This window comes from Malaclemys terrapin, chromosome 9 (assembly GCF_027887155.1).
Source record: "Malaclemys terrapin pileata isolate rMalTer1 chromosome 9, rMalTer1.hap1, whole genome shotgun sequence".
Classification (NCBI taxonomy): Eukaryota; Metazoa; Chordata; order Testudines; family Emydidae; genus Malaclemys; species Malaclemys terrapin.
This window is the reverse complement of record NC_071513.1, coordinates 99,055,920-99,176,824: the sequence shown is the minus strand read 5'-3', so window position 1 is coordinate 99,176,824 and position 120,905 is coordinate 99,055,920. Positions and strand designations below refer to the sequence as shown.

At 45.3% G+C, this 120,905-nt stretch overlaps 2 protein-coding genes across 11 annotated transcripts; both read right to left on the bottom strand.

Annotated features, from left to right (window-relative positions):
• Positions 1 to 15,928: 15,928 nt before the first annotated feature.
• Positions 15,929 to 44,788, bottom strand: RNPEPL1 (arginyl aminopeptidase like 1). The gene is made up of 11 exons (XM_054039693.1): positions 43,868 to 44,788; positions 34,386 to 34,526; positions 33,620 to 33,771; positions 30,962 to 31,078; positions 27,887 to 28,122; positions 23,354 to 23,467; positions 22,179 to 22,291; positions 20,739 to 20,847; positions 19,556 to 19,783; positions 19,208 to 19,350; positions 15,929 to 18,417 (listed from the first exon to the last, which is right to left on the bottom strand). Exons 1-11 carry the CDS (start codon positions 44,642 to 44,644, stop codon positions 18,145 to 18,147), a joined length of 2,403 nt encoding a protein of 800 aa, XP_053895668.1. The 5' UTR covers positions 44,645 to 44,788; the 3' UTR covers positions 15,929 to 18,144.
• A 4,683-nt stretch (positions 44,789 to 49,471) lies between these two features.
• Positions 49,472 to 118,964, bottom strand: ABCC5 (ATP binding cassette subfamily C member 5). Of its 10 annotated transcripts, none has more exons than XM_054039484.1 (30): positions 117,693 to 118,964; positions 111,411 to 111,581; positions 89,276 to 89,436; positions 88,866 to 89,021; positions 87,921 to 88,068; positions 83,118 to 83,351; positions 82,846 to 83,019; positions 81,049 to 81,196; positions 80,362 to 80,510; positions 79,494 to 79,601; positions 75,494 to 75,844; positions 73,449 to 73,520; positions 72,764 to 72,888; positions 71,895 to 71,967; positions 71,194 to 71,397; positions 70,192 to 70,335; positions 67,488 to 67,590; positions 66,265 to 66,449; positions 64,295 to 64,441; positions 63,749 to 63,878; positions 62,740 to 62,893; positions 62,476 to 62,604; positions 61,622 to 61,808; positions 60,584 to 60,673; positions 57,397 to 57,586; positions 56,393 to 56,552; positions 55,460 to 55,538; positions 54,560 to 54,673; positions 52,665 to 52,829; positions 49,472 to 51,102 (listed from the first exon to the last, which is right to left on the bottom strand). In XM_054039484.1, the coding sequence occupies exons 2-30, from the start codon at positions 111,525 to 111,527 to the stop codon at positions 51,001 to 51,003; spliced, it is 4,299 nt and encodes a 1,432-aa protein (XP_053895459.1). In that variant the 5' UTR covers positions 111,528 to 111,581; positions 117,693 to 118,964; the 3' UTR covers positions 49,472 to 51,000. The 10 variants fall into 10 exon arrangements, with proteins under 10 accessions (XP_053895459.1, XP_053895460.1, XP_053895458.1 ...); XM_054039485.1 differs by lacking the exon at positions 117,693 to 118,964 and adding an exon at positions 116,410 to 116,514; XM_054039483.1 differs by lacking the exon at positions 117,693 to 118,964 and adding an exon at positions 113,868 to 113,948.
• Positions 118,965 to 120,905: the final 1,941 nt, after the last annotated feature.

The following is a 120,905-nucleotide window of genomic DNA, read 5'->3' as shown; positions in this document are numbered from 1 at the left end:
CTCTCTCTCTCTCTCTCTCCTCCCCCACCCCCTACGTGGGGTACAGGGAGTGCTGAGGTCCAGGCCCTCTGCAGTTGCCTCTTGTGCAATGTGGCCAGTTCCAGATGCAGGGAGCCCTTGTGCTGGGGGGGGGCGTGTCCTTCAGGCTGGGGGGAGTTTAGGGGAGTCACCTGCTGAACAGATTCCAAACTGGCCAAGAAATGCAGGCAGCCGACCCCTACACGCGGGAGCTGCACGAGGACCTGCTTTGTCAATGCAGTCTCCGTTGGTCGATGAGCATCAACGAACCGTACTTCAGAATCTAATTTTTCTGAGGTCATAATGTAATTATGTAGTTCATAACAATTGAATCATTATTAAACTAGTAAAGATACCAACGATAGACACACTCAATAACTAGAATATGAAAGAAGTGTATAAATATGCAGACAATAGCCACACCCCCCACACACACACACTTCTTCAAAGGGAAAAACAAAAATCAGTGCCTATGCATTAAGCATTCGAAAATCATGAGTTAGGCCCCAAAGTATCACAAGATTGGCTTTAAAAGCATGATATTTAAAAAAACATAATAAATGTTGGGTTCTTTTTCATGGCCTAGTTTCTGAGCCTTTTCATTATAGTTGGGGCATGTTTTCAAGACTCTTTCTCCAATAACAAGGTTAGAAACTACGTTTGTTTGTTTTTGGTTAATGAACAGTGGAGATTTTCAGAGATTACCATGACTCCAAGAGGTGGGGCTTTAACACAAAGCAGGTATTTTGTGAGACCCCTGGCACTTTGGAAAGTCAGTGCCTGTGCCCCCTCTTTGCTCAGAGGCGGGAATTACTCTTTCCTAGTCATGCTTTTCTATACTGCACTCCAATTCCCCCAAGAAGGCAAATACAACCTGTCCCAATGAGGAACCCTGTTTCCCAAATTCAAATTCATTTTCCAAGAAGTACCTGCCTTATCAACATCAATTCTGCATATGGAAGACATATGTGCTCACAGCAATATGCTAGTTAATGTCCACAGGCTGTCCCTCAAGGATTATCTCAAGCAGACCTCAGAATTTTCCTCTGTGCAATTGTCATCGCAGAAAAATTAGATTATGAAAGCTAAGCCTCATTCACCATCTCCATGCTCACACAGAGGTCATGCTAAAAATCCCACAACAGGGGGAGGGTCTCAGAGCCCGGCCTCCAGTCTAAGTGGAAACATCTGTACTGGTATTTTTAGTCTTGTAATATGAACCTGAGTCAACTGACCCAGGCTCTGAGACTGCTGCTGCCACCTTGGTTTTTGTTTTGTTGCAGTATAGACATATATTAAGTCGCTTTAGAAAATGGGACTTATGTGATTTTGAAAATTTTATCTCTAGCCCATAAATCCACATTAGGCACATAAATGAGACACCTGATTTTTGAAGCAACAGAGCACCAATAGCTTCAGTGACTTCATACTGGCACTCAACACCTTTGAAAAGCAGACCGTTTATGTAGGTGTCTAAATATTAGTTAGTTGCCTTGGTTCAAGAATCCAATCTTGAAAAATGGTGGGGATGTTTACCGGTGGCAGGAAATAACTACAATAAATGACAGAAATTATGTCAGCACCTATAGATAAAAGTGCATTGATAGTCATATAATATAACAATACAACCATAGGGAGAAGTGCATTGTGCACTAGACAGGTGTGTCCCAAGGCATTTCAACACCTCACAGTCACCGGTATCTCAGTGGCAAACAGCACAGTGAGCTCTGACTTGGGCCTCATCAAGGAGAGCAGCCAGACAGGGCTGAAGTGCTCACCAGCTGGTGTCTTGAGATTACCAAGTAATTGGGCACTGGCACCAGCCAACTCAGCCTATTTATGAAAGTCTTAAAGTGATTAATAAAATGAGATGGGGAGAGAATAATACAATCCATCTTCAGAGTATAAAACTGACAGCTCCCTAATCCCCCTTTGACAATGGTAAACACTAATCATTAAGAACATAAGAATAGCCACACTAAATCAGGCCAAAGGTCCATCTAGCCCAGTGTCCTGTCATCTGACAGTGACAAATACCAGGTGCTTCACAGAGAATGAACAGAACAGGGAATCATCAGGTGACCCATCCCCCATTGCCCATTCCCAGCTTCTGGCAAACAGAGGCTAGGGACACCATCCCTGCCCATCCTGGCTAATAGCCATTGATGAACTGTCCTCCATGAACTTATCTAGTTCTTTTTTTAACCCTGTTATAGTCTTGGCCTTCACAACATGCTCTGGCCAAGAGTTCCATGGGTTGACTGTGTGCTGTGTGAAGAAATACATTGCCTTTCCATCCCTTTTAATATTTTCCATGGAATCAGGCATGGCTGTTCGGTATTACACTTGTTGTGTGCTTTGGCTATAGAGTCCATAGTCTTGAAGATTAAACAACTTTCTTTGATCAGGGAGTGGAAGGGTGACATGGGAGCGGAGGCCACACCAGGCAATGTCCTCTGTGAGTTTGCTCTGGATACCGCACCTTGGTAATTTGCTGGAGCAGCGCAGGGCAGTGCCAAGGTACAGAGTGAACCATAGGGAAACATCTGACTGGTGTTTCTGCCTGACGCCACCCAGATTCTTTTACCCGTGTAACTTTAAGTGGCTCGTCAGCAGCACAATGATTTAGTGCATGCATTTCTGCCAGTTTGGACAGGCTATTTATGGTGACTTTCCCCAAAATAACGTCAGGGAAAATGTTGCAAGAGGGACTGTTTTTCAGTGACAATATTACATACTGCTCTCACCCCAACCCACTACTGGAACTACGAGTGCTGGGGGTGCAACAGCACTCCCTGGCTTCATGTAGTAATAAAAACCAAATACATGGTTCCGGCTTTCAGCACCCCCACTATAAAAGTTGTCCCAACACCCCTATATAGCCTCCTCTATGCCAGTCAGAAACCTCAAGTTTCAGAGTAACAGCCGTGTTAGTCTGTATCCGCAAAAAGAAGAACAGGAGTACTTGTGGCACCTTAGAGACTAACAAATTTATTAGAGCATAAGCTTTCGTGGACTACAGCCCACTTCTTCGGATGCATATAGAATGGAACATATAATGAGGAGATATATATACACACATACAGAGAGCATAAACAGGTGGGAGTTGTCTTACTAACTCTGAGAGGCCAATTAATTAAGAGAAAAAAAAAAAAAAAAACTTTTGAAGTGATAATCAAGCTAGCCGAGTACAGACAGTGTGATAAGAAGTGTGAGAGTACTTACAAGGGGAGATAGTCAACGTTTGTAATGGCTCAGCCATTCCCAGTCCTTATTCAAACCGGAGTTGATTGTGTCTAGTTTGCATATCAAGAGAATTGATATGCAAACTAGACACAATCAACTCCGGTTTGAATAAGGACTGGGAATGGCTGAGCCATTACAAACGTTGACTATCTCCCCTTGTAAGTACTCTCACACTTCTTATCACACTGTCTGTACTCGGCTAGCTTGATTATCACTTCAAAAGTTTTTTTTTTTTTTTTTTTTTTTTTTTTCTCTTAATTAATTGGCCTCTCAGAGTTAGTAAGACAACTCCCACCTGTTTATGCTCTCTGTATGTGTGTATATATATCTCCTCATTATATGTTCCATTCTATATGCATCCGAAGAAGTGGGCTGTAGTCCACGAAAGCTTATGCTCTAATAAATTTGTTAGTCTCTAAGGTGCCACAAGTACTCCTGTTCTTCTTTTTGCAGAAACCTCAAGGTCTCCTCCCGCCTTCTGTCCACTCAATGTCATCCTACCTGTTTTTCTAACTAGCTCCCTTATCTCCACCCACTCACTTTTCCTTAACTTCTCTTCCCTCTCTGGGCTCCTTTCCTGCCGCTTTCAAGCAGGATCTTGTTTCCCTTATCAAGAAGAAACCCAGTCTCAAAATCATTTGTCTTTCTAGTTACCAACCCTTCTCATTCCTTCCCTTCCAACCTGTCTATTCCAGCTGCCTCCACCTCCTTCCCTCAGTTCCCTCCAAAATCCTCCCATCCTCACCAACCAAAAATGCTCACACTGAAGTAATTAGCAACCTCTTCCTGGCCAAAGGGACTCTTCTCTATGCACTGTCTCTTCCATCTCTCCTCTTTATCACTGTCGACCTGCCCCTTCTCCCTCACACCTTTCCCCTCTCTGTGCTTCTGACACTATCTGGATCCCTTCCTTTCCCACCAACCACTCCTTCTGCGTCTCCCCTTTGGTGACTTCTCATCCTCCTCTCTCCTGGCATTCATCAGGATCCAGCCTCAGACCCTTCCTTTTTCCTCCCGCTAAACTAATTTCCCAAGCAATTTCATGATACATGAATGACTCTCAAATCGAACTCTACCCCAGGCCTGTCACCTCAGCTGTAACCTCCTCCTCTCTGGAGAACCACTATTGCCTCGTTCTGTGACCCATCTGTGCAGTTTGAGCGTTGGTCCCTCTGTGACACTTTGCACCCCATATTCACCATGGTGATCTAATTATATGTTTTGAAAAAACTATGCCTTGTGCGGTATCATTTTAAAAGTCTTAATCGGCTGACCATTAATATCCTGTGAAGTGGTATGTGCTATCACTGCATATGAAGTTTTGCTATGTTTGTGCCACTGAAACATGGTGTGAGGCTGGAAACACCCACAAGCAGCCTTTCAGGTACAACAATAAAAAGGCCAAACAACATTGATGGCTCACTGAGGCGAATACAAACACTGACAAGGGTTACCCCAGGAACTGTGTACAATGGAAACCTCTCAGAGATCGCGCATACCCAAGGGAGACTGTTTGACTCACGTCACAGCAAAAGACCTTTCCAGCAAGTTGGAAGAAGATATAAAAGGGGGAAGTGGCCTCATTCCCCCTACATCAGAGCACCTGGAAACACCTTAGGAACAAAGACTGACCTGGGAAGGGGGGCCCCAGGTGGGAAAGAAGGAAACCTGCCTGTGTATGGAAGCTGGGTGGACTGTTTGTACTATCTAACAGGGTGAGACACTGCTCGATTCAAATCCTATCCAGCTTAGAGAACATAGATTGCAATTTTGTTTTATTTCTTCGGTAATCTGCTTTGATCTGTACGCTGTTACTTATAATCCCCTAAAATCTCTCTTTCTGTGGTTAATAAATCTATTTTATATTTACCTAAAACCAGCCTGGTTTAAGTGAAGTGCTTGGGGGAAAATCTCAGCTCAGGCAAAGGCTTGTGCCTGTTCCGCTCCACATTGAGGGAGAGGCGGACTGGGTAATAAATTTATACTGGGCAGGCTTTTGACCAGGGCAAGAGGGTACAGCTCTGGGGTCCTAGGCTGTGGAGCTGGGGAGAAGCCTTCGTGTGTCCCTGCCTGCGTAAAGGTTTGTGCGCGTGCAGGACTGGGAGGGCTCTGCAGCTTGTCACAGCAGCACAGTGTGAGAGGGAGCCCAGGCTGGTGAGACAGAGGGCTCAGTGGTTCCCCAGTTCCAGGTTGCACTCTGGGGGGTCCTGTCACACCCTCCTCTTCACGTCAGTCGGGAAAGCTGGCAAACAATAAGAAAGCAGCATACTCGGATCCCTCAGCAGGAGCAATGCAACCCTCACTCTGCTTCTGGCCAGGCTAATCCCAGTTTCCCATGGAAGCAGGGAAATGGAGGCTGCTCCATCATCAGCTCCCGGTGTCCTTCCTGTAGCGCCCGATTGTGCCTGGTTAGCGAAATCTCTTTTCAAGCCAATGCCTTGCTGTAGGTCTAACTCAGCGGTGAGCAAACTTTTTGGCTCGAGGGCCACATCTGGGTGGGGAAATTGCTTGCAGGGCCATGAATGTAGGACTGGGGCAGGGGTGTGGGAGAGAGTGCAGAGTGTGGGAGGGGGTGCAGTGTGCAGGAAGGGCCTCAGGGCAAGGGACTGGGGCAGACAAGGGGTGCCAGAGGGCTCCGCTTGCTGCCCTTGCCTGTGGGTACCTCCCCCAAGCTCCCATTGGCTAGGAACAGGGAACCGTTCCCAGCCAATGGGAGCTGTGGGGGAGGTACCCATAGGCAAGGCTCCGTGCTCTGCCCCTCTTTCCCTCCCCCCCCCCGGGCCTCAGGGACGTGGTGCCAGCCGCTTCTGGAGCAGGACGGGGCCTGCAGCAGCACGGGGGTGGCAATCCCGCAGGCTGGATCAAAAGCCCTGAGGAGCCGGATCCAGCCCACAGGCTGTAGTTTGCCCACCCCTGATCTAGCCAAACATCCCAGACTTTCACTTGACTGAATGCATTCCAGTACCAATTGCTCCCTTTTTAACCTAGTAATATGTGCACTAGAAAAGACAAGGGCCCCCTCTTCTGGCCAGTACATGAACTACGGGGACTGGAAATGCAAGAATGCTCCATTGCAATATATTGACTGGCTCCAGCAGAGGAAGGACAGCACAGTGCCAGAGTGAATTTCTTTTCCGCTGCAGGAAGCAGGAGTCTGAGGGCCATCAAATAATCCTGAAAATGTCATCTTGAACGTCCTGTGTCCAGAGGGAACGTGCTTTCATGAGCAGGTTTGGGGTTGTTGGGTTTTTTTCATTTGAGGCAGATATGAAGTAAAGTGGTAATTGAGAAGAAGTAGGAAAGATTCTGAGCAGCAGCAGTTGCCTTGGAAAAGATACTTGAGTACAAGGAATAAATATTCGAGGTTAAGGACTGTGACAGAGTGTTAGGTAAGAACCCGACAGCTCCAATCAAACAATGCAGAATGGAGCTAGTTAAACAGAGCTTTGCTTAATTTGTGGATGGAGGGGAGCTGGAAGGCTAATTAAACTATTAGTCTAAGGCTAGAAATAGGCACAGGAAGGAAGTGTGTGTGTGTGGGGGGGGGGGGAACAGACAGAAGGGGAGGAGAGAGATTGCCCTTCCCTGCTTGTTGCAGGAGCTGCGGGCTCCCTCAGACTGTTGGAGCAGAGCTGTATATAGTGTGAAGGAGGTGGGCATCCACATTGCAAATAAATTACACAAGGTGTTTGACCAGCGCAAGACTCTCTGAGCAGTTTGTCAACCAGAGCACAGGGTGGGATGAGAGAAGCCCTCAAATCTGACCGCTGATTTGGCTAACTGCAACCAGTGAATTGCAGGTACCCTTTGGATTAATGAGCTTGTGTTGCTGGACATCTCTGTCCCAGTCTCACAAAGTCCTTCAAAGTCCCAGTAAAGACACTTAGCATACGCTAATAAATCTGGAAAACATTTATGACTCTTGAAAATGATTCAGTTCTAAAATCTGGCTCATCCACCAGTTGCAATGGGACTGTAAGGTTCTAGAGAGAGGATCACCCCCAGTTAGTATTTCAGGCTCAGCTTGGGAAGTTAGACGTGGACTCTCCAAATCAGTGAGGCAAAGCTAAAAGGTTCATGCTGGCCCCAGACTCCCCTGAAAAATACATCATCGAGAACACAAAGCTGAATGGTTCACACATCTGTAAAGACAGAACAACATACACTGATGTGTGTGCACTCTCCACACACAGGATTTATTTAATAAAGCGCTCAGTGTTCAAGCCTGCTGCCTTCAGACGCCCGTCTATTCGGAGGCTGTTGTAACTCAGTGCAGTGCAGCTGGCGAGCGCTTTCCCTCCAGCTGTGTCTACCGTAATCTTCCTCTGACGCTGTGCTACAATAACAGTCCCTCCTTGGGCTGTACAACCTTTACAGACTTCACCAACGCCGCAGGTGCCTCACAGTAAACGGAGGAAATGTTTGGGGTTTTTTTTTTTTAAATGATAATAAAGAATTCATTGCTAAACTAAACTAGTAACCTTGTGAAAAGGAAAATGGAAGAAAAATATTTCCCTTGGGGAAACAAACAGCAAAAAGCTGCAGCGAGAACAACTCAACTGGAGAGAATAGTTCAAGCTGTTACTGACCATTACTCCACAGCATCAACTAGAGGAGGTACAGGTCACTTGTGGGTGCTGTGGCTTAACAGCCCAGAATTTTAGATATGGAGCACTGCGAACACAGTAATGTGCTGGCAGCAGGAGCCCAAGAGTTGGTATCAGAGATCAAGAATAACAGGTAAGTAATAGATAGAAAGGTTTACTCTTGTTTTAGTCCCAAATGTAGGCCTGCACAGAACTAAGAGAAAATGGCATGGGTAATTGTATCTATGGAAAAGGGAATAAAGGCTTCTTTCTCCACAAACTTTCCATCTGCGTCCAGGAAACTGGGCTGAAGAAAGAAGGGTTCGGGTTCTCCCAGTGTTGCTGATCAACCATCACAGAATTCATATTCAAGATCACCACAGTACCTTAAAAAGCAGAAGAGAAGATCTATCTGAAATCAGCACTTAGTATAGAGTCAGAGCTCTCCCACTAAGGAAGAGCTAGGATGAAGAATTAACCCTTTTGTATGGTCAGTCTCTGAAATACTACGCTGTCCAGCAGGAATAGAATATGACATGAGAAATATCTGTTCTCAATCTTAGTATTGCTGCTGCAAGGTATCAGGCTTTTGACTGGGAATTCATATTTGAAGTCTGTATGGGTATATGGCAAGCCATACTGTAGTGTAGACCACATCTCAACAGAGTATCTCATGGACCACCTCTCCTCCCATTAGTAGTCACTTGACCACCCACAGTAACTAAAGTGGGTCCTTACATAGAAGTGGAATACTAGAAACAATGCAGATTAGCTATCTTCATACAGTTAGCGGCTGGAAACGAGGACAGCCAGCAATACACATTGAGCTGTCTCTCCACTGACCAGCAGCAGCTGCTCCACAGACCGGTGTCTGCAAACCTCTGAGCTAACAGGATAATTGAATTAGAAGCATCAGTCTCTGTAGCAGTAGAACTTTTCATAATGTGCATTAAAAGGCTCAAATTCCTGAAGGCCAAGTTAAAAACAATTTTTGGTGCCAAACACGGTTATGAGATTCAAACAGGTTTTGACAGGAAATTTTCTGAGGTTGAATATTTTTTAGAAGTGATATGAAAAGGTACTAAGGATCTGCAGAGAATCGTCTGTCTATCTGAACTGCTGTGGAGGCAGAAATAACGCAAGTGAGCTCTTCGTTGGGCAAAACCTACCTGGCACCAGCATCTCATGGGACTGACCTGCCTCCAGAATTCCAAGTTCAGACTGAAGAGCTTCATTCTTGGATCTATGAACCTGCCTGGGAATTTCATTATGTGAGTGGGAGGGAACATCACCAAATTTCAGATTTTTTCTAGCTGCTCTCACGCTGTCTTGAAATAAGAATGAAAGATTTTTAAAAAGCTAAACTCTACCCACTACTTACTTTAGGAATTAGGTAACCATGAAACTGGACATCCCCATGGACCCCGTTTGATGTGTGATGTTGGCAGGGAGAATTATAGTGTAAAACAACCCGGGAAATCCCATGCTAACTGCCACTTTTGCACTAACCTAACTGCCAAATGTTAAATGGCCCAGCCTTCAGCTCAGATGAGAAATACATTTTAAATTCAGTCTCTCAAGCAATTAATAATTGGCCCAGAGATGCATGTTTGTCCTACCTTGGTATTAGACAGATTACTTCTGGTTTATCTTTCCTGTTCTTCCTCCTTTTATGTAGCCAAAATTTCAGCACAAACAGCATTTCATGCATAGACGTCTACTGGCAAAAGATAACACACAGAGAATAACTGGGACATGCTCTTCCTCCTTCCAGAAAAATTCTACACTGAGATTGACAGCAACATTGGCCCTTCTTTCCCACCCTGCCTGGAGGTCCTTCATATTACTTGCCTTGCACTTCATGATGTTTCAGCAGAAAGAGCAGTGCCCAACGCAGAATGGTTTCAGGGCCAGCAAAAAAAAAAAACAAAACCCCAAAAAAACACACCATCTATGAAAACAAAAACCAGGTTCTCTTCAAAGAACGTGCTGTCAGCTCCATCCTGCATTGGTTGATAGAGAATATGCCAGCCACATGCATCTGTGCAAAAGGTTTGGAAAGATCAAAGCCATGGGCAATGGGGACTACTCTGTGGAAGCTACTAACTTCAATACACCAGAGCTTGGAACCTCCCACATCAAGAATCGCTGAGAGCTGCAAGTTACTAGGGAGAGCAGAAATGGTTAGAGAGCCCTCAGCCCTCTCCCTGCTCACCCATAAAAGTCCTACTAAACTACATGAAGGAAGAGGGGGTCAGACTTGCACCCAGAAGTCAACTAATGGCTTTCCTACAAATAATAAATAATTATAAAATACCACCACCACTCTTATATAGCACTTTTCATCAGTAGATCTAATGAAAGTGCTTTACAAAGGATGGTCAGTATCGTTAGCCTCATTTTACACATGGGGAAACTGAGGCACAGAAAGGGGACGTGTCTCCACTCCCCTTGAATCTCTAAATATTTCCTTTTTATTTATTTTTTTTAGTTCTCAATAAGATTTCCCAATCCAGATCAGGCTGTTAGTCCACCAAGCCCAGTATCCTGCCTCTGGCAGTTTCCAATAGCCGATGCTTCATAAAAGGGCAAAAAAATTCCCAATAGAGTTGGAAGAAGAGTATCTTTCAAGATGATCGGCTGACCCCATGGAGCGTGAAACCCAATGGTCACCATTTAACTGGCAAAATATTGGGCACAAATTATCCCTCTTAATTTTAAATCCTCCCACAGCACACTCAATCTTGTCCTTAATTTTCTCCCCAGAAAAGTTACAGGTGGCAGGTCCAGCACAGCCAGCCTTGTCAATGTCGTCAGCTGTTCCAGTCCTGGCAGTCTCTAGGGTGAAAGCTCTCCTATTTACCAGCGTGAGATGATCTATTTCATTCAGCAGTCCATGAAATCGAGCGGCCCCTCTAGGTCATCGCTCTCCAAGTGGCAGCTGATCTGTTCCCTCACAAACTGCTTGATCACCTCCCAGTTACAGGAAATCCTCTGATGTTGCCCTGGGCCGATTTCCATGAGGAATGGGAAGGCATTGTACAGCTTCAAAAAAATCCAGAGAAGTTTAAAAGCTCTTATTGGCAGAATTACAGCGGTATCTTATTGCAACAGGAACTGACACCAAGTAGGCAGCTGCAGAACAGATATTTATTGGGTAAACGCGTAACCTAACATTACCGACCCCCAAAAAGTTTATTTGGCATGACATTCCCTCACTACTCACACTAATTCCTGAATGGCAATTTGATACTCACAGACGTCTACCAGCTGGGCTATCTCCCATAGCACTCCAGTGCAGGGCTAGAATATTCCACACCACGGCCAGGCTGTGCACCACTTCGGAAGCTCTGCTTTCAGACAATTGCAAAGCTGATGCATAACCTGCCAGGGCCTGAATGCAAGATCGACTCAGTCACAAATGGTACCACGGCTAACCCCCAATACTTCAGAAAAGCGTCCTAGTGTCTCAGGATGGCAGTGCAGACCAACTGAATAGGAGTCTCACTATTTCTAGCAGTGACATAAGACAAAGCAAGAAGAGGCTGGTGCTCCGATGTGGAGTGCACCTAATACTGTCAAATGCACATTCACATGCGGTGGAAGGACAAAAGAATAACACTATGTACATCGTGTAGGATGCAGCTGTAATGGACTCTAAAACGAAGGGCAGTTCAGTCGTATTATTTGAAAGCACCAGGACCTCAACAAGGAAGCTGTTCTGCAAAGACAAAGGCTTGAATTAAAATGTAACAACTCTTTGGCAAACCTTGGGATTCTACCACACCAGCTGCTCTACACACCATGATGCAAAAACTAAAATCACCATTCATGAAAACGTTGTGTGACCAGGGGAATCAATTACCACAAACTGGAAAGAAATCTGGGTTGTTAAAGAAATTGTCTCGATATTTGAAACTGTAGAACAACGAGGGAGACTTTACCGTGGAGGAGAATAAACCCAATACAGAATCCTGTCGCATCTCCTGCCCACTAGTGTAGCTAGCGGGATGCAGGGGAAGCAGCCACTTCCCCTCAGCACATTTTCCAAAACCGGCGCCTGCTGGGCTGGCACTGGGGGCAGCACGGCCGGAGAAGCCATGGGGGGAGGGGGGAAGGGGGGGCGCAGCAGGAGGAGCGAGGGGGCCGGCTCCTCGGCCATCGCGCCCCACGCTCAGCGCGGCCCCAACATCGCTGCAGGCGCAGCCACCTCCTGCGGCGGCTCAGGGCTCGGCGGCCAAGCGCTCCCTGCCCCGAGCCAGAGCCGGAGCTGGGATCTGCCCGCGGGGCCGGGATCGGCCGGGGACAGGCGGCGGCGCAGGACAGAAGGTGAGCAGCGGGGGTCTGGTGCCTTGCACTGGGGGGTCCAGGCGAGGGGCTCCCCAGGGCTGGGCCCGCAGGGCAGGGGCGCAAGCCGCGCTGTCTGGACGGGGGGGCCCTGGCGCGGCGCAGGAGCCTGGAGCCCGGGGCGGGGGGGGGGCGGTGCAGCCCGGCAGGGGACACCTGCAGAGTGGGCTGGGCAGGAGAGACTCTCCTGGGACCGCGGGAGGACGGGGGTATCTGCACCCCCGGGAAGCCCACAGGAGTCCTAAGCCGGGCCCCAGGGTTAATCTGGGGGGGAAACCGGAGGAGCCAAGGGGGGCGTGGCCAGAGGAGGAGCCAAGGGGGGACGCCTTTTTTATGTTTGCTCCCCCTACACTTAGATCCTGGCTACGCCACTGCTCCTGCCTGTACCCAGAGCCTCCCATCCACATCTGTAGACTATTCCAGCAGGGCTAGAAATCACTGGTCAAAGCAATTTCCAAAGACAATGGCACAGATAACATCTGAGGTAGCTTTATTTATCATTAAATGGAGATGGACAAGCTGTGGTGACAAAAAAAAATAAAAAAGCATGGATCTCCTTATTTATAATGATCAATATATTTCCTTCCCCATCAACCTGTAAAGAATCACAAAAGCAGGAAATCCAGAAATAAAGGTGCCAACCCATCCATACCTCACCTTTATTAAACCATATAGAATATGAACCCCTGCAGAGTGACCCTTGCCGTGGGACAAGAGACAATAGTGCCAGGTACCTTCCCAGTGCTTGTAGATTACACACATACCCTTTAACCTTATTCTGATTCAGTGTTTAAAAAAAATGCCAAGGCAACATTATTGTGTCATCAGAAGTCAGTAACTTCAGAGCCAAGGTTTCACCAGGTGAGATGGCCCTTTAAGTGAATTCAATCTTGTCATAAACATACAGCTAAGGGTAGCATAAAATCCCTCCTTTACCTGTAAGGGGTTAATCAGTTCTATTAACCTAGTTGGCACCTGACCAGAAGGACCAATGGGAAAAGAAGATACTTTCAAATCTGGGGGGGGGGAGGGAGGGGAGGAGGTTTTGTTTGTGCTTCTTTTGTGTGTTCCCTCTTGAGATAGAGAGAGACACCAAGCAGGTAATCCAGCTCCTACTGAAATGGTACATTTAAAATTACAAAAATTGTAAGTAATTGCAAGGAAATGTGTTAGATTATCTTTTGTGTTAGCTTGTGAATTTTCCCTATGCTAAGAGGGATGTTTAGTCCTGTTTTGTAACTTTGAAATTGAGCCTAGAGGGGGATCCTCTGTGTTTTAAATCTTTTCATTACCCTATAAAATTACCTTCCATCCTGATTTTACAGAGGTGCTTCTTTTACTTTTTCTTCTTTATAATAAAGTTCTTCTTTAAAAACCTGATTGGTTTTTAGTGTCCTAAAAACCCAAGGGTCTGCTCACCTTGTTAACCTATTTGGTTGGTATATTATTCTCAAGCCTCCCCAGGAAAGGGGGTGAAGAGGTTTGGAGGATATTTTTGGGGAGGTAGGGCTCCAAGTGGCCCCTCCATGAATGTTTGTTTAAATCACTTGGTGATGGCAGCAATATCGTCCAAGGACAAAGAAAGGAATTAGTGCTTTGGGGAAGTTTTTAACCTAAGCTGGTGGAATATAAGCTTAGGGGGTCTTTCATGCAGGTCCCCACATCTGTACTCCAGAGTGGGGAGGGAACCCTGACAGATCTTAACTCTCACCTCTGACTAATTTGCTCCCTCCCACGTGATGGGTCTGTGGCCAAGGATAAAGTGATAGCCATCAGATCACCAGGCCCTCAGATCCAAGCCCAACAAGAAGCTTGGTTAGGGAGAGACACCCCTGCTGGAAGCAGGCAGTCTCCTGCAGGAGATTCTAGATTGGAAGAATGAAGCAGTAACTGCAGTCACCCTATCAGGTGTATCAGCCTTTACTCTAGCAAGTTGGAAAATATATTTAGGGGCCCAGTTACTGTTCTGACAACTCAAACAATAGGATGTATTTAATCTGAGTAACAATAATAAAACTAGCTTTTGGAGATGGTTCAGAATATACAATCAACCAGCACTCTTGAGACTGTTACTGGAATACTGCATCTAGTTCTGGTGCCCACACTTCTAAAAGGATGTTGAAAAACAGGGGAAGGGTCCACAAAAGAACTCCAAGAATGTTTTGCAATGCGGAAAACATGCCATACAGTGAGCAACTTAAGATGCTCAATCTATTTAGTTTATTCATGAGAAGGTTAAGAGGTGACTTGATCACAATCTACAAATACCTGCATGGGGAAGAGATTTCTGATGATAAATGGCTCTTTCATTTGGCAGAAAAAGGCACAGTGCGAATCCAGGGGCCGAAAGTTACAGGTAGACAAATTTAGTCTAGAAATCAGGCACAATTTCTTTTTTTAGCAATGAGGGTAATTAACAGTTGGAACAACTTATCTAGGAACATAATGAATTCTCCTGATTTAAAGACTTTAGAAAGACATACACTCCGCCATTTAAAAGATACACTATAGTTCAAACAGAAATTATGGGCGTAATGAACCTAACCCCGTGATTTCTTCTATGACCTGTGTTATGCAGGAGGTCAGACTAGATGATCATAATGGTTTATTCTGGCCTTAAAATACATGAACAGAGACATGTAAAACAAGTATCACTAGATTTATAAAGGATTTAAAATGTCAGAGCAGGAGGCGGCCTGAAGGATTTTCTTACTTTGTATGTTTACCTTCCACAAATGTGTTTCCATTTTTTTTTAATCCCTTTGCAATAAACAGAAATGCACCCCAGAAAAACACTTCTATGAATATTCAAGGCAGCCACCAGCCCCTATAATAGGGCTAACCATGGCCTAGACCATCAAGACCATAACCATTGGAATTATTTGGCATGCCAGAGATAGGATAGGACCCTCATAGACCACCACTAGTCTCCCTACTGCTAGGTCTACACAAGGATTGTGTGAGTATGCCTATGACATGACACTAGACATAAAATTAATATTGCATTACTATTACACTCTTGTTTGATTAGAACTTGTGTGTGTTTACTAACCTTGTTAATAAAACTATTGAAAGCTTAGAACATTTTTCTTAAGTGTGATTGTTGTAACCACGCATTTCGGATTTTCCAGTTTAATTGTAATTCTAATAACTCTGGCCCTGGCCTAGGAACTGAAACCTGTCAAACCTCAGAGTGTTAATTTGTCAATTGGGGATTATGAAATTATTAATACACAATAAATAGATCAGGCAACAATTTCAATATACTGTAATATAATAGATAACATTTACCTTAGACTGTGGACTTTTCCCTCTCTCCAAGGCTCATGCCATGTTTTTGCCAGACAGCTCTGATGTAGCTTCTAAAATTCAGGTGTGCGGTACATCTTTTCAGCAAATAACAAAACAAAGACAACACACCCTGCCTGCTCTTCCATCTGTTTATAATATGCCACCAATTTTCATTAAAAATTGCACAGCATTCGGATGGGCGCAAAGGACAAAAATAGTCACCCTACATTAAGGTTTGAAAAATTCTTGTTTAGTCTATTTCCCACAGGTTACGTCTGCACTTCCTACACAATTGTGTGCCTTTCTCTCACACACCCTACTCCCCACTCCTCTTTCCAACCATAATCCTTTGTCTTGTTTCTTCTCAAGTTAACAGTACAAAGCTCGTCGATATCTGGCAGGGACACAGTAAGGCAGAAAGGTTAGACACGTCACAAAGCTTAGTTTAATTTGATATTTAATCATAAGGCATCAATGTAAATTAAAAAATTTCCACCAGGGTCATATACATTCTCCCGCAAAATAAAATGCTGTAAAACCAAGGCCTGGTGCTGCAAGTGAGGCTAGTGGTCACTGGTTTTAGCCAGGCTGTCACTGCCGGCAGTGGTGTCCAGGATACTCAGTGCCAACAATGGCAATAAAGGAAGTGGAAAGGTCAATTTGCATAAATCAGCGTAACAAGGTAACAATGAACAAAAGGAAAGAGAATTGTACGGAAAACCCCACTGAACAAAAAAGGTTAATCCCGTTAAAAGAGCAAAGAGCACAGCTTGGAGATGTCAAGCTCCCAAATGCTGACAGTACATTTTGGAAACGACTGTAGTACTCTGCAGGCCTGAGTTCATTATTGCTTTATCCCAGTTTGGCCCAGGCTAAGGCGAATGTGAAATCCAACTTCATTTAAGGCCAGAAAAATAGATCAATAACAGCACCTAAATCCCCATCAGTACATGGGTGTAAACTGATTTCATTTGGTGTAATATCTCCAAGTTCCCTTCCTTGCCAATGCTATGTACATCTTCACAGCAACGCTAAAACGTCCGTCAGAACAAATGATGTTACATGGAAATCACTTTTTAAATGGGGAGGTCACTAGAGCAGGCATGTCTAACAGGCACTTAGTAACAGCCCCTCTCAGAAAACACAGACAGGCTTATTTTAAAAACACCCTTTCTTCCGAAAAAGGCCGCTTCCAGCTCAGTTCTCCTTTAGCTGAGACGACTCTGAAGCGTTCACCGTTTACTCAAGCTAGTGTACTTGCTACAATGCTACATCAGTTCCAAGAGAGCTGCAGGACGCCCACGGAGAGGCACTTAGAGACTGCTCACGCTTCAGTACAGAAAAGGTTCTTTAGAATCTGCACTGTATTGCCTGTGTTGTGTCATTTATTGGGGCTGCACTAGTGATTCACAAAGGATTCCCCATGTGTTTATTTCTGATGAGCAACCACAACAATGCTTTGCCCACGGGGAACGGACAGTGGAGATTCTCTCTCTAGTCAGGTGTGCCTGGCCAGCGATCCTGGGGAACCACTCTGGGTAGCTGCCTGGGCACTGCACTGCCTTTAGGAGTCACGGAGCAGACTTGAGTAAACTGGGGTTTAGGCTCCAGCGTTTTGCATCCAGAGAAAGGTTGCTTCCCTCATCCCTCTAACAGACTATTATTCAGACCAAGGGAGGGGACAAAAATAGAAAATAGAGTTTTAGCATGGTCACCATCTCCATGGTTGTCTTGCAGGTCCAGTGCACGCAGGTGGTTTTTTAAAATTAAATAAAGGTCCCATTTATTATTCCCAAAGGAAAGTAAGTAGGAAGAACACACAGGCCATTTGAAGGATGCAGATGCTCTACATGCCAGGAAACTAGTGAGGGATGAAGCTGAGCTTGTCAAAGGAGTTTAAGGGATTTAGGTTTCCAACTTCCATTGAAATTCAATGGCATCTGGGCACTGAACTCCATTAGGCCCCTTTGAAAATTGCAATCTGTTTGCTCGTCATTCCCAACCAGTGCAAAGGGAACATAGAGGGTAGGGTTGAGTTAATGGGGAAGATTTTAAATCCTCCATGAGGTTTCTATGCTCTCCATATTTATCCATCTGCTGTTTTAAACTAGATTCTCAATTATATAAGCATTAGTTCTCCACCTTCCAAATCCCACATTTCTGTCACAGAAAGGAGCACAAGCAGAAAACATGTTCGCCACCACTTCAAATTCTTAAAAGTCTATTCTTTACAGAGCTCTGGCCCAAATCCCCATTATCCTGCTTCTTGACCCTCCTGGCAACACACACACACAGAGCATGTACTGTGTGTCACCTCCGATTACTCAACACCAACAAACCCATCCATAAGAACCCCGAAGAAGAGAACTATCCACTTGCAGAGGGGAAACAACTCCATGAAGTCCCTGTCCATGACGCAATGAATCAAAATATCCATCCCACAGTAGTTCCTGCTCGCATCTGAAAAAGATCCCTGAAACCTGGCCATGTCACTGGGTTGGGCACTTGAAGGCACATTTGCTTTGTGTCCGGGGACTTTAAAAAAAAATCCAGTTACAAAAGACTGCAGCTGTAGGGCTGAGGAAAAAGAGGCATTGTATTTCTCCTCTGTTCCTGTCCCGCTCTTGAAGCGTCGTGCCTGGCATGAGATGGTGATCTAAGCAGACACGTTAACATCCCTGAGAGAAATGGCACTGTTAGCGGCTTCTGAGGGTTTGTCCTCAAGCACCATAGTTGGTGTGTCTGTGGCAACTGTTGTAGTGTCTGTGGTGGGAAGAGGATTCAAGCCCTGTGTCAAAATCTGCTGAATGGTTTTCCGCAAGTTGGGATGCAGCTGGTTCTGGGTCTGGTAGAAAACTTCTAAGGCAAAGGACTTCAGGGTGCCAGTACAGATGTCCTCATACAGTGGAATTGTGTACATTCGAGACATCTACAATAAAAATAAAACTGGATAACACATAATACCTATAAAGGTTAAGAGACTCAGCTATGCAACGAATACACCAGACAGTTCTCCATGACCTAAGATCATAGGCAGTTACTATATTTCTTCAAACTCTCTCTTTGGTTAGACTTTTATGAAATTACTTTAAATCGGGTGAACCTGAAGCCAGACCGGTATCAGTAAGACAACAGGCTTTTCTTTGAATGTCTAAGAATAGTTAATTCCACTACTCATGCACAACAAATAGCTCAACCAGCAGGCCAAGGGGAAAAGACACAGTGATGAAACGCAACAGCTTTTCACTTCTGCTCAATCAAGCAACTAATGAATGGCGTCTGATAGGCCTCAACCTAGTCCATGGATATTTATCCACTGGACAACAAAACTATCACACAGATATGGGTTGCAGTCTCTGCTCTACAGAGCCCAGACCTGGAAAAGCAGGACAAGACTGAGGTGGGCAGAGCTAGGTTGGGGGTGGGGAGCCAGACTAGAATAGTACAGACTATGCACAGGCAAGTCAAATTATGTCCTAGCCAATCCTTCATCACAGAAGGAAGGCACCAAACAGAAATATGGTCAGGACAACGTTGTGTTCTCTCACTTGCCGCCATCCCCACCCACTAGCAGGTGAACCAAGCTCAGCCCCTTCGCAACACACCTGATCTATACTTGGCCAGGAAGCAGAAGTTCCAAGGTTCTTTCACGTCGCATGTCTCATGCACATGTCTCATGCACTGAGAGGTGCAGTGCTGTTTAATCCAGCAGTTAGTACCTGGTATTCCAAGAAGTGTCGGACTTTGTAAAAATCTGGGTAATAGTCATTTCGGACTACGATCTGCAACCAGCGGATACGGATCTCTGCATTCATGGTGTCCAGCTGAGAGGAGTAACATTCTGAAAGCTTTTTTATCACCTCTGAAGAGAACACATACACAAAGAGAGAGAGAGTTTGTTACTAGGAAGTATTTTGGCAAGTTTAAAAGAAATTAGACAAAAATGGATGAAAAACGTTAACCTAGGGTGAGGGGCTGTGTGTTAAGAGAGCAAAGTTAGCAATAACATTATTTCCCTCACTGTTTGTACCAGGAACACTTGCCTACTGCTTTGCTCCAGTACTCACCAGGAGGCAACGGTGACCCATCCAGCAATCTGTCCAAAAAAAGCACAGTTTGGAACGGTCTCCATTTAGTGATGTCAACACTGCTAGCAGCAGCAACGGCATCAAGAGGCTCAGTGGTCCAGAGTTTGAAGAGTGTCTCCACTGGTCTGATCAGACTGGATCCCTGAGATAAGTCTGGCTCAGCTAATGGAGGTCCTGTAGCATTGAGCCAACGTTCAAACTCCAGTCCTGGAACGAGGAGCACCGAAAGGGTCAAGCAGGAGTCTCTGCAGCTGACTTGACTGTCTCAAGGCCCAGGACTGCTTCTAGCGTAGTTAAAAAAAGTTCTAACAAGAGCAATTGGATCAACTTCTAATGGTAGCAATACAGCAGGGAGCAAAATCCTAATAGTGACCCTACCATTCTTAGCTATTTTCTCTGCACTATATAGCATTTATCGGGTTAGGCTGTTGCTGCCTCCCTTCCAACCATAACACATCTCTGTCTAATACTAACCCTGATGCTATCTAGTGCTTAGTCACTGTGCTGATGGTGACTCAAAATACCCAAGATGATAATGTTGAGATAGACAGAAAGGAAGATGAGGCATCTTGGATCCAACTTTCTCTCAGACTCCCCTTCATGCACGTCAAATTCTCGGCAATTTTAAGACCTCAGTTCTGACAGAGACTCAAGTAGAGACTAAAACGCAGGTAGGAATTGGGAGAGAGCTCCAGCTCTGTAGAAAGGGGGACGGGTGACTGCCCCACTAGGGGGAATGTAAATGATTTCAGATTTATTCCCACTATCAAAAGAAAGACCAAAATAACCTCCTTTAATGCACAGAGCCCTGCAAACCCATTTGTAGAATCAATGGCAGGATACAGAAAAGCATTTATACATGAACTTCAGGGAAGTATACAGGCTGCAGCTACATAGTGAGAGAAATGTGTAACTAAATTCCACTATTTTAATTATAGAAAACGTTTCTTTTCTAGCCTCTTTCTCTAGCTTCGATGACTGACATTACAGGCAGAGTGATAACGGCATGAATCACGTTTATAACGGTTTGAATGCCAAAGATGAATCAGTAAGGAAGTTTCATTTTCTTCAGATCCAGCATTTCCCTATACACCCTCTAATCCCAGCCTAGGATGTTCCTTTCAAACTGTCTTTGCTTAAAGAAAGAAACTCTCTTTCCCACCTGCTTTGTTGTCAACACTTTGCTCTTTCAGTTCTGGAAAAAAATTCAGGAAGGAATCCAAAAGATCTTGGGCTACAACGCTGGTGAACTTGTATTTCTCAATGTATGCCTGAAACAGAGTGAAAGAGTGAAGTATGGTTAGGAAGACAGTGAGAGTTGGTGGGAGAATCATGGAGCCTGATGTGAAAATACAGAGATGGGAGAGTGAGAACAGCTATTGGAAAGGGGTTCTGGTATAAAAGGAAGGTGAAGAGGAGGGGAGATCTGTATAAGAAGCTAGGTAAGGGAAGCACCATTGTATGCAGAAAAATGGTGCAGTCACAGAAAGGTTCCCAGTTCAGTACAAACTGCCCTAAGCAAGAGCTCTGCCACACTGAAGTATCAATGGCAGGAGGGGAAGGTTTCAGCACATTCACACTTGTGAAAATTAGAACACAACTGACCACCAAGCTATTCACCAACCGGGTACGGATTACAGGAGACGTACAGACGTCTCTGTACATACTTGATGTATTAAGGAGAGAAAGAAGATGAGCCAGAAGATATTAAGACAAAGAGAGCATAGTGAGGTGACAGCAATGTGAAAGCCAAGGAGAGAAAAGTCAAGAGAAGAGCAAATGAGCTTGGTCGTCAGTTTTTAAACACAATTCAGCAGAGACCTCAATGTATACAGCATTTGCCATAGTGCCGCTGGATACCAAGGCTTCCCCACCTATAATAAAAAGTGCTCTATCCAGGGAGTCCTGATCGTTGAGTTTGCTAGTCACGCATGCAAAAGCCACAACAAACTAGGGACTCTCATTAGTAAACTGAAGGTCATCCCAGTGATAACTGAACTATTCTATGCAGTGTTTTCCACCGAAGCCCCAAATGAGTTACAAAGATACACTGATTGTCAGAGCACTATTAATTTAGTCATTGGCAATCTCATGACACCCTTTCAGCTTGCAGCTGGAGATGGACGGGAGCCTGTCCACGTTCAGTTAGGAGATAACCCAGGAGATACTTCTCTCTTGTGGTGTCTCTCAGAATTGGAGTGATGGCGGTATCATTCTTCTGCTGTCTCAGACCTAATTGCCTCCCAGTCTCTCCTCACTTAGGCCATGTCTACACTACCACTTATGTTGGCAAAACGTACGTCGCCCAGGGATATGAAAAAAACACGTCCCTGACATAAGCGTTGACACCATAAATGGTAGTGTGCACTGCACGTAAGTGGTAGTGAGAAGGTAGTTTTACTAGGTCGACAGAGCTCTCTCCCGTCAATGTAGAACGGCTACACGAGCGATTTTACAGCGGCGCGGCTGCATCGGTACAGCTCCGCCACTGTAAGTTCGCTAGTACAGACATGGCCTTAGCTGCAGTGACAAAACCGGACACAACCGCAGTTAGAGACACAGGTGGAAATGTGCACAGGACGAGGTATGTATTCACACTAACTCTGAGGAAGGAGTCGAAGTGTTTGGGGTCTCCGCAAAGCTGGGACAGGTAGTAAACAAAGCAGTAGCCTTTCTCGTAGGTGAACAGGTTCATCAGATTACTCGGATTCACCCCTGAAAGGAAAAGATAAACAACAGCATTGTAGGGCACTGTATAGCCTGGGATATTCTCTAAACTAAGCATAAAATCCCTATGATTTGAGCCATTTCAAATTCCAGACCAGTCTCTAAGGCCTCTCTTTGGAGAGGGATCTTTTTCTCAGTTCCATATTCTTCAATGCAAACCTTCGGAACCTCTCAGCATACACAAAGTCCTTGTCAGTGACTCTTGAGATGCCAACACTTGGCACCTTCAGTATTTTTCAACCTGTACTAAATTCTTATATGCATTTTATTTTGCTCTATGTGACACCTAGACTGTAAGACTACTTCGTGCTCTGTGTCCTTTTACACAGTCAAAAACATATATAAACCAAGTACAAAGACAGAAAACCAGCACCAGGAAAAAAACCCACATCCAGGAGTAGAAATAAATTTAGTTGAGGGAGTAACAACAGATCAGCCTCTAATACTGCAGAGCTGTATCAACAGGAAAGCAAACCATGCGTTTTAATGTGTGCATCTATCCCTGTGTGTGCACACGAGTATATACAAATATATAATTATGATATATGTGCACACCGGGGCATCTAATAGAGCAGACTTTCACCTAGGTTGCAAAACAAATTGTTTTCTTTATAACCACTCATTCTGACATGTTCAAATTTTCAAAAGTATTCAGCTTTCAGGGCAAAAATTTTCAGGGCAGAAAGATGTTTTGTCTTTGCCAAATGATGCTTATTTAAGAAACTGGGGGGGAGAGAGGAGAAATCCATTCAAACATCTGAGTTTAGCAAAGGTTAAAAAAAATAACCTTTTCCAAAAAATATATATATATTTTTTATTTATTTTTAAGACCGGGCTAGAATGAAAAATGCCAGGGGACCAGCTGCTCACCAAAGGCAAGTTCCTTCATTTATTTAAATTGATCTTCAAATTAAACTGACTGAAAATATAGGCCAAGATTTAAAAAAACTGGGTGTCTACACTTAGACTACTGAGTACATATTTAGGCATTTAAATATATGGGCTGTTTCTCGCAACAGCAACTCCCAGCAGTTCCAGGATCAGCCGTACCTGGCTCCAGCTTAACCTGAAGCTTGCTAACAGGGTTGTCCTCTCCAAGGAGCTTCATCTGTCTGTGGAGGGCATCAAGACGGAATGCAGTCTCCAGGCATGTGAAGGCAGCACCTGCCCCACGAGAGAGAGAGATTATACACACTATCCAGTTCCAGGCAGACAACTGCCTCACTGGCACGTGTAAAAGATACAGGTTACTGGAAAGTGAAAGACAAATGTCACAACAGGAGAAAATCAAATGAAAGTACTTTACAGAGAAACCAACCATAGAAATCCCTTGCAATTAGTGAAAAATATTTGCAATGAAAGTCTGAACTTGAAACATTGTATTTCCGAATTCTGGCTACATATCAGTCTGAAACAAAAAGGAACTCGTGGAATTAATCAACACAAAAACAACAATAGATTTCCCACTGCAGGCTCTTCTCTGATTAGATTTTACAAGCTAAGCAGAGTGGTACCTGGGCAATCTTTGAATGGGAAACTTCCAAGGAACACCCAGGTGATACAGGAAGCGATATTGGGAGTAGAGTAGTGGGCACTTTTCTTACCGTGCAGTATTTCATCAGTACCTCACAGCCTGTTTGGGACACTGCTGAAGGATATGCCATCTCACGGAGGAGATATAGAGACACGTTCTGACAAAGTGTGGCTATTAAAGGTTCTATAGCTCTTTTTGAAGCAGTAAGGGCTTTACCTGTAGCCAAATTCTGATTCAAGTTGTATCTCCTTCTCTCTCTCCTGTAGCTGAAATTAGGTAAAATTATTCTACATTTCCTGTCCCTAATTTCTGTGCAGAATTGCTCTGTGCTGTTAAGGCACTGCTGCTTTCACCCTACAGCTGGCTGCAATTTTTTGGTGACTGACGTGATCTCACCTACACCTTCACAGACATAGGGCGGTGTTGGAGAGAGGGCCTAACAGCTAACTTTTGAGTAAGAACATGACTTAAGTCCAGGCCCTCTACAGGATCTTTCTCTGAAAGGTTTCCAATTCCACTTGCAGGGTCAGCTACATCAGAGCCTTTCAGTGTCTGGAAAGGGCTATGTAAAGAAGGGAGGCAGGAATTAAATGTATCAGGTCCTAGGGAACTCTGGGGGGAAGGAAGAACCAATACTGGAAGGATGAGGGGGCTCCACATTAACCAAAGTGGAACCAACTGCTAGCACAGAAAATTTACAAGATTTGGGGCCATTTTTTCAACTAGGAGCAGGGAAAGACCCAATTGGTGCAGAGGAACACTCAGATTGGGCAAAGACCTAGGGATGTCAGTAATACAAAGGTATCAATCTAGTAAAAAGACAGTACATAAATTACTGCAACTGCTAGTTCTAAAGGCGAGAGGAATGAGACTGAACCCAGCAAGGATCTTCCTCTACCCCAGAGAGATAGAGATGGGAAGGGTAACATGTATTGGAAAGAATAATTTACACTGGAAGAGGGCTAAGATGAGAGGTACTGTCTGGAAAAGTAACAGGGTGTCAGACAAAGGAGTTTAATAAAGAGCTGTACAGCAATAAAATCAGATCTGTAAGAGTCTAGCAATGAGAGAAGCTAGAAGATCAAGTTAAGTGAACTAGAATGCCTGTGGTGGAAGAGATCTGGACAGGAGACCATGGTGAAATGACGAAGTCAGAGAATAAAGTAATACTGGACTATAAATCATACAGAGAGGATGAATAAGATATCAGAAGTCAGGTGACATTGTACTATACCTAAAAGATTCCACATAATCTAATGAGGTTCAGTTTTTGAGTGAAGAGGACCATACACTAGAACAGTGGTTTTCAAACTGTGGGTCACAACCCAGTACTCGCACTGGGTCACGGCAGCTCTGGTCGGCATGGCCGACCGGCCATTAAAAGTCCCGTCGGCAGTGCTGCCTGGCTAAGGCAGGCTAGTACCTACCTTTTCCGACACTGCACTGCGTCCCGGAAGCGGCCAGCAGCAGTTCCGGCTCCTGGGGGCCGGGGGGGGAGACCACAGGGCTCCGTGCGCTGCCCCCGTCCCTAGCACCGGCTCCACGCTCCCATTGGGAGCTGGGGGTGGGGTGTACCTGTGGGCGAGAGCCGCGCGGATCCACTTGTGCACCTCCACCTAGGAGCCAGACCTGCTACTGGCCACTTCTGGGGTGCAGCGCGGTCCGCGGTGCCAGGACAGGCAGGAAGCCTGCCTTAGCACCCTCGCTGCGCTGCTGACAAGGAGCTGCCGGAGGTAAGCCTGTGCCCCAAACCCACGTCCCAATCCCCTGCCCCAGCCCTGAGCCCCCTCCCACGCCCTGAGCCCCTCATTCCCAGCCCCACCTCACAGCCCTCTCCCCTGCACCCCAACCCTCTGCCCCAGCCCTGAGCCCCCCCTCAAACCCGGACCCCCCTCCTGCACTCCAAACTCCTCATCCCCAACCCCACCCCAGAGCCTGCACCCCCAGCCCAGAGCCCTGACCCCCTCCTGCACCCCAACCCCTTGCCCCAGCCCTGAGCCCCCTCCCACACCCTGAGCCCCCTCCCACGCCCTGAGCCCCTCATTCCCAGCCCCACCTCACAGCCCTCACTCCTGCACCCCAACCCTCTGCCCCAGCCCTGAGCGTCTCCCACACCCCAAACCCCTCAACCCCAGCTCCGTTGGGTCGTGGGCATCAACAGTTTTCTTCAACTGGGTTGCCAGAAAAAAAGTTTGAAAACCACTGCACTAGAATATGGATACAAATACTAAATCACAAGACTACCAATAGGTTTATACTCCTGGCCTCCTGGTCAGGAAAAGGATATTAGGTAAACAGTGAGGAGGGAGCTCAAAGAGGCAACTAAGTCTAATGAAACAGCATTAACAGGTGACTTTATATATGAATCACATATAAAATGATCAATTGTCACATCAAGACAACATATAGGGGAGCAGTTTTTCAACACCCTAAACAACTGCTTTTTGCAACAGCTAGTTCTAAAGGAAGGAGAGGAGAAGAGACTGAAACCAGCAAGGATCTTCCTCTACCCCACAGAGATAGAGATGGGAAGAATAACAGGTATTGGAAAAGAATAATTTGAACTAGTAATACATATGATCTTTCACCAATGGAACTGTGACCACTCAGGAAAGAGACCTGAGCATTACTGTGGGGTCTGTTCAATGCACAATGGCAGTCAAACAAGGGAACAAAAGGTTACAATGGAATCCAAAAGATACTGACAAATATTATAATGAATGCCTTTTTGTAAACTGATGGCATCCCTTCTCCTAGAGCTCTCTTCTGGTAGCCCTACCTCAAAAAATCAGGATACATAAATCCAGGAAGGGACAGCAAAAGTGATTAGGGGCATGGCAAGGCTGCTAGGAAAGACTGAATAGAAAGGGACTGTTTAGTTTAGAGAGGAAACATACGAGGGGACATGACACTGGTACACAGAATAATGAACGGAAGAGAGAAGGTAAATTGGGCACTCCTGCTTACCCTCTCTCCTAAAGGGTGGGCAAGGGAAAGCCAGTCAAATTAAAAATAGGGATGTAAATACCGTTTAAAAAGTGAACCGTTTAAACGATTAAAAATATTTTGTTTAAACGGTTAACCAATTAAGCAGCTGGGGCCGATCCTGCCGGCTGGTGCGGCTGCTGCCTGCAGGCCGGTCAGCGCAGGGCCACTGGGGCTGGTCGGCCCTGGGGGTTAACAGTTAAGGCGGATTAACCGGTAAGACTAATGCTTACCGGTTAACCAGTTAACATTTCACATCCCTAATTGAAAGATGACAAATTAAGAAATGATCAAATGAAACACTCTTTTTAAACCCACAACACATAATTGACCTGTGAAATTCACCGTCACAAGGTAGCACTGAGGCCAAGGGCTTAGCAGGATTAAAAATATACATCGATATATATGGACAGTGAGACCAACCTGAGTCAGATTTGATAGGGTAACTTACGGGATATAAACTCTTACATTTCAAGGCATTAGCCAGCCACTGACTGAGGACAATTAGGAAGAAACTTCACATGGGCAGGTTATCCCGTAAGTAACGACAAGTTTTCTCACACTTTTCTCTGAATCACCTGGCACTAGCCATAGTCAGGCACAGGTTACTGAACAGAGGGACCGCTGCCCTGATCCAATACAGCAATTCCTTCTACTGCATGTAAATCTCTTTGAGATCTTTGGCTGAAGCACAATGTAGGAACACCAGTCTTATGGTATCCAGTGTGACATCAGCCCAAAGCAAATCAATCCAAAGAGATTCAGTATTCACGGTGCTACGCTCATCAAATCCCCTGTGGGGTACGCTCACAAACAGTAAGAAAAAGAACCAGAAGCATTAATGGCAGGGTTCTAGTTGTTTTATGACACTATGGAGCTCCCAACACTAATATTTTATATTAGGACTTCGAAATCCCAACTCTCAGTGCCAAGTGGTTAAAAGTCAAATCTTTGCGTGCCTTCTTCCTCTTTAGCTCAAATATTCCTTAACCCTCTCCCCATGAGCTGGGAGAAGTACAGCGTCAGACACACATGTCAAACAAAAACAATCGCAACATCTATACCATAGGTCTCGGTGGTGATCCGGCGCTGCGCATATGTGGCCAGCCCCTCGCTCAGCCACATCTCCTCCCACGTGGCGTTGGTGACTGCATTGCCAAACCAGCTGTGGGCAATCTCATGAATGACGTCGATGATGAGGAAATCGTCACTCTCCAGAATGGAAGAGATTATGAAGGTCAGGCATGGGTTCTCCATAGCAACGATGGGGAAGGATGGAGGAAGAAAAACAATATCATACCTGGAACGGAAGGAGACAGAGAAAGAGAAGCCAGAGGAGCCAAATTACTCTAATTTATCCAAAATTACACAGAAGCTTTGTTGACGGAAAGCGTACTTGAGGGTTAATGTGTTTTTTCCGTTTCACCTCCTAACCCATTACTTGAGCCCTCTAGTCAATGCACTCCAGGTCAGACTGCAGCAACCCCCCGATCTCCCCCACCAGGTGATCAGCACTGGCCCATGATCAGAGAGCACTGCAATCAGCTTTGGTGGGTAGGAAAGCTTTCCTCCTGCTTATTATTAACAAAGAAATACAGAAGCCCTGTGTACATAGCTTACCCTAAGAACAAAAGCAATTCCCTCAAAAACTATCATCTGATAGTACCAAAGCTTCGAGTCAAAGTCAGACTGAACTCCAACAATCAGTTATAGGGGGTGTAGGACCCTGTAGTGAGGCGGTGTGGGTCCCCGCCACCCCAGAGAGAGACGAGCCCCTCTGGACACAGAGTGGGCGGAGCCAGGGAGCTCTGAGCTCACCCCCAAGAGGATCAGGCGTGGCACAGGAAGTATAAAGGCCCAACCCCAGAGCTCACTGGGAGGGCAGCCGCCGTGGAGACCAGATGCCTGTGGCCTACCTCCCGGTTGGGAAGCCCCAGCAACCTGCAGCAGACCCAAAGGGTGGCCGGGCCTGCCCCAGGCCAGCTACCCGGAGGACTTGCCGAGCCTGCCCGAGGCCAGCTATCCCAAGGAACCCAGGGTGTTGGACCCCCCTGAGGATACCATCCTGACCCAGGTACCTGAAGAGGGGGAGTCTGGAAGTAGCCTGGGGGCAGTTGACCCTCGGCTGGCTGCAGCACTGCCAGAGCCCACGTCAGTGTGTTGCGGCCAGGATCCCCACTGACACAGCAGCAGGTCTTCTGCTGCTGCTAGGGCCATGGGCTGGGACGCAGTGGAGTGGGAGGGCCTGCGTCCCCCCTGCCACCCAACTCATGGGTCGCTGTCTCCCCCTCTCTCAGGCCTTCGGACCCAGGGCCTGGGCTCACTGTTTATATACTGTAAAAAGCAACAGAGGGTCCTGTGGCACCTTTAAGACTAACAGAAGTATTGGGAGCATAAGCTTTCGTGGGTAAGAACCTCACTTCTTCAGATGCGGTTTATATACTGTTACTGCTCATCTCCTGCATAAGGGCCTGAGCACTTCACCAGTGCCCCGCCCTAACCCAGGACCTCGGCTCACTGTTTATATACTGTTACTGCTCATCCCCTGCCTGAGAGCCTGAGCACCTGATTCACCATTGCCCCACCCTGATGGGCTGATAACTAACTGTGTTGTTTCTGCCCTCACAAAGGCCGCGTAGGTAGACTCCTGAGGCCAGACTAATTCCCTGCTAGACCTCTTCCCAAACTTAGTGTGGCAGTGTGGGTCCCCGCTGCCCCAGAGAGAGACGAGCCCCGGCTAACCTCTCTACAGACCCACCCCTGCAAAGTGCTAAGCGCCATCAACTCCCACTTCAATAGGAGATGAGCGCATTTAGCATCTCACAGAAGGCTCTCCACACCTTGCAAGATTGGGCTCCAAGCGAAGTATTGACTCTTACACTTGGCTAGGTGAGGCTCAAGCCCACCTTGTCCCAAGGACGTAAAACAAAAGTAAAAGGAAAGGGCTGGAATGAAGGAAACGGGGAGAGAGTTTGGGCTTAATCCCTAGAGGAAGGAAGGCTGCATCAAAGTGCTATGGCACGTCTGAAGGACTTCACCACTCCACAAGATCCAGTGTCCAGAAAGCTCCAGTCCTCAACACTGCCCACCCCGATGATCACGGGTACAAATACCAAATGGTGAGAGACAAATGGATTCTCCAAAGCAAAAATAAGAGGGAGATTGCTGTTCTTGTTTTGAATCAATTAAGTTTGCTTTCCCTATATCCTTCCTTTTTGCGACATTCTGAACTTCAGAGATTGATGATCTAACCATAACATGAACCATTCCCCCTCCCAAGCGGAAAGCTGTGAAAGTTGAAGTAAAGACATTTTCCATTTTAACAAAAAAGAGTGTCGGCGAATCCAGAAGGAACTTTTATCATCTGCCTTCAAATTATTACACAAGCTACACAAATCCAGAGGAAGATAATGTAGCAAAATACACAAACGGTTTAAATACTGCAGGATGACACATGAAGTCAAGTGGGGCTTAGCAAACATTAAATTTCTCAACTCAGCTGAAAATTCCAAAGTCTTCTGGGGAATATGGTGTAAAGAATAATATTGATTGCTACTCACAAAAGGAGAAAAAAAAAAAAAAAAACACACTAAGAGGTCAGCATATGATCTAAAACTGGTTAAGGCTACACAGAGACTAGTTAGCCCAGATTGTCTGCAGCTTCCTGGAAGGCACTGAACTTTCCCCTTGTGCCACATCCTTTAAGCTTTTGCTGAAGGCCAATTCTAGCCCGCTGAGCTTCACTTATTTTAATGTTTTGTAGTATTTTATTGTGCAGAACTTATAGAGCACGTATTGAGCGGTATATAAGTCTGCTGACTAGATAACGTGTATTATTAAATACTTTATTTTATATGTATGCTGTGTTTATAGCATAGATTTTCTTGTAATTTTCTTTTGGAAAATTAAACTGAAAAACAAGCTTGTGTGTTTGATCCTCCGCATTGACTTCCGTCAAAAGCAGGTCCACTGCTGAACCGAGATTCTGCAGTCAGTTATTAACTCCACACTATACACTCCTGAGATGCTCATCAGGCCTGCCAGATACAGTGACCCTTATGATGGAGCTCTATGTCCATCTTCTATATTCCTTTATATATTCCTGTCATGAGTATCCAGAAGAATTCTACTGAACTCACCTTCCCCATATGTAAGGGCCATAGAGGCTCTCTGCAGCACTCAGCCAACGCTCCACCATGCCAGACAGCTTGCTGATGGCTGTTGGCAGCAGACAAGGTTCTGCCCACACCCTGCTCCTGTCACAAAGCAGAAAATTGGAGCCAATAATTCAAACAGAATTAATTCCCTCTCTGAAAGAATAAAACCTCATCTTTCCACCACACTTTTATTTCATATCTGTATTCCAGTAGTGAATTGAGAGGTCTCAGGTCAGGATCAGGGCCCTTCTGTGCCAAGCACTGTATGGACACACAGGGAAAGATGGTCGCTGCCCCAAAGATCTTACAATTTATTAAGACTCAAGTAGATGTGCCCATCGGAAGGAACACGGAAGCTTGGTTGAGGGCAAGTAATGAACATATAAATTAGGGCCGTCAAGCGATTAATTTTTTTAATCGTGATTAATCGCGCTGTTAAACAATAATAGAATACCATTTATTTAAATATTTTTGGATGTTTTCTACATTTTCAAATATATTGATTTCCATTATAACAGAATATGAAGTGTACAGTGCTCACTTTATATTTACTTTTGATTACAAATATTTGTACTGTAAAAACCAAAATAGTATTTTTCAATTCCCCCATTGCAAGTACTGTAGTGCAATCTCTTCATCGTGAAAGTTGAATTTACAAATGTAGAATTATGTTAAAAAAACCTGCATTCAAAAATAAAACAATGTAAAACTTTAGAGCCTACAAGTCCTCTCAGTCCTACTTCTTGTTCAACCAATCGCAAAGACAAACATTTGCAGGAGATAATGCCCGCTTCTTGTTTACAATGTCACCTGAAAGTGACAACAGGCGTTCACACGGCATGTCACAAGATATTTACATGCCAAATGCCCTAAAGATTCATATGTCCCTTTATGCATCAACCACCATTCCAGAGGACATTTGTTCACGCTGATGATGGGTTCTGCTCGATAACAATCCAAAGCATGTTCATTTTCATCATTTGAGTCAGATGCCACCAGCAGAAGATTGAGTTTCTTTTTTGATGGTTCAGAATCTGTAGTTTCCACATCAGAGTGTTGCTCTTTTAAGGCTTCTGAAAGCATGCTCCACACCTCATCCCTCTCAGATTTTGCAAGGCACTTCAGATTCTTAAACCGTGGGACGTGAGCTGTAGCTATCTTTAGAAATCTCACATTGGTACCTTCTTTGTGTTTTGCCAAATCTGCAGTGAAAGTGTTCTTAAAACAGACAACATGTGCTGGGTCATCATCCGAGATTGCTATAACATGAAATATATGCAGAATGCGGGTAAAACAGAGCAGGAGACATACAATTCTCCCCCAAGGAATTCAGTCATAAATTTAATTAACTTTTTTTTTTTACATTTGAGCGTCATCTGCACGGAAGCATGTTCTCTGGAATAGTAGCCAAAGCATGAAGGTGCATACAAATGTTTAGCATATCTGGCACGTCAATACCTTGCAATGCCAACTACAAAAGTTGACATGCGAATGTCTGTTCTCACTTTCAGGTGACATTATAAATAAGAAGCGGGTAGCGTTATGTCCCATAAATGTGAACAAACTTCTTTATCTTCAGGATTGGCTGAACAAGAAGTAGGACTGAGTGGACTTGTAGGCTCTAAAATGTTACATTGTTTTGTTTTTGAGTGCAGTTATGTAACAACAACAAAAATCTACATTTGTAACTTGCACTTTCACGATAAAGAGATTGCACTACAGTACTTGTAGGAGGTGAACTGAAAAATACTATTTCATTTATCATTTTTAGAGTGCAAATATTTGTAATAAAAAATAATATAAAGTGAGCACTGTACACTTTATATTCTGTGTTGTAACTGAAATCAATACATTTGAAAATGTAGAAAAACATCCAAAATATTTAATACATTTCAATTGGTATTCTACTGCTTAACAGTGCGATTAAAACTACAATTAATTTTTAATCAGGATTAATTTTTTTGAGTTAATCACGTGAGTTAACTGCGATTAATCGACAGCCCTAATTCAAATAAATAACAACAATATGTTAATATAAGATCACAGTGCTTGGACCGGGACCCCATTGTGTAGGCCAGGGGTAGGCAACCTATGGTACGCGTGCCAAAGTCAGCACGTGAGCTGATTTTCAGTGGCACTCAAACTACCTAGATCCTGGCCACCGGTCTAAGGGGCTCTGCATTTTAATTTAATTTTAAATGAAGCTTCTTAAACATTTTAAAAACCTTATTTATTTTACATACTACAATAGTTTAGTTATATATTATAGACTTATAGAAAGAGACCTTCTAAAAATGTTAAAATGTATTACTGGCACGCAAAACCTTAAATTAGAGTGAATAAATGAAGACGCGGCACACCACTTCTGAAAGGTTGCCGACCCCTGGTGTAGGCGCTGTATAAACCCAGGACAAAAAGAGAGTCTGAAGAGCTCACACTAAGTACAGCTCCTGCAGTCCAATTCTGTGGAGTTTCTTATACCCAAGTAGACCTCCTGCTCTCTGAAGGGTCACAGCTCTCAATCCCAGTTGGTAGCACAATATGCTGCATTAACCCTTACCCACACTACCGTCCAACCCCCCAGCACAGCTTTATATGGACACAAGGAATAAAGTAGAAGCAGCTGGCTGCCAATCTCACCTGGGGCCAATGTCTGCAGAGATAAGGTCCCCTGCCACCAGAGCCACGAGATAGGCAGGAACTGGATATTCCATATAAAACTGGTATACGCCCTCCTGTTCCAAGTAGGTACTTTGGGTGGCACTCATCAGCACCTGGATACCCGCGGGGGCCTGAAACACCAACACACATCTACTTAAGCTGGATCAACGGGCTGAGATGATTGGGGTCAAGGGACCAGACTCGCAGATCTTACTTTTCCTGGAAGGATGTAATTTAATGGATGGGAAAACATTTTATAGAGAGAGAAAGAGGCAGAGTAAGGTCAGGTTTTATTTTTTTTTTTTAAATCTGGATAAGCTGTCTGTGAAGTGACCATGACTAACCCCATTACAGAATGTACATGTGACTATTGGTGTTCCAGGAGCGCTCACATACCAAGTGGCTCCATCCACCCAAGAGATCGCATTACCTGGTACTGCTTTTTCAGAACTGTGCACTGCCTAGTCATCAATGGGGAGGGTTACCCCCTCAATAACCACTGCTGGAAGCTACCACCCAATCTAATTCTCTCTTTCATAATATGCACTGCAGAACGAATGGTCCCAGAGGACCTTGGCTATTGGAATGCAAGGCCTGGGAGTTGCTTCAAAGTGGCTATGCTGGTTTTGTTCAGGGAGGACCTAAAGTCTCATGTCTGCTACTAGATCACCATTTCTTCTCTCTCATGAGCTGTCACTGGAGCACTGTGTTGTTCCTACTCAAGATTTCCACTGCAGTTACCTACCTTGACTGTAGCTGAATAGGTGCATTTCACTGCCGGTGTGTCAAAGCAGGGAAAGAAGGACCGATTACACACTGAATGGCCCTGGGTGAAGACAAACGGCTTGGCTTTGCCACAAGTTAGCTCTGGGTCCAGCCACCAGATCTGTTGGAATGTCAGATGGAGCAGAGGTGAGCAAAAGGAACAAAAATGATACAAAGGGCAAAGGAGTTGAAATTAAGAGGTATGCTGAAAGAATCAGAGGGAGTTAGTGATTCTTCGTTCATACGCCTGGGGTAATGCATATTTCCACTTTCAACAATTTCAGCCGCCATACATTTGCCATGGCCATCCAAACAGAGTAATTTTCTTTCACTCTCTGGCTACATAATGCAGTGCACAGCAAACCATAAACCTGCTCAGCTCAGGCCCTGCAATAACTGGAAATACGGATTTTCTTGGCGAGTAATCACCTGCCAAACCTGCAAAAAAATATCTCCTTGAGTAAAATGTAGTGCAGATGTTACAAAAGTAAGAACATATGGGGTCAGTAGTGCAAGCTTCCAAAAGCAGGTTCAAACAGTGTAAATATCATTATAGGGTGATAATAGCCAATATGGATGTGTCAAGAACCAACCAACCAACCTAGTATTAATATAAAGTGGGTGCATAACTGCTTGAAAAACCATACTCAAAGACTAGTTATCAATGGCTTGCTGTCAAACTGGGGGACATATCTAGTGTGGGGTCTGTCCTAAGTCTGGTACTATTCAATATTTTCATCAATGATTAGGATAATGGTGTGGAGGGTATGCTTATAAAATTTGTGGATGACACCAAGTTGGGAAGGATCGCAAGTGCTTTGGAGGACAGGATTAGAATTCAAAATGACCTTGATAAATTGGAGAATTGAAAATCTGAAATCAACATGATGAAATTCAACAAATACAAGTGCAGTACTACATTTAGGTAGGAAAAAATCAAATGCACAACTACAAACAGAGACTAACTGGCTAGGCAGTAGTACTGCAGAAAAGGATCTGAGGGTTAGGGCTTGTCTACACTTGCCGTAGAATCGACGCTGCGGTGATTAATGCATCAGCGGTCGATTTAGCAGGTCTAGTGAAGACCCGCTAAATCGACCGCTGGTCACTCTCCTGTCAACTCATGTACTCCACCTGATCGAGAAGAGTAAGGAGAGTCAACGGGAGAGTGTCTCCCGGCGACGTCGCGTAGTGTGGACCCCACAGCAAGTAGATCTAAGCTACGTCGATTTGAGTTACACTATTCATGTAACTCAAATTGCATAGCTTAGATCGACTTTTCCCTTTAGTGTAGACAAAACTTCACAGGGGATCACAAATTGAATACAAGTCAACAATGTGATGCAGTTGCAAAGAAACCTAATATTCTGGGGTGTATTAACAGGAATATCACATGTATGACATGGGAAGCAACTGTTCCACTCTACTTGGCACTGGTGAGGCTCAGTTGGAATACTGTGTCCAGTTTTGGGCACCGCACTTAAAGAAAAATGTGAACAAATGGGAGAGAGACCAGAGGAGAGCAACCAAAATTGTAAAAGATTTAGAAAACCTAAGAGGAAAGGTTAAAAAATCTGGGCATCTTTAGTCTTGAGAAAAGACAACGGAGAGGGACCGGTTAATAGTTTTCAAATCTGTTACGGGCTGTCATAAAGAGAAAGGTGGTCAATTCTTCTTCACATCCACGGTATATAGGACAAGTAGTAATGGGCTTAATTTGCAGCAAGAGAAATTTAGGCTCGATATTAGAAAAAGCTTCCTAACTATAAGGATAGCACTGGAATAGGTTACCAAGGGAGGCTGTGGAATCCCTCTTCATACAGGTTTTTAAGAGCAGCTTAAACAAACACTTGTCAGTGATGGTCTAGGTATACTTGGTCCTGCACACGGGGATGGACTAGACGTCCTTTCAAGGTCCCTTCCAACCCAACATTTCTATGATTCTATGATCACTGGTCCCCAAAACAGCCCTGCTAACTGCAGCACCATTGAAATGCAGCCATCTCTGGGGGGAAATGGCAGCAACCAAACAGAGGGGTACACAGCATACACACCATATTCAGCGAGTAGAAAATTTTGGCCAATGACACCAAAGCAATGCTTTAAAAAAAAGGGGGGCAATGGGATCTTTAGTATCCAGCAAAGCAATCAGCACCTTTTTCTTCTGTCTCACGCATGCGGGCAGGCTAAGAACTGTATGGAAAAAGAGAGTTCTTCTGTTGTCTCACATTAGCCTCAGAATTATTACTACTGAGTCACATGGGCGAACTCAATTAGTTCCAACCAGAATATAAAGGGATAGTAGTGTCTCTTTGGGCCACTTATACTGTAAACCAGTGTTTCCCAAACTTGGGACGCCGCTTGTTTAGGAAAAGCCCCTGACGGGACAGACCAGTTTGCTTACCTGCCGCGTCTGCAGGTTCGGACGATCGCAGATCCCACTGGCCGCGGTTCGCTGCTCCAGGTCAACGGGGGCTGCGGGAAGCGGCGCAGGCTGAGGGATGTGCTGGCCACTGCTTCCAGCGGCCCCTGTTGGCCTAGAGCAGCGAACCGAGGCCACTGGGAGCCGCGATCAGCCGAACCTGCAGATGCAGCAGGTAAACAAACCGGCCCAGCCCGCCAGGGGCTTTCCCTAAACAAGCGGCGTCCCAAGTTTGGGAAACATTGGTGTAAACAGACCGGTTACTGAGTCCAGGCTGTGCTGGTACAGGTGCTGGATAGAACCAGACGTAGGGACATAGCCTGGGAGGCACTGATTGGGGAAGGTACAGGGAATTAGGGTGAGAAAGCAGGACCTTTTATATATATATTTTTAATTTGTTTAAATTCTTAGTGTTTTCTAAACGTTCTAAAAGAAAGAACTTACAACACAGATGAAATCCTCCCCTTCTCCATTATCCATATCCCTGAACCAGGGGAAACACACATGCCTCTGATGGACTTCTAAGGTCTGCAAGAAAGATGCCCCACTTTGGTGCACCTCATAAGCTCCGTTGAAGCAGAGCTCCCCTCCTATAGGCCTTACACACCAACATGATTTATACTAACAGCGAGGTTAAAAAACAAAAAACCAACCACCACCAAGGAAAGTCCCAAATAAAATAAAAACTTAAAAGAAGAACTACAGCTGGATGCGTGTTTCAATGGAGTCCACTTAAAGCCCAAAAATTCATATTGCATTTTCTTTAAAAAATAAAAGAATGGTGAAAGGATCTAGTCCATTCTTCACTGCCACATAACCCTTCATCATTCATTAAATACCCCCAACCAACTTCTAGCACTCTCTCAACTTTAGATTTGCACAAATGTATGCAAAAGTAAAGCCAACAATTATAAAATCCTATTTCCTTTTCAAGGATCCATCTCCAACATTCTGTAACATGAACACACTACAACATTACTCAGTACGACATACATATTAGCTGCAACACAGTTAACAATAAAAGGTATAAACTTGCAACGTCTCATGCGGTTACATAAACCGATTATCATCTTACAATCAACACATATCCTACTGCAACAGATCACTCCAATCCTGTTCAGAAAAATATCCCGTCTACCCCACCATCACATCCCCCTGTGCTGCGTGGTGGTACTGAAGGGTGGCTCAAATGACCCCACAAAGAGCCATGCCCCTGCTTGTGTTGCTGCCTGCCCCTGAGATTGGAAAAAACCTCACTCTTCCCCAAAGCCACATAACACATGCTGCTTTCCTTACCATCCAGTCGTGGCTTTCCCTGTCAGACATTTCCAGGTGTGTGAAATACCCAGCATCCCCTACCTTAGAGAAACAGGGGGATGGCTGCTTTGCCCAATTCCCTCCACTGAAAGAAAGGTGGTTTCCCACAGTCTGTCTCTCCCTCTCCACATGAGAAGTGGGGCACTGACAATGCATCTCAAGCCACCAGCGCAAAACTTCATATTTTACTGAACCAGATAAGCATTTGTATGTATCCGCTGTGTGCCCCCAAGCCAGATAGCTGTGCTTCCTGCAGTTCTGAAACCTACAGCTGATACGGTGTTTATTATTGGTCAAGCCATTGGAAACACCACCAGCGCCCCAGTTTCTCTGCAGGGTTGGCATTCACACCCGTGGTGAGGAACGGGCTGCTCCATCTGAAACAAGAATCTCAGATCTATAGGAAGCAATTAAACTGCCCATCTGAAATACAGAGGACTTGGGTAAAAGAGAGACACACTTGGGGAGCAGGGAGTGAAGTGTCACTCAGTGATGTAGGAAGAACTATGACATCTCCAACTGAAATGGTGCAGAGGTCAGCTGCTGTCTGAACACAGGTTGACTTTTGTGCTGTATCACAGGGAGGAGGAAATACTAACCATTTTTATAACCTGCAATGCAAACCCTGGCTTGTCCCATTGTCATGGAAAGAAAACAATAGTGGATGACAACATATTAAATGCCAAGTCAGGGACACGTCACATCTGGAGATTTGAAGTGCATGTAGAATTTACTTTCCCTGGAACGGCACAAATAATTTTTTTTTTTTTGCAGAACATCTCTAGTCCTGAAAGGTTGGGGCTGAATTACCCTCACTTCAACATATTTCACTACTGTATGAAGTCCACACGCCACTAGGGTAGTGCTGTGCTTAACACACGCTTGCTCCTGGAGTGTGAAGGTGGTATACAGATCGTAGTTCCCTAACAGAACACAGCCCCAGAAAGGAACTGGAATACTCTGTGAAAGACAGATTTAATCTCCCAGCTGTCCCTTAAGAGCCATCCACCATACAAAGATATTGGCTCCTGCCAGATCTGCTTGAGGACTAATGGACAGCTGAACAACATACACGGATAGCTAAAGCCAAATAAATAAATGCAACACAATTCCATGTTTCAATCAGCTATTTCTAGCCTCTCATTCTACCTGATACCTCTATGCTGGATTGAAACACTAATTTATTATTTAATAACACCACCCACAAATGTACTAGGGGCCTCACAGGAAACAGTCCCTGCCCCCAAAAAACTCATCTTAAAAAAGATCTTGCAAAGACTGAAAAGATCCAGGGAAGGGCAATGAAGATGGTTCTAAGTCTAGGTAGGACTTCTATGAGAGAGAAGTCTCAAAATCTAAAGTCATTTAGCCTGCAAAGAGAAGAGAGTTTGTGAGGAATTTACTTATGTATTGACAATTATAAAGAATGAAAACAAATCACTCTAAACACCGGGTCACCTGTACTTACAGTGTAGTGCTACACTAACAATCAAACAATGGCACCACATTCTCACCACTCAATTGCTCTAGAGCCAATAAGACCGAAAAAGTGTAAGTGACAGCACAGGCTCAGACATGATGGGGCTGAGGAGCAGATGTTCACTGAAGGCATGATTTGGCTTGCAGAGTATTTATGCCAATGTGCAGGTCAGAAAACACAATGGGGCTTGGAGATTGCGAAGCGAAGGTGAGCCCACTCTCTGCTGCCAACAATATCCTTAGGACACCAGGCTTTGTAACTGTATTTCAACAGCATCAGTCAATGCGATCAGAAAGAGAGCAAAAAGGCCGCAAGAGAAAAGCCCCAGGAGAAAGAACATCTGCCTCACACTCAATCCCGGAAAGACCAAACCAATGATGATGGGACTGGAGAATCCGGATGAGGGTCTGGACACAGCATCCATGCATTTGTCATCTCCAGACTAGATTACTGCAATACATTGGATCCAAGGGTAAAAGCAGAAGCTCGTGCAGAACAAGGCAGATCACATAAGCAAGATGAGACAATAAGAGAACATCACCCAAGTGCTCTGCATTCTCCACTGATTCTCAGTGCACTTCTAATGCCAACAGTCTTGGCTCAGGATGTAGCTAGGTCTGAGACCACTTCTCCATCCATGACCCAAGACAATTCTGCCTGTAGCATAATGCAGCTGGCAAAAGCCAGCACAAAGATAAAACATTCTCAATCAAGATGACTAGACTGTGGAATCAGCTTCCAGAACAAGCATGTACACCTCTACCTCGATACAACGCTGTCTTCAGGAGCCAAAAAATCTTACCACGTTATAGGTGAAAACGCGTTATATCGAACTTGCTTTGATCCACTGGAGTGCGCAGCCCCGCCCCCCTGGAGCACTGCTTTACCGTGTTATATCCGAATTTGTGTTATATCGGGTCGCATTACATTGAGGTAGAGGTAAAGATCTAATTTACCTTTTCAATTCTTGGAAGTTACAGTGAGGAGCTCTATAAGAACAACCAAGACAGAATATATATTGTTATATAGTTCATGAGGTAACAACCAGAGATACTCTTTTCTTACTTCTAAGCTGAGCAAATTTTATATGGAGTTGTGGGGCCAATTTTTACTGTCACTTCTCAGGACAGAACTACACTTGAAATATCAGCACATTTAGACCAAAAGGAATCCTCACTTTAAGTAGCAAATAGCATATGCAAATCACTGCCACGGTTGAGTCAAATTTTTAAGTGGCGGGATAATTTTAGATCACTGAGGGTTTTTGCAGAGTTATAAACTATGATAAGACCTAGATACCAGTGTTCACGGTGCTTTAGAAATGCTGTGTGATTAGGTAATTTTATGCCCTATTGCCGGTCATTCTCACAAGAGAATCCCCATTTCCACCCCCCTGGTACCACATGCAGCAAATGCGCAATTGGCCAAATGCATTCTGGAGGTTTTTCTTCCATACCATCAGGCATCAAGCAACATCAAAGGCAGGATGATGAAACTGATCTGATCATATCAACATGGCAAATCTAATAGGGACCTCCAGTTTCATGACATGGTGGTCACGCCTACCAGACAATCTGGGCTTGACGGAGACAGAGATCACAGCAACTAGAAAAAAAATTCTGCGTATTCTGAATTTTAACCACTTTCTCAAGTGGCAACATTGCTGTTTATTTTCTAGACTGCTCTAAATCAGGCAGAGAGATGGCTCTTCGTGGGACATTTCCAGGATGATCATCATTCCTGACCCGGCAGCTGGGGACTTAATGAGAAAAGTTCTATAGCACCCCAGCTAAAGGTTCTAAAATCAAGATTATAGAGACTTCGTGTGTAGCACTATAGAAAGAGGAATACAGAAAGGAAGGTCCAGTGGTCAGGGTGCTAATCTGAGACCCAGGTTCAATACCCAGCTCTGACATAGGCTTCCTGTGTGAATTTGAGCAAGTCACTTATTCTCTCTGTCCAATGGGGATAACAGCACTGCTCTACCTCAGTGCAGGTTGTGAGGTACTCAAGTACTATAGTAATGAATGGGGACCCGATAAATACCTGAGATAGAGAGAGAGAGAGAGAAATCTGGTAAATCACTTCTACCTGGAAATCTGTTCCTTTCACAAGGATGTGTGACCTACCACTTGTTGTCTACTAGATTATTTTGCCATAAACTGATTTTTTCAGTTTTTTTCCCCTTAGATTTTCTGTCTGAATAATTTTCAGCAATTAAAACAATTACACGTGCTAGTCCCATTACTTTTGTGACCCTAAAGCTAAATGCAGTGCATTATACTGAACAAACAAGCTGCTATAGGTAAGGGTAAATCACATCAGATAAAATGAGCATGTCCATCACATTAGCGTATCAAAGTTTTGCGAGTCTCACAAAACCCTCATGAGACCTTATTACATTTTGCAAAGGGATGTACGCAGCCCAAGTGAGCAAAGCACCTTCGTATTACAGCTAAATACAAAGAGAACGGATATTGTACTGTTCAGTTACAGAGAGCTGAATTTAACTTAATTTAATAAAGTCCAGTGATTGCTTAGATATGTTTATTTCCATAATCCCTTGGAATTCCAAGATCAGCTGGGTATTGACTGAAAGTTCAGGGTCTAAGTGGTTACAGAGAATTATAGGAATCCAAATGAGCAGCAAAATTTGTAAAGCTCTCTCTTTACTGCAGAAAAAAGTTGCTTGTCCCAGGCAGATTAGCCAGTCAGGGGCCACCACTAGGTGGGCCTGTTGAGCATACTGTGTTATAATCCAATTAAACACTGCCAAAGCCAGACACATCCAATAGAATGTCTTCCCAAAATACTGGTACACAGCTATTCGTGCCTGAATTGTGTATTAAATTCCAGCTCCCTGCTGTTGTTACCAAAATGTAACTGGCTATCTAAAACCTAATTTCTGCAAACATTTGGCAAAAGTCCACTGTATTCTGGCTTACTTGCAGATACCCGACCTGCTCAGAAGCATTCTGAATGAGGCAGAAAAGGAAAGGAACCAAGGCCAGGTACACATTACAGACTTTTGCTGGCATAGACAGGGGTGCTATGAGGTGTGCTTTATGACCAATACACGTGCCAGCAAAAGCCCTTAGTGTAGATGCAGTTATACTGGCAAAACTGCAGCTGGAGCGTAAAATAATGCATACCCAACATGCAAGGAGTGCTTTGGCAGTATAGATACCAATATGGCTATACTGGCAAAGCACTTCTAGCGTAGACCTGTCTGAGTGTGCACCGCTTGCCAACAACCATGTTGATTTTAAGGGCGTAACTCTGAGCTGCTTATGCCCATAGTGGCAATGAACAGGGGCATCAACTTTTGAGAGCCCACAGAAAGAGCAAGTGGCTCAGTCAGCGCATGTGTTGTAAAAAGCCTTTGTTGCACCCATCACAGGTTGAGGCTTCAGAAGAGGGCTCGTGTTTATTCAGCGTCACATCCTGAGGTACGCCCTTGTTGAGTGAAGAGAGATGTCACACACACTGACTCAGAAGGAGCACGCTGAGTAGGAAGGGGAAAGCTGCTGTTTACACAGAGACCATCTGGTAATCAGAAAAATGGCAGGATAACGTAGCCGTGAAATTCTGATTTTCCTCTAACGCCAGCCCACACGCAGGCACCAACTTCAAAGACAGCGAATTATAGGTCAAAAATGAAAGAACAATAATATGAAAATAAGTAACCTCATGATATTACATAGGGTAGACGCCCCCTCGTTCCTACACCTCCACTTGTCTGCTGTCATCTCCCCTGGGTCAAGCTTTGGCTCATCTAACCTAGACTGCAAGTGCCTCAGACGGGCACTGTGTCTTCGTAGGTGTCCGATAGATGGATAACAAGACAGTGAATTGCCCAAGATAGTGAATTGCCAATATGGGAAACCAGCTCCACTGTCACTCCCATGTAATCAAACCACCTACCGCTACTATCCACAGCAACAAATGCTTCAAAATGACAGGCAAGGTCATTTAGGCTGGGCCCAGACAAAACCCCAGGAGAAAGCCCACGAAACCCCAAAGCACAACCTGCCAGCGAAGACAGTATTTCAACCCACACCTTCTGCTGTACCCTGGCAGAAGGAGAGAGAAATCCAGGCCTAGGTCTGGGAAGATAGCCGAGGGCACAGGCTCTACTCCTGGCCGCTGGTATTTTTGCTGCCCGTCAGGGTACCCAGACACCCCCTCCGAGAAGGAACAAACTTTCCAGCAGAGGAGACAGGGGCTCGGAAAGGCTACTTACGGCCGGGCCGTCGGTGGTGGTGTAGCGGACGATGATCTGGAAGGGCTGGTGAGGTTGCAGGGCAGCGGGCAGGGAGATGGTGAGGGAGGAGCCATAGTCAGTGAAGGGGTCTACCCTGAAGACGAGAGGGCAGGAGGCTGCGGAAGGGTCGGGGAAGGTGGGGAAGGGAGGGGGCGGCAGGTCGGGCGCAGGGGGGCAGTCAGGGGAGGGACACGCCGGGGGGCTGGAAGGGAGGGCAGCGAGCTGGGCCCCGGCCCCGGGGTCAGGGCTCGGCCCCGGGGTGGCAGGCGCGGAGAGCGGGGTGGAGGCGGTGGAAGGGGCGGACAGGGGGGACGAGGAGGCGGTGGAGGGGTCGGGCAGGAGCGGGGTGAGGGCACAGGCGGAGTCGCAGGGCAGGAGCGGCTCGGCCGGCGGGGGGCCGGGGCCGGGGCCCGCGGGGAAGCCGAAGGCGCAGGGCCCCTCCCCGGCCGGGGCGCGGCGGTAGCCGGCCGAGAGGACGCGCAGGGCCGGGTGCGTGTCCAGCACCAGGGCGCGGGGCCGGGCCCGCAGGGCGCAGAGCTCCAGCACCAGGCAGCCGGCCAGCGCGCGGGCCGCGGGCCGCAGCTCCAGCCCCAGCTGCAGGTGGCGGAGGCGGAAGAGCTGCGAACTCGAGCTCGAGGCCACGTCCGGCGGGGGCTCGGGCGGGGGCGGCGGCGGGGCCGGCGGCGCCTCGGGCCCGGGCGGGGGCCCCTTGCGGCAGCAGCACAGGCCGGGCGGCCGCGGAGCCGGAGCCGCCATGGAGCGGAGGAGGCGGAGGCGGCGGCCGCTATGTGAAATCCATGGGTGGGCGGGCGGGGAGGAGGGAGGCCCCGCGGCCGAGGCCACCGGGGGGAGGAGAGCCGCGCAGGCCCCGCTCGGCACCGGCCCTCGGGAGCGCCGGACCCGGCCGGCCTGCAGCACCGAGAAGGGGCGGGATGGCGGCCGCCAGGGGGCGCCGGGGTCAGCAATCCCGGCCGCGGCCGCCAGGGGGCGCCGCAGGGCGCGAGCGATCGGCGGGGCGCGGCCGCCAGGGGGCGCCCGGGAAGGGAACGTGCCGGGGAGTCGCGAGGCGGGGGCTTGGCTCCCCACGGCCCCAGCTGCAGGGGCACCACCAACGCCTGGCATAGCTGGGAGGGCTGGAGTCTGTGGCTGGCTAGTGGGGGCGGCCCAAACTCAGCGTCCACCCATGGCATAGAGCCATAGACACCCCCCCCTTAAGGGCAACCCGCCACCCACCTGCCACCCAGACACCTCTCCTCCTGGGGCACAGCCTACGCCCTGCATCCACCCACAGACGTCCCTTCCAGGGGTACAGCCCATGCCCAGCATCCACCCACCCCCTAGACACCCCTCCTCTAGGGCACAGCCTACGCCTGGCATCCACCCCCCCCGACATCCCCTCCTCCAGGGCAACCCATCATCCACCCACCCCCCAGCCACCCCTCCTCCTGGGGCACAACCTACACCCAGCACCCACCCCCACCCCCCGACATCCCCTCCTCCAGGGCAACCCATCATCCACCCACCCCCCAGCCACCCCTCCTCCTGGGGCACAACCTACACCCAGCACCCACCCCCACCCCCCGACATCCCCTCCTCCAGGGCAACCCATCATCCACCTGCCACCCAGACACCCCCTCCTCCAGGGGCACAGCCCACACCCGGCATCCACCCATGGCACAGACACCCCCTCCTTCGGGGCAACCCGCACCCACCATCCACCTGTCACCCAGACACCCCCTCTTCCCGGGGGGCAGCCCCTATCCGGCATCCACCTCCCCCACACACACAGATGTCCCCTCCTCCAGGGGGTAGCCCATGTCCAGCATCCACCCATGGCACAGACACCCCCTCCTTTGGTGTAACCCACCCCCGGCATCCACCCACCCCACAGACGCCCCCTCCTCCAGGGGGCAGCCCATGCCCGGCATCCACACCCCCCACAGATGCCCCCTCCTCCAGGGGCACAGCCCACACCCAGCATGCACCCACCCCACAGATGCCCCCCTCTGCCTGGGAATGGCCCGAACCCGGCGTCCATCTGCCCCACTGATGCTCCCCACCCACGACCCAGACACCCTCTCCTGCAGGGAATGACCCTGAGCCAGTATCCATCCACAACACAATTGCCCCCCTCCTCTAGCTGGGCAGCCCGCACCTGGTGTCCACTCATGACCCAGACACCCCCTCCTCCAAAATGGCTGCCCAGACCCCTTGATCTGCCCAGAGCCTACTGTCTCCCAGAGAGGAATTTACACTGCTGGGGACAGGCAGGACACAAACCCAAGTGGCAGCAGTGCTACCCTGGCCCTTGCCCATGGTCCCCTGAGGATGACAACAAGGCCTTTCTGATGCTGTCCTTCTTCACACCCGCTCCGCCCAGTGGTCTGTTAATGTCCACAGATACACACGCTGCACCCCATCCCAGCTCTCCCCGTCCCAGTGCCCAATTCAAACTGCCCTTTCCAACTGCCCACATTCGAACATCCCTATTCCCAACTGGCACCTCCCCAAAACCCCATTCAGAATGTCCTCCACAACAACTGCCAGTCAGACCATCCCTCCCCACAACCAAACTCCAACCGTCACAGTCCCAGCTGCCCTAAATCAGCCCTAAATCCCATCTGTTGCTTCCAGCCATCATCCCCTTTTCAAATTCCCTTCAAAAGGATCCTTTCTTACCAGCCATTTCTCATTCTCCCTCCCAGGTGCCCCAACTCCCCCGATAGCTCAGCTCCCTCTCTCCAGTTCAAACTCACTCCACACAGCAAATTCAAACTCTTAGGCCTGGTCTGCACTAAAAAGTTAAGTCGGCCCAGCTGTGTCACTCAGGGGTGTGAAAAATCCATAGCCCTGAGCAATGTACCTATACCCACCTAACCCCTGCTGTGGACATGCTAGGCTGATGGAAGAATTCTGTAGACCTAGCTACCGCCTCTTGGAGTGGTGGATGACCTATGCTGATGGGAGAACCCCTCTCCTTGGTGTAGGTAGACTACAGCAGAACAGCTGTAGCTTTCCAAGTGTAGACAAGCCCTTACTCTCCTGTGACCTGTCACTCCCAACTAATGCAGATCCACAGGTCCCAATTTAAACTGCTACTTCCTGACTAGCTGTTCACACCTGCCTAGTTCCAACTGCTCTTCCCAACTGTCCCAGTTCAAACACCCCACCCCACTCCAAACTGCCACCATGACCAGGCCCGGTTCCACCTGTCCCGTCCAGCGTTCCTTCTAGTCTGTGAATGTAGAATGACAGCGCTCCAGTTCAAACCCTCTGGTCGCAGCAGCATTGGCAAACAGGGTCATAGGCTGGCATGGTAGCACCAGGGCAGAATATTGGGAGCTGGTGCGGTGCTCGACCTTGGGTACTTTCTCTGGTAGTGGATGCAGAGGGCCTGGCACTAGCTTCCCCAGCAGCAGGAGAGGGAGTCTACTCAAGAATGGTGCTTCGAGCAGCACTGACTGAACTCCATGAAGGGTGCATCGATGTGCAGCTTCTCGGACATCCAGCCACTGCCCACGTGGAATTGCTACAGGTCCCCCTGGAACCTTGGATCTCATTGCCCAAAACCATCCAGTTGCAAATTTGAAGCCTTTGTCTTGCCAGGGTACAATAAAATTGCTGATTTCCACTGCTCTCTTCCTAGCCCCTCCACCCCCATGGCTTCCTTGAAGTTAAGTAAGGGACACAGTTTTGCCAGGGTGCTTGCAGTGCAGATAGAAATGTAGCTACCTTCTCCTCCCAATCACAGTGATAAGTGATATGCATCCGAAGAAGTGGGCTGTAGTCCACGAAAGCTTATGCTCTAATAAATTTGTTAGTCTCTAAGGTGCCACAAGTACTCCTGTTCTTCTTTTTGCGGATAGACTAACACGGCTGTTACTCTGAAACAGTGATAAGTGTCCATCACCTGCTCTAGCCTCCAGCTTCCAGACCCCACTGGATTAAGAAAATGGACCCTGTTTAATTTTCAAAATCTGGTCACCCTCTGTGCTGTGGCTATGATGGGAACTTGTCACTTTTGATGTACATGTGTGTGTTTATGGAGGGGGTAGCTATACTTCTTTCTGGTCACTTATCCCCTGCAGCAACCTTGCAGCGTGGAGTGGAGATTGGGACATCTGGTCACCCAATCTTATAGGGACAATCCCGATTTTGGGGTCTTTTTCTTATATAGACTCCTATTACCACCCCCCACCCCCATCCCAATTTTTCACACTTGCTGTCTGGTCACCCTAAGTGGAGAGGGGATACACCATCAGCCTCTGTTAGCACTAATAGTACCTTATGCATAACAAATACTTCCAGGCCCCAATTCTGAAGCCTTTATATCCCACATAACTTGCTTTCTGATTACAAGGGAACATGGGTGCTACTGCCACAGGATGGGAAAGGGGCAGGAACCGTTTTGAACCAAGAAGTAACAAGCTTCTCACACGTTATACTCACTTGTTTCTGTCTCTATGAAAAACTTCTTTTTTTGCAGGCGGGGGGTGGGGGGAGAGAAGTAGGTGAAAGAGGGAGGTTTGCTGGATCTAAATGTAAGTAAATCCCTCAAAGGCAGAGGCCCACCTCTCTAGGGATGGGGTACAGGAAACCTGGCTCTGACCCATGCTGACTCCAAATTCCACTCCCCGTTTTGTTGAGGACACGTCCATTCTGCAAGGGGCAGCAGGGTTGGTGAAAGCGTGGGGGGAGTGACAGCAGCTTGGAGAAACCTCCACAGCCCTGGGGTGGGCCCAGCTGCACCTTCTGATTGAGTTCTCCCTGCTTCTCCATATTTTTCTTTCTGCTTAGGAACCGAAGGCAGGAGCCCCTGTGCTCGCTCGTTGGTGTGAACTGAACTTGGCAATTGCATTGAGGCTGAGGGTGGGACAAAACAGCAGATTTTTCAAGAACTGTCCAAACTACGGATTTGGGTGAAAGGCTCCACTCCACTCTTCATTAACGAATCTGCAACTTGTGGTCTCCGATCATAAAATACAAACAAACACGAAGCGAACAACTAAAAGCGAACGATGCTTTCTGTGCTGCCCATCTGCATGCCAACACCCAGAAAGCTTTTCTACTTTTGTGGTTTCCCTGTGGTAGTGATGGCTGAGCTGTGAGCCCCAGTTTCTTTGCTATTATACTCAGGCCTAGATCCTTCAAATCTGTATGTGACACAACCGGAAATACAAGAGTTGGTGTGGGTAGAGAACGGGTGTTTGAGGAGACATGGGCATAAACAGAATCCAGTCTAGGCTATCAGGGTGGTTAAGTAAGCTCTACACTCCCTTCTCAGGCCTCACTCTTACTACAGGGCAGAATCTCATTAATGCCAGACTGGGGTCCCCTGTGCTCCCTGTCCGGCTCAGCACTTAAACTTGTAGCACCTCCGTACTGGGCAATGTGGAAATAATCCACTGTACTCTTAAAGAAACTGATCTGTCCTAAAGGGAAAGTCAGCTCCAGCTTGATGCCTCAAGAGAAACCCCCGATTGTGAGAACTCTTCAGCGGTGGAGCTCCGCCAACGGCCGCAACAGGCCTGCGGCTCAACAGCGATTTATGTGCCTCAAAGAAACAGCTTCACGCAACAAGAGTTTACAAAACCCAAAATAGTTTTATTCGCTTTTTCAGATTTTTGCCTCGATGAGACATTTTGCGAACATGCTAAGGCTACAAAATGTCCAAGTTGACAAAGACATGCAATGCTGACCATTCAATAAGTCACAGCTATAACTGGAGTGACCGCGCCCACCTGGGCCCCACAGAACAGGGATGGTGTACAGTAATCATGGTAACGTACCACAGAGGACTCAGCAACCTGAGGTAGGTCTCTTTACAGTAAGAAAAGAGCTTCCTTCCAGTGTCACACCCTGATCAGCAGGAACCTGTTCAAAGCTGCAGAAGACTTCAGGGTGTTGTTAAGGTAATAAGTGTGCAAGACCAAAACAGGAAACGCTGATGTATTTTAAGCTTAGTGTAAGTGAACAGCACGAAGGGTGAGTGTTATGTATGCCAATAAGAACCAACCTCAACCTGTAAAGAGCATTAGCAGCCTCAAGATAAAGGATTCAGCTGGAGCAGCTCAGGAAAGAAAAGACTTTACTGCCAGCAACCCAGGGTTTGGATTTGAACTTCAGAGGGCGATTGTTTTACTGCAGGTTGTTCTATGAACATTTAGATTCTGGTCACGAGTTAGATCAGCGAAGCAGGAGTTTGATTATTTTAATGGAAACAAAACCCGAACTCCATTGATACATTAGGGAATGGTGCTGCATTCCCATTATTGCCCCAGGACACTGCACGCGAAAGAGCTGCTACATTCCCATCACTGCACCAGGACACGGAGTGATCGTGGAACTTCCCTGTGACCCAGAAGTGGTCTTCTCCCTGAACCACTCAGGGGATCATAAAAAAGCTACCCTGGGAAAGCATCATGGGAAGCAACAGCAGCAGCTGCCACCATGAACAATAGTGATGCTCCAAACAGCTTTGACAATAGTTACGATGCAATAGAGTTACACCACAGAGCCCTTCCCCCCTGTGCAGGACGATAACGATGGGACGTTGAAGGACACTACTGCAAAGCTTCACTTCCATTCAGACACGCAGAAAATCCGGCACTATGAAAAGACCAGCTGTAAGAGACTAAATGGTGTCTGATACAGTCTGATAACAAAGCCAGCTCTCTAGTACCGTAAACTGTACAAAAATTATAGAAAAGAATATGCACTGTTATTAATACAGTGCTCATTTTAATATAAAATAAACAGCTTACATTTCCACTGTAAATATAGGCTATGTACAGAATTATGTATAGATATAGCTACATGTATAAAGCTTCATTATAGGCCTCTGATACATTTATAACTATGGCTCCCTGAGCCATTTGTAGAGTGCATTTAGTAACAAAAAAATTTAGTAATATGAATATGGAATAAATACAATAAAAACAGGAAGAATTCTTACAGGGTCTTAAAAAGTCTCCAGGTTTGACACATTGTGCTAAAAATTAAAAAGATGAAAAGGCAATAATCTGCTTTGAGAATGAGGAGGAGGAGGAGGGGCTGGCCTGCCACAGGCAGGGAGTGGAACCCTCCAAATTAAAGTGACTTTATCCTGAATTTTAGCCCTTGACAGCAACCTTGTTGTCTGCAGCAGCAAACATGGCATAGAAGCGCGAGTTCTCATTGGACAGAAGGGCAGACGGAGTGTCGAATTCCACTACCTAAAACAAACAAGGTGGGGAGTTTTCATTAATGAAATTCAGCATAGAACAGGTAGCCAGAACAGAGGGTATGCTAACATCACAGTGATGAACCAGGGGACTCAATGCAAGGGACTGTGCCCAGGGCAGCTATATTCCAGGTCCCAATCTGACTCCCTGCCCACATCATCTCCCAAGGCCACACAGACAGACTGCATAATGCCAAGTTTGGGGCACCCCTTATTGGCTCAGCATCTTTTTTTCCAAATCATTCCATGGATGCCCACATGCTAGAAAGACTGCAACAGCTGCCAGCCTCCTGGTTCATTATCCAGGTCTCCTTTTGCAGATCTGGCTTTAGCCTACTAATGGCATCTGCTTTAAGACTTTAAATTGTGTTCCATTAGCTTCCCTCGTTCATTTTCTTACCACCATCAAGAGTTTCCATTATTATTTTTTGCCAAGCACCCAGCCCCACAGGAAGAAAAAGTCCCTGCCCTAGGAGCATTGTTCTGACATAAATGAGTGGCACAGAACAAAGAGGGAGGAATGAAGAGCGCTCAGCAATGGATGAAGGCAACAATAAGAGCACATGATTACTCAGAGGGCACGGATGCCTCTTGGTGCCTTCACCAAATTAGCCTTAAAAGCCTAGACGTGGCTCCTGCTCCACGTGCCAGCTAGAGTTTTAATGAGAAGCAGTGCTCCCAGCTCCCTACCGGCCCAGAGTGCAAGAGCAAACTCTGACCCCCAGCAGCAAGGCATTGATAGGTGGCATGGTAACAGTCTATACATATTTGAAGGGGGTAAACGTCAAGCAGGGATAGGAATTACTTAGGCAGGGGTGTAACTTGGAGGAATGGGGAGAAATTAAGAAAATGTAAGCTAAACGTCAGGGGGAAAAAAAGTTTTCTAAGAGGAGACTGATCCAGCTGTGGTCTAGGCTCCTGGGGGTCAGGGGTGCAGATGTCCTGTCTCTTGGAACATTTCAACTGAGACTGGACAAAACACTAGGAATGTACAATTGTGAGCAACCCTGCACAGGCTCAGACAGACAGACTTGGTGGGACCCAACGGGTCTTTCCTTCTCTGACTTCTAGGACCTCACCATGTTCTTCACATTTGGAGTTTACTGAATAGAGCCCCCATATGAAAGTCTGACGCGTGTCTCTCACAGCCAGTTATTACTGTAGGGCTGCACAACAGCGCGAAGGCAAATGGCACTTAACCCTAAGGAGATGCAGGCAGCTCTTACACCTGCTGGAATTAATCTGCCTGTGGAGTTTCCAAGTGATGAGATTGCTCCTACATACCTGCTTCTAAATGGGTTTGGTGTGTTTTGAGGAAAAGCGGGAGAAGGAAAATTCATTCCCTTTGATCTCGTCACGAGGAGCAGTCCCTTATTCCAACACAGAGAACTACTGCCAAGGGGTGAAAGAACATACAGCCACATGTACCGTGGCTTTCCACACTGTGGGGAGAGAAGCTCAGCCTGGCTATGTAACCAGCACCAGCAAGCAGGCTATACCTAGAGCCAAAGCACTCTACAATGCCAGCCCCAAAGGCAAAGTGCGACTAATTACCTGTCCTTGTGTTAGCACCATGATCCGATCGGAGCCCAGCACAGTGTGCAGGCGGTGAGCAATTGTTAGCATAGTGCAGTCTGCAAACGCCTCCCGGACAGTCTCCTGAATCAGTACATCGGTCTCTGTGTCCATAGCAGCTGTTGCTTCATCTAGTATCAAAACCTGCAAATGGCACATAATGCAGGGTGTTACATTATAGCTAACCCACTCCCCCCCCAGGACACAGGCACACAGTGCGGTCCGAAGACAATCCTGCTGAGTGCCATGACAACAAGGGTGACTGATAATCCTAACAATGCCTCTTGCATCTTGTGTAACTGCCTTGGACGCAATCACTCCCTGGGCCTTGTTTGCTGGAAGCATTTTACGATCGCCTGTCCCACAGCCCTATAACAGGAGGGGCCGTGGCATAGGGCTCAGACATCAATCTCGTTCAGTTTTATATTCCACATCTGAATCTCAGATTTGAACTTTAACCAGTGAACTATTCCTGATGGAACCAGCACCTCCAGCACTCTCAGGAGAAGGCTTTTGGAGAGAGGATGAGATGAATGGAGGCTAGGAAGTCTGCATCATCAATCAGCTGTCTGGGACTAAAAAGCACTGTGCTGTGGGACTGCTCACTCCATTAATGCTGGTGCCTACCTTGTAACAGCTCTCACTAGCTAGCCTGAGAAAGGAAGAGATTCCTTCCCTTTTCCCACCATCCAGCCCTCGCTTAGCTCAAGCCCATGCCCTCATTGTCACCTATCTATGGTAATAGCTCGAACATGGCAACTCACATAGTATTTATTGTTCCCTTTAGTCTCTGCTTCGAAGTTTTCATACACAGTACTACAATTCAGAGACACTATTCCCCTTCTGAGGATACCTCCCTCTCTCAAGGTTCCATGTTGCTACTCCCATCTGGAGTTAGTCAATATTGCTCTTTAGTAGCCTAAAGGGGATCATTGTTAAACAAGGACATCCTCTTTCTCTTCAGATCCAGACAACCACACTACTGGAATGACAGCTCATCAAATCTCATTGGCTAAGCTAGGTGGGCATCATTGGTATTTCATGTGATACAAGAGAAACCCAGGGTACTGCAGAGAGAGGTGTGGGGATCTTAGCGGAGACCACAGGTCCTTCCAAGCTTGCACTGAATCTGATGGCCTGAGTGGTGGGATGAAGGTGGGAAGGCGGTGGGGGGCACTGTGCTGATGGAGGTGCCATTTTTTGATGAGATATAAAAACTGAGGATGTGAAAACTCAACGAGAGTCACTTTTTAAAAAGAAAAAGGCAGTTTAGCCCTGAGTCCTGGTCAAGTTCCACTTGGGTCCGTCTGTTCTGAGCTACCTAAAATCCTTTCTTCATTGAAATTATTCTTCAGTTTCCCCTCCTAAAGGAGCAAAAACCTGGATAATTTTGGCAGCACAGGTCCCATGTTCCACTTCTAGGGGTTACATTTAAGTGGAAGGGGAAGTGATCCTTACACCACAAGCAAAAGCCTTCGATACCGTCAGGGTGAATGGAGCCATGTAAAGTATCAGCGCTGCAACAATCTTGGCGAGCTCTAGCAAAGGGAGGGAGACGGAACCTAGTGCTCTCGCGCACAGGGCTAACCACAAGGACAGCCTAAGACTCTAGCTGTTAACAAGTAACAAATCTCTGGATACAGTACTTGGGAGACGTATGGATCGTAGGAAGTCCTGAAGAACTGACATCTGCCTAAGGAATGCCTTCCCCACTCTCCTGACCCCACCTACTCTGTGGGTCACATTAACTGTTGGTGTCACTCCCTTGACATCAATGGAATTAGAACAGGGATGAATTTGGCCCTGGAGAGCAGTCTTCTCATGCTGCAGTGACTGTGACCTCTCCACCTCTTTCCCCTCCCGCAGACACTCACCTTACAGCGACGCAGCAAGGCTCTGGCTATGCACAGTAACTGTCTCTCCCCCACAGAGAAGTTTTCCCCATTTTCCATCACTTCCGATTCCAGTTTCATGGGCAGCTGAGCAATCTGGAAGGAAAGAAGAGGGGAGATTGAAGCCACTGTTCTGGGCTGTTGCGCCACCAACACGGGAACAAGACAAGTGGCAATGCTGCTTCTCTGCAACTTCAATCCCACCACAGGGCTAAGGAAAGTTCCATCCATCCTGTGCCCCTCACCTGCTGTCCAAGTGCTTCTCCCCCCTCCATCTTCCAGAAGAAACAGATCATACTAAACACCACACAGAACTAGAACCTGTTTAAACTAAGCAGGTCTGATAGCTGAAATGCCTCATGTATTTGATAACACTACTGTGAATTTACACTAGAATTCTGGACATGTAGGGCTAGACTAGAAGAGAGGTAACCTTGCAGTGACATTAGCTTAAAATAGGTGAACAAGTCTCATTCATAAAAGCCTACAGCGTATTCTTAAGTCACATCAGTATGAATACCCTGTCTCCTGACATCCTCCCCCATCAAGAGCAAACCGTGAACCTGGCCCTGTGCTGGCCAAGCTCCTACATGCTAGAGCAGGGGTTGGCAACCTATGGCACGCGTGCCAAAGACAGCACACGAGCCGATTTTTAATGTTCACTATATGCACCCACACCCACACCTCATGACCAGAAAAGTGACACAAGCCTTTCCCATAAGCAGAAGAGACTGCAAGGACAGATTGAACTTTACCTGCAAGTCTTTAAAGCAGTAGTGGCTACTAGTGGGATATGCAGGTAAGATCTTTGTCGCTCTCTCTCTCTCTAACATAACCATACCCTTCTCCTCTCCTTCCCCTCTCACCATGCCTCATACTTACACACTCCTTCATGTGAGTCCTTTCCAAGGCATCCCAGATTTGCTCCTCACTGTACTGGTTGAAAGGATCCAAGTTTGATCTAGAGGAGGAGGGAGAAAATGAAAAGGAATCTTTCACCAGATCAACACTGAATGACAAAACGGTGGAGTTCTAACCCCCTCAGCATGGACAGCTCATATCCACCCAATGCAGCAACAAAAGTCACACCACGGAAGTCAGACACTCCTGGCACACAAGGGTTAAAATGGCCAAAAAAACAAAAAGGTGGAAAAACCCCACAAAGAAGCAAGAATCTAATGGAGATTTAAAGTGGGAGGCTACATGTAAGACAACACACAGCAATGATCATGCCCAACTCAGAGTCTCTACCAATACCCAGCCTGAACTCAGATTTCACTTGCTTGTGTGTCACAAGCTTTAGTTTTAAAAGCCTGTTAGAACGGTTATGCTAAAATAAAAGGTTAGAAGCGTTCTAACTAGACCACCGCTCCCGGGCTCTTGCAATACACACTCCAAAGGCAGGAGCAGGCCAGTGCCAGAAGGCCCAGCTTCTGCTCCCAAACCACCATATCGCACCAGGTATCACACACAACAGCAAATGGTAATTCCATGGCACCCAGTTTTCTGAAGCTGCTGCTGTTGTTTCCTAGGACCAGGATTCTGGTCAGTTTCCCTTTGCTGCTATCCACACAGGGTGCAAAATGTAATGAGAAAATGAACACAGGAGGAGGGATGTATATGCCACAGAAGAATCAGTCAAGATGAACTGCTGAATGCTACACTATTGAGTGACTCTAGTTAGTGCCCTGGGGAGAAACCCACTGCTTGGGACATTTAAAATTAGACTGAACAATACACCACAGAAATAATCTTTCAAGGTTCATGTCAATCTAATGGCCCTTTTCTATCTCCATTGTCTATGGTTTTACTAACCTCACAGTTCCACTGAATAACACAGGCTCCTGAGGGATTATTGAGAGTTTGCTGCGGAGATCTGCTAAACCAATGTCATTGATTTTCACTCCATCGATTTTAATGCAGCCTCCAGACAGTTCAACGAGACGAAAGAGTGCCATTCCAAGGGAGGACTTCCCTGCAAGGATGGACAGGAAAAAAGTAAGTCAGCCAGTGTTTTTTGGGAGCAGCAATTCAGTATAGCTGGTATTGTAGAGACACAGAGACAGTTTAAAAGAATAGAAGTGTTTCAAAATATTGATACAAAGGGGCCTCCAAACAGTTCTGGGTGGGTCTAATCCAAGCTGGGCTTCATCATCTTTAAAATCCTAAGCAACACCGATTCCTCATTTAGAAACAAGAATACTGAAACTTAGCTATTCACCTGATATCATCCTACTCAACTGTGGTTTTAAACGAACGGGCCTCTTAAGATGATTTAGGGCCAAATTTGGCTGCCACATCCATGCAAACAACTCCCAGCAAAACCGCAACAAGCGTATTTTGGGGGAAGAATTTGGCCATTACAAGAAAGAGTTGGATAGCCATACGTTGGCTGAGTAGACAAACAAAGTAGCTACTTGATACTGGGCAACAGCCGTAGATGACAGAAGAGGTGTTACTTAGGACTGTGTTGTCTGGAGTATAGCTGGGCTTCCCCTCTTCAAGAGGGATTATTTTTTTGTTAGAGTCTTCATCTGTGTGGATCCCACTCAAGGCGTGCAAGTGCTTTATGAGCATGTTCACCCACACAAGGCTCATGGCACACCTTGAGTGGGATCTGCACAAACAATTCTGAAGAACCAGTTACATAAGGTAAGTAAATCGTTCTTGTCCAGCTCCCATTCAAATGCCTTCAGTTCAGATCCTGAAGGAAGCATCTTCACAGTGGTGCAGAGGCTTTCGCGTTAATCAGAGCTAACCAGTTATAGCCTCAACTCTGCCAGCAAAGTTATTTAACTCCACCCAAAGCTCCTCCTCACCTGACCCCGTCCGCCCCACGATGCCAATCTTTTCCTTGGGTTTGATGGTAAAAGACACTTTCTTAAGCACCAGTGGGAGGTTCTCTCGGTACCGCATCTCTGCATTTTCAAAGACAACTTCGCCTTCATGGGGCCAGTCCAGAGGGGGAGCTTTATTCTTAATTCGAGCTGGAGCCTCCAGAGAAAGGGTCTTTAAAAACAAAAAAAAGACCGAAAAGTCTAGTTTCCAGTCAGCAAAAAGCATCAACATACCATATTGTTTACTGCAGTTCTGAACAGGAGTTGGTTTCTTTGGATGATAGATTTTCCCCTTTCTTTTCTCACTGCTAAGCTGAGGAGGGAAGCTGTGCCCTCAAAATTGATCCCAGATCCCTTGAATGGTGCTCTGCATTTCCCCACTACAGGGTCAGCCCCACATGCTGCTTTAAATGCCACCTTAATGAGCATTTAAGGAAGGCAATGTTGCCTAGTGGCAAAGGCACCAGATTCGGAGTCAGGAGACCTGAGTTCAGTTCCTGGTTAGAACATAAGAACGGTCACACTGGGTCAGTAGTGTGGCAAAGATCCGTCTAGCCCAGTATCCTGTCTTCCGGGTGCCAGGTGCTTCAGAGGGAACGAACAGAACAGGTAATCATCAGGTGATACATTCCGTCACCCATTCCCAACTTCTGGTTCTGCTACTGGTTTGCTGGGTTACCTTGGGCAAGTCACTCCCCCCCCCCATGTCTCTGTTTCCCCATCTGTAAAATGGGACATTTTATTCTTAATTCAAGTTTTATTTTTGCAAAAGTGTGGATGGAAAATGCTAAGTAAGAGCTAGATACTGTTTATAGACAGAAACCATGAAGTTTCTCAGGGAGAGGGATAGCTCAGTGGTTTGAGCATTGGCCTGCTAAACCCAGGGTTGTGAGTTCAATCCTCAAGGGAGCCACTTAGGGATCTGGGGCAAAATCAGTACTTGGTCCTGCTAGTGAAGGCAGGGGGCTGGACTCAATGACCTTTCAAGGTCCCTTCCAGTTCTAGGAGATAATAAATTAATGGAAATATCCTAAGTTCTTGGGAGCCTGCAGAGAGATTTTATGGCTGTGGGACCCAGCAACTATCTTCAAATCACAATTTGACTGCAATGCTACACAGTGCCATAGAAATGCTGATTCACCCACATTTGCTGTGCGAGGGTCACGTATTAGTTCTGCTCATGGATCAAGTGTGATCTGCATTTATAAAGTGGATAAAACGTGAAATTCAATGAGTGGTGCCCCCCAAACTTCATCTACCAACCCAGCCAGGTTGGCTCCTTGCCCTTTGCTTTTGTTGCTACGCTTGGCACCCGTCAGAGCCCTTGCTAAGTGGTTATAAACATCACATTCCATAGAAAACAAAAACAGACTCAGATGCAATCCAGGTGATGGCACTTTTCTCTTTGGTACGTTTCAGAATGTGAGTAATTGCCACTTTCCTCAATTTCTGCCAAGACCATCTTCCTGCTAGAAAGCAGAGATTTGGCTAGTGGACACAGCAGATCTACTGATGTTCAAAAGGGATGCTGCTCAATGATCATAGTACTGTATTTCCTTGAACTAGGTGCTAGTAAAAGAAATCTGAACAGCCACACTGAAAAGATGCCAAACCCAGGGCTTCATGGGGCACAGAAACTGCTGACAGCTTATTTTCTAGCACACAGACACCCATGCCATCCCCAAGACGGAGAACTGAGACTCTGTTTGCTATGACCAAAGATACAGAATGCCATGGCTGGCACACAGCAAAAACTGTGATGGGAAAGGACGACAAAAGTCAAATGTGCTTTATATTACAATCAAAACAGTTTTAAACAAGTTCATGATACGATGACCATTTAGACAGCCAACAGGGTAGGAAATCATGGAGTCGTCTTGCTCAATAGCAAGCCGTCCAGGGTGACACAGTCAGTGACTTTACAAAACCCTATGAAAGGCCTGGGTTTTGTCCCTGAAGACATGGCCATGACAAACACTGCACTGCTCAGTGAGAGCTAGACTGGGCCTTTCACAGGGTGGGAAGGTGCAGGAATTCCTGGGATGGTTACCTCAGCTTCCGCAGTTAGAAAACTTCACCTCGGAAGGCTGCACAAGATTGCTAGTTTCCTTTTGTTTCTTTGTGTAGCTACAAAATTAAACTAATGTTTCTTTCCCCTGTACGTGCAGTCTCTAGAGTAGAATGGGATAAACTATCCCATATATGAGCTGCTTAAAGGCCCGGAGTTTCCAGAGAGATGCGCCTCTATGCTGACCTACTCACTCAGGGTCAACTCCTCGAACAGCACAAGGAGAAAGAACCGCGCTCTGCAACTCCTGTGTCTGTGGACCTGGAAAAGAGGCTAGTCTGCAAACCCACATATCAGACCCACTGTACAAGCTTCTCCGGGCCCCCTCTCTTCCCACAGTATCAACACACAGATAAAAAAGGTGTGGCGCAGGATTTGCTGCTACCTTGAGCAACAGTAACTTGGTATACATTTAGCATGGCAAGTTGCACATCTGTACAAGGACAGCAAGTTGATTAGTGGCTGTCCTGACTCGTCCCGGTCCACCTCCCCCTCTTAGCTGTCTTAAGGTTCTCAGCTGCCAACTTCAATTCTGGAAAGGATTCCATAACTTTCAAAATATATTTTATAGCAGACAGCTGTGTGGAAAACAAGAGTGACTCAATGGGGACACAGTGACTTTAAACGCTGAGCAAGTAGAGTCAAGTCTTAAAAGAGCCACTAATACCTTTCAGGCCTGAAGTGACTCAAACATGCCAGAGAGTGGGTATTATGCAGCTGCCCTAAAATATTGAAAGGATTTCCTACAGTGAGCCCTTCTCACACACACCCCCCCCATTTCCTTCCTTCTTGCTGCAGGGCCCCTTGCAAACAAACATTCAGAGTGTATTAGGCTTCACTGCCACTGGGCAGAAGCCCTGACAGTTTATGTACCAAGCTAATGAATCCTTAGGCCCCAGTCCTGAAAACACTAAGCGCACCACTAGCCCTAGTGAAGTCAATTTTAAACACAGGCATGTTTGCAGGAGCAGGGCCTTATTTCCTATTCTAAAGCAGGTTCCAATGCAGACACAGGCCAGCTCTCCTTCCTCTCATGTCAAGAGCACGAACAGCAACAAAGAATTGCACAAGAAAGAGTAAGAAGGTGAACTGATGCCTTACCTTGATGTAGTGATCAATCCTCTCCACTGAGGTGAAGCGAGCCTCTGTTTCTGAGGCCAGTCTGACTGTAAACTGGAATAACCCTGTTAACTGGGAGGGGGAAGAGACAGTAATTGAACCATTCATTTCACAGAATTCTACTGGATTTGTTTATTCTTAACATATCTAAGAGCTTTTCATAATCAATACCCTATGGAACTTGGATGCCTTGATGCAAAATAATCTTACTTGTGGTAGCTTAATAGTTAATTTTAGAAGGCTTACAATTCCCAGCAGTAATTCTTTATTGTCTGTGGATCACCTGAAAAGTCAGCAAGGTGACTGAGTAAGTTTCTGATGGCAAGGCACTTAAAATGTTAATACTATTCTCTTATCGGACCAACTTCTATCAGTGAGAGAGAGAAGCTTTCGAGCCACACAGAGCTCTGTGTAAGCTCAAAAGCTTGTGTCTCACACAGACAGAAGTTGGTCTAGCAAAAGATATTACCTCACCTATCTTGTCTCTCCAATATCCTGGCACTAACATGGCTAAAACATTGCATACTATTAAGCTCTTCATTTTGTAGTTTCACCTTATTACAAGAAGGGGGCATAAAAAGCCCAACAATGGAACTAACCTGTATGTATTCTAAGCACTACTAGTATAAACTAAAGATCACAGTAACACACCTCATCAAGCCATCAGATTGGCTAACGTGCATGTTAAATTCTTTAGAAATATCCAGGAAAGAAAAATGTGCAATATTCTATTGAGAGCCCAAAACAGCTACCACTCGAACATTAAGAGAGAGAAATTCAGCTACCAATAGCAACCATCTCAAACATGACTCCTCCAGCCTGTCCCTACCCCCTAGGAAAGGCCCTAATCCTTGATTACTATTGCTCCATTATCAACAGAAGCATCAGTCTCTCTGCCCTCTCCACAACACTGCATTAAGCAAAAACTTTTCAGTAAGACGTTATCGTTACCTAAACCAAGATGCACCATGGTTAGAGAGTCAGACAGAGTCTAGAGTCCAGAAGTGGACAGCACCTCACCTGCACAGCATAAGAGATGGCAAGCCCAGCATATGCTGGAGCAATCTGGCCGTGCATTAAGACAATCATCAGGCCGGTAGTTGTGATGAGGGCGATGCTGATAACATCTAGTCGTATGGCCAGCCAGCGCATTGCACAGCTGAACAAGTAAAATGGTGCTTGATTGTCATCCAGCAGCTCTTGGTACCTGGAAGCAGGCAAGGGAGAGATTTGGAGAGGGGCAGTTGCACCTCTTTGAAGCTTTGTATTTAATGACGACACTTCTAATACTGCTGCACGAGACTAATATCAGAACTCATCCGGATGGACTAATCCTGGTTCTTGCCTCTCATGCAGAACTCTCTCCAAACCAGGCCTGGAGGTAGAGGATTCGCAAATACACACCTTTTATCCTCTGGCCCCTAAATCACATGGGAGATCTGCTCATCTTTGTGGTTCTCAAGCCAAGAACAAACTAACATGAACAACAGCAAACCACAAGGGATGCCTCTGCATCCACTAACATTATAGCAACTCCTTTCCCCACATAAACTGAGCAGCATCTTCCAGGAGAAACCCAATAGCTACAAGCTACTAACCCCATAAAACCTACAGTGCCACAGAACACTGAGCGTATAAGTATTATTTCAAGAGCTATTACAACACGTTGATAGGATTTAATAAGACTAGCTGATTAAAACAGATATTACCATCTGATTTGTAGTTCCAGCTCTGTGTAGCCAAGGACATACAATTAACAGAAGATGGTTTTGAAAGGCTCACAAGATCAGCTGCCCGTTTTTCAGATCCTGAAACACTGGTTCACACCAGTCCTATCCCATGTTAACAAACTCCAGGCTGAGTGCTGTACTGACCTGTGCAGGAATTCCTGCCTTTTGTTGTAGGCATGGATTGTGGAGAGACCCTGTATACTAGACGTAATATGAGACAGAAACGGAGACTGCGTGATGTTGTCCTGGCGCTTCAGCTCACGAATAAAGACTCTGGAAGAGAGGAAGGAGAAGCTTTGAGGGATGCACATAACCATCCATACTGCACTACACCAGCCTGAAGAACACATTGCCCAATTAATTTAAGATAGAGAGGCTCTGATCCATTAAAGCGACTGGTGAGCTTACCTAGACACAATATGTAGGATTGTGAAGAGGACGGTGAGGGGCCCCACTGCCACCAGAAACCATGGGAAGACCCCAGCGATCACCCCGGCACAGAAGAACACCAGGATGACATTCTGAATGAACATTTCAGCTTGAAATGGCAAACGGACATCAACTGGAGAAGATGGAGAGAGAAAGAGGGAGGTCTTGGGAACAGGGAGCCAAATAACCTAAATAAAGCAATTTAGTCCAGCTTCTACAACGTCACACCAGTTCCAGGGATACTGGTTTCCAAAACTTATTTAGGTATAAAGCGTTGCTCTTTAATGAGTGTTTTTGTCTTCTACAATGTTTGTGATTGCACCTCCCTCTCCCACCCCACCAGTAAGGTCACTGCTGCAGCACCGGCCATTAAGCTCTTTCCTCTTAACTTGCCATAAAAAAAGGCATCAAGAAGGTTTGGATGGGAACAATAAGGTGGCAGGTCTGGTAGCAACCACAAGCATCAGGACTGGACTGGAGTCCCCAGGACCAACCTTACTGCATAGGGCATGGCTGAGCCTTCAAATCCTGCCAGCCTCCTTCCTTCCAAAACAATTTAAGAGCTTTAGTGCACAGAGAAGTGAATATTAGTTTTATTTTGGGGATGAACACATACCCAGAAAACCATGCAATAAAATCAATCTCATCCTAATAATCCTGTGAGCTAGTCACCAGCAGTACCCCAGCACTGACTGGTGGGAGCCCATATGCATCAGATTTAGGTAAGAAATTGGTTTGCTCTATTTCTTTTTGGACTGGTCTGATTTGGGGCTTTCCATTCATAGGAGACAGCCTATAGCCTAACCCTGGCATGGCCCAATTACTGATTTGTCTATTTCAAATATGTGCACCAAAGGCTTGTAATGTCTACAGACACACTGTCAGGTTATCTTCATCTCTGCATCCAGCAATTGGCATGCCCAGGTGAGTTAACTGGAAGGTCTGAATGCAGACGGTGCTGTGTTACGGCAGACAGAGAGGGACATACCTTCATCCATATCTTTGGAGAACCTGTTGAGAATCCGCCCAGTGGGTGTAGTGTCAAAGAACTTCATGGGGCTGCGAAGAATCCGTCGGAAGAGCTCATCATGGAGCCTGGAGGAGGCTCTAAGTGTCCCCTGGTAACACAGCAAAGGTTACTGGGGTTGTGTAGGGATGTCTGGCTATGCTGTCATTCACATCACGCCCACCGCCAAACAACTGAACTGGCTTACTGTGACCAAGGGGCTGAACCTCACATCAGTCACGACCCAAAAGCAAATCTCTGCTCTTGCAGTCTTGAAGGCAGCTACAGAGTCTGTGCTGCTATGCGGTGGAAGGAAGATAATGAGCCAAAAGAGGTTTTAACAGTGAAGAAGGTGATGGAAGGTTGCAGTCAACCCAACTTGTGCTTGGGCTGGCCCAAATTCAGGAAGTCTTTCTTGGGAGCTGAAGACAGCCTCCTCACAATAATACCAAGAGGAGAGAATCAGAATGCCAGAGGCCCCAGCCATGCAGAGAGGGGGGAGGGGGAACAATTGGCCTTGGTGCGTACCTTGACAAAGACAACCCCACGAACAGCTTTCAGAATCAACATGACTCCCATAGAGAGCGCATAGATGCCGGCATAGTAGCGCATGTGAGGGTTATCTTTCATACTGATGCTCACAACAGTTTCATTTCCCAACATCACCGTGGTGTTCTGTGTGAAAGCCAAGATCCCAGTTACATGGTTGTGTAAGACAAGAACAGGCCAGAGAGTCATCAAATTGCCCCAGGCACAGTGAGCATCTTCTATCTCTTGAGTAGGTATTTTAAAAGCTTTTTTTTTTTTTTTTAATTTGCATGGAAAAAACCCTGGCCAATCTGGAATGGCAGAGAAATCCAAATCCTCTCACACCCACCCCAAAAGGGAAGCTCAAGTAGAAAGCCAAGATCCTTTTAACTGACTCAGTTACATAGCCACCGTCTGCCTATGTACCCACCTCAGCTACAAACCCATTCCAGCCGAGCCCCAGTCAGGATCAGTGCTCCATTATGCAAGGCACTCTATGAACACAAGATGATCCACCCCTCTTGATTTAAGCCAATGTCCCTTTAATGATTACTGCAGCTGCACTCTGGACTGAGTATTTAATCTACAAATTGGGTCTATCAATACACCCAAATCTTTCTCTCTACTCTTAACTAATTCAGTGGCACTTAACTATAGGTTTCTTGGGAGTTATTTCTACCCAAGTGCACCAGTGTATGTTTAGGCACATGGCATTTCAATTTGTAGCTCCAGCCCCCCATTTTATTATCTTCAGTAAATGAAGCGACTTGACATGTTATAGCCTAATCTCAGTCATTAATACAATACTAGAGCATACTGATTAAAATAAATACACACACTAATTCCAACCCTCTTCTGCATTATTTCTTTAGTCTCTTGAATTAAATCTCTCTAGCTGTATTTGGGGTATTTTAAGGTTTCATGTGAAATTTTGTCTAGGTACTTTCTGAAAAATCCAGAGATACTTAGTTCATATAGTCCAGTATCCCGTCTTCAACATTGAACAGCAAACAGATTATTCCAAAAAAGGAGCAAGAACCCTACAGTAGGGAAATGTGGAATAATCTATGCCCCACACCCACCCCTTGAAGGTCTGACCCTAATCCCTAGTAGTTAAGAGACTGTCTTAAACCCTGAAGCATGAGGATTTTAGTCCTTCCAAAACTCCTTGTTTGTATTAACTGTTATAATGCTGAATATTCGTTACACATATAAACCCCCAACCACTCTGAATTTTACTTTAGATCCACATTTCATTTAGCAAACTAATCAAATTGGGACAACAGTTGCCGTTTTCCAGCTCCCGGGTACTTCTGTAGTATCCAAGACTCCCTAAAAATAATTGTCAATGGTTTGATTATCTGAGCCCTAATCTCATCTCCTTCACATATGGTACTTGATGCTCTACTGACCTTCATTTTTGCCAGATACTTGCTCAATAATTTCAGGCTCCTGTTTTTAGTCATTACTACACAGGCACATGCATCAGGAGTGGGCTGTTAATACTCTCCTCAAATACAAAGTTATTGTCCCTCAGTAGCAAAGCATTCCTGTCACTCTATAAGGGGCAGTGCTGCGGGGGCCATAGACACCCCAAAATTTGCCTCAGCCGCCCCTAGATGTCCAAGTCACAACAAAGTGATCTACAAAATTAGCTATTGCACTTGTTGCTTGAATACTCTAAAGTAGCCCCCGCTGCACTGCTTTGCTTCCTATTCTTACACTGACAGACCCAAGGAAGAAGGGGCCAACATCAGACTGCATGGAGCTGTTGCCTCTTTTTTCCCCCCTGTAGATTTCTGTCCGGCTTGGAGACTAACTTCTTTCAGATGAGATCATCTCCTGGAGAGCCCTCCTAACTATCTTCCTTTATGAAGTACAGTTAGGTTTGTCCTAGACTACCCCAAGCAATCCTATGAAGGCAATCCTTCCCCGCCTATTAGAAAGTTAGAAGTTCCAATTCCCCTTACCCCGCTGCCTTGCTTGATCCAGTAACTCAGCCACCAGTTGCTGAATGCCATGCTGCCCACATTCAGCACAAAGAGTGCCATGATGATCAGGAATGCCAAGGGGCCTCCAGCTGCCTGGATATAGGTGCCATAAACAGACCAGGGGACAGAGCCTTTGCCCTTCTCTTCCAGCTGCATCAGCTGGCCTAGGAAATACAATGGGGTGAAAAAAGGGTGAGGGGAGAAGAGTTGCTTCATAAAACTTTAAAAAGTTGTTTGCTTAACATATAAGAGCCTAGTATCACCATAGCCCCATAGGAGGAACACTCACTGTACAGCAGTGGTCCCCAAACTATGGTGCGTGCCCTCCTAGAGGGGTGCAGAGGAACGTTTGGGGGGAGGTGCAGCGGGGCCTGGGCCAGTCCCATGCGGGGCAGGGAGGAAGCACCACCCAGTCCTGCTCTGCCTCCAGCTCCACCCCAGCCCCCAGCTGTGGCTCCGCTCCAGCCCTGCCCCCCGGCCACAGCTCCGCTCCTGGCAACGGACTCAGCCTCAGCTCCTGGCCCCAGAGCTTCTGGAGGGGTGCGGACAGATTCCATTATGGGTAAGGGGGGCACAACAGAAAAAGTTTGGGGACCACTGCTGTACAGAGTAGTTCCAAGAGCACAGTTGTTACTTTGCACACAGAACTCAAAGATTCAAGCAACAAAAGAAAGCCACAGAAGACATTTCAATGGCAGAGTCATGAACAGCCTGGAAAGTATGTGAGGGCTCAAACAACATGAGACTGGTGCCAAAATCAGCATCTTTTGATCCCCACTAGTTTATTGTTAACAAAAAAGACGCTGATGAGGAAGATCAGACCTTTCCATTCTTTATACACAGATGCTGCTTCCTCCCCAGAATTCAGCACGCCATTAGGTAAATACAAATGCCCCTCTTGCAATAGCAGGAAAGAGAAGTGTTGGAGCTAGGGATGCTGATAGCTGAAGCCAGCAACATGTCACGTGCTGATTACATCTTACTGGGCCATCTTATTTCAACTGGAACAGTGCTGAACAGACCATCTGGTATTTCTAATGGATGGTCGCTGTTCGCCCAATGCACTTGTACTATGTGCTAGCAGCAAGCCGAGTGGCCAAGATGCAGGGCAACTTTCAGAACTTTTGAGCTTCAGAAAGTGAACATTTCAGGGTCACCAACGTATGCCAGGATTAAAGTCAGAAATTTGATTCCACAGTTACCTTCCTCCTTCTTCACCACTTTCTCCTTCTTCACAGACCCTGCTTTGATGCTTTTATCCTGGGGCTTTTTTAATGAACTGCTTGTGCTCTTCTTTACATTAATCTGTAGAAAACAAGCTACAGTTGGTAAGACAACTCCCACCTTTTCATGCTCTCTGTATGTGTATATATATCTCCTCAATATATGTTCCATTCTATGCATCCGAAGAAGTGGGCTGTAGCCCACGAAAGCTTATGCTCAAATAAATTTGTTAGTCTCTAAGGTGCCACAAGTACTCCTGTTCTTCTTACTAAAGCAGTTGTTCTCAACCTATTTACCACTGTGGAATGTATCTGCAGCTCTCGCTGTGTTACGCTGGGCGCATCCACACAATACATATACTACCTATATGGCCCCGAGGATGTCACATGGGCTGCAGCTGTGTCCTGATTGGGCCGCAAGCAGCCCGTGGGCTGTGGGTTGAGAACCACTGTACTAGAGTCATCTATTTTTTCAGACCAATATTGAGTTCAGTACCACAAATACTCTCAATTCTTTTTAAAAAGTGCATTCTAAGGAAGACAAGGGCTTCCAGTAGCTTAGCGTACATACCCAGACAGGACACTCACTGGAAAGAGCGCTTGTCCATGACCTTTATACATGATTTCATCTATGACTGACTGCCAACTACCGACAGAATAAGTTCTCCCCTCCTATTGCCCTGTGTTGGTATCTGTTTGTACTGTGGTAACGTCCAAAGGCCCCCAATCAGGATGAGGGTCCCACTGTGCTAGGTGCTGCCCATGCACGTGGGAGGATGTGATCCCTGCTTCAAAGAGAGTCTACAGTCTAATCAAGACATCGCTCTCAGAAACCTCCCCAAGCTCCCTTCAAGAAGGTACACAGGAGCTGATAGTCTCTTCCAGATACAGTGTTGCTCCCAAGACAGCCTAAGCAGTCACTACAGAGCAAAGTGAGAGCCTTACATCCCCAGACATTGAATGCACAACCTCGGAGGAGCATACACAGAGTTACTGTTCTAAACCTGGGTCATTCTCCCAAATAAGAACATTACATTCTGTTCCCAGATTGCACATTTCAATTTTCAGGTTAACCCCACCGAAACCCTTATACGTCTTCAGGACCATCTTCCCAGGCTTTATGCTAAAAAGAGCTCTCTCACATGTCAAACCAGAGAGAATAGTATCCACTGAGCCCTTTCTTCCAATTCCATACGGACTACAAATCCACTGCCCATTCCATGCGCTAGTGCTTATGGAGAGGAAATGGAGGCCAGCCAAGTAAGCAGGTTGGAGAATCTCATATTAACCAGGATTGCTTTAATTTAAAAATGACAGCACCACAATCTTCACAGCACTGAGAAAGGCCATGCGAGGTAACGGATTACATTCCTCTGCCTCTTCCATCAGCACTGTCAAGCAGAAAATCCAATCAAGCACCTCCTATCACTAAACCCATCTCCAGCCACAGCACAATTCCATCTCACCAGAATGTCTTGGGTGGAGCATGTATTCAAATCCATGAAGCCATCGGCATCTTATCTCTTGATAAACACACCAGGTTATTTTCCTAATCTAATTCAATTAAGATAAGGGCACTGATTTCTGTTAAACATTCAGAACAAAATTCTGAAAACTCTTTCCAACAAAAAGCAAGAACACGGCTACCTCCCAGGCATGGCTTTTGAGGAAAATACTGTGGGGAGGAGGGTGAGAAAGTTAAATGGCTGAAACTGTTTTAACACTGTAGAGACAAAATCTCCCATTGAAAGGTTCCTGCTTGAAGCCTTTTCTGTAATTGCATTAAAGGAGGACCAGCTGACTGAAGTGCAGCACACAAATCCCAGTTGCATTTATGGCAATTTCTCCTCAGCAAGCCCCAGTAGCATTTTTTTTTTTTTTTTTGGCCAGTTTCAATCAGAAGACGATACGTCTGGAGTTAAATTCCAGCATTCTGCTGAGTAGGACTTTTGGACAAGTAATGTTACTTCTGTTGTGTCTAAGGGAACATCTATACTTATCTCCGGGTTCGGCAGTAAGCAATCGATCTTCTGGGATCGATTTATCGCGTCTTGTCTAGACACGATAAATCGATCCCGGAAGTGCTCGCCGTTGACGCCGGTACTCCTGCTCCGCGAGAGGAGTAGGCGGAGTCGACGGGGGAGCCTGCCTGCCACGTGTGGACCGAGGTAAGTTCGAACTAAGGTACTTCGAATTCAGCTACGTTATTCACGTAGCTGAAGTTGCGTATCTTAGTTCGAACTGGGGGGTTAGTGTGGATCAGCCCAAAGTCATCTCACGCTAGAAAAATGGGTAAGAAGCCAGGAAGAAATATATAAAACCAAGAGCTAGATTGAGCTGAGCTAACTTGGGAAGATACCATCTAAAAATGAGGTGCACATTAAAGAAAGGGATATGCATTCTCCTCTGAGCACCACAGCATAAACTGATACCTTTCCTCCATATTAGATAAACTAGCTCAGGGGCAGGACTGCATAAGAGATGTCATCTCTGAAACAGGGACCATGACACGAATTATTACGAAGTGCCAATCCAATAGAAAATAGCCTGCAGGAGATTCAAATTGCCAAATCAACATACCAAGTCATTTTCCAGACTTCTTTCAAGTGACTAAGTAACTTGGTTCATCTGAATTCCAAGTACAGGCATCTGTCATAATATTTTTAAAAATGGAGTGGAGTACCTCAATGTGTGGTGCCTCTCCCAGCTGCAGGCTATTAAAAATCACTGCATAGTCGCCATTTAAGTTCATCAGTCCCTCATGGGTTCCTCTTTCGGTGATACAGCCCTCTTTCATAACGATTACTTCATCACAGTCAACAAGGTACTGGAGACAATGAGAGGGAGAACATGGCTTCATTATCTCAGATGGTCAGAAAAAACACACATGAATCTTCTCAGTAAACAGCCATCGGGCCGTAAAAGTCAGTACTCCTCCTCGGTGCACACCTGATTGGTTAAGAACCCGGCACTGATTAGAGCACTGTGATTACTTCTACAGGACATACAAAACAGCTTACATGACTGAACAGAGACTTTCTGCCGAATGTTGGGAAGATGCATTCAGGTGGCTTTGAACACTACAAATTCTGACATACCAGTTACAATGAGTTTTCTGAACAGAACAGGTGACAAGACCCCAGTCTCAGAATACATTTATTTACAACACTAGGCTGGATTCACTGACATCAAATCCCATGTATTCTAAAATGATAAACAGGCTTTAGGCACTTCAGTATTCAGGCTAGTAGAAAAACTGCTTTCGACTGGGTCATCCCTCCAGCAGACCCACCTTCAGCCAAGCATTCCCAGCTCCTACTAGCAACCTACTAGCCAGCCTTGGCATCGGCTATTTACATCAGTGCCCATGCTCTGGGTACAACACACAAATGAATAAAACTTAGGGCACGTCTTCACTGGCAACGATAAAGCGCCAGGATTCACCTGTCTACACTGGCACTTTACAGCCCTGACACTTTTCACACCCCTGAGCAAGAAAGCTGCAGCGCTGCACAGTGCCAGTGTAAACAAGCCCTTAAACTATACAGCCGGAGGGAGACGGTATCATGTTGTAACAGACCAGAGCAGGAGACTCTACAGTAAGAGGCAAAAGTGACTAACGAAAAAGCAGTCTAGCTGAACAATTAGAAAAGATCCAAGAAAGGCCGTGTAAGGGAGACGGTACCTGAAGCTGATGGGTGATGAACAGGACAGTTTTTGACTTCAGATGCTTCCTTATTGCACTGTTAAAAATATGGTTTCCTACATGTGCATCTAAGGCACTAAGAGGATCATCAAGGATGTAAATACTCTTGTCACTGTACAGGGCTCGGGCAAGACTGATCCTCTGACGTTGGCCTCCACTCAGGTTAGCACCTCGCTCACCAATCTGTACAATATACGTAAAGTTATTCAGTTTCTTTTTGCAACACTTAACACAAGACCTGAGGCCACATTCATCCCTGGTGTAACTAATGCAGTTAATGGGGTAACAGCGAGAATTAGAATGGGCCACATTAAAATGTAGGCGACTTATTCATTGTAAAAGGAAACTTATAGTGAATACCCCTAATGCTAACATGCTTGAAACATTCCTATTAAATAGCCAGAGGATACTATGCCTTTTATTAATTATTTTTAATCTAAGTTTTAAAAGGTCTCTCTCTGAGGAAACTAATTCCCAGTGCAATGAAAAATTCCCACATTACAGAGTTAAAAATCATGGAGTAATCAGTCTCCATACAGTCCAGGATCTACAAGAAGAGGATTTTGCCCATCAGTTTATAAGCACACCAGACTGATGGCCTCCCTACCCCACCACAGCATGTCTGGGTTACACTTCACTCCACCCATCCCACTCTGTTTTATCAGAACCAGGATTTTTACCTCCGTCAGGTCCCCATTAGGTAGGATGGCTAGGTCAGGTCTCAGACAGCAGCCATTCAGCACAGTGTTGTATCTGAAGAATATGGATAAGACAAATTTTAAATTAAATCAATGGAGATATCCCATCTCCTAGAACTGGAAGGGACCTTGAAAGGACATCGAGTCCAGCCCCCTGCCTTCACTAGCAGGACCAAGTACAGATTTTGCCCCAGATCCCTAAGTGGCCCCCTCAAAGATTGAACTCACAACCCTGGGTTTAGAAGGCCAATGCTCCCCCCCCCACTGAGCTATCCCTCCCCCCAGTGAGCACTAGCACTTATGAGGGTACCCTGCTAATGGAGCAGTATTTTTATTCCCACACAAACACCAGACAATCTTGTAGCTTTGAGCAATGAACTACGGATCTGCCTCATCAGTAAACTGCAGATAAAACTTTGGGACCAATTTCAGAAGCGCTATGAGAAGCACAGTGAAGAGAAGCCACATTCACTTGGGAAGCTATGCCAGCACAGACTCTGGTAGAGATCCCTGGGGTGGAAAGTTTGCATGTGGGGAGGGCCACATAAGAGACCAGGGCAGCATGAACAGATGTTGCGCTGGGTAGGAGGAGGGCAAGGCTAAGGAAGCCACAGAGTGCACCAAGCCTGCGCCTCACCACAGCGGCAGCTACCAGCAGACCTCAGTGTTCTAGTGAGAGTTAAAGCTGCCATCCATGCAGAAACACCAACTACCATCTGCCACATGGAACTTCCCTTCTGGTGCAGGTGACTTAGGCAGGGAGGTGCAAGTCTATCCAGCATGAGCTTTCTTGATGCCGGTGCGAGAATCCCTAAGCTTTCAGGCTCAGCAAAGTGTTCTGTTTGACAAACCTTTCTTCATCAAACTCCTTTCCAAAAAGGATGTTGTCTCTAAGCGTAGCATTGAGAATCCAGGCCTGCTGGGCCGCATAGGCAAAATTTCCATTCACTGTAATGCTACCCTCCAGCAGGGTCATCTAGAAGACAAGACAGAAGGTCTTGAAATTATGCTATTTCAGGGGAGAGTGTGGAATCCCCCTATATAAAACAAGAAAGACCTCACTGGCAATCTCCATAGGAAGCAGAACCAGCACAGAATGTAACTCAAAGATCCAGGGTGTGCGTGTGTTTGTTTTTTAGAAGGTCCCACATCAAATACTGTGTGTTTATTCTGAACTTCTCAAAAGCTTGAATTTCAAATACTGGGCATACATGGATAGATTGTCACAAGAGCTCAGGCCCCAGCTAGGCACCTAAATGAAGTAGCTAGATCTTCAGAACTGCTCAGCATGGACAATTCCCAAGGAAAGCAGAAGGAGCTGCTGGATACAGACTCTTATGAAAATCTGTTCCACAGTCATCTAATGGATTATTGCCATCTTAAGACTGTTTGTAACCTAAATGTGATCTATTTCATCAGTGTATGATCTGAATTATAGGTCAGATTAATCATCATATGGAGTGAGACCAATTAAACAAATGCAGCTGCTGGCAGAGAAGAGAAAAAGGGAGAACCCATAAAAATATAAATTCTCACCTGTCCTAAAATGGCTGAAATAAGTGAAGTTTTTCCACTCCCCACAGTGCCACAAATCCCAACAAGTTTCCCCTAAAACAGAAAAAACATACAAGTTATGGTAACACATTAATCCATCCCCCCTAGACTACCTGCAGTATCTCAAACAGAGAAAAGTGATTTAACACTAACGCTAATGGAAATGGGGTATATCAAATGGGAGAAAGGCCAGACTTGGTCAAGCTCTCATTCTAAGAAAACAATTGGCAACCAAAACTGAGTGAACATGACAGGTGACAGGCAGATTCACTCACCCGCTGAGCCACTAAGCTTTCCTCTGTGTAAAGACAGGTGACCAATTCCTTTCCATACGGCTCTGATGCAACCAAACTTTAAATGCTGAATTCAGCTCTGGGCACCCCAATACCAGAAAGATATTGCCTGACTGGACAGAACAATGAAGTGCTACCTGAGCCAAAGGGAGTCTTTCCATTAACTTCAATGGGCTTTGGATCAGCCCCAAAATGACCAAAGGAGTGAAGGGACTGACTTATGAGGAAAGCTTAACTTTGTATAGTTTGGCTAGGAGACAGCTAAGGGGGAGGAGAGGAAAGGTAACAGCCTAAGACAAGTTAAGGGTTTAACACTAAAGATAGCTGTTCGGTGCGATACATAAGGATATAATCAGGAATAATGGAAACAAGAGAGAGATTTAGGCTATCAGGTAGATACCTTCCTGACTGTGAGATGGGTCTGGTTTAGGAACAGCCTCTCTGGGAAGAGCTGGAAGCGTATCACTTGGAACTTTTAACAGACTGGACAACACACTCGGAAATAGGCAGTAGGGAGCAATCTTGCCTTGGCTCCCAATTAGACAGAAGGGATGGGATCCAAGAAGTCTTTTCCACCTCTAATCGCAATCTCTAAACTTCTTGTAGTCTATGAGTCCTAGTCAACAGTTTAACAATAGTGCTGAATGGTACTTAACAGGGAAAGTCCTTCTGACACCACATTAAATGCCCAATTAATTTATCTGAATTATTCTGACTACAGAAGAACCAAAAAAATAAAGTGAGCATCAGTTAAAAAAAAAAGTTGTCAGCTGCTGGTACTGGATAAGAACACTGCTGGACTCTTGTACGTAAGTTTTTCCTGCGCTTACAATAATGTTGCTTTATACTATCAAACACCAATTTAGTCTTCTTTCAAGGTTCCTGAAAACTCCTAAGATTATGTGGTCACATTGTTTAAGTCATAGGGTTTAAAATACCCCACCATCTGACTACACAAAAGATTTTCTGAGTTTTTCTACAAGTAACACGGTAGTCAGATGTACAAAAACATTTTTATTAAATATGCTCTGGATTAAACTTTATGTTTTTGTTCAATGTTTATCGTACTTTTATCCATCTTGAAGCGGAAACTACAGGTGCTTGTAACATCTGTAAGTCCCTCTGTATCCTTCTACTGAAATACAACAGAGGACTAAACATTCTTCAGCGAAACACCTCTGCTATGAAAAAAGAAGAACAGGAGTACTTGTGGCACCTTAGAGACTAACAAATGTTCTTCTTTTTGCGGATACAGACTAACACGGCTGTTACTCTGAAACCTCTGCTATGCTAAACCAGAGCACTCAATCATTTCAAATGCACCCGCACAAAGTCCTCAGTTGACGTGAATATCTGCAAAGTTACAAACAGCTGTAGAAATAAGTCCCTTGCTGCCATGTTAAGATCTCTGCATACTTAATGGCTTGCTCATGACCGATACCATGCTGAAAACAAACCACCTTCACTGAGCCCATGGCAGGGGTGATAGAGCCCAGAGTTCTGCAACGAATGGTACCAGTTTGCAATGATCCAGGTTGCTAAAAGTGGCACAGCTGCTTGGCTCAAGATGGGGCATTACATACTGGTATTTACAGTCGTCATGGGCTGCACGTGCCTGTTAGAGAGAGATGGCAGCAGCGATCGGCTCCATTTAATACGAATTAAGGCTGCCCTTTCCACAGGAATGCCAGGCCAGGAGGTCTCTTGGGATAGGCTATAGTTTTTCCTTCTCACCTTTTCAATCTCCAGGTCGATATTGTAGAGAGTCCTCTGAAGCCGAAAGTTAACTAGATGGATGTTTTTGTTCTCTTCCCCAGGGCTAGGATGGTCATCACTGTCCACTAGAAGATGGCCCTTCTGCTCAGCCAGCACCGCTTGCGGTCCCTCATGCTGTAGCTTCATTTTCTCCTTCTTGCCCTTGGTGACCTTCTTGTCTCTTTTCATTTTAGGGGTCAGCTTTGGTGAGCTCTGGACACTGGCGTGGGAGTTCTCCCACGCCAAGGTAGCATTTTTCACTTCTATCGCGATGTGAGGACTGGATGGTTTTTTCTTTACCATATGAACCTCTTCCATTAGAAACAAACTCTGATAGGAGTTGTGAGAGAGGTGTAAAGATGAGACACCTGGTCAAGACTGGGGGACAAGCCTATGGCACACTCACGCAGCAAAACACATCAGGCTATACAGTGGGAGGAAGCTGAAGAGCAAAAGGTAGCTCATTAGTGTAAATTAACTCCAGGCCGGCTAAGGGGCCTGGCATTCCTGAATGCGGTGGAAGATACAGTAAGACTGTCACAGAATTATTAGATTTTGGACATCGATACGTATGCTTGGGGGTGCAGTGGGAGGGGAAGTTAGCGCTTTTAAAGATGTTTGCAGTTGTTTGCCTTATATTTCCAAATAGGAGGCATAATAGCAGAGGGCATGAAAATGAAGGAGAGGTGCTCACATACCTAGCACACCAACTCCTTACAGACTTTTCCCATAACTAGAAGGGATGGGGTGGCTTGTTGCACCCACGTGCAGAAGAGGTATAATTTCTGCTGGAAAAAGTCATCTGAGACAAAGTTAGCCCATCTGTGAAATCCTGGGAATGGGCAGCAGTAACAATTAACACATTAAGTCCACTGTATAGTTTTCCACCACATCCATCACTACTTAAGACCACAGTTATAGATTCTGTAGAGATTTTCCCACAGTTCAGTTACCAAACCCACATGATAAAACAGCTTTCCATTAGACAACCTGCATTTTGAACTGAACAGGCTCTTTTCAATTACGAACATTTTAAACTACCAACATGAATCACTCTAGTACTCGTGAGTCACCCCTCTGAATCATGCACCTGCAAGAAAGCCTCAGACATATTAGAGAGCCACGCAGTCAGCTACATTTCTATTTGTAGTATTACCGGCCACCACAGCCAGCCCATTACCCTCTGCACAGGTGACAGTAGGAGCCTCAAAGAACTTGAGTGATGTGACCTCATTCCTTCCCCTCATCACAAAGACACTGCCTTCAGTGTTTTTGAATTTAAGCAAGTCTGATTTTAGGGCGATTCAAATTGAGGATCAAATGAAGAAGGTGCCTCATGAGCCTTTGGATTTCCCAAGTATTCCACTGTAGATTGCACTGTCTGATTGTACTTAGGTTTCTTTCATGCCATTTATTACATGAAGTCCATCTAACTGACATTACCTGTATGCAGACTTTGGGATACACGGTCACGTTTGGAAACGTCAGCAAGTTGTTAAAAGCCTAGAACTATACAACTATCTAAGAGATCAAACAGATCACTGGCTTGTCCAGGGAGTTTACACTGGGAGAGAGCACACACAAGCGTGTCTGCTCCAGGGATTGAGGAGTGTTTCTGTGATCTGAACTGTAAGTTTGCTGCCTTAGATTTAGTTTAGACAGACTGCAATGTTACATTTTATCCCCAAAATTCTTCGTGCCACACGAATATACATCTATCTAAGCAACCACCACCTTGGGTTAGGCATTTTCTTGCTGGCAGTTAGTGTTAAAGCAAGAGTTGAGAGCCTGAGGCTTTGTCACTGACAACTACAGTAACTCTTCACTTAAAGTTGTCCTGGTTAACATTGTTTCGTTGTTAAGTTGCTGATCAATTAGGGAAACATGCTCGTTTAAAGTTGTGTAATGCTCCCTTCTAACGTCGTTTGGCAGCTGCCTGCTTTGTCTACTGCTTGCAGGAAAAGCAGCTTGTTGCAGCTAGCTGGTGGAGGCTTGGAACCAGGATGGACCAGCAGCACCCCCCCCCCCCCCATCAGCTCCCTGCTCCCCTAAGTTCCCTTTGAGCAGCTGCCTGCAGTTCAGCTGTGTCCCTCCCCCCACTGCCATGTGCTGCTCCTGCCCTCTGCCTTGGAGCTGCTCCCCGAGACTCCTGCTTGCTGTGCCAGGCGAGAGGGAAGGAAGAGGGGGGCTAATGTCAGGGTGTCCTCCTCCTCCCTCCCCCCTGCTCCTGCACCCCACTTACCCCATCTTCCATAGAGCGGGGCGGGGGGGGGGACGACACCAGGACTCAAGACAGAGGGAGCTTGTAGCAGCTGCAGTCTCAGCAAGCTGATCTAATTAACAATGCAGTGTACTTAAAGGGGAAATGCCCATATCTCCCTCCATTCCTGCTGCCTTGCAGAGTGAGAGAGTTAACCCTTGAGGGCTCAGCCAATTGCTAGTTCATCATTTAGCAGTAAGGGAAATATCCCACCCTCTGACTCCTCCACCTTAACCAAGCTTCACAATCATCATCATCACTGAGTACCAGCATTAAATTGTTTGTTTAAAACTTAGAGAGAGAGAGAATGTAAATATAAACAATATAGTCTTTTGTCTGGTGAAAAAAATTTCCCTGGAACATAACCCCCTCATTTACATTAATTCTTATGGGGAAATTGGATTTGCTTAACATTGTTTCACTTAAAGTCGCATTTTTCAGGAACATAATTACAATGTTAAGTGAGGAGTTACTGTACATGTACTTTATGTGAGGAAAGTGAAAGTCACTGCTCTCTCCTATTCTGTTCCCCCTCCACACACATTTCTAGCATCCATGACATGCTCTGCAGCTGCAAACCTCTACTAACACAGGTTTAGAACAACCACCTAAGAAAATTAGACATGTATTGGTGGTGCCGCATGGCTGAAAAAACAGTGCAATTTTGGGCTACATATATCATGGGATGGGAGGGCGATAGGGCCACCAATAACTGTCAGAGGTTAGGATGAAACATTCCTTTATTCTCCATTATGGGCTTTCTCGCACTTTTCTCTGAAGCACTTGCTATACTGGCTATTGTTGGTAACAGGATAGCTGATCGGACAGACCATTAGCCTGATTCAGACTGGAGATTAGAGAAGGTCTATTATATACCCATAGGTTAGGAATTCTCTCATTTCTCTGCCATCTAAATTTATGTTAATGTTCAGATGGATCAAAATCAGCATTCCAGATCAGGACACCTGAACTTCAGGTATCTAGGGCCAGATATTCTAGCTTGGGTCCAATCTCTGGTCTTCAAGGAGCAGAGAAAGAAGTGATCCAAGGACTTTAAATCATTTAAAAACCAAGAAAGTAAAATCCAAAAATGATCATAGTGACAAAGACTCATATGCTCACCAAGACTTACACCTTGGACGCAGATTACTCTTCAGATGCTCTAATGGAATAGAATTCCAATACCACAAACCTTTTTTGGTTACAAATAAAAACGTATCCCCAGTTCTTGGAAGATCAGTCTGCACAAGTACAAATGTAACACATGCTGGGTTTCACTGAGGAAATATACCATTGAGTTCTAGATACAGTGCATTCTCCTCTATGAGGCTGCTCTGAAAAGACCGTATAGGAATTGCTGTACTAGATAAGACATGTGGTCTGTCTAGTCCAGTGTCCTGTCTCCAACGGTGTCTAGCACCAGTGCTTCACAGGAAGGTGCAAGAAATCCTGCAGCCATCAGATGTGAGACAGCCTGCTCCCCTGGAAGATGTCATCTTAACCCTTAGCAGTTTGAGCTTGGCTTACGCCCCGAGTATGAGGTTTGCTATCCTTTCTGCAGGGAATAAGAACTGAACATATAACCAGAGAACAACTTCCAGCTTGCTCCAAAATAGCCTTGGCATTAAAATGGTTCCTTAGCATAGTCAAGTGCATTCATGTATTGTAAGAGACGCTCCACACTTAAGGATAAAATTATATGGCCGAAAGACCACTCACCTTATATCGGTCAACAGACACTGATGCCTCAGATAGAGACTTCACGGAGAAAGGTGTTACTTTCAGAGCAAAAGTCATTGAATTGAAGACTGTGACCACTGTGAAAGCCTAAACACGGGACAGACAAACAAAACAAAAAGCTGTTGGCGGCAGTACCCATTAACAATTCCAAACCACCAAGGATTAAGTTCCATAAGCAGCGGCAATTCCAGACCATTCCACTTGAGAAGGAAAGGTCTGCAATTCAAGAAGAGCCATTGAAATACAACATACTCCAACCCGATACAGGAAAAGGCAGGGTCCTCCCCATAACAGAGATTTAGACTAGACTAACAGAGAGATATAGTTCCATTGGAAATGGCATAAACAGAAGACCTAGAGGGTGCTGCAGGTTATGGCTTTAGCCTTTCACTTCTCGAGACCTGGGTTCAAATTCTACCTTAGGTCACAAGGGAAGATAAATTGGTCCAACTGCACAACTTCAGCAAAAACCTCTAGTGTCCCAGTCTCCTTTTTGCAGAAGCCTGTTTCCACCCAGAGAACGCAGGTGCAAATCATGCCCACAAACAAGGATACTGGGTCTTCTTCCCAGATGAAAATTTGACCCTGAGCCCCTGCTCTTAGGAGGCCAGGATTTAATAGCATTGGCCAACCTGTGCAGGGGAAGGTTGCATAACACCTGCCTCTACTTTGTGCCATCAAATACCCACTTGTGTGAGCCAAGCCACAAAATAAAGAAGACTCACACAGTTCTGGAGTATTTTGAACTGCACCCACTTAGGATTACAACAGTTTAACCAAGGAAAGCTATTTCAGGAGTGATATTATAAAGTAACATTCCCAACTCTGTGATGAGCCAGTCAATTACCTGAGCTGCTGTGAGATCATAGCCAAGGATCATATGGACAGAGAACGTCACCACACTGGCAATAACCACAACAATTGGAGCCACTCCCACAGTGATGCTCTGGAAGTAGCCTGCACGCTCTAAGATTTTACGTTCTTCCTCTCGGATTTCTAGAAATACAAAAGCCACCACCACATCTGAGGTGCAATTCAGACAGATACAAACGCAGCAGGCACAACTAATGCACTGGGAACACTATGAGTAAGAGAGGACTACCCTCTTCTGCTTCAGCATTTCTCATGTTCTAGAAAGAGCTACCTTTACAGAGGGTAGAACCATAAGTGTATGTATAACGCAGTGAGGCTGGCATTCTGATCACTCTTATTACATTTAAAAACTGACCAATTTGTACTAGGTCAGTCAAGATTAGTACTCATAGTAGAAGCCAGCCCAATGTTAATAAAGCTCATTACGCCCAAAAGTTAGAGGGAAGCCATAAACAGCACTGTGCTAAAGGGTGAGACTTTGGAACAGAGATTGCCATGCCAGCCATTGTAAATAAGAATAGCAGGATGTCCAAGGGATGGATGATCTAGCATACCACACATGCAGGAGCATCTACCGAATTGAGCTAGGAGGATCCAACAGGATGTGGCTGGGTGGTGTGTTTTCTAAAGGGAGATGCATTTACAGAGTGTCTGCACTCACTTTGAACATTCTGAGAGAATGCTTTGACCCAGGCATACATTTTAATGTATTTAATATAGTTAAGAACTTCATTCATCTTCTGCACACGCTCATCGGTCGCCGCCACACATTTTCTTCTGAAATAAGCTGTGAGCCGTGATACAAACATCTGAAACAAGAAGAGGCACCATACATCGTAGCAGCAACTGAGAAATGCATCCAATTCCACTAACTGTAGAAGAAAGCAAGTAGACCGATAAAGGGACGTCAACGACAGGACAACCTGATACCCTCCCTGGCCAAAGTGATGAGCTGGAAATGCCCCTTCAGAGCATCACACTCCATTCAGCAAGCATAAATGCACTGAACACTGGGCTCTCTATAGTTTTATTCTCAACTGGGTTAGTTTTATTCAGATTTCCAAAAGCCTCTTAGTGCTTTTACTAATATATAACAGAACTAGATTTCTTTAAAATCCCTCAAGTAAAAATACAGACTAAGCTCAACTAAAACTAACCCTCACGCCAGAAGAATACAAGGTACCCAACATATCCACATCCCATATCCCTCAACTCATTCCCCTAAGGCCCAAGAAAGAGATGGGCCTTGAATATGCAAGAACAATTTCTTTAGTGCACCAAATCTTACAGCAAAACTACTGTGTAAGGGTGGTAAAACAATATATTAGCACCTTTACTAATCAGGTCTAAGACAAGATGGTATCCATGTCCTCATAGACATTTCTCATTCTGTCAACAGTGACATTTATCCCTTCTTTCCTAAAACCCAGAAGAAAACACAGCTCACTAAACAGTTTTCAACTGTTTGCCCCATCTTAAGCATCCTTACTCCTTTTTTAATCCTGCTCGGCTACAGAAAGCAGTAGGGAGGAGAGAGGCTAATAGTGAAAATAGTTGGTCCAGGCTATTAAATCCCACCCCTTCTGTCACAATCCAATTTTTTGCCTATTGCACTCATCACTCTCGCCTTATGGTTGAGTAGATAAATCAGACCATCGGAGACCTCGCAGGATTCTACTCTTCACTCATAGTAGCGTTTTCAAAAAAATACATTTTGATTATAATGGGAAAATTACAGCAGTCTTGCAGTGTGGTCTACAGGCAAGCAGATTTTGGATCAGACTAGTTTCCTGGTGGCTCTTTCCACAAACAGTCCCACTTGGCCAGTAACACTTCTTTCTCCAGGTGCAGCACAGTTTGTCCTAATTATGTCGGCTCTATTGTCACAGAGGAATGGAACTGCCTTTGTGGTTCATGGATGGAGAGACTGTCTCTGATGTAACTGGGTCTTGATCTGCTCATGTATTTAAAGATCAGAACCATAGGCTTGAAGTTTAATCGGAAGTGATCTGGAAGCCAACAGAGGATGTGGAGCACAGGAGTGGTGTGTTCTTGGCTTCCCAGCCTGCTGCTGAGGTAAGCCACCATGTTCTGAACAAGCCGGAGGCCCTGCATTTTTCACCTTCAATACCAAATCCAGTGAATTACAATAATCCAGCCCGGAAGTGTATCACTCCACAATTTAGTTGCCCATTTTCCATCTCACCAAAATTTATTTCCACCAGTCACTTCTATTGTTATTTCTAATTCCCTTTATCATCCAAGTTTCTTGCCTCTTAACTTTTACTTTTCAATGTCTTTTAGATTACATGCAAGACCCTAAAGGGACTTAACCCAGTATCTGTCAACATCTTCTGTTCAATGCACAGACACTTGTATTCTTGGAGTGAAGTGTGAAGCACATTTGAAGAATACTTCAAGCCTATTTTGAACAAGAGTTTGAATGCCGCTTACTCACCATCGCTGGGTAGAAGAGGATAAAGACAGCAGATCCCAAGAAGCCGGTTGGTCCTAGAATAATTACATTATAAACCATGCCTAGGATGGCAACAATTGGGCCCCCAGCCAACAAACTGCCAACTGCTGCAGCCTCAAACATTCTCTGCCCATCAGTGGAACATACGTTTATGAGCTGAAAAATACGAACAACGTAAGTGTTATCCTCAGAAAGAGGTAATCAACAAGTATCCTTTTTTATATGGTAATTTCCAACAGGGTACTGTAGCTCACCTCCCCCAGAGACTTGTCCTTGATATTCTTCAGCTTGAGAATTTTCTTGAACGCCATTGTCAGGATAGCTCCCCGCAGTCTGACCCCAGTGCGGTAATTTAAAGCCCAGGTTAGAGCCAGGGACCAAGAGCGCACGATTTCCGTCATTAGGATGCCAAAAACTAACAACAAGCTGTACTGCAGGTTGGACTCACTTTGCTGCGTGTATTCCAAAAGGTGTTTCACAACGAACGCCTACAGGAAGAAATGCAAACTCGCATGAACACCCCAATGTACCAGAGGCACCATGCAACAACTTATGTTAAGTTAGAAATGAGTGGGCTACTTTGGTTTTCAATGAGCGATTTGTATTACATGGAATCTTCTTTCTAGAAATAAAAATTGTCAAAACTCACAGTACTATTACACAAAGCCCTGCTGAGAGCAAAGCAGAGAGTCAAATTTAGCAGGTATGGGGGATTTAAATTTGGAACCTCATTCCTTGCAACAAAAACTTCTTATTCTTTATGTCTTCTAACTTAACATAAATCTGTCAGTTAGTTGAATACAATGCTTTATCATACAGAAAAAGTTTTTAAAAATAGTCTGTATTTATACATTTGAACACATTAAGAGACATTCCTTTATGTGACATTAAGACCTTTTTTGTTTGCGTCAAACGTGCTTATTTGATAAAAAGGAACAATGTACCTACAGTTGTACTGGGGAAGAGTGAGAAGGACATTTGCAAAACATTCCTGAAAATAAACATCAGCAGTTTAATAGTAAAGAAAAGAACATGCAGAAAACACAGGTAAGTGATACCAGACTATTAAAAAAAATGCTTTGCCTCACCACCCACCTCCCCCCTCCAAAAAGAAAAATATTTTACCTCAGGAATCATATTTCAAACATCACCTGCCGAAAGACAGGACAGCCCCAAGAACCACCGATTCCCACCTCCAGTTGTGTGTTAGTCAACGGCATAGTAGAATATCATATAAATCACATTAATCAGCAATATTAAATACTATCAACTGCGAAATAACAGTCTTTTATTTAAAAACAATAAAGTGCCATGTTAAAATGGGTAACATCTCACAAACACTGTACAACAGGAAGAGCATCGCATAAACATACAATCTGAACATACAAGAGAATTATAAAAGGCTAGTATCTAACAAACAGTCTAGCCTCTGACACAAACTAAGTTAAAACTACACACACAAAATTAAAGATACAAAAACAGAACCCGATATATGTTCACAAAGTCCGAGAGGGAGTGAAACTTGCAGTGCTAGTCAGGCAGGCTCCTGAGGGTGCATGGATTCTGAAATTTGGTTTAGGAGGTAGGCTACAGTAAGGCCTCACAGCTAACAAATGGAGATTCCCTAAAGAAGGCTTTTCAACAAAGATGCTTAAAGACGTTGGCGTTTATATGGTTAGACGTTGGTACTTTAATACAGAGCTGAGAATTACCTTTGCCCACAACACAACAAAATGCCAAAAATGTGAGATCAAAGAAATGATTTGGAAAGCCTTTCACAGTCTGTTGAAGTCCTCTTGGCTAAAACAGGTTTTGCAAATAAGAGTTCTGCATAGCGTGAGCAGGGAAGAAAAACAAAAAGGCACTACTTCAGCAAAGGTAACAGCAGCTACAGCCCAGCACCGAACAACAGATAAAAATGGAGGCTGAATGCATTTGTCCTGAAGTGGCTGATTCTGTATCCCAGAACCAAGGAAACATGCTGTATATAGTTTTGCTTATTCACTTTCGAAGTGCGAATTAAAGCCAGATGTCCATCAGGTTCTGGAATGGCCCACCGAGAAATTTACACACTAGTCCCTGATCAAATGTGAGGAGCTCACATTCACAGAACTACTGTATTCCAGCTTTTTCCTCACTTACATTTAGCTTTACATCAACTGTTTTGGCCACAACTGCATACAGTTGGTTTGCAGTTACTAATGAGAAGATTGGCTTCTTTTCCTGTTTTCAATCCAACATACACAACTGAGTCACTGAATAGTGGGAGTCAAAAGCCCCCCTTTTCCTCACGAGCTGTAACTCAGCATGATCGCAGCACAGCACGCATTTTCTCACACCCCACAGCACTGCTGAAAGTCTCCAAGGGAAGGTGTGTAAAGATAGCAGATGTTTCCTGGGGTCTCTTTCCTCCCAAAACCTTTTAAGTGCAATTTTTCAGCACTGTTCTATAGAATCAGCATCTCCCGTGATGAGATAAAAGACAATGCTTACATTATACCAAACCAAAAAAAAAAAAAAAAACAAAAATTTCAAAAGAAAAAGAGAGGAAACAGCAGATTAAAGAATTTGAAAGAGGAAAAAGAAGTCACAATATTTAGCATTTACATTTCAAAACATTCCATCTGAAGAAGTTTAATGAAAACAAAATCCAGCAAAGTTCTTTACAAAACTGGAGTTAAAGCTTTAAAATTTTAATTTAAACTAAATGGGGACAGGGACTCCTGCGACTGTTACCATAGTAATTGGTATTAGCTGCTCGGCTGTCTTAAGCATTCCCATTGAATAAACATTACCTTACCTTTACTCTTGGCGTTGGATTCTGACCAGCTTGACTGTCTCATTCTGATCGCAGAATACAGCCATCCTGAAAATTCTAAAGAACAGCTTCTGTCATTGGTTCCACTACAGAGAAAGATTCCCCACCCACATCCAGTATCTGACAGCACAAAGCAAGCTGTGACTGGAGCGGAACTAGAAGAGTGGGAAACTTACCTCAAACGGCTCACCACTCCCCCCTCCAATAACTGTCTGAACGGTCAAGCTGTACTCCACTAAGATAGCAAGTTTCCCCATCTCCCAAACAGGAAGGCTAGTTCTGAGCAAACATACAAGTTGTTCAGGCCTGGAGTTAAACTGATTTTGTTTAGTAAATTAGAAATATTCTTTGCCCTCCCCTCCATCTGAACATAAAAGGTTTAGCAGCTGGTTAAATGGCAGCAACTGTATCAACTGGAGATGAGATGAGAAGTATCTCACCTGCACTAGTGCATTCTGATGGTTATTAGAAGGTATTCTGACACAGGAAAATAAGCTGTCTCTGAACAGGCTACAAGGTTAGAAATGGTGCCAGATGTGCAGGACTCCTCAAGGATATCAAAAAGCCCAGATATGAAATCCAATAAGCACCCCTCTCAGTTATAACCATCACAATGCTTATTAGTGAGACCACCACTACGCCATTTCCACTAGCATTCCAATGTCATGGAAGTTCAATTCAGAATTTTAAAGTTTGGGAAAAATGTTTAACTCCATTTTGGTAATTTTCACCAATACATGTGGACAAGCTAAGTGCTTTTCCAGATCTCCCTTCTCATTTCAATGTGACTGAAAAGGTGTATCAGTACAAGAAAGCACCGATACTTCAGAGGAGACAGCATAGGTGTATTACTATGGGGAGGGGGGTAAAGACTCATCTTTCATTCCAAGTGATGGACCCCAAAAGGGCACTTTCCTCATTCAGAGAGCAGTCCAATTTTGTCTAGATATAGGCAAATGTTCGAATGATAACTTTAAAGCATCCAAATTGAGCATGAATTGGAACCTAAAAACCCAAACTATTGAAGTTTCTTCCCATTCAGCAGTTTGGCTCTGACAAATAGATACAATTATTCTAAAGAAATTAGGGACAACCCTGCTGTAAGTTCTCTGCTAAAGATAAGAGCAGCTACTGGGCCCTGTAGTGAAACAATGACAGAAGCTCTTCTTGGGGGAACCTGGTTCTGTTAAAACCTTTATACGTCAACATTTTGGTAATTAACAGTGCACCCAACAGGTTGTCCAAGTGTTTCATAATTACCACAAGCTATTATCATTAATTAATTATTATTGTGAAACAATACCAAGAAAATAATTGTTATTCTTATTACAAGAAACAAGGCAAACTTTTAAAAAGTTCAAAAAGCAAGAAAAACATTTTTAGAAGACTTTTTAACCTAACACACCCCTGTTGTACTTACCCAAGTAATGAATCTCCATCTTAACAGCACACTGAAACATGTACTACAAGCAGTAATACTGCTCCTACTCCTCAAGGGAAATTTGTAGAGAATAAATTTAGTCAAGATCGCAACTGTAAATCTGCACAACATGTGCAACAAACAGGTGACAAGAAAATGGTGTGAATGTCAAGTCCCATACGTTGACTCTTCATTACTAACTAGTTCAAGCAGCAACAGTTCCTAGTGGCAATTCCATAGTCTAATGCTTCTAAACGTAACCCACCTGATCAATCCTTGTAGCATCGATAACTAAGTTTGCAGACTTCTCCTTAGCCCCATTTCCTTTGGTTTTTGAATAGTGATCTAACACCACCACTCAGTTTCATTTCTTACAGACTGCACTATTAATGCCAATGCTCTACAAAGTGTTATCTTGACAGTTTGAATTTTACTTCCAAAATGATTACCTATCTAAAAGCAAAAAACTTTAGGCAAGAATTTAGTGCAATATGATCACACCAGTTAAGGAGAAACTTTAAGCTACACTCAAAACCAGAGAGACAAGCCAAGTGTGTTTTTCTTTCAGGACACCTAAACCCACTACCTCTCCAGAAACCTGGCCCCGCCATTCAGCAAATGATTCACCAGCTGTATGAAAGCTATCTTGGATTGCTGCTTCGTTCTGGAAACATCATCTTCTCTCAGCAAACTGTAAGGACCAATATTTCTAACTAATCATACTATGTCAGTGACCCTGTAATGAAACCTTAACATGTTAGGGCTGGCCATGGGATGGAGCCATCTGTGGTTGTTAAAAAAAGGATGGATATTACTTACTGGTCCACTGAAGCCGGCAAGCTGCGTGATCATCAGACACACTATGGAAATTATGAGTCTGGTGCGACAGAAGATCCATACAACCCTCCGGAGAGAAGCATCCTCGGGTCCTGTTTCTTTCAGTTCTTCCTGCCATAGTCTCTCTAACCTAAAAGGAGCACAAACCATGCATTACGAATCTTTCTACAGGACAACAGATGCTGTATCTCAAAGGTTATTCTCTGGTAAACTTCTCAGACACACGACTGTGAGCAATTCAAGCTTCAGAACATGGATAGCATCTTCTACCCAGCCAGGGGAAACAGTTCTATCCTGAATCTCTGTGCAAAGAGGCTTCTACACTGAGCAGAGCTGAAAAAGTTAGAATGCTTTTTACTTTACTCAGAGTCCTATTAGGAACATGAATCTCCCCACCTCCTCCCCTGTTCTGATCTACCCTGCAGTAAAACCCTGGGGCCAAATCTTATAGCTCTTGCCCTGAGCAAATATCCCACTGACCACAACAGTTTAGCCTGACTGCAGGATTTGGCCTGTAATCAGACCATATACAGTTACTATCATTGTTATCTGGTCATGAATTCAGCACTGCGTGTTCAGAAAGTGGGCTGAGAGCCACCGCCCTTGTTTAAAAACAAACCAAAACTAGTTCTGAGAAGGAGCAATGGTGGAAAAGCAGTTATGAAACATCCACGGGGATAAAACCTGCTCGGTTACAGCAGTGTGACCCCACTGAAGTCAGTGAGGTTGAAACACCAGTGTATCTCAGAAGGAACTGGCCCAAGGATAAATAAGATTAAGATCCCCTCCTCTGATAGAAAGGATTTAAGAACTGCTTTTTCAATGTTAGCACATGCAAATATCTTCAAAAATACCAGGCTAGAGTATACACCAGGCTGCAAAGGGCTAGAGTACAGGGGGAAATAATATGGACCAGCAGATCCCTACCTTCTACAGTTAACCTCTGAAGACTCATGCTTTGACAAAGGCCACACATCGTCCATAAACAGCTCCCCTTTCTTGTATGCTGTGTGGGCCAGAGGAGTGAGCCATGAAAAGGTCATGCAGGAAAAAAGTCCAGCATTGTCTACTGGGTGCTGGTGTCTAAAAGAAGGAGAAATTACAATGAAATGAAAGAGAAAAAACTGCAGCATCCTTCAAGAAAAACAAAATCCACTCCAATTACAAGTATCATCTGAGAATTCTGCAAGGTCTACACAAAGTAATACTTGCTAAATACATTTTCAAAGATGACATTTCAGCATCAGCCAATGAATTTAAGAGCGGCAATCACACTCAGTCTATTTTCAAGAAGGCGGAGGTTGCCAGATCAGTTCTTTTTTAGCACAAAGTCTTACTTGGAAGTAGTCCGTATGGGTTTTAGCACGTTGAAGCCATGGTGATATTTGCCCTTGTGATGCTGCTCATCCAAGATTCTCAGCTGGGAATGCATGGAAATGTCCAGCGGAAGGCCTTCTGCCCGCGCTGCTGTTTCCAAGGCATCTTGACATTCCACCTGCTTTTACAAACAAGACAATGGAGTCAGAAATTCAAAAGTTCCACGATAGTCTTAAAATCAATCATTTCTGTCTCCAGCAACTTCACACCTGCTATTGCTGTGGCTCACTGTGAGAATGTAGAGCCATCACTGTAACTAAAGATCTCTGGGAACAAATGGATAGCTTGGGGGCAGCAAACCAACATGGGAGGTCCCATATAGTCTAGCTCTGCTTTAGCTCTCTGGATTTCTAGAATGGTGGAGCTCAAATAGTAGCATGGTATCCATGTGTTTTGGGTTACAGAGGATTAAGTACATACACTTGCCAGACTAGATCAGAACAATGGTCCATCCTGCCCTGTGACTGGTCTCTGGCCCAGTACCAAATGTTCAGAGAAAGATGTAGAATACTCATAATGGACAATTATGCAATACCATCCCCAATGGAGAGGATTGTTCCGAAATTCAGGCAGTGGGTTATTGGCTTATGTCCTGAAACACGAAGGCTAACATACCTTAATAACTTGTATCCTACTTAGCGTAACTCAGGAGATCTGTATCCATATTAAGCTCTATGCCTCAAAAATACCCTGCAATAGTTCAACGGGTTAAATATGCATTGTGTGAAAAAGTATTTCCTTTGATATTCACAACCGTTGCCATTTACTTTCTCATAATACAGACCAGGGATAGCCATTGAAAGGCAATTACACTTGTTCATAGAGGAGCTTCCTGAGAGCAGAGACTCCTTTTCTCACTGCTTCATGGTCCCGCCCAAGGAAGCAACTACGCTACCCTCACCTTGGCCCAGAGATATTTTCACAGCTGTCTGAAAGGATGGAGTGGAGTTCCAAAGAAGGGAGGAGAACGTACCACTCTGGACATACAATGTGTCAGAGAGCCTCATGGAACTTCCTTTATTCAGGGGCCAGACACAGCAAGGGTACCAGGCAACTTAGTACCAAAGTGTACACTAGCCCAGTGCTCAGTACTGTCCCCACTAACTTAAATGGGAGCAGGATTAGGCCCGTTTACATGAAAAAAAGTGATACTGAGTATTCTGGTTCTTAGAGACCAGTATGCTTTGTACAGCATCCTGAATTTAAAATCTTTGCCACTTTTCACATGGAAACAACACGCACGTTTCCCCATTAACTGCCTTATCAATGGTGTGATTATTCTACTTCTTGAAAATATCAGCTGTAGCTAGCTAGTAGTCTCCTGAAGCATGATACCCTCTGGGTTAAATGGCCTAAAAGGCAATCAATACCAAGTATTTGATTCCCATTCTCTCTGGTTATATGACTTTGTTAGAAGTATTGATATTTGTCTGGGATTCAGGCGCACAGTCCATCAATATGCAAGCTTTATGGTATTATGAGGCCTCCATATACCCCAATGTGTACAAGAGACAAGGACAATAAATTCAGAGGGGCATAAATTCACCCTTCAGTTATTTAAATAGCACCCCAAAGTAGGTCAGGCACCCTGCAGAAACCCAAAAATACACAGTCCCACTCCCAAAGAGCTTACCATCTAAATCTAAACAAATGTGTGGTGACTCAGACATATGGACACCCTGAAGACTGAATTAAGATTTTATTTAATATAATGTAACTGACTCACTTCTTGTGGGCAACGCCTTCCTACTAAGCCTACCCAAATCAACATTTACCATTCACTTAAAAAGTAACAACCAAGCAAGTAGATCTATTGGATCCACCTTACCGCTGCATCCTGCAGTTATTTTCCCCAAGTTTATCAGCACAGACCTGATAGTTGGGCTCCTCTGTGGCCCACGTGACAGGAAGAGGACACAAACCTAGCCAGTGTAACGCACAGGGCACAAACGCTTTCCTACAGGAGCAAGCATCTCATGGAACACTGAAGAAGATTTGACTTGAAGCAGCAGCTCCTAGAGCCCAGTAGGAACCATCTTGGCACAGATTCCCCAACTGGATCCAGCAGTGCAATCCCTAGCCAATGATGCCCTGCTGCCTCTGTTTGCCAAGACACAGACAGATCTGTCTGAGCACCTCAACACGGATCAAATGGTCTGGACCAGCCCTGGACCAGTGCTTCTCACTGTAGAGTTAGCTGCTGTCTCCAAGGTAAAAGCCAGGGCTGCAGAGAATGCACTGTATGCTGCCCCAATAGCAGGTCTGGCAAGGAGAGGAGAGCTTAGAACGTACTGCCCACATTGCGAGATATACCTGGAAGCTGGCTAGTCTTGCAACCAGCAAATATTACTAAAATTCAACAATCTGAATAAAGCCAAAGAAACTGTATTTGGCAGATAAAAGCTTCTGCTTACGAATGAAACTCACACAGAGAAATGACAAAACACGCCACCTCAAGCGCGGGTAAACACTTTTCGCAAAACAATCACTCCCTATTTGATCTCTCAGTCTTTGTCCCAAAGGAAACCTGCACACCACCTTCAAAAGATGAGTCTGGGAGCTTCAATTCAGAACTTAGCCAGACACTAAAAATCACGGACTCAGAAAAGACACTGTATTTATGACAAGTTTCAGAGTAACAGCCGTGTTAGTCTGTATCCGCAAAAAGAAGAACAGGAGTACTTGTGGCACCTTAGAGACTAACAAATTTATTAGAGCTTATGATTTGTTAGTCTCTAAGGTGCCACAAGTACTCCTGTTCTTCTTTTTACTGTATTTATGGCTCATTACAACAATCTAACTCACTAACCCTCCTTTGTCCTGTGACTGCTGAGGTGGTAACTGCCCACGTCACCTCGAACGGAACGGCCTCTTGCAACATGTGTTAACTTCTTACGTTTAACACTGTTCCAAGTTGTATTTAGCTGTGACACTTTCTCAGACCTGAAGAAGAGCCTCTGTAAGATGAATAGCTTGTCTCTTTCACCAAGAGAAGTTGGTCCAAATTAACTCCACACCGCTTCCCTCTCCCCCCGGGTCTCTCAACTTCTAGACAATCCAAAGATTTTTTTAAGCACACGCTATGTAAACAATTTGGTTACCCTGAGCTGCCACTCAACAGAATTTCTCTCAGCATGCCTAGAAGCGACTGAATGGTACATGAATAGGAAACTGCTTTTGAAAGGAGTCTATATTCTTCTCAATACACAGGGCAATAGGTGTGTGTAAACCCCTGGGCAGCAAGAGGAGACTGCAGCTCATGGTGTTGGCACAGCACACAGAAGCTTGAAGAGTTGCTGTAAATGCCAGATTTGAGTCACCAGAAAGCAGTGCACCACACTGCTGTATAATAATGATGTCTCTGAGAAGACACTGCAGCTCTTTGTGTCGTATTAAAAAAAGCCAATAAAGGCATGCAATTTTAAGCCAAGTCCACACTAAAATGTTAAGATGACCCAGCTACTCTGCTCAGAGGATGTGAAAAATTCACACCCCTGAGAGATGTAGTTAAGCCGACCTTGTCCCTGGTGTAGACAGCACTAGGTCGACAGAAGAATTCTTCCATTGGCCTATTCACCACCTCTCAGGGAACTGAATGAACTACAGCAATGGGAACCCCTCCCGTGGCTGTACTCAGTGGCTACATTGAAGCGCTATAGTGTTGCAGCTGTGCCACTCTAGCAGTTGAAGTTTAGATAAAACCTTAGGTCTGATCCATACTGGCAAGTTTCTGCGCAGTAAAGCAGCTTCCTACGCTGTAACTCCCGAGGTGTACACACAGCCAAGCCACTTTGCATGCAGAAACTTGGATTACAGCGCTGTGATTGGCCTCCGGGAGGTGTCCCACAATGCCTGTTCTCGCCTCTCTGGTCATCGGTTTGAACTCTACTGCTCTGTCCTCCGGTGACCAACCATGAGCCCCACCCCTTAAATTCCTTGGGAATTTTGAAAGTCCCCTTCCTGTTTGCTCGGTGACACTTGCAGTGGCCTCAGTGCATCTTTCCAAGTGACCATGCCTGCTCCACGCACCAGGCGATCCCCCGCTTGGAGCAATGCCAAGCTGCTAGACCTCATCAGCATTGGGGAGAGGAGGCTGTCCAGTCCCAGCTGTGCTCCAGCCATAGGAATTATGATACTTACGGACAGGGGGTGTGAGTGAGTGCTGGACCCAGACTAGAAGGAGACTTGTCTGTAAAAGGAAGTTTACTGGGTGAGGTTTTTATCTGTATTCCGTTTTCTTAGACGTAGACTTGCGTGTTTTATTTTATTTTGCTTGGAAATTCACTTTGTTCTGTCTGCTATTACTTGGAACCACTTAAATCCTACTTTCTGTACTTAATAAAATCACTTTTTAATTATTAATTAACCCAGGAGTATGTATTAATACCTGGGTGGGCAAACAGCTGTGCATCTCTCTCTATCAGTGTTATAGAGGGCAAACAATTTACAAGTTTACACTTTTTCTCCGACGGGGGGAGGGGGAGGGGGAGGGGGAGGAGGAGGAGAAGAGGCGGGGCGGAGGCCTTGGGGAAGGGGCAGGAATTGGGGCATACCCCCTCCAGGTCCCTGTGTGAGCACCCCCACGACCCCAGCCCACACCCACAGCCCTCTGCCCACCCTGACCCCTGCACCCCCTTCACATACCCCAAGCCCCCTGCCCTGACTCATGCACCCCCACACATACATCCAGCCCCCTGCACCCCCTCACACACATCCAGCCCTGTCCTGACCCCTGCAGAGAGGGCAGGGAGGATCCTGTTTACCCCCTCCCCAGCCCTGCTGCGCTTGCAGTTTACCCCGACCCCTCCCTTGCTCCAGAGACCAACCCTAGCTCCTGCCCTATTGTCCTTTTACCCCCAGCCCCTTTTACAATCATTCCCCAGGGGGGGCCACAAATATGTTTGGTGCCGGGCCCACAAAAGTTAATCCGGCCCTGACTTTCCCACTCTGAACTGGTTAGTGACCGATCGGTAGCAGTCTGGAGTAGCCAGCTTCCACAGTGCAATGGCCATGCACTTCTCCAACAGCAGGGCAGCTCTCATTCGCATGTCCTTGCGCCACAGGGCTGGGGCGAGCTCACCACACAGTCCCATGAATGTGGTTTTCCTCATCCGAAAGTTCTGCAGCCACTGCTCATCATCCCACACGTGCATGACGATGTGATCCCACCACTTTGTGCTTGTTTCCTGAGCCCAAAAGCAGCATTCAACTGGGCTCAGCACCTCCGTGAATGCCACAAGCAATCTCATGTTGTTGCTACTACATAGGGTGAGATCAATGTCGCACTCCTCTTGCCTTTGTAGCTTAAGGAATAACTCCACTGCCACTCATGACCTGTTAGTCAGAGCGAGCAGCATATTGGTTAACAGTGTGGGATCCATTCCTGCAGACCGAAGATACAGAGTGTGCAGTACACAAACCTTTGAAAGATGGCGCCAAATGCGGACGGAAGCACAGGGGTTGCTGGGATGCGAAGCAATGCATCCCAGGGCATTAGGCAGGATCCAGGATGGCCTGCGACACCCTCCGTCTTCCCACAACACTTAGTGACAGAAGAGATGCTCTGTGGGATAGCTGCCCAGAGTGCACCGCTCCGAATGCCACTGCAAGTGCCACAAGTGTGAACACGCTATTGCGCAAGTAGCTGACAGTGTGAACACACAACAGCGGTTTCCCTTCAGCGCTCTCTGAGCGGCGCTGTAACTGCCAGTGCTGTAACCCTGCCAGTGTAAACACAGCCACAGTGAAATGAAGCTTCTACAACACACCTATACTGATTGTACCATCAATGCACAGCAACAGACTTAGCACTGTTTTTAGTTCATATCAAATTCAGTTGTCCTGGGCTTCTGAACTCTTAGTTTAGATGATCATTTGTTCAGCACTGACTTCGTGCTGAACTCCCCTTGTGACACAGGTTTCTTTTCTTTTACTTGGTAAGTAAACTAGCATGTACATCATTAAATACGTGAAATAACAGGCTTCGACTCATATCGACTGGATTCAGTGACATCCACGTTGTGGCCATGCATGCCAATAAATGGGGCAATTCCTGCCACACTTTTTCTAATTCACTATCTTGCTAACGCAGCATCGGGGGTTATAGAATATTAAAATACAAATACATTAAAAGCACATCTAGATTGCAAAGTCAAGCACTCAAAAGTTAGGAAACGGCAGGTTTATAGCTGCCCTTTGCACATCCATCCTGTGACTTGAGTAAGGTGGGGCCTGTGATAATACGTCATCACATAATTAAGGAATGTATCATAATCTATATGCACGAGGGAGACAAATTAAGGTTGTACAGGCACCCTTTCTACTAGCATTCCCCAATTTTCAGATATTGATACTTTGCAGCCAAAAAATATTTAAGAGAACTTTTATGTAATTTCCCAGGGAAGGGGATGTTTTGTTTTTTAATTATATTACATGCAACTGTAATAAGTCATCACCCATCAAAATGAATCACCAAGTTTGGAAACCTGGACCTTCAACACTGCAGCACAGACTGCTACCATGTGAACTATAGGACTAATTACATTAAGTTGGCAGCAGGAGAAGGCTGTTCTCCCAGAAAGGGGGTGAGGGATTCAGAGGGGATGAACCACTGGGTTCAGGTGGTGGATTTGGGAAAACTAGCCTGATCTCTTCACCTCTAGATTTGAGAGAGCTCCTGCCCCATGTGATTCCCCAGGATAGCCCCACTGGCCCATTCCCCGTATGTGCTGGGGAAGCCCCGCCCAGAAATCTTCTCCCCACTGCCAACCTAGTGGATAGAGTCACAGCACCACTCAGGTTTGGGACAGCCCGGCACCAAAGCCCCAACCCTCAGAAGGGGCTGGAACAGGAGCCACTGCTGGAGGGTGTGATGGGGAGGCTTGCTCTCCAAAACCCATCCTGGGCCTTCCCTGCACACCAGGCTTGGATTGGGGTTGCAGTGCTGGGGCAGACGGTTCATAGATGTAGCAGTGGGTCACCAAAAGAAGACAAAAAAGGCAGTTGGTGGGTTGCCTTAGTAAGAAGTTTCAGAACCCCTGATATATAAATTGCTTGAGAAGAAAGTTTGATGTGATTAAATGTATATAAAAACCCAAAAATACACGCTACCCCAAAAGTCAGAAAGAAGTGGGGGGGTGGGGGGAAGAAAGGGATGAGGGGGAAATTGCTTGGCCATAATGGAGAACTAGTCTGTGTATAGAATTCTTCTGGGATCTTTGCAGTTAAAGAGATTGGAATGGGTGAGGTTTTATCTGAATAGTTTACAGGTATAGTCAGTTACTTAAATTCATTTGTCCCCAGTACAGCTCCAGGGTAAGAGGAAGAAGCAGATATTCTGCTGAATGCAATTTCCTTATTTTTTCCAGGACCAAGGGCATATCAAGCAGTGTTTTTAATGAGAACTGATAAGAGTCGCATTCCCCTGAACCAGTTCTCACACAAAAGCACAGACTTCTGTGTGCTCATTCCTGCATCAGGAGTCCACATAAGAGGGGTCAAACAAGGACTAACAGCAGGCCGGTGGCTCAGGCTTAAAGTGCACAGGCAGAGCAGTATATACTGCGAGGAACAGAATGGGATGGTTCATCTGCCAGTACTACATCAGGGTCAGCAGCCCTGTTTGCACTCTAAATGCACTCTGGGTACTAGCAGAACTCTGGGATACTAACAGAAGCTCCTACTGCCCACTTCCTTACTTGGCTATGGCTTAAAAACCAACATTAGTTTGTTTTGCCTGAAGACAGGGAAGTGTTTCAATTAAATTTTTCTAGGATGATTAATGCTGCACTTTTTCCCCTGCCTGGATTTCCTTCTTTGTCCAGACTGTGCAAGCTTTCATCTGCACCAGTCTGTCCTCACACCTCCCTGCCAATTTTCTTCTGAGTATCTATACTGTAGCTATAAAAACAGGATGGTTTCAACAAGCTCATTGCATACTTTGTATTTAATTATATATTTGTAAAAACATCAATGTGCTGTATAGCCCACTTCCAAGTGCCCCAGTGGGATAAAGGAGAGGCACTTTTAAAATAATTCTGTTTCCAATTTCCTCCCTTTTCTTCCCCCTTCCCCCGTGCGATTTAGCCACTCAAGTACATATACTCCCCCATCAACCCACAATTCATTCACAGCAAGGTGCTGCGACACAATGGGTGTGAGTTTAATGTTTGCATGTTTTTGGTAGTTCACAGAAACACATTCATCCAATGCGTATGTATGAAAAGGGAGGAGACAGACTTTCATTCCTTGATTTGTTTTGTCATATAACCTGCAATTCCTCTGACAGGTACAGCTTTGGTTACACAGGTTTTCACTTCACTTCCTTGCTAGTGACATCTAATAGAAGAGTGCATGAAATTTTCAGGGTCCCTCCTAGTTTGAGCTGCTCCATCACAGGAGAAATGAAAAACAGCTCCTCCCTGCATCACCACCCATCTCAATTCAGAGACAAATAGGACTTTTCTACCCAAGCCCCAAGTGAATGACTTTAGAACTGATTAACTTTTGAGAAACGTGCTCTGATTTGCCTTGAAGCTCCCCCGAGACACAGCTATTGAAAATCCAATCACCCTCTATAATCCCACACACTGCCAGTACATGCGATTTGGGGATCACCATCACTACACAAAGCCTCTTCCTACATGTGGGTGCTCATTTTCTGAGCCAGGCTAAGTGGAAGCTTACACTACAAAACCATACACACCCAGTGTTAAACTAAGAACATGTAAATGCAGGTTAAGGTTAACACACCCACTCTATACCTACGTACTGCAGGAGTCTACAAATGATTTTTCACATCATACTAGCTAGGAATCTGGGAGTGAGTTAAAGCTGTAATATGTCTGACCAGTTTTTATCATGAGTGGAGTGTGTTTAGAAATGGCCTTTAAATATTAACTGCTTTCTATGGGGAGTTTAAACCACAAGTATAAATACATACCTAGGCCCTGGCCATTACATACATAATCAGAGACAGGTGGAATTTTTTTTAAATAAATATTTTGACACCGGACTTATCCATAACAAAACTATTCACTATATCACTAATTTATGCTACACGGATACAAAGAAAAAAATACACAGGCCTCACAGATGAGTAATATTTTTAAAGTTCCAGGTCTTTTAAAAAAAAAAAAAAAATGGCCGGGGGAAGAGAGGAAGATGTGGACCAGCTCTTTTCCCCCCCATCAAAGATTACTGGTGGGAAGCATTTTATTTTATGGAACAACCCCCAAAACAGCATTTGAAGCTACATCTCAGCTCTGAAACCGAACATTTATATTTCCATTCTATGTCCCCTCCAATAATTTGCATAAATCAAGTTTTAATATTTAAACTTAACCATTAGGGCATATCATAGTAGGAGAGCAACAACTATAGTTAAGATTGCATAACTGTTTCCATTGTAACCCATTTTCCATCAACCAACTTTCAGTTTCCAGGCTGAAATTTCATGGCGTATCTGGCTGGTTTCACTACCCTTGCAAGTTTGAGCAAAATCAGTTCAGCCACTTTTTGGCACAGAGAGAGTAAGGAAGTTTTTCCTGTTATACAAGAATGCTAGCAACTCTTTTGTACCACTATCATCGAAATCGCTGTGGGTTGAACATTTCAATTTGGTATGGGTAACATCTCCCACTGAGCAGCAGTGCTCCTGCCTTCTTCTGTAGGAAAGTGGTTTGATTTGACCATGTTATTAGCTTCCAGGAGAAAAGGAAGGCACCAGGCTGGACATACAGATTAGATTTTTTGCTAAACTTGAGAGATGCAACTAAGGAAGGTTGTATTGTGTGTGAATGTTTAGCTGCAAACCAGCAAAAACCTTGGCAGTTGTGCAAGGGCTGATGCATTGTATTTGAGTAGTAGTGTGTGATTGTGTAACTAAAGAATGTGGCAATAATAAATATGTGCAAAGAGGAAGAGTTAAGTTTGTACACAGAACAACCTGCATTTTCAAAATGGAGTGCTTCACCATGCAATCTAACAGTCCTATTTGTGATGCCAACAGGCCAGCTCAAATCAAATCCATAGGCCAATTCACTTGCGTGTGAATATCAAATAAATGTTAATGTTCTTGTCTTCACTTGCCTATAATCTGTTTATTATCACATCACATATATCCCGTACTTTATTAAACCTAGATCAAAAGTATAGGTTAGTGTTAAGATAAGAATTTACTTTGTGTAAGCTTCATGAAAACTAATGAAAGATTGTTTGGATTGCTGTAACTAAAAAGATGGTGTAGATCTCTGTAATTGGGTTGCCCATCACTGGGTTTGGGTTTGGAGCTTTGGAATTGTAAATGAAGATGCATGGGGTTTGACAGTGCGAAATCCACACAGACCCAGTGTGCGTTTAGTCAAAGGAAAAGCCCATGCTGTGATGAAAACACTTGCCAAATTGCTTTCCAGTGAAAACAGCTGTAAGAATGGATCCAGGGAATGATCTGGTCTCTCTGAGCTGTCTGGACACTTTCAGAGAGCATTCCAGATGCAAGACAGAGATCCCCAAAAGGTTATTTTGGGTAACTCAGACTCTTAGGGAAAACTAGCAGATCACTACATCTCTGCTATCACTTTGGATTTACAACCTTGGACTCACCTTTTAATGTATTTTACCTGCTTTAACCTCTCACTAACTCATTTTTTCTTCAGAGTAGCAGCCGTGTTAGTCTGTATCCGCAAAAAACAGGAGTGTACCTGTGGCACCTTAGAGACTAACACATTTATTTGAGCATAAACTTTTGTGGGCTACAGCTCACTTCATCAGATGCACAGAATGGACCTTTAAGTTAATTTATTAGAGAAATTGGCTGCCAGCTTTGTTTTTGGTGCAAGATTGAGAGTATCCATTGACCTGCGGTAAGTGGCCGATCCTTTGGGATTGGGAGTAACCTAATTGTTGCCTGATTTAGGAAGTTAATGTGGGTAGTATGGGTTTTAGGCTCCCCGATCTGTTTGATCAGAAGATAAGAAGGTTCTTGTCCTGAATCAGACTCCACAGAATTTACAAAGGCCCCTCAGGGGTATGACAGGAAGCTCACACGGAGACAGATATAGCCTTAAAGACTTTTTATTAAGATAAATGAAGTAGTAATTAAATGGTAAAATAATCAGAGTTACGAAGTTACAATTGCATTACTGCTATTCAAAAGATACATATGGTATTATACGCTACAAAGCTTTGGTTAATATACCCACACTCTTCCTTGATGTCCTGTGTCGCTCACCATCAGGTTCAGCCTCGCCTCTGGCAGTTCAGGTTCCTCCATTCTTGAGTGAGAGATGCAACACTTAGAAGCTGGAGCTAAGAGCTATCGAAGCTAACTTAAGAGTTTAGCTAACTAACAAACTTAAAATTAAAACCTAATAAACAAAACTAAGAACAAAAGCTTAGGGAAACCAAGCTTCACCTAGTCCCCTTGGAACTTAGAAAGTTTAAGAAAAACCAAGTACAGCCTCCTAGTCTACTCTAGCAAGGTGGGTCACCTCTTTTATAGGGCACAGGTGCCTGAAATCCTTCCTCCTATGCCCAAACTTCATTCCTCACCCACAAAAATGTTAGGGTACACTTACTCCATAGGCTAGTATGTTTGTACATATTGATGACATGTACATACATATTAATGACATTAGATCATACACACACTTTATTTTTGTTCTCCTGATTGTTTTGGTTCTTTCCTTGTGGTTTACCTATTAAGTCTGAGGGTACAGACTTGAAAACCCTCTATGCCATTCTACCATTATCTAGGTGAACGGTCTTATACATGTGTGGGTGTTGACTTGCTATCTGGGTGAAAGGTGCCAGACATACGCAAGCCAACTTTGCTATCTGGGTGAAAGGTCCCAGTCATAGATATGCTAACTTCGCCTTGGCTCAACATACAGGATATGGCCTGTAGGTCCCTTGCATTACATCCAAACTTATTTTAATATAAATCTATAAACCAAATACTTAAACTATAAGAAAAAAATATATATATATGCGCATACAAGTAGGTTAATTCTATTGGCTACATAATGTAAGATGATTTTTGGTTTTAATAACCTTTTCATTACGAAGCGTAGTTTGTCTGGGCAGCAAGATGTGCTGGAGAGCCTACAAGAACTGTTTGTGACTCCATGGTAAAACTAATATAGTAATGCAGGAGTACACATTTGTTACTGCCTTGGTGAAACCTAATTATAGAATATAGCTCCAGTTTGGACTGTCTGCCCTGTTTTCTGATAGTCAGATCTGAGATTGGCACTCTCAGTTATGAGCTACTAGACAGCGTGACACTATTAATGCAGCTTTTCTCACTGGAACATAAGAAAGATGGATCAGCTCTTCACTGCAGGAGCCTGGAAATAGTCTCCTAGAAGTAAACACTCCAGAACAGAGATTCTCAAACTGTGGTCCGCGGCGTTCCCTCTAAGGTGTGTGGCTGCCCAGGCGCGCACAAGAGAATGAAGGGCCACCCACCTAATTAGTGGGGCCATGCAGTTTTTTTTAATGTAGCGCTTTTATCCGAAGTGCTTTACAATACTTAGCTAATGGTACAAACAACATTTGGAAAGATCATTAAGTGGTCCGCTGAGACCCTCAGCAATTTTCAAGTGGTCCATGGAAAAAAAGTTTGAGAAGCACTGCACCAGAATAAAGTGGATCACATCATCTAACACAGATGGCCAGGAACTTTCACAACAGCACTTACCTAAGGTACCTACAACATTCCTGCAGTTCAAGTATTAAAGTTTCTGCCCTGTCCAATTGTGTCTGTAGTTCAGGCTAATGGGGCTGACACTTGCAAAAACGCTGGAGGCACTGCTTGGATAGGATTCTTCACTATATGTAGGGCACACACTCCAGCTCTGTGTTAGAACCAGAGGCCATGTGGGAAGACTTGGCACTGTAGGAACAGCTATTAAGCTTTTAAAAAGTAAATTATAAATTTGGGGGGAGGGGGCACAGAGCACTGCTAGGCAGAAGACTAGCGGCAAATCTGACCACATGCATCAGTGTCTTATACTGTGGTTCAGATGAAGGGAAAGGCATCTGCAGAACAGCGGCTGTAAAGACCCAAACAGCAGACCTATTCCAGGCCATGGATAATCTGAGTAAACTGGCGGTCTAGACTGTTACAGAATCAATTTCTTCCCCCATTATAACAAATTCTCTTGTTACTTTGTGAAGAACCTCATTTGCGCCTACACTGAGCTATCTACCTCGGGAAGAGACCGATGCAATGTCTTCTTTGCTTGAGTGGGACTGTGGGGGAATTTTTGCTGACAGCTGTGTGCGTTGGATCCATTCCCTTCCCAGCTGAAGCTCTATGGCATGTGGGGAAGTAAGGGGTAATTATTGATCTGCTTCCTCCCTCCAAAAAAATCATAATAGGCTTAAACTCTTTTTAGAGACATACTATGGATTTAATAGTGACCTATTATGAACACATTTTTGAATCTTTACGAAGAGTTTAGAAGGCCTGAGAGTTTCTGATCTTTGATTTCTTTTTTTAATCTACACTAGAAGACGGTGTCATCAGTTCATTAGTTCTGCAGTCAAACAAGTCAAGAGTCAATGTTGAGCACTTCAGGGGATGGGCTTTAGGCAATTTGTTTTTGTTAAGATCTATTTAAACTTAATGAGTAGCGAACACTTGAGAGAGAGAACATCTCTAATGAATATGAAGGAGTTAGAATGCTGCAATCAAAGACGAGAGCACTCCCAGAAAACACACTCAAGACATCCAGGCAGTCCTCCAGCAAAGGCAGCATTGATAGCCTTGGTATTTTTAAGGGGAAAAAAAAGAATTTAAAAAAAAAATTCTACTTCATGTTCTTAAAGCCTGTTGTGTCCATGTATCATAAGACAGGTGAGTGCATGAGAGAGTATCCATAAAGGCGGGGGGGGGGGGGGGAGAGAGAGAGAGAAGGGGGTTGTGGCTTAGTCTGTTGCATGTTTTTGTGGAGCCCATACAAATATCTGAACTGAATAATCTTGCCCTCATTCCCCACTTGCCTATACCTTAGAGCAGGGTGGCCAACCTGTTGCTCCTGAGCCGCATGTGGCTCTTCAGAGGTTAATATGCAGCTCCTTACCTCGGCACCAATTCTGGGGCGGGAGCTAGAGATGCTCTTTCCAATGTGCTGTGGGGTGCTCATTGCTCAACCCCCTGCTCTGCTCCAAGCCCTGTCCCCACTCCAGCCCTTCCCCCAAGGCCCCTGCCCCTTCCCCTGAGCCTGCCATGCCCTCACTCCTCCCCCCTCCCACCCACGGCCTCCTGTGCATGTCAAACAGCTGATTGCGGGGGGGGGGGGGGGGGAGAGTAGGCGCTGATTGGTGGGGGCTGCCGGCAGGTGGGAGGCGCTGGGGAGTGGATGGGGGGGCTGCTGACATTACTTTGGCTCTTTGGCAATGTACATTGGTAAATTCTGGCTCCTTCTCAGGCTCAGGTTGGCCTCCCCTGCCTTAGAGATCCACACCATAGGTCCTCCTAGGTTAGTGTAACTGCTCAGAGGCTGGTAGGATAGTTCTCTCAGAGGGGAGAGGAACACTCAGAGTTTTAAGAAAAAAAAAAAAAAAGCTGAAGAAAACAGATGGTATTGTTATCATCTCCTATTTCCCTCCTCTTGACCGCAGAAACCACTTTCTCTACCCCCGACACACGCACTGTCAGCGACAGGCTTCCCCTGTGCATGACTGTTCTAGTAAGAACTGACGTTCTAGTAAATGAACTGTAATCCAGTTCCCAACAGTAGTGCAGAAGCACCACTACAGGGCAGTCAAACTACTGAAAAAAGTGGACATAAACTGGATTTTTAGAACCACTATCCCCTCCAACTTATTCCTTCAGAGTTTATCCTCTTGGTCTCCCACTGTCAGATCCAACCCAAAATACTTCCCCTTGTCTGTCATCTTACCTCTTGCCTTGTCTCTGTACCTCACTTTCACTGACTAACTGTTCCTTCTCTGCTCTCTTCTCCCCTGCCTCCTATAGCAAGACAGCACAACATATGCAACTACCATAATGGCAGAACCAATCCACTCCCTCCGGTCAATACGCTGCTCTCTCAGTCTACAGGACACGGGCACAGTTTCATGGAGCAATGGGAGTCCAGCAGATGGAATTGCTGGACCAGCACTCTTCTACTACAGCAATTTACTCTCAGCATTAGCAGACCAGAAACAGCACAAAAGTGGAATTTCTCCTCCAATACATGAGGTGTAGGCTAAGTGCTTGGCAGAAGCAAAGATGAGTTTTTTTTAAGAACGAGTGTTTTTCACTCATGGATGAAAATTAACACTCTGATAAACCATTAGGGTATGTATACACCGCAATTAAACACCCGCAGCTGACTGGGGTTTGCAGGTCTTGGGCTGTAAAACTGCAGTGTAGATATTTGGGCTCAGGCTGGAGCCCGAGCCCTGGGAACCTGCGACCCTCCAGTCCAAGCCCAAAATGTCTACGCTGCAATTTTACAGCCCCACTGCCTGAGCCAGCTGACATGGGCCAGCCTTGGGTGTTTAACTGCAGATAAACATACCCTTAGATCGCCCAGTATCCTACCGTATGCTTTGATAAAACGAATGGTTCCTTGCAGTCCCGGAATCTCCAAGTGCAGAATGAAAACAAATTTATTCATTAATTTCCAGCACCCAGAAATTTAATTACTACAGTATGAGATGTGAAGTCTAAGATTTCTGGCTGCAGGATTTGGAGACTGTGTACCTTGTATGCAGTTTTTCTTCTATGTCAGCTGTAGTAAACTGAACTATGAAACAGTGACCAGAATCAGACTTCGACTCTACTTAAGTTGTAGCAGATAAAGAGAAGGTAAAACCGCCAAATACTAGAACAGTTTAGATCTGAACTTGCTAAATGCATCAAGTTAATGCAAAGATACCTTCCAATGTGCTGCGAGATTTTACATGTGCAAACAAATGCCTCAAGCTGGTGAGCACAGTTGTAAGAGTAGCAGAACAGACTGTTAGCAACAAGTTTTCAAAAAGCATACATGTAAACACAGCCACGTTTACTGTGCCCCGGTATATCGCCTCCACCGTAGCCAAATGTTGATGGATCTGCTCACTTGGGCAGCAATTAAGCAAACAAATTCAGAACTTTGTGCCAAGTATGTCATACTTGATAAATGGCACCAATGGCATTTCACCCTCTTTCTACAGCTAATCCACCAGGATTAGCTTCAAACATCCCCTACAAATAAAGCCACATAGGAACATCTTCAGATATAAAAAATGCCAGCTCAGAACAAATTCTAAAGCCCATTTGAGTCCACTGACTACGTGGGAACAGAGACTGTTTTAAAGAGTGCTTGAGTATTTCAAAGATTATCTGGAAAATGTGTGTATCGGTATTTTCCAAAGATTTTGGTCGTTTTTCCCCCCCAGCACCTGAATCTCAGTGAGATTCATTTGTAGGGCTCCTAGAGTACGTAATAGGAGTCTTGCTAATGTCTAATAGCAATTGTGCCGATTGCTGATCAGCTTTATGCTCAGAGTAGGTCTGAGATAACACTTTGGCTGGCAACAGCCAGTGGCCATTCTACACTCAGGCTCCCAATACTACTGACCAGCCCCATGGTGGAGGTGATGGTGTCAGCAACAATGAGAACTTTTAGGAGTTTCCCTAGGGTAGGCAGGATCTTTGTCTGTTTCAGGACCTAAAAATGTGGTGCTGAATCCCAGCCCTCGAGACCTTTAAGCCTTACAGATGTTCAGTGCTATCCCTGCAAGGCCTGCAAACTTGTCTACCTAGCCAAACTGCCTTCACCCAACAGAGCATTCAGGAAGGAATCCTGGGTAGGAATAGGGAGAATGGGAAAAGGTTGAAGAGAGAATTTCTAGGGCTCCACCCACTCCAACTCGGCAACATGGATTTTACCTGCATATTTTTAGCAGGTTCTATTGATGAGTCACTCTGATCAAAAAGAAATCAATGTGAGTACAGCACTAACCACCAGTGTTTGTGCCATGTTTGAGAGGCGGTCACATCCAGGTCCCGTGGCAAAGCGCTTAAGGGTATGTCTGTGTGGCAGCTGGGAGCATGCCTCCCAGCACAGGTCAACAGAGACACACTAGCTCTACTTGAGTGAGCATACTACAGGTCGCAGAGTGACCGTGGCAGCAGTGGCTCAGGCTAGCCACCCTCTGGGTATGTACTACGGTGACCAGCCCGAGTCACTACCACGCTGCTATTTTTAACTAGGGTGACCAATCAGAATGGGACCAGGGTGGGAGGATAAATAGGTTGCCTATATAAGATAAAGTCCCTAATATCAGGATATCTGGTCACCCTATTTTTAACATGCTAACTGAAGCAGAGCTAGTGTCCGTCTACCCACACTGGGAAGCACATTCCCTTTTGTTGTGTACCCTACGCCTGAGCAGAGTGTGTTGGGGAGGGGAAGAGATAAATTTTAAGAGATTACACACACAACTGCTTCAAGATTAATTAAGGACAACTCAACTCAGGAATTTCCAGGAGTATTACATATCACTATTCCAAAATGCTTTTGGGTTTTAGGCCTTCCTGTTAAATTGCTTCCTACCATAGCCCTTAAAGCTTTTCTGAAATGTAAAATTATTTCCATTCCTTATAACATGTCTCTTTTTGCAGTGGATTTCATGGACACAACTCCCAATAAGGTCCCAGCTAACGAAAGATAAGCAATGCGGTCTCCAATATACTTTAAAGTATATGGTTAAGAAATTTGAGAACAAAGGATACTAACTCATGTATTAAAATTCTAGTGAGATATTAATGGGATGTTTTAAAACATCCAGGATATATTATATCTGGTAAGACATGTTGGCTTTTTAGCATCAGTAAAATGATTGTTTGTGGAACCCTCCAACTACCTTTATATTTGTTAGTGCCAGAAAGCAGCATACTTCATCTGGAAATTAAACGTTGTGAAGCATCATGGTGCCAATTAGCACAGCATCTCCTTATACAGGAGCAAAGTGAAGTGTTTAATGCATCTTACAAAATACAATATTACAGTCTCTTCTACAAGATGGCTTTTAAAAATCCAGTGTGGCAAAAGCACATGTATAATTCGTTATTACAAACACTTATCCACCTTGCTTCAATAAGACTTTCATTTCTTATTCATATTTCTTTTAATTTTTAGGTTCCCAAAACACTTTTCACAGGTCCAAGTTTCTATGACAATGCCTCCATCAGGTAGCAGGAAACCTTGGGGATTAGTCTTACCTGTATGACAGGGTACTGGGAGTTAATATTTCAGGAATCCTGTTTGAGATAAATACCATGTTGTTCCTAAAAAGAATCTCTTTTTGTCCACACAGCCAAGATCTGTTAGTGCTGTGAGCATGATACCCTTGGCTTTTGTGAAAACAACAACTTACTCAGCAAATACTATACTTACCCCCTACCAGCCATCCCTATAGATTTAAGATTAGCCCTTTTAGCCTTCTTTTGATAGAAGATTGGTGGCCACAGTGCCAGGCCCTGGGAGGAGATGGAATAAGAGCATCCAAATGGGAACTCCCTAGGACAAAATGACACAATCTTCACACACACTCAGGATTGGAGAGCGACCTGGGATTGACATGACATCCACCAGTAGCCCTTGGGTCTTGGCTGTGCAATGGCTCATACACCATCCTTTCGCCCATGAAAGGTCTTATTTAGGAGACAAGTGAACCTTTTGCTGATCTCAATTTATTAAGTAGGATGTGCACAACTACTACTTCTTAAAAGCAGTTTTTAGCACATGGAGAAACACAGAGGCCAGGACTTGAAAGACACACTCAGAGGCAAATCTGGTCTGGTGCAGCTGCAGCCTTGCCTGGAAGCATCAGAACCCAGTGACTAATAAAAAATAAAATACATACATTCATGCCACCATCTAGTTCTTACATCACATTTTTCATCTATGGATCTCAAAGCACTTTACAAAAGGAAGCCAGTGTCATTACTCAGCATTCCACTTACTTTGCAGGTCCCCACTACTTATGAGAGCCAATGAAGATGACACCCCCTCAGGATGAGACGAGGCATGTGCCTTCATGACCCTCTGCATGGACAGGAGGAAATGAACACGCCCATCTTCTTCTTCTCAGAATAAAAGCTGTGCAAACACTTCTCTGGCAGCAGACTTTGCAACACGTGTACTGTGGTACATTTGAGGCTCTGTTTCAATGCAGTACAGCTCTGAACCACCACATTTCAGCATTTTCATTTCAGATCTTTGTAGCGGCAACTTAATTGAACAGAAACTCTAGTTTCACACAACATACTTTACAGCTGTGTTGTAATTGGGAACAACAAAACTACAAACATTTAGCAATCCAGCTAGCATTAGCTACATTTAGCAATGTAGTAAAATAAATTGACATTGCTTAGTTAAAAAAAAGTGTTCTGTACATGTTGTTTGTTCTACATTTAACAACACTGACCAAGATTGTTTGAGTGCTCTCTGCCAGGACCCTCACATTATTTATTTGTACTATCTGATTGGGTCTTCTGGGCACTATTGACCAGGCTCCACTGTGCTAGGCAATCCGTGTGCGCGCAAGCACTCTCACCTCTAAAAAAAGAGTAACAATGACAGACAAGCAACCACTTGATATTAAAAAATAAACCTGATTTGAGGGTTGTTTTTTTATTTTTACTCACACACACACACTATTGTTCTACACCAGTCCTTTCTAAATCTTATTGTCCCCTCTTTGAGGCTTACCTGTTTTCTGACCTTTTTTTTTTTTTTTAAATAATCCGAGCCCTTCCTGTTTTGTCCTTCTCTGTTAACCATTTGACTTTTTTTTTTTTTTAAATCTATATAAATACATAACCCAGTCCTACCGCTCCCTGTCCAGCCTGGAGCCCTGGACTATTCATCCCATCTTTGTTCTCAGCCTTCCACTCAGAATTCCACACTTGTGGCTGACAAAGGTACAGAGTGTTCCACACAGCAGGCACCCCTCAAGTTCCAAACACTCAGAGGGTGCATGGCCTTTCCTGACCATCCACAGCAGGGAACTCCTCAGTGGGACCAGGTAGAGAGGTGCATCTCCAAAGATCCTGAACTGTAGCTCAAAGTGAATTTCAAAGCAAATGACCATGAAGCTTATTTCTTCTTCAAATTATTCTCTTGGAACCCCTGAGCACACCACCACAATCAGTACAAGGTGTACTGGGCTAACTGCAGCTCCCTTGGAAGTAAACAGCAGCTCATTCCCAGAAGCTTTAATAGGCTCACTGCATGTTCTTAGGATGCAGGCCAATCAGAAGAACCATCCTAATATGGCTACAGCTGGACTAAAAACCCATTGGCTAGGAAAGAAACAAGGCTGCCCACCAATGGTAACACTGTTGTCACCACCAATTCAACAGTGAAGAGTTGCTACTGGATAATGTATATTGGTTGTAAGCCAATCATAATAACGTAATCAATGCTGCTCAGAAGCTGCACCATGACTTCAGAGGAGCCCTGCTTCAGTATCACTGCCCGCATTAAAGCAGAAGTCAGATGTTCCGACTTGCCCTGAACAATGACTGTTATCGATATTATGCTGAGTCACAGAGACTGTGCAGAAACTAAGAACTGCAGAGAATGCAAGTATACACAGCACTCAGCATTCTGCCCCACTGCAGAACAGACCATTCGATAACATTTCAGCCTCTAGTAGTGCAATGCTTTAGCCAGGATTAAAACCAACTGCCAAAAAAGGAACTTGATTGCCATTGATCTGAACTGTGTTTTTACGTGTAAAGTACGATTACCTGACATTTAATATTAGCCTTTACAACAACATTCTCAATACAGTACTTGCTTTAAAAACCAAAAACTCTTTTTTTTTGGCATGAGAAAAGTGACAAACCTATTTTTCATACTGGGGATTTCAGACAGGTGATCTTTCTAGGGTGTTTACTATGAATTCTGACAAATTAGCATGTTTACTAGAGTTTCATATTGTGTGCATATACAAATAATAGAGAATCCAAATATAAGCAAGACATGTTTGCAGTATTAATCACTTATTTTATTCGTTGTTTAAACTAGTATTTATTTCCTTAGCATTTAGATAAAAGAGTTCTTGTGGAAAAGATATGCCCCAATAGATTTCAAGTGTCAGTAGACATAGTAAACATCCCTCATCTAACTTGAATTGGCATAAATAACTGGTTCTGAGCTACACCTTTCACAAAAGTGGATCATGATTGTCAAGATTTATTGAGTAGTTTTTTTCTGTACACCGATTTGTCTTGCAGCATTTATGTTCCCGTTACGATTACCAGCTAGCTACCCATATACATATGCATAACTCCATTCTTATTAACCCATCATAAACTCACTAGTCCTGATAACACTGGAGAAGACTAGCACAGCAGCTGAATGGCAGAGCCAATGCCAGAGTTTGGTTCTTAACTGGCAGGGACAATTAACTACTTGTGTCCAGCACAGGAAACACAATCAGCACTAAATAGTAAAGAACTAATGTATACGGATATAATAAAAGATTCTAATTCATCCTGCTAAGTACAAACAATTCCTACTCCTAAGGCAAGTTAAACATCTGCTTCAGGAAAATAATCCTGAAAAAACGCAATGCATGATTAAGAATGTCTTTAAGCTGCTAGCGCTGACTGGGGCATGATTAGCAAAGAGCTCTTTATGTTTTCATGCCATTTCTGTTGCTTCTGAACACAGAAGCATCATCCCAATGGTTCAATCGGACCTGTGCTTACAGATTTCCCTTGGCTTTATATCACCACAATTATATAGATAGCCCCATAAATGTACATCAGAAAATGTGGTCTTTGTCAGAATAGTTGGCATAATTCAATTTAGTTTATTTAATACTCTTGAAAACATCTATTTCAGTTTTGAGCATCTGTTAAGCACTAGTCTCCCCCACTAGTGCAATTTTGCACTAGAGGTTAATATATATACAGCATGCCGTCCAACGACCTCTCCTATGCAAGAGGCAGAATGACCATCATTGACCTTCAAGGTAACAAACCTGGACAAAGCTGGCATGGCAAAATAGGGGTTGCTATATGTAATTTATTAAGCAGCCACACACAGACATGGAGAGTGGAAAAGAGAAACTGACCTTATATTTAGCTTGCTGGAATTTCAAACCTTCCTGCTCCGAGCCGGCTCTCTCCCTCACATTTCTATACCCAGGACTGGGTATAACATACTCTTTTCCTAGGTCGATGTCTTTCATCCTCTCCTTCCGTAAACGCCAGGGTTTACAGTTGTATTTTCACCTCAGAAAAATCTAAAGAGAATTAAAATCCCACTTTAAAACATATATCCTATGCCCTAAACAACCCTACATGATTTATAGGAAGCTTTTTAACCAAAGGTCTTGGGTAGCTATTTTGAAATCTTATTATAACATGTGACCAAACTACTCCACAGTGCCTTGTGGAGAACGGATCCAAGAGCACATGAACCCCTTGCTGAGCTAGTTAAAGGATATCCGAAAGTATCCATGAGACTAAAGTGACTCAGTGCAGAAGGGCCACTATAACATCTCCCTCACTTATAATTTTCAAGTATTTCTATCCTATGTAATACTAATTGATAGACATCAGTCATTTGATTCTAGCAAATTAAAAGTTTTTCAAAAATGCTTCAATATCAAACACCTAGAGCTCTATTTTCTTGATTGCACAATTTTACATATTAGTATGCTAGTTTCAAAACCCATAGGACATACAGCATACATCTCTACAAATCTAGCACAAGATACTGTCAGTCTTCTCTACAGCACCCACAGACACTATGAAAAAAGCCTTTCTTAAAGATAATTTTTTCTCCCACACAAGTACTATTCATCTTCATTACAAATGTGCACAAGCATTAAAATGTATTTACATTGTATAGGCAGGCATGTAATCTATTTATTTATAAAGAAATGCTTTGTGCTGCTGTGCATTTTAGACTGTTAACTCCTTCAGGTTATAATAGCAAATTCATCCATAAAACTGCTTGCATTGAAGTCACCTTGTCCCATAGCATTACATTTTAGATCTCCATAGTTGTTGATTTAAAAAACAAGTCACTATGAAGAGGTCAGTTTAAAATCATACTGCAGCCAGAAAAATGTACTGGTGCAATGGACCATAACCCCATCATATGCAGTAACATCCACCACCCTCTCATATTAATTGCTTAAAGATCATTATCCAGGCTATTTCTGTAACATGCCCTTTGCCTCATATTTACAACTAGCCCTATTGATTTACAAGGTGGATCAAGTAACAGCTTTTATTGGACCCACTTTTGTTGGTGAGAGAGACAGAAATTGGACTAGCACAAGATATTGCCTCACCCACCTTGCCTTTCTAATATCCCGGGACCCCCCACGGCTACCACACAACCTATTTACTTACAGAGAACCAGAATGTTTCCCACCATGCCCCTCCAGAGAGATCCACTCATGGAAGCTGGAATCCACGGGAAAAAAAACACAGGGGCCTCCTCCTCCTCCTTGCCCCCACCCCTGCCTGCCTTGGGATTTATTTGTCTGCGCCGGGCGAGAATGATTTTTCATCTCGCTGCCGCCAGGCCTCGGTTTGCAGCCAGAGCGTTCGCGGTACCTTGCTGGATGCTCCATCATCTCTGCTGCAGCACCCGCTGTGGGGCCCGCCGCACCCGGCACCCACTGGCTACAGTGCCAGCGCCACTAACGCACAGACACCAGCAACCCCGCCTGCAGATCTGCAGACGGGAGCAGCCACCTGCCCCCCCGCCAAGCCACCGCGCACCCCCCACCCCCCTTCCTAACACCGGGCGTTTGCAGCCCCCCTCCCCCCGGTGCAAACAGCAGCGCCTGCACGCAGCATAAACAAGGGAGGGGTCCTCGGCCCTGACTGCCCTCTGCACCCCCAGCCCTGCACTACAATCCCGCCCCCCGGAGCCACAAGCGGTACCCCCCCCATGGCACGGGGGGGCGGTGGTGTGTGCGCCCCCCGCCCCATGGATCCCGGCGGGGGGGGGGGGGGCGGTGGTGTGTGCGCCCCCCGCCCCATGGATCCCGGCGGGGGGGGGGGGGCGGTGGTGTGTGCGCCCCCCGCCCCATGGATCCCGGCGGGGGGGGGGGGGGCGGTGGTGTGTGCGCCCCCCGCCCCATGGATCCCGGCGGGGGGGGGGGGGGGGCGGTGGTGTGTGCGCCCCCCGCCCCATGGATCCCGGCGGGGGGGGGGGGCGGTGGTGTGTGCGCCCCCCGCCCCATGGATCCCGGCGGGAGGGGGGGCGGTGGTGTGTGCGCCCCCCGCCCCATGGATCCCGGCGGGGGGGGGGTGTGTGCGCCCCCCGCCCCATGGATCCCGGCGGGGGGGGGGGGGGGGGGAGGAAAGGCGGGGTAATGTCCCCTCCCCGCCTGGTCTACACGAGCCCCGCCTGGGTGCCCGGGGTACCGGCCTCCCTCTCCCACCCCGGGGGCGGCCCCGCCTCACCGGTCCCTGGTGCACGCGGGGGGGGGGGGGAGGGGGTGCCGCCCCCCCCCAATGCAGCCCACCCCCACCCAGCCATAACCCCGCCCCGCCCCGCCCGTTACCTCGCCCGGCTACTGCCCCGCTGCTGCGGCTTCGGCACTCAGCGGCCCCCGCAGCCAAACCACAACCTTATAGCGGCGCCGGTGTCCCCACTGCGCCTGCGCGGTGCCGAGTCTCGCGCGAGGAACGACGGGACTCGTAGTCCCCACGGCTAAGGCTGCGGAGCCGAGCCTAGGGGGCAGGAACGACACTTCCCGGCAGCCCCCGCGCCGGCCGGCTACTGTACTCTCCCTGCCGGTGCCGCAGCGCTCGCCGGGTCTGGAACGTTCTCCGCGGTCCTGTGGCCCCGCACGATGTGCAGCGGGAGGGTCGGGTGCAGGACGTGGGGGGCACGCGGCGGGGGGCGCCCCCTGCAGGGCGGGGGGCAGGTGGCAGCAGCATGCGAGGGTGGGGGCAGCACCCCAGCCCCTTGCAGAGGGGCGGTGCGCGGCACTGCAGAAAGGGATAACGCCAGGCCCATGGCAGGGCGGGGCGGGGCGGGGCGGGGGTCTCTCTCTCGCTGCTTGAGAGAGGCCCCTAGTTTCCCCTGCCTTGTTCTCTCACCCACTCCAGCTCATTTACATTGCATTAGGCCTGCCTGCAGTGGGGCAGCTTAGAGGGACCCCCCCCAAAAAAAAACCCAAACAAAATACACGTCTCTCTTCCCCCCCCCCCCCCATAAATGTAAAGACAGCTTCTGTTAAGAGGTTGTGTCTCATGGGGAAAAGACCCTCTTGCAGGCCACCAAGAAAAAGTATTAGGAGAATCTGCATTCTCAACTTGTTCATTGGGGGCATCATCCATCCAGGGCTGAGTACAACCTAGGATAGCAAAATACAAAGGGTCTGTTTCTTCTGCATGGGGCTCTGAATAAGGGGCAGGTACAATTACCACATCCAGCAGTTCAGGCTCCCACATCCTGACTAACAACTAGACCCCATTTTGTCCCCTCACATCCTTCATAAATATTAACAGATTGAGAGCTAGGGATACAGCTGTATCCCTAAACACACTTCATCCACTAAGAAACAGATTGCTAGTGAAAAGCTACCAAGACCCTTAAAAACAAGGGGACTAGAGTTTCCTCTTCTGTTTTAAAAAAGCCTTACCCCAACCCAGCAATTCTATCAGAAGTTAATCTAGGCTGATGTCTTGAGTAAGCAATTTATATAAACAGGTGCCCACAGCTATACCAATAATTGTTCTCCTGTCAGTAACTTTCTTCATCAAAGCTGCTATTTTTCAGGATGCTGAAACAGAATCACTGTAAAACTGGCATGTGGGAAACCAACAAGTAAACTGGACCCTGAATGTTTGTTTTGGATCCAGGGGATAAGAGCACAAATAGATAAGTAGGCTTGGCAGAATTCAATATTTTGTAACAAATTCTTTAGATAAAATGCTTAAAAAATGGATATCTGTTTAAATGTTCAGTTGTGAGAGACTATGTGAGGGATCAGAATCTAATGACATGCTGAAATTCAAAAGTTAAATACAAATAGTCAGCATCACATGTCAAAAAAAAAATATCCTTAGATCAGACTAAGTTCTCAAATGCCATTTCTCTTTGCCTTTTTGTATATTTCAGTCTATCAGTGGCAACATTTTTTTCATTGGTTGTGTGTATGAAATTGACCTTTACCAACATCAACTGATAAAGATCTAACCCTTCCAAGCCTATATATAATAATGACACCACTGACAGATGTTTCAGGGTCAGCCTATACATAACTCCAGAAGCATTCATGAGCATACTGACATCACTCTGAGCCTGTACTATTTCTGGCAAAATTGAGAATCATCTCCATGGAGGGTACACGAATATATTGGGACAGCAAGCCAGTTACTAACCAAAAACAGAAGAACAGCATGGCAGAGCAGCCATGAAAGCACAGGGCTAATATGTTGGGTAATCATGAGTCTTCCCTTAAAATACTCCACTGAACTCAGCTATGCAATTTCAAACTGGTTTGGTTGGAATTTTACTGTGTTTGGGGATTATTTCATGTCAAGTGATACTGTGCATTCCATATTTTATAAACAAGGGCGGATATTTGGACAGGAGCCAGAAGGATAAAGGGAACCTAAAACACTTTTGCATGGAGTTATAAAACTGGACTTCTATTTACAACACACAGGAGTTCTGATGTAAAAATACACACAGCTGCAATTGAACAGCACAACCAACAAGGTACAGGGTGTGAAGAATCATAGAACCTGAAGGGACCTCGAAAGGTCATCTAGTCCAGTACCCTGATGCTGAGAGAGAATCCAAGAACTCAGCATGATTTAAATCCAATATAAAAATCACTTATTTTAGTGTGTTGACATGCATCATCTTGATCAGAATAAAATCTGCCAAATATTTTAAAACAGCCATGAGTTCTGGGCATCCTGTACCAAATGTAGGCCTTACACAGGCTTCCCAATGAGGAGTTTGCCTTGAGTCTCATTCCAAGGTTGTAATTCTAAAAGCCAGGAACACATGTACTTTGTCCTCTGGCACAATAATGGGGAAGTAGCCCTTGATCCCGAAATGCTTGCATTGTGCTTTTTTAAACAAACCTGCATGCTGCAGTCTTGGTACCAGGGGGGTCCAGCAGGTAGTTCTCAGCCTTCCTGACCCCAAAAGGGCACAGAGTAGCTTTCAAGTGAGTCTTTGGCGCCTGACTTGTGGAACAAACAGGAAAGGAATTTAATTTTGTTTTGTTTTTTAGTTGAAGAAATGAGAGAGCTCAAAGGTTCTGTGGCATCTGGTTGGAGACATGGGGAAGGACTGAATATTCAGCAAAAACACCAAAACCATTGGAAGTGAGATCGTGACAAGACAAGCGGAGGAGAGGAAGTCATCCCAGTAAATGAAGCAGAAGTAGAGTGCGCTGTGGCTGTGACTACACTGGCATTTTCCTTTATGTCCGTCACCTTTCCACTAGCACAAGGGCAGTTCCCCCGGTGGGAGGAATAGTAGCAGCACTAGAAGAACGGGTACTGACATTTTAACCAGTATCACCTAACTTTGCTCAGGTCAGGTCTAGGCAACGTAGTGGTTGAAGCACAGGCGGCCTATTCACACTTGCATTCCTACAACTATAGAAGCCCTATGCTTTTAGTGCTGGGTTCATTCCCCCATAATGACCAATGATAGCAGACTTTACCTAGACAAGGCCTGTAGGGAATTAAAAGGGTCACTGATTCAGGATCTGGGATTTGCTATTTTCAATCCCAGACCAGGGATTTTAAAAAGTGACATAGCCAAGGGACCAGTGAGCTTTTGAGACTAGTGTCTGGCGAATCACCAGCCCTAGAAAATGTTTGATATCTGACAAGTGGGATACCATCTAAGAGCTGGGATTCAGAGCATATAAAGTATCTGCTTCTAACCCTGGCAGATGAGAGGATACTGAACCTCAGCAATCACCTCATTCTGATTACCAACCTGTTTTGTTTTGTTTTTGCCACTTGAATGTAAACACTATTTTAGTGTCTTGAGAACCACTAACAAGAAACCAACCCTGTAAGCAAGCTGAAAGCTGAGAACTTGTGCAAAGAGGGAGCAAAGTCAGCTCGGAACAGCTGGCCTCCAAAGATGCAGAAAAAAGTCAGGAGCAGAAGTATCCCAGAGATCAAGAGCTGCAGAAGGGAGAGAGATGAAGCTTAAAACAAACCAGTTACTGTCTGATCTAAGCCATTTAGATTTGATAAATGGAGTGTCACCAGGTTATCCAGAAAATCCAAATTCAGTGTATGGAAGTGATGGCCTATCTCCATCACTATAATATCTGAGCACTTGCATCCACCCACTGAAGCACTCAGAGCACATGTTGCAGAGAATTACTTAGTTACATTACCTGAACTTCCCAGAACTTCAGTCTCTTGGGTAGAAACAAGCAGACATCGCTTAGTGCTTCAGCAGTTCTTCCCAATTAAAACTCATATGCTAGTTTAAGCATTACTGCAAACGTGGCTTGGATCACCAGTACAATATCTCCTTTTAGAAGCACACCACAGACCATCAGTGGAAAGCCTTGTAACACAACTGCACAAAAATAAAATTCAAGCTGCAGCCCAATGTTATCCAGAGCCGGGACAAAGCCAAGTAATATCAGCTACACAAAGAGGAGGAGATGGGACAGTGGGTTAGTTCAATAATTTCCCTCAGCTGCACGACTAGCTGCAAATTCTGCGTAAGGCCCTAAGTGGACAGGAGTTGGAGGCTGTGCTCCTAGTCCAAGGAAATTTGTCCACAAAGGAGAAAATGTAATTTAACTCAGTGTGGGCTGATTGACAGGGTCCATCAACAGACCTAGTTTTGGAATAGTAGGAGATGCTGCAGGATAGTAGAGATGCATAATGAAGCACTTCTAGTGCTTCCCTAGTCTATAAGGGTTGCCACCAGTCTCAGCCTCACCCCATCTCTCCACATCCTGCAAGACTTCAGAACAGAGTGCAATCCCAATATTGCATTCAGGTAGGACGATGCATGAGAATGCATCTTGCTTGACAACTTTAAAAGCTGGAGGCCACCTGCACTCAGCTTAGTTCTTTGTTCTTGTGCAACTCACTGTTCAGTAAGTTACTCGTCCCCCCGTGAGCACAGTCCACAGGGGATATAACTCTGCCACAGCAGCTCCCAGATAAGGAATTCAGTTCAAGCTGCAGAGGCTCATGTGTACAGTTCTGGAGGCCCCAGGTTCAATTCCGGTAACACGGCTTGTTCTTTCACTTCCTCACTATGTGGTGCGTTCAGCCACAACACAAATGACAGGATTGAGAAATTCATTTCTTTTTCCTTGAGTCAACCAGGAGACCTATGACCATCCGTCTGGCCTGAGGCACCCTAGTTCCCATCAGCTCCAATAAAAAGCACAAGCCCTGGGAAGAGCCGAAGGGATGGCAATCATCAGCTTGTTCCCGGTTCTTTTAAATCCACTTTATGGTGGCTGATCTTTTATTAGAACTTAATGTTCATTTCTGACCCGTCTGATTCCACAGAAGATTCCTCAGAGCTTCTGCTAGGAGTTAGATTCTGCTCACTGATAGAGGGGTGTCTGACCAATCTCTCAGCCCCCAAGAACCAGTCCTGGCTATTATGCAACTCATTTCAGGAACACCACTCAGTAGGTTGTAACAGCACGCTAGGGACTTGATGTTCTTTTGGACTCACCCATGTCAAATGTGCCAATGCCAGAACACCAACCTAATTTACACAGATATCAACGGGTCCTGGAATTGAAGTGCAGCACTAGAAAGGATCTGTGTGTGCTGTGTAGGCTGGATTGGATTTGTCAAATGACAGAAAGGTCACTTCTGCTTTCCTACAAGCCGGGGAGTTTAACAGATAGGGATAACCTTGTGATAAGAAGTCATTACAAAGGTGGCAGTTTTGTCATGGTAAGAAATGGGAAATCACAATTTTAATTTAAGAGAAACTGTGGCACATACTGTAGTACTGAGACATTTGCAATAGGAAATGAGAAGAATTACCAACACACTTTACAAGTGTTTTATGCTATTAACATTTAATTAACCATTTCAAATTATTGCAAATCCAGATTCTGCTACACTGGCCATCTCAGAGGCTCAAAACTGGGATCTGAGCTCTCTCTGCAGAGGGTCCATTGGCTGCAGAAAATCTTCTGTAAGAGATTAGAATGACCATGGATCTCATTGCTTTCAGAACAGAGTGCAAGACTGCCCTTCCCCATAACTTTCTCACAGTAAGAATATGTAAACATAAAACATGATTATGCACCACTCTTCCCAGCAGGGACAACAATCAACTTTCATATAATCCACTCCAGTACTAAGGGGATGAGTGCGGGACAGAAACAAAGTCCCAGTGGGGCGGGCAGAACCACACACACACACACACACCCCAAGCTAGTTTCCAATTTCATGCTAGGGTTAAGATCTTTCAGGAGCTCAGCTTTTTCATGAGGGACCTGATAGTCCCTGCAACTTGCACCCCTTAGATGGGAAGTATTAACAACTACTATGTTAGCCACCTTGCAAGCTGGTGGGCTACACTATTTGGGATTTGCCCCAAGCCCTTGTTAAGCCAAGTGTCATGAGGAGGTAAGGGGATGGGATCAGATCAAATCAATCAGCCCCTCAGCTTGCAACTGAAAACCAACCCAGAACTCTTTAAACAAATAAAAGGTGGGGGTAATTCCACTGATTTCCAAGGCCCTAGGTACTATGAGGACACATGAGATCTAAATTATGCAGTAGGGACCCCAAATAGTGCACCAAGCCTTTTCTCCTTCACCCCCACCCCATCTAATCCAATCAGGGCTCTGTGTGTGTAACTGGTGTATTCCAATATTAATTTTTTTTTGTATGCTTCTCCTGATGTTCAACATTCCTTATGCTGCAGATCAATGTATCTATGCTGTATAAGGTGTGGGGGGAGGGAGAAAGCAGGAACTGTTTGGACATGGAGCAGCTGGGGTTTTTGACACTCATGAAGATATGGAAGCCGATTTTGGTGTCCAAGAGGGATCTGATGGTTTTGGAGCTGGGGATGGGATGGGATCGCACTCTCTCTCTCTCGCCAGCAGAGGAGCTAAAACTGGAAGGAGGGAGTTGGAATTCCTTGTTCCCCACCCCAGGCAGCTTGCTGCTTCACTGCGTACCTCCCCGGACATCTGCCCCTACATGCAAAATTGACACGCACGTGCAGTAGCTGGATGTTTATGCAACAGTGATCAGCCATGTGAAATAGTTCATGCTCGCACTCAAACTGGCATCATGTTTCAGAATTAAACCCCCACTGGAATGAACTGGGCAGCTCACACTTTTTCAGAGCTGCAGACTCAGGCAAACATCACAGCATTGGTTTAGTATCTTCCCAACCATAAAGGCCAAGGATTACTACTTTTGCTTAAATGAAAGCCAAGCATCTGAAGCAAAGTTATGTGGCAATTTAAAAATAATCCACAATTTTGCAGCAATGTAAGTCACAATCACATTACGCACAAGGCTCCGCTTACCTCATATTACTGGGATATTTCTCTGTGCTTATTCATTTCTCTGTGCCTTTTGGTTTTAGCCAAGTGCAG

Bases quoted from the DNA above. Each gene is read 5' to 3' on its own strand.
- RNPEPL1 (XM_054039693.1), bottom strand. From the start codon at position 44,644: ATGGCGGCTCCGGCTCCGCGGCCGCCCGGCCTGTGCTGCTGCCGCAAG. The intron at 22,292-23,353 runs GTACGGCTGATC...TTTTCCTTTCAG, and splicing joins TCAGGTTAAGCTGGAGCCAG to GGGTGAATCCGAGTAATCTG. The intron at 20,848-22,178 runs GTTAGTGTGAAT...ACTCTGTTTCAG, and splicing joins ACTTCGACTCCTTCCTCAGA to GCATACATTGAGAAATACAA.
- ABCC5 (XM_054039484.1), bottom strand. From the start codon at position 111,527: ATGAAAGACATCGACCTAGGAAAAGAGTATGTTATACCCAGTCCTGGG. The intron at 71,968-72,763 runs GTTTGTCAAACA...CATATTCTTCAG, and splicing joins AAGGAGTTTGATGAAGAAAG to ATACAACACTGTGCTGAATG. The intron at 70,336-71,193 runs GTACCGTCTCCC...CATTGTCTCCAG, and splicing joins TCATCACCCATCAGCTTCAG to TACCTTGTTGACTGTGATGA.